Here is a 144179-nt window from a genome sequence, read left to right as displayed (position 1 = left end):
GAGCAGGGAGGGCGAGCATTATCTAAGGTATCCCAAAACAATTACCGCAAATATGGTAACATTTTAAAATCAAGAACGCACAATAATTGAAATTTCCCAAAACAACTAAAGCAAGTATAGTGGGATTACGGGCGGCTACATTTTTTTTAACCGTTTGTGTTTCAACAGCCATATAGAAAGAGCTTTGGACTATGTTCTAAAAAAAAAATTAAATCTTTATAAACTTGTGAAATTTCATGTTTTGGAATTCTTCAAGTTTTTTTTTGCAAAAAGTCCTGCTTTCGTTTCTAACTGAATACTATTTCGGTCTTTATACTTATTGCTATTTTACTTTTATGGGTGAATCACATCAAAATGGGGTGTTTTGAGTTCTTTCAGTTAAAACAGAAAATGAATGAAAGTAGCGATTGTTTCTTACAATTATTACTGACTCAGGCAACGCTGGGTATTTTTCTAGTATTTTATATTGCAGTGTTATTGAAAGAAAGAAAATATTTAATACTATTTTTTCACTGTAGTGTTTTTGGATAAACAACATTTCGTATTTTCCCATCTGGTGCATATACAAATGAATTAGAAGGTTTTCCAACAAATGAGCAGGCCACATACACAGATTATGTCTTAAGTTCTGGTGAAGTTCTGAAGGCATACTTTCCCTAGTGCCTCTACAACTCAAAAAACCTTCAAAAATCATCTGGCCTTCATCTTTGTAAATACAAAAATAACTACAACTAGCGAAATGATGAATGTTAAACAAAACAGAAATTTTTCATCGGGAACGCAAAAAATTTATTTACCGTATATTTACTCATTCATAAATTTGTTTCCAACAAAATGAAACTACAAATTTGAAGAAAAGAAATTTATTACCACAAAAGATTACATAAACCTAAATTATGTAGAAAACCAGAGTTCCTTGCAACAAGTATCATGAGTTAAAGTGAAATAAAATGTAAAATATTACAATGTGAAATCGCACACCTAGTACAACACTGCCACATCGAGAAAAATCAATTTAAACTTTCGAGAAAAATCAATTAAAAACGTACTGACATCTCAAAAATTAAGTAAAATTGTTTTTTGTTAATAGATCTAATAAAATGCACCAGGACATGTATATAACTCAAAATCGGCAATTTTTGACTTGTGGTTGTGTTGTAGTAGGTGTGCAATATATGAAGAGCAAAATATAATACAACAAATGTGCGATAGGTGCAATACAACTGAAAACATTCGCAGGAATGGTAACAATATTTTTCAGCCAACAAGATAGCATGTTTTTAGTTAACCGATGGCAGTACAATTACATGTTTTACGCGATTAGGGGGAAGCAAAAATGAAGTGCTGTAAGGGCTTTTTAAGGATCGTTCAAAGCCTTAATCAACTAATTTAAATTTTGAGAAACTTCTAGATTGTTTTTTTCCCATTAGAATTCGATATAACCGTTTGAACTTATACAAAAAACTTTTTACATGTGGTCAAAAAACGTGTTGAGGATACGGGTGCACATCACTTGTTTATGATTATCTATTTTAATTAATGGAGAAGCAAAAATAGGATTTTTCAACAATGAAAGTACAGTTATTGAAGTTACAAATTTTTATTAAATTTTTCCCATACTTATCAGTAGTGAATAAATATTTTAATCGAGTCCTATAAAATTAAAATGTTAGTTAATTGAGGTTTGGGGTATTTTAGCCCCTCTCTATCCAAGTGGATGATAATAAAATTGAGTGGAGAATTTGATTGTGGTATAGTTAACAGATGGTAACATTCAGTACAGTCTATGTTTTATTCGACTGTTCTTGCTAAATAACCGAAAATTTTCTAGTTAGCGCATAGTGGAAACCAGTTTGGAAGAGGTAAATGATTGTTTCCGTGGCTGCTTTCGTTGTTTTATTGTAATTGCTTTGTATGTTTCTTTACTTAAAAATTTTAACTTCTCATCGGAACACTCATTTTTTCCAATTTTCTAAGTACGTGGGGAAATCTTCTTTTAGCCAGTTTAACCATAAGGTTCGCAAATTTATATCCAAAGGAATTCGATAAAAAGTTAACTTTTCCTTACTTTTATAACGAGAAGTGTAAAAAGGTTCATGACAAACTCAAGGTATTTTTGGACTCAGACATTAATTTCCAATTATAATATATTCAGTTAATATTCTGTTTTAGTTATATTTACGTTTAAACGCTGCACTTGCATCATATTACAAGTCAAAAAAGAAAGACAACAGCACTAATCTTTAATTCCTTCAATGTTCTTACAGGAGAGAAAAAAAAAAAACAGACAAAAGTTACACAAGAGCATGTGCAATGTGAGCAAACGTCTATAAGCAAAAAGCAAAAGATAAAATCAATTGTAAATATCAGACGATATTTACGAAGTAAATGTTTAGGTTCATCGTCATAGCAACGCCATCCTTGTATTGCCGGCTGGTAGTGTTGTCAGTTGTACCTGCGGAAGATCACTTTTTGAGGCAAATTAATAGACATTTAGTATTAGGTTTTATCTGTGCCTCTGGGAGCGTCTAGGAAATACAGTCCACCACTTTCCATCACATATAGCCCCAAATGGAATTTCATCGAAAATATCCTGCATATATATCACGAAAAGGAAGGGTGCAAAGACATAGCCCTGAACTGCCTTAGCGGTGGGGGTGTGGGTAGAAGAGATGACTTTTCTCCAGCGGACTTTGATTTTTCTGGTAGAAAGGAACTTGTTGAAGCGCCACACGGGTTTTGCCACTGATGCTACAGTTCAGTAGTTTCCACATAAGTCCATCGACCTAAACGCTATCGTAGGCTGATTTCATATAAAATTTGACGCGAAAGGTAAATCTTTTGTTTCTACGAACTGTCTGGATATCTTTGGAAAATTTGACTAAGGCTGTATTGCAGTCTCGAATTGGAAGGAAATCGAGGTGATTAATGTAAAAAAGATTGTTAGTAACAAACAATAAAACAGTGGCGGAGGATGAGGCGTTCAAAGAGCTTGGTGGAAACGAAGCCCAAAGCTATAGGTCTATACAAGGTAATGTCTGCAGCTGGTTTGTTAGGCTTCTTGATGGGGATAATAACGGAGGTCTTCCACTCGTCAGGGACAATGAGGTCATTCCACATGGAGTTGGAAGTTGTTTAGCAGGTTGGCTTTAACGTTGTCAGGAATAAGTTTAAAAAAATTTGTTGAAACACCTTCTTCGTCAAGAAAAGTGTTCTTTATGTGATTAATTGCAATATTGAATTCCCGCAAACTAAAATTTTTGTCAAGGTTATTGCAATGGTTGGAGTCGAATTCAAAGGGGAATGCCAGGGAGGTTAAGGCGGAAACAGTAGTGGAGACATAAAACATTGGCTTGGGCCAGAGCAGACGAGACTGAGAGGTTGATTTTGATGATGTTTTTGGAATCTATCTTTCGTGGATCTCTGAGAAACAATGCCTCTGATCATGCGAGAGGCATTTTTGCTGGAGCCTAGTTGCTGCAGGTTTTATTCCAATAGTTACAGGAGATGTTTTCGATTTCTTTACAGAGGTTAGCTGAAAGTTGTTTGTACTTTAACCAGTCATCGCGAGAATTTAAAGTTTCAAAAAATTTCTAGATAGTTTTTTTTTCCTTTAAAGTTGATGTAACTGTTTGAACTTTGACAAAAAATTTTTACATATGGTCGAAAAACTTGTTTAGGATACGGGTGTATAACACTTGCTTTTGATTATCTCTTTTAATTAATGGACAAGATGAAATAGGATTTTTGACAATTAAGGTAAAAATATCGAAGTTACAAGTTTTAATTACATTTTTTCCAAATTTATCAATACTGAATAAATATTTTAAACAAGGGGGAGTACAATAAAATTAAAATTTTAGTAAATCGAGGTTTGGGGTATTTTAGCCCCCCTCCACCCCTCTATCCAAGTGGATGTGGATGATCATAAAATTAAGTGGAGAATTTGATTGTGGAGTAATTAACAGATTGTAGCATTCAATACAGTCTAGGTTTTCTTCAACTTCTAAATAACCTGCAATTATTGAGAAAGTTGCTGTGGTCATATTGTTCTGGCGATCTGCTTTTTTCCCCTCCAATTTCTTTAAGGCGTGAATAATTGACATTACGAAACAGATTGTAGAAATGTAGTGTCATATTGTGTAATCTTTAGCTTTGCATTTAAAGGATTTCGTTTTTGATTATTCAGACTTTAAAGACTTTAGAAATTTAGAATGCCAGGGGGGTTGGGGCGGGAACAGTATTGGAGACATAAAACATTGGCTTGGGCCAGAGCAGACGAGGCTGAGAATTTCCGATTTTGATGATGTTATTGTAATTTGTATCTTTCGAGGATCTTTTAGAAACAATAGCTCTGATCATACGAAAGGCATTTTTGCTGGAGCTTATGTTGCTGCATATTTTATTCCAATACTTACGGGATGTGTTTTTTGATTTCTTTACGTAGGTTAGCTGAAAGTTGTTTGTACTTTAGCTAGTCATCGCGAGACAGTTTTTTTTTTTTTTTTTTTTTTTTTTGGCCTTTCGAAGGAATTAACGTTTTTGGCCAAGAAGAAAGCTACATTTTTGAATCTACCACAGGGGGTATTTAGATTTTTATTCTAAGTAAATCTTTTTGTTGATGTTAAGAGCATTGGCGAAAAGTTGCTAACTATCTTGAAAGTCTTATGGGGGGGGGGAGGAAGGAGCCTAGAAGGGGAAGCCCAATATCACCGAAGACCGGAAGAGGGGGGAGGAGGAGGAGCCGGGTTGGGCTGAGAAGTTTTGAGGAAAATATTGTGAGGGATAATAAAGGAGATATTCATATCATTGCTAGAAGAGAAATTTGGAATGTTTGCAAGTTTCCTTGGACGTTCGGGGCTAAGAGGCAATTTAGAGAAAACGTTGGTGAGCTTGTTTTGAATCTTGGATAAGGCGCCAGTCATAGCTTGCATGATTTTGGTTTGGATTTCAACGATCTGATTAAATTTCTCCTCCATCCTCATAAGGGCCTCAGTGAGGATACTTTCCACTTTTAAATTTATCTGATCACTGGGACGGCTATCGTCATCCCTGTCAAACAAATGGTGTAATGCTCTAATTTTTTCATTCTAAGCCATCTTTAACAGCTGGAAACCCCCATTTGTGGCTGTTTTTACATAGGTAACCTTAGTTTATCACATTCAAAAAAAGATTAGCTTTAATTTGATACATAAATGATGAATATACTTTATGAGTGAATAAACGTTCCAAAATAGTACCTGCTCACACCTGGCTGCTAAGAGGTAGCGGCCAGTTGCACAACGGCAACCATTACTTTTCAAGATCTCTAGGAGAATTTCTTTGAAGTAGAGTATATTTTATTTCAATAACAAGTGCACCATTTTTTACCCAAAATTTCAAGTTATATTAATTTGATAAAATGAAATACTTGCAGGCACTTTTTGTTAGGCAACCTAGCCAAAACACATTGCCCCTTTTATAATTTATTATAAAAATTTGATTTTGACTTCATACTCTATGATTCTGCAGCCGGAGTTTAGGCTTGCTGGTCCTTTGCAAGAACTAGGAGTTGCCCCTCTTTAAAAGTAAAAAAAAAAAAAAAAAAAAAAAAAAAAAAAAATTTTTGAAAAGATAACATCAAGTTAAAGTGTTTCTGGCTACTTAATATCAATCAGTTGAAGTATGATTATTTCACTTTTGTTTTGACTTTCTTTGTGGAAGAACTAAAATTTATGCTATGATGGATAAAATGTATTTTCAGTTTGATTAGTTGTTATGTAATGATTAACTATATATATATATATATATATATATATATATATATATATATATATATATATATATATATGTATATATATATATATATATATATATATATATAATGTTCAGGCAGCCTGTTTGTAGTGGAACAAAATCTTATTGCCCCTAAAAATTTTTCAAAAATTCCCCTAAATATTTGAAAAAGTCAATTGTGCCCCTCGTGTTACTTTTAATTGGAAAATAAATATGATCAAATTAGTTTATTTGCATTAATAAGAGAACATGCATTTCATTTACTGTTAATACAATCAATAAGAGTTTCACGGTCGTTTTTTTTTTATAAATTGAGCCCGGACCAAACAAATCGCCCAGAGACACTCAAGAAGTAGGGTCACCACTGATTTTTAGTTTGTGCTTAGCTCTAACCTTCAATTAGATCTGAAACTCAGGCCTGGATCTGTAAATTTTGCCCCCCCCCCTTGCAAAAAATCAGCAGAGCCCCTAACTGCCTACTAGATTTCTACACCACTAAGAGCCACAGGCCACTTTAGTACAGAACCTCCCCCCCCCCCATGTATGTGGGTCAATAGATGTGTGCCTGCTGAAACTCATTTGTTCTTGCTGCCTTTCTGTATGGCTAATATTTGTACAGAATATATAAAGCAGCTATGCGTAAGCTTACTATTTTTAAAGTAATTTTCATTTTGACTATTGTTTTTAGAATCAAACCATGACTGACTACAGAAGGAGGAATCCTGAGAAAAGAAGCACAGAAATGAATGAATATACTGCCGTGTGCAGGTAAACGGCAGTATCTACAAAAATGAGTTTTTGAGATATTTGAAGAAAAGCGTTTTTGATTCCTCACAAACATCCATAAAATATTAAAATTTGATTTTAGGTGATTCTCTACATTAGTATCGAAATATTTTTTGGGTAATCTGTTTCATTTTACTTTTGCAATCAAAATTTTGATTAAAGCAGATACTGCCATTTACCTGCTCTTTGCACTTGTAATTTTCTTACAATTTCGACTGGTAATTAGCAGTAACTGCACAATATACTATTGAATGACCAATAACTACAAATTCAACATGATACGGAGTAGATACGTTATTACAAAGTATATTTTTTGCAAAGTGAATAATATATTTTGTCTTAAAACATAAAAAAATACCGTGTATACACTTGATATAAATTTAAAATACATGAATTAAATGTAACTTAAAAATTGAATGAAAATATTATTTTCTTACACAAATGTAAATAAATGCCATTATGTATATAGTATGTTGGTTTATTATAAAAAAAGATATAACTTAAATATATATCAAACAAAATGACCTACATACATTTGATAGAAATTTAATGCAATAACATTTACGTACCTACCCAGATACCAGATACACTTGCTGGTTAAAACAGTGCTTGATAAACAAACTCAGATTTGAAGTTTATATTTTTTGACTTTAATAAAACATTGCATATTAAAAAACTTCAGTGTATGTTTTCTTTTTTTCTCTCTTTCTTTCTTCCTTTTTTTTTTTTTTTTTTTTTTTTGTACACAGGTTGAGCAATGCGTTGAGTCTGAGTTCTACGGCTTATTTTTGTAGGCTGTCTTGGAAAAGGGGCAGCATTTACTGTGTCCACTGGAAGAAGAATTTCAGCATTCTGCATGGAATTTCGAGTAGAGGATGGATTGGATGAGTGCTCTTGCTCCGATTCCTCTGACAACGAATAGTCGAGAAGGCATATTTTTTGATTGCTTAGGACATTATCGAAAACTCTTTTATGTTCCTGTGTTCTCACTTGGCAACTGGACGATTCTTTAGGCATTTTTAAAAATTATGAGAAATCGCCTAATGTTCCGCACTTTGCAGTAAAACAATAAATCTCTATAAAAATTTAGGCGAAAGAAATGCTTTGTATGTTAACAATGGTTCTCATCGAACAACTAAAAGTACAGCTGCTTAGTATTAAAAGTTGTGAAAAATATTGTCTGCGACAAAACAAAACAAATGGAACAAAATCGTTCAGTTGCTACACGTTTATTTATCGTCTGCCAAGTATTGCTTGTATTTGCTCGTATGTTATCTTTTAAAACTGTGTATTAGCATAAACTGATTTTGTTTCATTGTTTTTAGAACACGAATATGAGGAATCAAAGAAATTTTTTTTTAATGTCTGAGGCCTGTGAAATTACAAAACGTTTTCTTTGAGTTTATTTGAAACAAAGTATGGTTATTTTCCCTAAGCAATGGTTTTAAGTTTCTCTTGCGCTGAATGAAGTCCAAAGTTAAATTTTTGAGAGTTGGTAATTCTCAATTTTGCCGAATGATAAAATATGACCAAGCACGCATATCTACATCTAAAGAGAAGCGACTGGGAATCATTTAAAGAAATGCAATATTGTCTCTAAGTTTGCCGATTAACGGAAATTTTTGAGAGGACATACAATGACCTAAATTCGGGGCACTATTCCTTGCGATTAGTTGAGTCTTGAAAAAATCGTGAAAACGGTTTTTGCGTCTTAGTGCAAATTTTGGCAGCGATCATTTATGTTCCATTCTTCGGGCAATGGTATAGGCAGGTATAGATCAGTAAATAAATACTACTGATTATAGTCCAAGAGCTAGCAACGTCGAAAAAACAAGAATTTTAGGAAAGCTGGTTCTTTAATATATCTTTCCCGAAGACGTTTCGAACAGCGTGCGGGTTGTCTGGCGGCCGGTAAACGTTGTGTTTTTTAGTGCGCATCACATCTTTAGAAGTAAAAATATGGATTTTGAAATCATTTTAGTAAGAATCTTTTCTTTTTCAGTGAATTCTAAACACTTTTCGAAACACGAATTTAATATTGCCAGACAATTTTGTTGTTGCGAATATCGTGCCAGATTCAATTTTTTACGAAAAAAAAAATTAAAAAAATATTTTAGTATGTCTGTCATTTTAACATTATTTTACCTACATATGAATAAGTACAAAATTAATTTGACATACATGAATTCGGTTGCGTACTCGACAGACAGACCGATTTATTGCTGTAGAGTAGCGCAGCATTATGCCTCTGAATATGAGAAAAATGAAACATTATTATTTAAATTCGTGCCAAAATGATATTAAACAAAATATATATCCAGCTATTTTATAACAGGAGAAATATGTCACTTATAAGTATCAAAATTAGAATATTTACAGATTATATTTAAATCATAAAAATCCAATTGTAACTAAATTACATTATTTTTGTAAAAGATACAGGAAAAAGAGCTTTAATTTAGAGCCAAAGTTCTCACTACTTATAAATATTATACTTAAAAAATTACAATCCATTTTTAACTAAAATAGGTATGTTCATTCTATAATTGTATCGCAAAAAAGTGATGTATCTCCATAGTCGTCATCGTCGTCACTGCTCTCATCATAATCATTGTAATCATCGTCATCTTGCGTAGAGTTTTCGTTGGATAATACTTCACTTTCAATAACGATGTCAGCAACTGATGATGGAAACTGCTCCCCAGCAAACCAGAGAAAATCGTATTTATCATCATTGATGACCCAACCGGAAGTTAACGGCGATAAAGATGACGGATTTTTTAAATTAGTGTTTCTCCAAATTTTTGTCACATACCGCACTCGCAATAAATGCTGATATAATTCAGCTTTGCATGGGGGTAAGCTCGATGCATCAAAATTTCGAATTTTTTTTTCAAAGTTATCACTACATTTTTTCGATTCATAAGTTTTTGAAAACAGATAAAAGCGAACATCGTTAACATTTGAAGGATTAGTCACCCCATACATGTGACATATAAAGTTTTCTAACCTGTCAAATGTGCGTTCTAGTACACGCTCATCGTCTGTTGTAATCTCTTGACATGCCAACTGGTACTCAACAGATTTCTCTAGCAACATGAAGGGCCTTAGTTTACCTTTCCGGTTAGTTAGTTAGTTAGTTAGTTGATTTTTTATGGCGCAAGAGCCCTTAAGGGCTATACTGCGCCAAACGATTTTTTGTTATATTTTATTTAGTTTTCATTTAAGAATGAATCAAAGAAGTAAAACAAAGTATTTTTTGAAGTAAAAGCATAAACCTTCAAGATGTAGTATTAAAAAAGGAACACCTTAAAAACATATAAATGCTAAAAACATATTACGAAAAAATGGATAAAACAATATCTTGAAAAATGTAAAAAGGATGAAATCACATAATGACGGCACAAACGCTAAATTAAAAGGGAGAAACCAATCTCCCGGAGGAAGGGGTGTAAATTGCGATGGGGTTGGTCCCCAAGCAACTCCTTCAAAGTAGGGTTAAAATCATTAAAATATTTGAAACGTATTTGATTAAAATTTGGGCAGTTACTTAAAATATGTAACACTGTCTGAATGACATTACAAGTTATGCACATTGGAGCTGGTTCACGGCATAAAAGGTATTTATGTGTGAACCTAGTATGACCAATGCGAAGTCGATCTAATAAAACTTGTTCTCTCCTGGTGAGAGGCAATGATGTAAAGCCTTTAGTTGAGGGCTGAATTGAACGCAGTTTGTTTTGGGTTTCTGAATGCCAAGACCGCTGCCAATGCGTATTAAGAGATTCAGAAATGGCGTTTTTGATGTCAGCGTAAGGAACACGGTCGTCAACCAGAATACTTGCAGTTCTGGCAGCCGAATCGGCTGCCTCATTGCCTACAATGCCTACATGACCAGGGATCCAACAAAAGAGGACTTTAAAATTGTTTTGCATAAGATTTTTTAACAAATGATAGGACTGAATGGCTATAGGGTGGCTATTATTATTGCAGTGAGTGATTGCTTCCACTGAACTCTTTGAGTCAGTGTATATCACCCACTTTTTGTAGTTGGATTGGGCTATCGACTGAAGAGATATAAATATGGCTTTTATTTCTGAAGTAAATACAGAGCAAGATGGGTTTAATTTTTCTGCCATAACGTGACCATCAACTATTGTAGAAAAGCCGACGTGATCGTTTGCTTTTGATCCATCGGTAAAAATATCTTTATATTCCGAATATTTGCATTTTGTGTCATAAAATATTTGCTGGTAAGCTGTATTTGGTGTAGTCTCTTTAGGGAATTTAGCGAGGTCATTGATAGTAGATGTATTTACTTCACACCATGGTTCAATTGGTTTTAATGTGTTGAAGGTTTTGAAATCTAATAGCTGCAGGTCTGACAGCATCCGACGCATTCGGATCCCAAATGTTGGGATCATCGAAGGACGGTGTAGAAATAACAGAACATTTGATGGATTAAAAATATGAAGGTGTAGTGGGTGATTAGTGTAAGGTTTTGTTTTGAAGTAATAATTTAAAGAAAGTTTGAGACGTCTATTGTTAAGAGACTGTTCATGTGCTAGAATATGAAGACTGTTGATAGGTGAGGTTCGGAAGGCTCCTGTGCAAATGCGCAGTGCCTGATTATGTATTGGATCCAAGGCTTTCAGATAGCTCTTCGCTGCAGAGCCATAAATTTGACATCCATAATCAAGTTTTGAGCATATAAGAGCCCTGTAAATTCTCAACAGAGACTCTTTATCAGCACCCCAAGATGTGTTTGCTAAGACTTTCAGGATATTTAGTTTCAATAAACATTTTTTCCTCAGTTCTTGTATGTGCGGTACAAATTTAAGTTTTTTATCAAATATGAGACCCAGGAATTTTTCCTGATCCTTTACAACTATTGGTTGATTATTAAGGTTTGGATCAGGATGGAGACCTCTTTTACGGCAGAAATGAATGCAAAAGGTTTTTTGAGCAGAGAAAGAGAAGCCATTTTCTTCCGCCCATTGTGATACTTTATTGATGGCTATTTGAAGTTGTCTTTCAATGATACTCATGCTCGATGAAGAAAAAGAAATTTGAAAATCATCAACGAACATGGTGCCTTTTACAGAAGGAGGCAGTTGATCAATTAAGCTATTGATTGCGATTATGAAAAGAGTTACGCTTAGCACACTTCCCTGGGGAACTCCTTCTTCTTGGATGAAGGTATCCGATAAAACAGACTTGACAAGTACGCGAAAAGTTCGATCTCTTAGAAAATTAGAAAAAAAGATTGGTAGGTTACCTCGCAACCCATACTCGTGCAGGGTTTTGAGGATCCCATACCTCCAGGTACGGTCATATGCCTTTTCAATGTCGAAAAATACGCTCACAAGATGTTTTCGTTTAAGAAATGCTTCCCTTATTGATGTCTCAAGAAGCAGCAGGTTGTCGACTGTGCATCTGCCGCGCCTGAATCCACTTTGATGGGAAGATAGCAGATGGTCTGACTCAAGAATGTACATGAGTCTCGCGTTGACCATCCGCTCCATTAGTTTACATAGGCAGCTTGTTAGAGCTATAGGTCTATAGCTCTCGGGTTTATCAGTTTGTTTATTTGGTTTAAGGATAGGAATTACTATTGCTTGGCTCCAAAATTTTGGAAATCTGTGTTCAGAATAAATTCTATTGAAAAGTTGCAGAATATTTTCTAAAGAGGACCTGCTGAGATTTTTTAACATGCTATTGTGAATTTCGTCAGGGCCAGGTGATGTGTTTTTTGATTTTTGTAAAGCATTATGTAGTTCTTGAAAGGTAAATTTTGTGTTGTATTGATTAAAAATGTTCGAATTAAAATCTAGAACTTTTTGTTCTTTATGTGATTTGATAGCTAAAAACTTAGAACAGTAGTTGTTTGAGCTGGAGACGTCAGCCAAATGAGTCGCCAGGCAGTTAGCCACCTCTTTGTGATCAGATAAAAAATTGCCGTTTTCTTCTAGAATGGGAGCACAAGATGTATTGTAGTTGCCAGAAATTTTTTTAATTTTACCCCATACGGTCTTTGATGGAGTGGACGTCGTGATGGTGCTGACCATAGGTCTTCCACGAGTCCCGCTGGCTTTTCCGTCGAATCCTTCGAGCTTCAGCACGAGTACGTTTAAGTGCAACAAGATTTTGCGCGGTTGGATAACGACGAAATGTGTTCCATGCTTTTTTTTGTTTCTTCTGAGCTTCTTGGCAAGCAGAGTTCCACCATGGCTTAGGATATTTGATACTGCCTTTAGAGGTTCTTGGTATAGCAGCGTTCGCTGCGTTTAAGATAATGTCGGTTACTCGCTTTACCGCAACATCAATATCAATATCAGTCACGTCTTCCGGTGTTATTTCTGCCAACTGGGTAAATACTGCCCAATCAGCTCGATCAATGCGAAGACGGCCTTGCTGATGCTGCTGATAGCTGCAGCGTCCAGAACAAGTTATTTTGATAGGAAAGTGGCCACTGGTGTAGAGACCACCCTGCACCTGGAAATCCCAAAGTGGCAGAAAGGAAGGTGAGGATATTGTAAGATCGATGGCATGGTAGGTTTGCGTAGGAAGGTGGAAATAGGTATTTTTACCGTTGTTAAGAACACATAGATCGTTGTCTTCAATAAAGTTTTCTATTATTAAACCTCTGCTGTTGGAGTCTGAACTCCCCCAGAGAGGATTATGGCCATTAAAATCCCCCAAGAGGACAAATGGGGGAGGAAGTTGATTTACAAGTGTTTGCAATTCCACGCCTCTTAAGTCGTAAGAAGGTGGAATATATATAGAACAGATTGTAAACAGCGAGTGAAGGTGAACGCGCGCAGCTACTGCCTGCAGGGATGTGTTGATATAGAGCTGGCTGGATGCATAATCATTAGCGATTAGCAATGCCACTCCTCCACAACGACGGTCACCTGACAAGCAGTCCTTGCGGTATATGTCAAAACCTTTCAACCTCGGTCTATCAACAGGGGACAGAAATGTTTCTTGCAAACAGAATATGGCCGGTTGGTGATATTCGACAAGATCTTTGATGTCTGTGACATTATGCGAGTAACTCTGACAATTCCAAGAGAGAATGCTCAGGGCCATGGAGAAAAAAGAAAGGAGAAACGGCCGGAAGAAGAGGAAGCAGCTCATGAAGGATGATGGTCCGTCCACCCTTCATCGTCGGATGGCGGTAGATCTTCAAAATCAACATCCTCGTCCTCCTCCTGGGGAGGAGGTTGTTGGAATTTTTCTATTTGTGATTTGTTCAATTTTACTTTCTTGCTAGAAAGTAAAAAGTCCTCTTTTTTAAAGTTATAAAGTTTTGGGGGCCTCTGTTTAGAGGCTACCCCAATTTTCGCGCGCGTTTGGATAATTTTCTTTTTTTCAATAAGTTTTTTCGAATTTTGAGTGATTGGTTTGTTTTCATTAACAGTAGCAGAATTTGTTTTTTGTATTTGTTGTTGATTACTTTTCTGAAAAGATTTGGGGCTATTATTCTGTTTATTTGATTTGGTTGTGTTTACAGTTTTGGCATTAGTAAAAGCATCGGTTTGGGTATCTGTTTGTGTGCTTACAGACTTTAGTACCTTTTTAACGGCTGAAGCATATGAAAGACCTGTTGTTGGTGTGCGGGATTCAACTAGTTTTCTTGCATCTGGACAAGATATTTTTTGTGTTGTTTTAATTATCTGAATTTCTTTTTCTGTGAGCCATTTTGAGCATGATCTGGAGTATGAAGGATGGTCCCCTTTGCAGTTTACGCATTTGTAGGTCTTGTTACATGTATTACTGTCGTGACCGGGTTCTGCACACCTGGCACAGGTGTCAGTACCACGGCACGCAAATTTCGAATGTCCAAACCGCTGGCATTTGAAACACCGGAGCGGATTTGGAGTATAGGGGCGAACTGGGCAAGAGAGATAGCCAGCTTTAACACGTGGCGGGAGGACAGGTGTGTTAAATGTCAGAATGACATGTTTGGTGTTAGTCATTTCGCCATTGCGTTTTATGGTGATCATTTTTACTGCGCACACGTTTTGTTCCTTCATTCCCTCCAAGATTTCCTCCTCGGGTGTAAAGAGAAGGTCAGGTTCCGAAATTATCCCCTTCGAAAAATTTAGAGTTTTGTGTTCTGTTACATTGACAAGATATGAGCCTATTTGTTTTATAGCCATTATTTGTTTTATTTGTTTGCTGTCTTTTATTTCTACTAAAAGTTCGCCGTTGCGTAATTTTTTGACAGATTGATATTCACCAATTAAATGTGTTAGGGCTTTGTTTATTAAGAATGGAGAAACTTTAGTTAAATTTAAATTTGGATCATTGCGCTTTATTATAAAAAACTTAACAGTGCTAGACAAAACATTCTGACGCTCCCCACAAGGGGGAGAATGGTTATTTACGTTATCTTCCATAAATAAACCTGGGAACTAGGGGGAAAAGTGGGGTCTAGCCCCTGTGTAGCCCCCCTACACAGAGGTAAGGCTGCGTACGACAGGGTTCGCCTGCTATCCCTGAAGCCTCCCGTTTGAGGCACCGACTACCCCTGGTACCAAGCAGCCATCGGCACGGTTGACACACCTTAGCTTAGGGGTTTTCGTCCGAATTTGGTAAGTGTGATGAGGGAAGGAAGGGAAGAAGATCCCCTCCCGCCGATATTCTGTTTGAGCAACTGGGGGGTCACTACTCCTCCCAAGAACTCGCCCCGAACTCACCACACCGCAAGCCCCCCCACCACGACAAGGTAAACGAACACGGGGGGTTACCTTTCCGGAAAAAAGCTGGGGTGTAATCACATCCTGTTATTGCGTGGAAACATGGTACAGCTTTTGATAAGGAAATACCAAGAGCTTGATATAACTCATTGACGTTTATTAGACGTTCATGGTTTCCTACTCCCCATTGAATCCAAAGCTTTAAAGGTGCATTCAGGTGATCCATATTGCCTAGAAGTATAATAAGAATATCAGAGTCTGAGCAACGTACAAGAACTTGAGAGTCAAAATTTATCTGGCATATATGGTATATGATACGAGTATCAGCTTCTTCGTGTTCTTCACATGATAATGATTCTTCAACGATTCTAATAACTTGATTATTTACAACCTGATACGAGTAACACTTATCAAAACTCAGGTAAATAGTTTTATTCCCAATAAAAGGAAACATGTCATCATTTGCCCAATGATCAATAAAAAACCTTACAAGAGCTTCCTTGAACTGCGAGTTTCTGAGTTCACCAGCAAAATGATGAGGCCGAATTTGATTAGGTTTGATGAAAACTGTACTGGTTAATTCACTGCGACGTAAACGCTCACAATCTTTTATGGAAGGTTTGAAGTACTGATCAAAAACAATGTCAATGCGAGATGATTTAAACTGTGAAATCATTTTGAGGAATTTTTTCGATATGCCATCGAAAGTTTGTGGTATTTCTTTCATAAGGTGTAACATGAAGAATCCGTCCAAAATACTGATATCAAAACATAACAATTGCTGATTGACACTGCTAACTTTCTTTTCGAATACTTTGACTAATTGTGCTTTATCCGTTTTACAAATACTACCATCGGCATGGCACATTGATGTTGGTACTGGTGTTAGTGGAAATTCTAATACTTTTTCAATATCAACCTTGTTGTTCATAGATATCCCCAACATTCTACCGAATAGATCTCTTTGCATTCTTAGCTCAACAATTTTGTTACCAAGAGTTAGTTTTTTCTTCTTTGGAGCACAAGCAAAATTAAGCACTTGATTTTTTTTATTGGTTTGTCAAATCTCTCCTGATCTTCAGCGCATTCATTTATAAACTGCTTTCGCAAATCATCACCCTTTTTTTCAATATTCAGCAAGAAGTCAGCTGTATTTTCAGGAGCGGGTTTCGCAGTAGCAATATTGTACAAACTATTTTTGTCCAAATTTTGATCAAATGGATTGTTATTTTTCTGAAAGATTTCTATAAAATCGGTGATTTGTTTGTTGTAAATTTTGATTCTATTAGGTTGTAAATCGGCAGACACGTCTTGTAATTGCCTCAATCCACAAACATCGAGAACGTGAGAAATTAAAGCAGCTCTAATGCTGTGACTCTTTGACCAGCGCTGACGGGCAGCTATGGAATTGGTAAAATGTGCAATACCGCTAAGACGTCTAGCCGCTTCGGCATTTATAGTCTGCTCCAGTGTAAGGTCAATTGGTATCCTTGAGAATGGTTTGTCGGTTCTTTTTATTCCAAAACATCCGTTTGTGAAATCATTTTAGAGTCCTGGATGTGTTTCATCAACATTATTCAAACTGTCTAAATATTTAACACACCATCGAGCATAATTCGGTTGATTTACAATGAAAAACAAATTTGTTATTTTCGGAATTACATACTTAAACATTTCGAAATCACCCATTCGTATACTTCTTGATAGGGTAATGTTCCATCCAGTACATCCAGTTAATGTTACATCCAGTTTACAAGCTGGATGTAAATCATATAGAATTGAGCAGTTTTCCCATGTTTACCTTGTCTTGTTTCTGCTACGAATTTTTCATAAGCAGATATTAGTCTCGATAATACATTATTTGATAATTCTATCGTCGTAGATGTACAAGTAACTTTAACCTCCTGGTAATGTAAGAGATCGTCAGAAACTTGCTCTTTCATAAAATAGTATTCCATTTTGTTCATCTTTAAAAATGTATCAAAATGCAACATTTGCAAGCCAAGAGCCATCAACGGATGCAGACGTTTGCAACGATTAAAATGCTTTCCTTCAACTATCCCATTTACTGAGCCAGGAGCAATAATATGGCTCTCAATCATCATATGCGATAGACCACATTCATTAATAAAAACGCCTATAGCTTTGAAGAAAGCCATCATTAAATGGAATGAGCCAAGATGGATGAAGATATTATCAAATTGGGGCTTTGATGTTGATTGAATTTTATATGCTATTTTAGCTATTGCCAGATCATAAGTAACTTGCACATACCTTAGATTACATTCTTCTCCAACGATTTGGGCCTGTTCCAGTGTATGTTTAACCACCGCTGCATTTGTTGGTGAAAAATTAATAGGCGTAAGATACGATACTTTTTGTTTGGGGCTAGTATCTTCAATGATTTTACAATTAAAACCAGTCCACATTGGAGTATTTGGCACATGAAAGACGTGTGAAAGTAAGTATAGCATATCTATTGTTTCTATCAAAGGTAAGTTTACGGGCCGAGTTAATGCATTGTCTTCAACTGGTGTTAAATGTTCTAATATCTGCAATCGATTTCCATACGAAGGGAGTTCAGGAATTTCTTCGTTAAACGTCCGTCTTCTTTTTGCTGGTGGTGGTGACATATCAAAACTACTATCTATATTGCTTGGGTTTAATTCTACATCGTAATCATCACTTACAATTTGGTAGATGATCCCTACGGTGTCATGCAGTGTATCTTTCCCATTTAAAGTGTCAACGTATCTATCGAAATTATCGAATGCTACACCTGTGCATAATGACGGACTTCGAATGATGTCAAGAGGACAAATTTCAGAACGTGTTACGGATGGGATCGTAGCTTCAGTTTCTAATTCTTCCAACGTATTGTAGTTGCAACAATGTCCAAGTCTATTCAAAATATTTATCATCTTTCGACTACTCGTAAGACTTTTGACAGTCATACCCAGAGTTATATGTTTTGATGGTTTCACAGTACCGTTGCTTACACAAAAAACAGCATCAGAGCCAATGAGTTGCTCAATCTATGACAATAACTCCATCTCTGCGACGAATATCTTTACCTCCAATCAATGCTTTAAAGAAACGATCTAATTTTTCAGGAATTGTGCATTCACCATTTATCAAATCCTTCGTTTTCATTGCAGCAGGTAATTTTGTTTTCTCCATTTTCAAAATTGTAGTTCTTAGAATCGAAGCAACTTTATCGATGAGATCATTTTCTTCGAGCATCATAAAGTCTTCTTCTTCTAATAAGTTACTATCAGTATGCATAATAATCTTTTTTTTGTATTTTGTTATAATCTTTATTTGCTTGAACTGTTTAAATATTTTTTCTTCAAGCTGATGATTTTTCATCATATTTATTTCTGATTCAGGATGAAGTACTAATTCCTGTTGTAATTCATAATTATAAGTGTCACAAAGAGAATTTAATAGCAAATAACTTTTTTTTTAATTATGTCTTCCTGAATTATTGACACAATTTTATCGAAAACAGTGTTGTGAATATCTCTTACGCAATGCCAAGAGGTTCGTGCAGTATCAGTAATTATTCTTTCGTAATGATTGAAATATTCCAATTCACATGAATGATGATAGAATATTGGACCATTTGAGGTTTTCAGATAACTAATTTTTTGTATCAACTCTTGATTTTGGTTGGTTGGTTGATTTGATTTTTATGGCGCAAGAGCCCTTGAGGGCTGTACTGCGCCAAACGATATTTTATTATATGCTATTTATTTTTCATTAAAGAATAAAGTAAATAAAAGCATATTTTGAAGAAGAAAGCATAAAACTTTAAGTGCTAGGTGTTAAAAAGTGCAGCCGATAAAAACATTTAAACAATTTGAAGATAAAGACAAAATGGACGAAACAATATCTTGAAAAACAAAGGAAGGACGAAATCACATAATGACGAGACAAACATTAAATTAAAAAGGAGAATCCAATCTCCTGGAGGAAGGAGTACAAATTGCGATGGGGTGGGTCCCTCAGCAACTCCTTCAAAGGTGGGTTAAAATTATTAAAATATTTATAACGAATTAGATTAAAATTTGGGCAGTTGCATAAAATGTGCAACACTGTCTGATTTACATCACATGAAATGCATGTTGGAAGTGGTTCATGACATAAGAGATATTTATGAGTGAATCTGGTATGTCCAATGCGAAGTCGAGTTAATAAGATTTGTTCTCTCCTGGTGATATTTAGTGATCCGAAACCTCTAGTGGAGGGCTGGATCGAATGCAATTTATTTTGGATTTCTGAATTCTACGTCCCCTGCCAATACGTGTTGAGGCTTACAACGATGGCGTTTTTGATACCATCGAAAGGGACACTATTATCGACCAGGATACTTGCAGCTCTGGCAGCTGAATCGGCTGCCTCATTACCTGCAATGCCTACATGACCAGGGATCCAACAAAAGAAAACACGAAAATGATTTTGCGTAAGATTTTTGTACTAAAGATATGACTGGATGACGATAGGATGGCTATTATTATTGCAGTGAGTGATGGCTTCCACTGAACTCATGGAGTCAGTGAATATCACCCACTTTTTTTAAACGGATTGGGTTATTGATTGTAGAGATGAAAATATAGCTTTTATTTCTGAAGTAAATACCGAGCAAGATGTATTTAATTTTTCTGCCGTATCTTGATCATTAATTATTGTTGAAAAGCCGACGTGATCGTTTGCTTTTGATCCGTCAGTGAAAATGTGTTTATAACCAGCGTACTTGCTTTTGATCTCATAAAAGACTTGTTGATTAACTGTATCTGCAGTAGTTTGTTTGGGGAATTTTGATAAGTCACTGATTATAGAAGGTTTGACTTCGCACCATGGTTCAATTAGTTCTATTGTGTTGACAGTTTTGAAATCCGATAGGTGCAGATCTGAGAGTACCCAACGCATTCGGATTCCAAATGTTGGGGTCATCGAAGGCCGGTGTAGAAATAAAGTAACATTAGGTGGATTAAAACTATGGAGATGTAGTGGGTGATTGGTGCAAGGTTTTGTTTTGAAGTAAAAATTTAAAGAAAGTTTGAGGCGTCCATTATTTAGAGATTGTTCGTGTGCAAGGATATGGAAGCTGTTGACAGGCGAAGTTCGAAAGGCTCCTGTGAAGATGCGCAGTACCAGATTATGTATTGGATCCAGACCTTTAAGATAGGTTTTAGCAGCGGAGCCATAAATTTGAAATCCATAATCAAGTTTTGAGCGTATCAGAGCCCTGTATATTCTTAACAGAGACTCAGTATCAGCACCCCAAGAAATGTTCGCTAAGACTTTAAGGATATTTAATTTCAATAGACATTTTTTTTCTCAGCTCTTGTATATGCGGTATAAATTTAAGTTTATTATCAAGTGTGAGACCAAGGAATTTTTACTGATCCTTTACAGCAATTGGTTGATTATTGAGGAGAAGATTTGGATCAGGGTGAAGGACACTTCTACAGCAGAAATGAATACAGAATGTTTTTGAGCAGAGAAAGTGAAGACATTTTCTTCCGCCCATTAAGTTACTTTATTGATTACAATTTGGAGTTGTCTTTCAACCATACTCATGCTCGTTGATGAGAAAGAAATTTGAAAATCATCCACGAACATGGTACCTTTTACAGCGGGAGGCAATTGGTCAATTAAGCTATTGATTGCTATTATAAATAGAGTTACACTTAGTACACTTCCCTGGGGTATTTTCTTCTTCGTGAATGAAGGTATCCGACAGAACAGACTTGACACGTACACGAAAAGAACGATGTTTCAGAAAATTGGAGAGAAAGATGGGTAAATTACCTCGCAACCCATATTCGTGCAGGTTTTGAGGATCCCATACCTCCAGGTACGGTCATATGCTTTTTCAACGTCAAAAAATACGCTTACAAGATGTTTTCGTTTGAGAAATGCTTCTCTTATTGATGTTTCGAGAAGCAGTAAGTTGTCTATGGTGCATCTGCCGCGCCTGAATCCACTTTGATATGAAGATAGCAGATGGTGCGACTCCAAAATGTACATGAGCCTGGCGTTGACCACCCGCTCTTGTGAGAGCTATAGGTCTATAATTTCGGGTTTATCAGATTGTTTGTTTAGTTTAAGGATAGGAATTACTATTGCTTGGTTCCAGAATTTGGGAAATTTGTGCTCAGAATAAATTCGATTAAATAGTATCAGAATATTTTGTAATGAAGATCTGCTTCGATTTTTGAACATGCTATTGTGTATTTCGTCAGGGCCAGGTGATGTGTTTTTTGATTTTTGTAAAGCAATATTTAGTTCTTGAAAGGTAAATTTTGTGTTGTATTGATTAAAAATGTTTGAATTAAAATTTAGAACTCTTTGTTCCTTGCGTGATTTGATTGTTAAAAACTTTGGGCAGTAGTTATTTGCACTGGAGACTTCTGCCAAATGAGTTGCGAGGCAGTCAGCCACCTCTTTGTGATCAGATAAAAGTTGACCATTTTTCTCCAGAATGGGAGCACAAGACGTATTGTAGTTACCAAAAAATTTTTTAAATTTTACCCCACACTGTCTTAGATGGGGTGGACGTCGTGATTGTGCTGACATAGGTCTGCCACGAGTCCCGCTGGCTTTTTCGTCGAATCCTTCGAGCTTCAACACGAGCTCGTTTGAGTGCCACAAGATGTGTTCCATGCTTTTTTTTTTTGTGCCTTATGAGCCTCTTGACAATCAAAGTTCCACCAAGTTTAGGAAATTTTATTCTGCCTTTAGTGGTTCTTGAAATAGCGACGTTCGCTGCCGTCAAGATAATGTCGGTTACTCGGCTTATCGCTACATCGATATCAATATCAATCACGTCTTTAGATTTAATTTCTGCCAACTGGGTAAATGCTGCCCAATCAGCTCGATCAATGCGAAGTCGGGATTGCTGATGCTGCTGATGGCCGCAGCGTCCAGTAGAAAGTGGCGACTGGTGCAGAGACCAGCCTCCACCTGGAAATCCCAACGTGGCAGAAAAAAAGGTGAGCATATTACGAGATCGATGGCATGGTAAGATTGGGTAGGAAGATGAAAATAGGTGTTTTCACCGTTATTAAGAATGCAAAGATCATTGTCTTCAATAAAATTTTCTATTGTTAAACCTCTACTGTTACAGTCTTGACTCCAACAGAGAGGATTATGGAAATTGAAATCCCCCAATGGGGGAGGACTAATGGGGGAGGAAGTTGATCAACAAGTGTCTGCAACTCCACGCTTCTCAAGTCATAGGAAGGTGGGATATATACAGAACAAACTGTGAATAGCGAGTGAAGGTGAACGCGCGCAGCTACTGCTTGCAGGGATGTGTTGATATCGAGTTGGCTAGATGCATAATCATTAGAGATTAGCAATGCCACTCCTCCACAACGACGGTCTCCTGACAAGCAGTCCTTGCGGTATATGTCAAAACCTTTCAACCTCGGTCTATCAGCAGGGGACAGAAATGTTTCTTGCAGACAGAATATGGCCGGTTGGTGACATTCGACAAGATCTTTCATGTCTGTGACATTATGCGAGTAACTCTGACAATTCCAAGAGAGAATGCTCAGGGCCATGAAGAGAGAAGGAAGGAGAAACGGCCAGAAGAAGAGAAAAACTCAAGAAGGAGGATGGTCCGTCCACCCTTCATCGTCGGATGGCGGAAGGTCTTCAAACTCGACATTCTCGTTCTCCTCTTGGGGAGGGGTTTGTTTCAATATTTCAATTTGGGACTTGGTTAGTTTTACTTTCTTGCTAGAAAGTAAAAAGTCCTCTTTTTTAAAATTAGGAAATTTTGGGGGCCTCTGTTTAGAGGCTACCCCAATTTTCGCGCGCGTTTGGATAATTTTCTTTTTTTCCACTGTGCTCTTTTGCTTTTGGTCAGTTGGTTTCTTGGAAATTAATGTAGCTGAGTAACTTGTGCTCGGATATTGTGTAGTTTGTACTTTAATTTCGTTACAATCTTTTAGTGGTGGCTTAGGAGTATTTAGTTGTTTATTTTTTGATTTAGGTGACTTACTTGATTGAGTGCTGGTTATTGGGTTATTTTGAGGGTCTGTTTGTGTACTGGTGGAATTGAATATTTTTCTTACTGCTGCAGCATATGAAAGTCCAGCTGAAGGTGTACGAGACTGAACTATTTTTTTTGCGTCTGGGTATGAAATATTCTGAGTAGTTTTGATTACTTGTATTTCTTTTTCTGAGAGCCATTTTGGGCATTTTCTAGAGTAGGACGGGTGGTCTCCCTTGCAGTTGACACATTTGAATTCCTTTGAGCCTTCATTGCTATCGTGGCCGGCCTCAGCACATCTGGCACAAGTTTCTGTGCCACGGCATGACAGCTTGGATTGCCCAAAGCGCTGGCACTTAAAGCACCGTAGCGGGTTTGGAATATATGGTCTGACAGGGCATGAAAGATAACCAGCTTTGACACGTGAAGGGAGGATAGGCATACTAAATGTCAGAATGATGTGTTTCGTATTCTGCATTACGCCATTGCGTTTGATAGTGATCCTTTTCACTCTACTTACGTGTTGGTCCTTCATTTCTTCTAGAATTTAATCCTTTGGTGTAAATAGAAGGTCCGGCTCCGAAATGATTCCCCGAGAAAACTTTAATGTTGAATGTGGCGAAACTGTACAAAGATATGGACCTAATTGTTTGATAGATAGGATATGTTGAACTTGTTTTGGATGTTTTATTTCTACTAATAATTCACCAGTACGTGTTTTTTTTACAGATTGAAATTCACCAATAATATTTACCAAGGCTTTGTTTATCAGAAACGGGGAAACTGCAGTAAATGTGAGATTTTCGTTTCTTTTTATAACAAAAAATTTAGCAGATGTAAGCGATTCTGTCTGACGCTTCCCACAAGGGGGAGAGGTATTCCTTATGTTATCATCCATAAATTAACCTGAGAATTGAGGGGAAGAACTGGGGTCTAGCCCCTGTGTAGCCCCCCACACAGAGGTAAGGCTGCGTACTACAGGGTTCGCCTGCAATCCCTGAAGACTCCCATTTGAGGCACCGACTACCCCCGGTACTACGCAGCCACGGACACGGTAGAGACACCTTGGCTTAGGGGGTTCTGTCCGAATTTGGAAAGTGTGATGAGGGAAGGAAGGGAACAAAAAGTCCCTTCCCGCCGATATTCTGTTTGAGCAACTGGGGGTTCACTACTCCTCCCAAGAGTTCGCCCCGAACTCACCACACCGCAAGCCCCCCCCCCCCCACCACGACAAGGTAAACGGACACGGGAGGGTGTTTGCTTTTGATCCATCGGTAAAAATATCTTTATATTCCGAATATTTGCATTTTGTATCATAAAATATTTGCTGGTACGCTGTATTTGGTGTAGTCTCCTTAGGGAACTTAGCGAGGTCATTGATAGTAGATGTATTTACTTCACACCATGATTCAATTGGTTTTAATATGTTGAAGGTTTTGAAATCTAATAGCTGCAGGTCTGAGAGCATCCGACGCATTCGGATCCCAAATGTTGGGATCATCGAAGGACGGCGTAGGAATAACAAAACATTCGATGGATTAAAAATATGAAGGTGTAGTGGGTGATTAGTGTAAGGTTTTGTTTTGAAGTAAAAATTTAAAGAAAGTTTGAGACGTCTATTGTTAAGAGACTGTTCATGTGCTAGAATATGGAGACTGTTGATAGGTGAGGTTCGGAACGCTCCTGTGCAAATGCGCAGTGCCTGATTATGTATTGGATCCAGGGCTTTCAGATAGCTCTTCGCTGCAGAGCCATAAATTTGACAACCATAATCAAGTTTTGAGCGTATAAGAGCCCTGTAAATTCTCAACACAGACTCTTTATCAGCACCCCAAGATGTATTTGCTAAGACTTTCAGGATATTTAGTTTCAATAAACATTTTTTTTCTCAGTTCTTGTATGTGCGGTACAAATTTAAGTTTTTTTTTTATCAAATATGAGACGCCGAAATTTTCCCTCATCCTTTACAGCTATTGGTTGATTATTAAGGTTAAGGTTCGGATCAGGATGAAGACCTCTTTTACGGCAGAAATGAATGCAGAAGGTTTTTTGATCAGAGAAGGAGAAGCCATTTTCTTCCGCCCATTGTGATACTTTATTGATGGCTATTTGAAGTTATCTTTCAATGATTCTCATGCTCGATGAAGAAAAAGAAATTTGAAAATCATCAAGGAACATGGTACCTTTTACAGAAGAAGGCAGTTGATCAATTAAGCTATTGATTGCGATTATGAAAAGAGTTACGCTTAAGCACACTTCCCTGGGGGACTCCTTCTTCTTGGATGAATCCGACAAAACAGACTTCACACGTACGCGAAAAGTTCGATCTCTTAGAAAATTAGAAAGAAAGATTGGTAGGTTACCTCGCAACCCATACTCCTGCAGGGTTTTGACGATCCCATACCTCCAGGAACGGTCATATGCTTTTTCAATGTCAAAAAATACGCTCACAAGATGTTTTCCTTTAAGAAATGCTTCCCTTATTGATGTCTCAAGAAGCAGCAGGTTGTCGACTGTGAATCTGCCGCGCCTGAATCCACTTTGATGGGAAGATAGCAGATGGTATGACTCAAGAATGTACATGAGTCTCGCGTTGACAATCCGCTCCATTAGTTTACATAGGCAGCTTGTGAGAGCTATAGGTCTATAACTCTCGGGTCATCAGTTTATTTATTTGGTTTAAGGATAGAAATTACTATTGCTTGGCTCCAAAATTTTGGAAATCTGTAGTCAGAATAAATTCTATTAAAAAGCTGCAGAATATTTTCTAAAGAGGACCTGCTTAGATTTTTTAACATGCTATTGTGAATTGCGTCAGGGCCAGGTGATGTGTTTTTTGATTTTTGTAAAGCATTATTTAGTTCTTGAAAGGTAAATTTTGTGTTGTATTGATTAAAAATGTTCGAATGAAAATCTAGAACTCTTTGTTCTTTATGTGATTTGATAGCTAAAAACTTAGAACAGTAGTTATTTGAGCTGGACACTTCAGCCAAATGAGTCGCCAGGCAGTTAGCCACCTCTTTGTGATCAGATAAAATATTGCCGTTTTCTTCTAGAATGGGAGCACAAGATGTATTGTAGTTGCCAAAGATTTTTTTTTATTTTACTCCATACGGTCTTTGATGGGGTGGACGTCGTGATGGTGCTGACATAGGTATTCCACGAGTCCCGCTGGCTTTTCCGTCGAATCCTTCGAGCTTAAGCACGAGCTCGTTTAAGTGCAACAAGATTTTGTGCGGTTGGATAACGACGAGATGTGTTCCATGCCTTTTTTTGTTGCTTATGAGCCTCCTGACAATCCAAGTTCCACCAAGGCTTAGGATATTTGATCCTGCCTTTAGAGGTTCTTGGTATAGCAGCGTTCACTGCGTTTAAGATAATGTCGGTTACTCGCTTTACCGCTACATCAATATCAGTCACGTCTTCCGATGTTATTTCTGCCAACTGGGTAAATACTGCCCAATCAGCTCGATCAATGCAAAGACGGCCTTGCTGATGCTGCTGATAGCTCGCTGCAGCGTCCAGTATAAGTTATTTTGATAGGAAAGTGGCCACTGGTGTAGAGACCACCCTGCACCTGGTATTCTTAAAGTGGCAGAAACGAAGGTGAGGATATTACAAGATCGATGGCATGGTAGGTTTGCGTAGGAAGGTGGAAATAGGTATTTTCACCGTTGTTAAGAACACATAGATCGTTCTCTTCAATAAAGTTTTCTATTATTAAACCTCTGCTGTTGCAGTCTGAACTCCCCCAGAGAGGATTATGGCCATTAAAATCCCCCAAAAGGACAAATGGGGGAGGAAGTTGATCTACAAGTGTTTGCAATTCCACGCCTCTCAAGTCGTAAGAAGGTGGAATATATATAGAACAGATTGTAAACAGCGAGTGAAGGTGAACGCGCGCAGCTACTGCTTGCAGGGATGTGTTGATATTGAGCTGGCTAAAAGCATAATCATTAGCGATTAGCAATGCCACTCCTCCACAACGACGGTCACCTGACAAGCAGTCCTTGCGGTATATGTCAAAACCTTTCAACCTCGGTCTATCAAGGGGACAAAAATGTTTCTTGCAAACAGAATATGGCCGGTTGGTGATATTCGACAAGATCTTTGATGTCTGTGACATTATGCGAGTAACTCTGACTATTCCAAGAGAGAATGCTCAGGGTTATGGAGAAAAAAGAAAGGAGAAACGGCCGGAAGAAGAGGGAGCAGCTCATGAAGGAGGATGGTCCGTCCACCCTTCATCGTCGGCTGGCGGAAGATCTTCAAAGACAACATCCTCGTCGTCCTCCTGGGGAGGAGGTTGTTGGAATTTTTCTATTTGTGATTTGTTCAATTTTACTTTCTTGCTAGAAAGTAAAAAGTCCTCTTTTTTAAAGTTATAAAGTTTTGGGGGCCTCTGTTTAGAGGCTACCCCAATTTTTGCGCGCGTTTGGATAATTTCCTTTTTTTCAAAAAGTTTTTTCGAATTTTGAGTGATTGGTTTGTTTTCATTAACAGTAACAGATACAGTATTTGTTTTTTGTATTTATGTTTATTTGATTAGGTTGTGTTTACAGTTTTGGCATTAGTAAAAGCATCGGTTTGTGTATCTGTTTGTGTGCTTACAGACTTCAGTACCTTTTTAACGGCTGAAGCATATGAAAGACCCGTTTTTGGTGTGCGCGATTCAAATAGTTTTCTTGCATCTGGATAAGATATTTTTTGTGTTGTTTTAATTATCTGAATTTCTTTTTCTGTGAGCCATTTTGAGCATGATCTGGAGTATGAAGGATGGTCCCCTTTGCAGTTTACGCATTTGTAGGTGTTGTTACATGTATTACTGTCGTGATCGGATTCTGCACACTTGGCACAGGTGTCAGTACCACGGCACGCAAACTTCGAATGTCCAAACCGCTGGCATTTGAAACACCGGAGCGGATTCGGAATATAGGGGCGAACTGGGCAAGAGCTTTAACACGTGGCGGGAGGACAGGTGTGTTGAATGTCAGAATGACATGTTTGGTGTTAATCATTTCGCCATTGCGTTTTATGGTGATCCTTTTTACTGTACACACGTTTTGGTCCTTCATTCCCTCCAAGATCTCCTCCTCGGGTGTAAAGAGAAGGTCAGGTTCCGAAATTATCCCCTTCGAAAAATTAAGACTTTTGTGTTCGGTTACACTGACAAGATATGAGCCTATTTGTTTTATAGCCATTATTTGTTTTATTTGTTTGCTGTCTTTTATTTCTACTAAAAGTTCGCCGTTGTGTAACTTTTTGACAGATTGATATTCAACAATTAAATGTGTTAGGGATTTGTTTATTAAGAATGGAGAAACTTTAGTTAAATTTAAATTTGGGTCATTGCGCTTTATTATAAAAAACTTAGCAGTGCTAGACAAAACATTCTGACGCTCCCCACAAGGGGAAGAATGGTTATTTACGTTATCTTCCATAAATAAACCTGGGGAAAAGTGGGGTCTAGCCCCTGTGTAGCCCCCCTACACAGGGGTAAGGCTGCGTACGACAGGGTTCGCCTGCTATCTCTGAAGACTCCCGTTTGAGGCACCGACTACCCCCGGTACCACGCAGCCATCGGCAAGGTTGACACACCTTAGCTTGGGGATTTTTGTCCGAATTTGGAAAGTGTGATGAGGGAAGGAAGGGAACAAAAGTCCCTTCCCGTCGATATTCTGTTTGAGCAATTGGGGGGTCACTACTCCTCCCAAGAACTCGCCCCGAACTCACCACACCGCAAGCCCCCCCACCACGACAAGGTAAACGGACACGGGGGGGGAGAGGAGTGGGAAAACATTCCCCCAGCACTCCTCAATAATTAGTGGGGAGTATGGAAAAACAGATGCAAAATGTGCATTAGTGTCCCTGGTAATCACACATCATATTAAGGTACTCATGTCTCTATCATTCTGACCTAGCTCTTTCTTTCTTTTTTTTTTTTTTTTTTTTTTTTTTTTTGTGGTTGTTTGACGATCATCAAAGTAGGATTATTTTTAAGCTTTAACTTCATTGATGTAGGAATATCTGTATTATTTTGTACTTATAATAAAGGCACATCATCCCTACTAATTATACACTTCGTTATGTTTCTTTAATTATTATCTATTCTTATTTATGCCAAAAAAACGTAATTGTTCCTTAGCAATTGTCAAGCAGTGTAGATTTGCCTAATTTAGTTAGCGGATCATTTTACATTTTAACAAAAGTTTTAAAGATTATTTTAATTGTGATATTTTGGTTACATGGTGAAATGAAAGCATCAAAACATTATTACGTAGTCTTTGGCTGCAAAAACAGCGCCAGTTGAAAAGATTGCCTTCCGTTATAATTGAATCATTATGATTACTATATTCTTATTTCTTAGAAATTAGTATACATATTTAGTAACTGATTTTCAATTGTATGTTTGATGCATGAACTCGTTTGAAAGTAATAAACTTATACATATTTAAAAAAGACATTTTCTCCTAAAATACGAAAAAATAGGCTTTTCTGCCCATATGTTAAAGCCCAATTGGTGAAAATCTCTTATGTGACTGAGAAAAATGGGTGTCACCCTATAGAATAAAAGTCGCTCATTTACTGTACAATCAGTTTTTCATGACCCAAATTTTGCAGGAATGAGTAATTTTAGACAGTAAACACTTTCTTTTTCTCACTGTTGCTTAAATCAATTGTATTTTTACTTAGTCCCATTCAGGGGCGGCTCGTCGCTATGGGCAGGGTGGGCTCGGCGCACCCAAAAAAATTGCAATTAATGAAATACATTATTAACAAAAAATATCGTTTTGTGTTTCAGTTTAAAAAAGCAATAAGTAAGGCGAACAAGAGATTTCAAACATCTAACCCCCTCTTCTTCCAGCATATCTCTAAGCATAACCAGAAAAATTTTAAATCCCATTAATTTCAGCGCTGTGCACAGCTTTGAGAGCTGGAGCTCGCGTGAAGCTGCCCCCGAAACTAGGGGCCACGCCTCTGCCCTTAACCAATCGCAATAAGTGAATCAGAAAGCGAAAAACGGCGGGTGATAACACCCGAAGGAATTCATTGCAACTCGAGGTTCGGCAAAAAAAAAGAGGTGGGCAAGTTTCGCCGAGCCCAAACGAAATCGTAGTTGTCTAATACCAACCAAGAGCGGTTGGGAGGGAAGAGTAGAGGTCAGTGGGGAAGAGTCTAGCAACGTCGCTCAATAGAATAACGTGTAAAATGGCAGAGAATCGGCTGCCCCCTGCCCATGTGTCAGGGAAAACCTTTTATCATACCGTTCCACTTCTGTTTTTTTTTTTTTTTTGCTTTTTGTTTTTATTTTTTCCTCTTCGACAGCTATTACTATATACAAGGCGTGAAGATTGCCAGCTTCATGAGATTCCATGCATTTGTTTTACAACGCATACATAATCTTTTTAGTTATTTGTTGGTTTTTGGAGGTAGAGATACTTATTCTCAAAATTTCTGTGTGAAGACTTTCTTTTCGAATATAGCAGAGTAGCTCGGTGGCCTGACGGACCGGTAGAAAAAAAAATGACTAGTCTTCAGATTTTTTGGTCGTCCACGCAAAAAATTAAAAGAAAAGAAAGAAAACCCCATAATACCTAATAATGGTAATATTATCCAACACTTCATCTTTTACGTCAGTTTTGAGATTAATTTTCGTAATCTTCCATGATTTTTCAGAAGCTTGTTTTTTTTTACTTACGTCTCTTTTTACCTTAATTACTTGTCTTAACATTTAAATATTTGTACCGGTTCTTTAATAAAGTTTTATTTATGTATTTATTTATCCATTTATTATTATTATTACTTTAAAAAAAGGAAGGGGAAAAAACTTCGGCCGTTCGTAATTTTTTTTCATGAGTTTTTAACGGTTCGCGAACTTTTTTTAAAATTTTTTTACTAGCTTAACCCTTCGGACGGAACATCCGTCTCTTGGACGGATATTGTCTATAAATTTTCCGATAGCTACCGCTGTGGTGTGAGTTGGAAGAGGTGGTTTCAAGGTTGCTTCTTTCATCATTTCCCCTCAACGTTCAGCATGAAAATTTAGTCGTCCTTTGCACTCAAAGCAGGTAAGAGCGTTTTTATTTATACCTACCCCGTTCTCCAGGCGGATGTTCCTTATAACTGGTGGTTGGAATATCCGTCTGTTAGGCGTGTGTTCCTTTTAACGTTCGTTTTTAGCATCCGCTTGTCAGACGGGTGTTCCGAAAGCAATGCTTTTGACTTGTACTCGTTTAATAAAATTAATTTAATTATTGTATTTTGTAATTGTGATGATAAATAATTTGTTTTATATTGTTCCAAGATCCACTATGGCTGTTCCAACAAACATATCCACACGAACCAAACGAATTGTTCAACTTGCTCTTGAACAAGAATCCGACTCCGACATTGATTCTGATTATTCTTACGTCCCTAAAAATGATGACTTGCAGGAATCCGATCATGAGACGTCCTCCGAAATTGATGAAGATGAAAGCGACGGACTGCTAGTTTCGCATGAAGAAGAAGGAAGTGGAGAGTACTATGAGAAAAAAAATGCATTGTTTGGAAAAAAGACCTGTAGTTGCTTCAAATCATCCAATTCAAAGAAATATCATAAAAGTTCGTCTCTCGAAGCCTGATGGTCCTGCTCGATTGCTAGGAGGTAAGCCAACCCCAAAAGAACTATGGGATCTTTTTTTTTACGAACGACATTTTACAACTGATAGTGACGCACACAAACTCAAAACTTACCGAAATGCGTACCACGATAAAACACCAAGATTCAGTGGCATACAAAAACACAGATGTGGACGAAATAAACGCATTACTCGGGGTCATATTGCTTTGCTGCATTTTCAAGTCCATCCCGGGAATCATTACAATCTCTTTTTTCAACTTCAATTACGGGGCGACCAATTTTTCGAGCATTTTTGACTGAAAAAAGATGCAACATTCTCTTTCGGGCTCTTAGATTCGACAATTCAAGTACAAGGAAAGAAAGGGAAAAAGTTGAAAAAGCTGCTGCAATTTCGGAGTTGTTAGACATATTTGTTAATAATTGCCAAAAGAACTATGCTCTTGGGGCCCACGCAACAGTGGACGAGACTCTTGTGCCTTTCAAAGGTCGCTGTGGGTTCCGTATGTTCATGCCCCTAAAGCCTGCCAAGTATGGCATAAAAATAATGACTCTAACCGATGCTCATACGGCATATCTTTATAATTGTTATATATACACCGGTAAAGGGAGCGACGGATTTACTCTGAGTGAACAGGAAAAAAAAAACCTGAAGATTCCAACCCAGTCAGTAATTCGTTTGACTAAGTGCATTTCGGGCACTAACCGAAATATCACTTGCGATAATTGGTTCTCATCAATTGAGTTAGCCTCTGAGCTACTAAAAAATAAAATAACGATGGTTGGAACGCTAAAAAAAAACAAGCCCCAAATCCCTCCGGAATTTCTTCCCAAAAAGACTAGAAAGGTAAACTCTTCATTATATGGATACACGAAAGAGATGATGCTTCTTTCGTACGTTCCGAAACCGTCAAAAGCAGTTGTTCTTCTCTCAACGATGCATCACTCTGAACATACGGACATACAAACAAACAAACCAGAATTGATCTCATTTTACAACTATACAAAAGGTGGAGTTGATACTTTAGATCAAAAATGTAGCATATATTCCGCAAATCGCCGAACAAGACGGTGGCCACTGGCTGTATTTTACCATATAGTGGCAGTGGCAGCATGCAATGTGCACACATTGCACTGTTTGTTCGACGATACTAAAAAAATCTCGAGGAGTGCCTGTATAAATGAAATAGCTCTGGGATTGGCAAATAAATTTATAAGAAAAAGGTTGATGATTTCAAATTTATCTCAAGACCTAAGGAGTATAATCACTGAAGCCGCAGGGATAAAAGATGAAAAAAAGCCTTTGTCGCTTCCCGCCACAGATCGGCTTGAAAAGAGAAAGAATTGCAGATTTTGCCCTTACCAGAAGAACCGAATGACTGCATACAAGTGCATCAAGTGTAATACTCCTACGTGTATGGAGCATTCAAAAAAAATATGTGATACATGTGCTGTGAAAGAGTAATTTTTCGGAATAGAAGTTACCTATACATAGTTTCTAAATAACATACTGTGATGTTGAAATAGTCTAAATATAGTAATAAAGTAATAAAAATCATCTTTGTACGTACCGCAAGGTTGATGAAATACTGTAGAGAAGTCCGTCAAACCTTGCCCTCATTCTTTCCATACCAAACCGGTTTCGGGCTTTGCCCATCATCAGAGGTTTAACAGGTGCAAAACCCGAAACCGGTTTGGTATGGAAAGAATAAGGGCAAGGATTGACGAACTTCTATACAGTACCGCCTTTTATTGTTGTTATTTTATTTTGAGGTAGGATATTATAATAGTTTTTTTTTATTATTATTATTATTATAGCTTGGGGTATAACTTGTTAATAGTCAGTTTGACTAATATTTGTAAAAGACTGATATAGTTTTTTTTTTTACAACCAAAAATAGGATAATTTTATACTGTTTTCTATACAAAAGTTTTTCAGTATTGTAAATAAAAAGTTTCTTTATCGTTGTTGATTTGTTTTCATTCACCGTAAACAATACCGCTTAACAATCAGTCATCGAAAATGAGAAAAACCAAGGTGACCGTCTGAGAGACGGATGTTCCTCACAATAGTAAAAAATAAGATGTTCCGTCCGAAGGGTTAAAAAAGCACATTTAAATACCTCATCCTCAGTGCTGCTAATTTCCCCAAAGCAATAATAAGAAACACCAAATCTTATAATATTCAACGTTCATAAATATGTAATATTGATTAACTGCTGCCTAGAAAAAAAATGCATCTAAAAAATATAAATAAATAAATAAATTTTAAAAATCATTTCCAGTTCGCAAATTGTTAAAAAGGAGCTTAATAAAGCATTTTTTTTTAAACGACAAAATTTGGCAATATTTTGAAAATATACTTTGCAATATATTTTTCTGAAGTTTTATACTATATGAAATATTAAATATTGTTTAAAAGTACTTCAATTAAATTAATCAACGCAATCGAAGTTTAATAACGGTACTGAATGGTCTGAATGGTGCAGGAAAATGAGACGTTTTTAAAGTTTTTTTTTTTTTTTTTTTTTTTTTTTTTTTTTAAATGTTACCACGATTATCAGTGTTCAAATTATCTATCCAAAAGAAAAAAAAATCAGTTAATGCAAAATTTCTGATAAACATAAGTCAAATTAGTTATTTAGTATATCAATTTGCTTTTGCTTTAGAAAGAGTTATTTTATTTTTCATTTACTTTAAACTAACAATTATACATCTAATCTTAGATAAATTTAAGGTATATTAAATAGAAATCGGCCTCCGTAGCACTGTGAAGCTTCGCTTTGTAAGTCGGAGGACGTGGGTCGGATTCCAACCGGTACCCTGGATGTTATTTCCTTCGCTTTGTATTGTGAATTTTTCTTGTGTTTTCTTGTACGTAAATAATATAAGGAGTTCAACCTTTTGAGGCAATGTCACCCAATCTTTCTCCTGTGTTTATTAGGGACACAACGACAACATAGAATGGAAATGCATTTACATTTCTGTTTTGAATAGGCATAAAATAAAAACAGAAATACTACAATTTAAATAAAATAATAGTTTAAAAAACTTAAAAAAAAAACACGCTTTCGTAGCAAAATGAACTAAAAAGTGAAAAATAATCTTTGGATGATAGTAGTTGACCTATCACTCAATTTTAATGTAATACGAAAAAGCGTGGGGTGCTGTCTATTTACATTTTTGCTTGAACAACAAATGGAAGAAATTCAAGACAACTGATAAGAAGCCCCCCACGCTTTTTCATACTACATTAAAATTAAGTGATTGGTCAACTACTATCATCCAAAGATTATTTTTCACTTTTTAGTTCATTTTGCTACGAAAAGGGTGTTTTTTTTAAGTTTTTTAAACTATTATTTTATTTTTCTGTTTTTTTAGTCTACAGTTGAAATATTTATCCAGAATTGAGGAAATTATTTATAAAACGAGTGCGAGGTAATATCTTAAAGTTAAGACAAAGGCACCTTGATGGAAAGCTACTGTGAGTCATCGATGCATGTTTGCGGAAATCATATTTATATTACTTTGAAAATTTGAGATGCATTTGAATAAAAGTTTTGTTCAACAATGGTCTGATCAGCAATGAATTTCCAAATGAAGGCTCACCTAAATTTTGGCATGAAATTAGTTAAAAACAGTTATATTTCATGTTCTAATTACCTTGGAACATTGAAACAAATTTTGTCTGATGCAGAAAAATTAAAGGTTTTTGTAGATATTTTTAAATAATTTTTGCGAGCATTTTTTAATGTAATTTTTAAATTTTTTCCTTTTTCACCTTGTTGGATTTAGGCAAAAATACTGATTAAAATTAGAGAAAACTAACAATCAAAAGAGTTAATTAATTTAATTATAGAATATTACATTGTCATCGGGTCTGAGGTCGCGTGCTAAATTTCAAAAGAATCCGATCGCAGGAAGTGGGCGAAATTTGAGCTGCAAGATTCCGTTACAAGATACATACATACATACATACAGGTGAAGCTAATAAAAGCGTGTTAATAAAAATTATCCAGATATTCGGTATTCAGTTAAATAGTCGGCTAGAAATCTGACCGAATATTCGGTATTTTTCAAAATTTGGAGTTCGGTGCATCTCTATGTCATAGCCAAGTCAAGGATCCTCCTCCATGTCGCATTCTACCGTTAGCCCCCGGGCATTCATTTCCCGTCCCCCAGGGAAAATATGTGGGTTCCACCTGTGCCATCTGTGTTTAATTAGTGGTCAGCTCAGTCTGAGAAAGACTGACAGAATGTGCATTTGACCATTTGGTGACATAACGAAAGCACACTATTCTATGGATTGCCTCGTACATTGAAAAAATGAATCAAGTCGATTATTTGTTAAAAACACCATTTTCAACTGTCGCTTGCAGAGAAGCTAGAAATAAAGAGACTTGGACCGCACCAGCCACGAGAAATTTCTTTCTCACAGACATATGGTAAGACGAAAAGAACTTTTTGTTGCAGCTGGTTTACGAGTAAAACTTGGCTAACTGTTAGCTTGGAAAAACAAAGTTTATTTTGTTTTTACTGCCTTTTGTTCGGTGGAGAGAGTGAGGGTGTTTGGGTGAAAACTGGGTACAAAGATCTTAAACATCTGAGTGAGAAAATTAAAAAACATGAAGAATGTGCCATTCATTTGTCTAACGCTAGTAAATTTAAAATGTTTGGATCTGTGAATATTGCTGCAGAAGTCAATGCATCCGTCAAAATATCTACCCAGAAACATAATGAACAGGTAGCAAAGAACAGGCATGTTGTTGAAAAGTAATAGACTGTTTGAAATTTTGTGGAAGCCATGAATTAGCTCTCAGAGGACATGATGAAACTGAAAATTCCACAAATCGAGGAAATTTTTTAGATTTATTATCTATGGTCAGCAATCTCGATAATATATATATATATATATATATATATATATATATATATATATATATATATATATATATATATATATATATATATATATATATATATATATCTTAGAAAATCATTTGAGCAATGCAACTGTATTCAAGTGTACGTCACACATAATACAAAATGAATTGTTGCAATGCATGTTTAACATTTACATGGAAGATTTAAAAAAAGACGTGCTTAATGATGATTTTGTATCTGTACAAGCAGATGAGACTACTGATATATCTTGTACAAGCCAGTTTGTGGTACTGCTACGTTTTGTTAAAGAATACAAACCTGTGGAGCGATTTGTTTGTTTCGCTGATGTGCATGATCGTACTGCTGAAGGGCTTTTTGAAACTTTGAAGCAAGTTCTTGACAACTTTAATGTTGAAAATAAACTAATTGCACAAGCATACGATGGTACAAATGTAATGAGTGGTAACAACAAAAGCGTGCAAACTTTGATGTTGGACAAATTTCCTCATGCTAAATACGTTAACTGCTACGCTCACCAGTTTAATTTAGTAGTAAAAAACGCGTGCTCTAAGATTTGTAAATCAGTAAGAATATTTTTTGCTAATGTCAGCGGATTTTCTACGTTTTTTTCTTCCTCAGCAAAAAGAACCGATTAACTTCGTTCCATATGTGCCAAGTCTCTACCTTCAGTCCCACAAACAAGGTGGAGCTTTCATTCTAGAGTAGTGGCAAACGTAAAAGACTTAAGAGACCAACTTTTAATATGCTTTGAGAAAACAGAGAGAGAGAGAATGGTTGGGATGATATTACTATAAGGGAGGCACATGGTTATCGAAAATTACTTCACGATGAAGAATTTTTGTTTTTCCTGAATTTTTTTGGAGATACCATGAAACATGTGGAGATTACGTATGCAACAATTCAAAAACAAAACTCAACAAGCATTTTGGTCAGCAGAGCTTTCAAACATTTTGAGACTGCAATTGCTGAGATACGAGAAAACACACAAAAGTATAAATCTGCTACTATTGACTTCATGGTGTTAAATTGTGCAGTACGTATTCTTTCTAATGAAGAATTATGTAGCTTGCACCTTTTCTTTTGCTCATGAACTGATGGTGTGTTTCGTTAAATCATTTATTGAGTTATATGGCACACATCTTGTATCATATAATGTTCATTCTCCAATTCATTTGGCAGCAGATGTTTCAAAATTTGGCGTTTCTCCAACAATTAAAAAATTCTAAATGCTGAAAATTAGCTTGAAATTTTAAAATATCCCAATAGAAAGATCTGAGTTTCTCAAAAGTGTTTCTGAATTATGTGCAAAGAATCAAAAACTTCTCATTGTGGGTAAGCATATTTTATTTTTAGTTTTTCAGAAAGTTTTGAACATGCGAGAAAAAAGATAAAAAAGGCTGAGGGCGCCAGTGATGTGGAGAAGGTCTACGTTTCCACTACAGATTCGGAGCAGTGTGGCAGGGAAAGAGGAAAAGGTGGGCCAGAACTCACGACTCGTCCTCTCATACCTGCCAACATCCAAAGAAAAAAATCCAGTAGATTTTTTCAATGTAGCGCAATATCGCTTTGTTCCATGTTATTGAGGGGATAATGGGGATTTTTTATTATCTCTTAGGAACTACTTTGATATACTCCCCCCAAATCGGAAATTTGGCCACTTTTTTTCTCACTTATGTTACAAAATACAAGAAAATACTAAATTTGGCAACAGCAAAAACATAAAAGCTGAAAAAACCTAAATGGGCAACACAAAAATAAGAAACAGCAACCCTAAAAAGTCCGTAGGGAGTGCCAGATTTTGCGCGTAATTTTTTTTTTTTTTTTTTTTTTTTGGGGGGGGGGGGTATATCAAAGTTATACCATCTCTTAAAGTACAATCATATGCAAGTTCCTTGAGTCATATACAGAGTTTAATTAATGAAATTATTAAATGGAAGAATAAAAGTTAAAGTAATACTTTTTCAATGAAAAGTTATTTAGGGAAAAAAAGAATTTCAATTATCTGTAAAAATTCAATCAGACAGGTTTTTTTCAGGTCTTCAACAAGATTTAATCTACTTTTTTCGGCCGCAAAGTGCCCGATAATAAAGGTCGTTTTGTGTACAGGAAGAAATGTTGTAATTAAGCAACATAGGCTTAGCGATGAGTGCGCGAAGCGAGATCGCAAATGTAAACAAGAACTGATGTTGCCAGATTCCAATGTGCTAAAGTTTGAAATTGAGTGGGAAACTTTCAAACCATGGAGTAAAAGCGCTAAAATGATGTAAAAATTTATTTTAAAGGGGTTTGGTGTTTTCAATTTCAAGAAAATCCGTAAATGGAAGGATTTTTTCATAGAGATTAATAAAAAATGGGAGATTTTCAATAAAAATCGGGAGACCGGGAGAAATGTCAAAAATCCGGGAGTCTCCCGGAAAATCCAGTAGAGTTGGCAGGTATGTCCTCTGAATCGGATGACGAGTTGCTCACCAAAAGACCCTCCTCAAACATTGTAAATATGTTGCCCGAGGCACCGGTGCAACCAGGTGCACCGGTACATTTGCCACGGACCTTAAGCCAAAGTTCACCACTTGTTATGGCTCCTGCAACGCCGACTACAAGTCAAAATGCGCTTCATCAGTCGCCTGCTATGCAGATCTCCAGCAGTGAACAAAGTATGAAAAATTAATTTTAACAATACAAAATGGTCTTATCCCTTTCAAATTTTATTTGGATTGCATAGTAAACTTTGTTGATTTAAGTATTTATTTTCATAATTAATATTTATTTCAGATCTTTTTCAGAAGCTGCTGAGGAGTTTCCATCTGCTAAGAATGGAAGTAAAAGAGGTTAAAGCTACATTGGACTTGCTCGTTGAGCAGTCAAATAACAGTAGGGGTAAGTGTCATTAAGATTTTTACCATTTTGTGCTATCATAATGCTATAAATTAATTTGAGAGAAGTAGTACATTATTATTTATTTATATAATACAAAACTGGTAAACATTTACTTTTGAAATGAACTATGATTGGGGGTGTCATAATGCTGCAATTAAGATATAGGTAGCCTTCACAATGCTGACTAGTTATGTTTGTTCCAACTGTGGATATCCAGATCAATTAATTGCATGTTATATATGTATATATATATATTAGGGTGGTCCTTATTTTTGAACTTGCAGATATTTTACGCGACGCCCCCTCGATTTGTTCCATTATACAAATAAATGATCCTTGCAAAATTTTAAGTCAATCCATGAATATTAACACGTGCCCCTAGGGTCCCCATCTTTGAGGTTCTAAGGAAAAATTGCGGATTTTCTCAATTTTATATAAAAATATTCTAACGTTTTATATTTAAAGTAATTTTGAACCTCAATAGGTGCTGCTACTTCCAGACTGAGCATTCTCTCGCTTTTATTCTGTAAAATTTAACATGTTACAGAGAGTACATGTACACCAATTGCCTTGGGTCAAGCGTACCGCTTTTCTGCGCTTGTTCCAACCAAGCGGCAGAGGAACGTTTCCTCCCACTAAGATGGACACAAGGGATTCTATAGGCCATTAATGAATGGCCTAGGCCATTAATGAATGATCTTTGACAACAACAAATTGCCTCCTCCAGGCTTTGGGGGTGTTGATTTACAAAATTTCCTGTGTATGTAATAAGTGTGGCAAATAGAGTCGCAAGGTTTCAATGCTATAAATATAAGTAATTGCAATTATATTTTAATTCGCTGTTCTTTAGTTATAAACATACCTAAATGCTTAGGCAATTTTTAATTTTTAAAATATAAATTTCGAAAAATCCTCGATTACTCCTAACATAAAAATATACTGCATTTTACATAGCAAAAATATAAATTTTAAAAAAATATCCAGATCGAAACAATGTAGAAATCTATAAATTAATTTTCTTCTATTTCAGTACATAGTTCTTTATTATCAGATTCTTGCGATTCACAAGATTTAGAAACCGAAATGGGTATCTATCCTAACCTATTGAACTTTAGTTTTCTACAGCTGGTCTACCACAATGCAAAAAAACTTGTCAACTATTGATATCTGCTCGCCTTTCATCTCTGTTAGACTAATGCCATATTAGGGATAAAGATGTTGTTCATTTATTTACAGCCTATGCAGATGCAGTAAATTTAAACCAAATGACCTAGTGATCAACCATACATTCCTTAAGAGAGCAAGAGAAAATCTTCGAGAGGTAAAATTAAATTTCATGAATTTAAATTTAGATTTTGTAGTTATTCACTGGGATCCAATGTTACATCCAGATGTAACTGGAAAAAGAACGCCGACAGGATTACCGTGATAGCTTCAGGTCCTAATATTGCAATTTTTTAGAACAAAAACTGATTGGTGATATATTACATTTGGATTGCCATCATCATGCACTTGAAATCGTACTGCAGAGTGTCTTTAAAGAAGTTCTTGCCCTTCTTAGTTCTAGATCAGATATTTAATTATTTAAGCGCTTCAAAACTTTGTGGAAAGATCTCCATCATTCAGAACTTATAACACTTCAATCGAGTAAACATACCACTTAAATTCTAAAAGACGAAGTTGATCACATATTATTGTTCGTAAGAAGCGGAATTGAGAAAGATTACAGAGAATTCTCGTAACTTGTAATAATATTTCCTGGTGAATTTCCTCTTACAGGGATATGTTTTCGGCAACTTGGAGCGTATCCCTGAGCCACATGGGTGGCAAAAGGAATTTTTGTTTGAAACTTTTTATACTAAGGAAGCAATTTAAATTGACCTTATATGAAAAGAAAGCGCTTCAATGCTGTTTTACAAAGCTGTTTTACAATTAAATGCTGTATGAAGATATGGTTTTTCGCAGCAACCCAATCGAGGCTCCTTTGAATAATATAATATGTCTGAAAAACTAGCAGCGTACGAAATGATGACAAACATGCAGCAGAACCAGTGATTGGAAAATTCATAAATCACTTATGGTATTTTAGGGATAAACTAGTAGCTTTGTCGGTAATAGATGAAGGAATTAACTTTGAAAATAGGAAATGACTAGTCCAAAAAATGCTTGTGATAAGGAAGACGTGTCTGATGACTGTTTAACAAATTTCCGATAACAGTAGATGATTTGGAATACTTTTTTAGTAAAGATCTTCCTCTTTATAGAATCAATTACGAGTCAATAAAACTGTTTGGGGATAAGTTACAAATACTAAAAGATTTTTTCCTATTTGATCCTGATTCACGACAAAATGAAGGAAGCTATTTAAAGGGAAGAGAGATTGTTAAAATACTGAAAATTGTGAATTATACAATTGAAAGAGGAGCTAAATATTAATCGAAGAATTTCACAACTAATTTACCAAATATGAGTCACAAAAACAATTGTTTTTACAGACCGTACAAGACTATCGGGGAAAAAAAAAAAACACTATTGAGATACATTGAGAAAAGCGTACGATTAAGGAAAGTTTCTAAAGCATTATTTCATTCTTATTCAACGTAAAATCTTTAGATGATATAAAGTAATTAAAAAGATTAATTTTAGTGCTACCTCACTGTAAAAGCATTTTGCAAACCCAGGAGAAACGATGTACTTTTCTCCGCACGCACCCCTTGTGAGAAAATTATCAAAAGTATTAAAGTTCAACGGCCTAGGGGCACGTGTTATTATTGACCGATCGAGTTCAAATTTTGCACACGTTACTTTTTATTATAAGTCACAAAATTAAGGGGCGTCACTTGTTGAATTCCGAACTTTAAAGGCGCAGCATGTATAGCCTGGAAGAAAGGAGGGTCAAAGGGGACATGATTCAGTTGTTTAAATTTATCAAAATGAAAGATGTTAATTGGTTAAATTTTTGAACGGAAAGCTAGACGAGGTCATTGTTTTAGCCATCAAAATTTTGGGCTCATCTTAAAATTAGAAAAAAATTGTTCCTTTAGTGGGGTAGCATTGGAACATCTTATTGGAAGAGGCGGTAATGAGCAAGGGGGTAGATAGCTTAAAGAATGGCCATTGATTTTCATTAGGGACTAATAAATTAATGAGAACAGGCCTATCTGGGCCCAGAGTTTGCTTCTGGTCGTCACATTTGTGTTTGTAAATTCTGGTTTTACTAGTGAAATGTATGCACACACATATATGAGCTAGGTTGTTTGTAAATTTTATATGATCTTGTATTTCAGATCAATCTTTTGTGGCTGTGACAAACATAGATGTTAAACTTCGTCTGGAAGATTTTGAAGGTGTTCAAAATCTAGAGAGGTTGCTAGAAGAAGAGAGCAACAAAAACTATTGGTAAGCTTAATTTTTCGACAAAAGTATAATGATTTGTCAATGCACTACCGTGGAATAATAGATCATGATAAGGAATTGGCTATTGGGAGACTTGTTAGCAAAATCTGAGCTAAAAATTAAGTGAAACTTTATTGTATACCACTAAACATGATTATTTTACTTCTTGCAATTATGACATGTATTTGACTCTATTTATGAAAGTGTTTGGAATATTATTGATTGTTTAGGGCTTCCATAAAGATCCAAAACTCAAAACGATTTTTGCGAGTAAGTGTTTCTAATGTTATACATAGGCAAGAGCAGTGTTGGAGCTATTTTGAGCTTTACATGTATAGTCTTGAACAAGGGCAGCAGAATTAAGGAAGCCTGGGCTTTTCGGGGGGAGGGGGGGGGGAATCCACAGTTTTGGTTTTACTGTGTTTCAAATTTAGTATTCAATTTTAGAAGATAATTGATTGTTAAGAGCCTCTAAATTTGAATATTCATAGTAAAATCTTGAATCATCAGGCATAGTTTTTTTTAAATATTTCCATAGTATCTCTTGTAAGATATGAAGTTCTGGTATGAATTCTGCTCAAAAAATGAGTGTCATTTTTTCCAGAGATGATTAAAAGCTTCAGTCAACAAATAGCCGGAGCTTCATCTGCTCTGTATGTTGAGTTTCAGCATTAAATGCATATAACATGACGTAATTCTCTACATGCATTTCAAGTATTAATCCAGAAAGTGTTTTACTTTAATCAACTAATCTGGTACAAATTTTTTGATTTTAATTATTTGTAATGTAAATATAGGGTGGATGTGCTCTTAATGGACTGGACGCCTTCCCCATGTTTTGATTTGCTCACAAAAAAATTCATTGAAATATAGCTTCAATTTGTGTGTTGACAATTATTACCTGCTTGTTTTACAGGTCTGGTTTATTGTTGATCTTGATCAATGAATACAAAATAGGTTAAATGTGTTGACAGATTAATGTATCTATTTAAAAACTGAAATATTGTACCTATAACTATTGAATAAAATATAATTCAAAATCAAAATGTTTCAAGGCTAGACATATTTGAAGAATGTTTAATGCAGTATATTTATATAGGTTATTTTAAAAAAAGTTTTTGTAACCTAATGTAACTTCCGATAGAATATATTGTTAATAAGCATTTTATTAATTGTTGAAGGAATTCTGGTTTAAAGTGTCAAATACAAAAAGCTGTTTGCTCAGCATTTGTGAAATTCTAATTTCTGCACATTACTTAAAACAAGCCATTTTTATATAAGTACTCTTTTTTACAGCTTAACAAGTGCAAGAATTTTGGGGGCAGTTGCTTCCAGGATCATACCAGGACGATTCTGAAACATTTATTCACCGATGAAACTGCAGAACTGTTTTCGTGGACTGGCAGCAAAGGAGGAAAAAGAAAATTTATGAGTCTGAAAATCGCTGACCTTGTTATTGGTTAATAGTTTTTCAGTTTATAGTTGATTTATTCTCATAACATTGCTATAAATTCTGTCTATAAATTATCTGATTCAGCATTATCACTTTGATTGAAATTAAAACAATTCGGTGAGGTGTTAAAAGTGTATTAAGCTACCCTATCACTTTCCTCAAATTTATTTAACAGATTTAGTGTATAAAAAAAAAATATTGCCCCTCTTCCAAATTTGAGCGTCTGTTTTTTCCATGCGCTTCTTACTGTTAGACTGAGACAGCTTAAACTCTGGATCATTCAAAATTTCAGTTGTGTATTGTAAAATTATTCAGGCCTAAGTACTTCAGTTAGTTTATGGTTATGTTTCTGGTCTTCCAGAGTTTTAAACTACAAGACTAACTCCAGAGACATCTTTTTTCTTTTTTTTTTATTAATACCTGTAAAAAAAAAAAAAAAAAAAAAAAAAAAGATCAAAACTCTCTGCGTTATTTTTTCAAGTAATTAGCATTTAAGCCTGCAATTTCTCCATAAATGTAGATTTTTTTTAAATATAGTACAGTTTTAATTTGAATGATTGTCTTAAGTGACAAGTGCCTTTATATTGCGTATTGTGTTCTTTATTACATCAATAGTTTTGAGGGATCGTTACTGCTGCATTTTTCTTTGTGTTGAATAATGTTAATAATAGTGCTGGGGGGGGGGGGGCGAATAATATTTCAACTCCTGAATTTGCTAATTTTCTTTCACACAAAGTTAGCTCAAAACCCTTTAATTCTGAATTTATTATTCCTTATTGGAAGGCATTAAAAATATAACAGTGATAATGCACAGAAGACTAGGCATTCAACTCCTTGTTTCTATTAAGCCCACGCTGACATGCATCCTGTATGATTGTTTATTTAGAGGGGTAGGAGTTGTCCTTAAAATTCCTAAAGTTTTCATTATTTATTCGCTATTTACACAGGAAAATAATATTTAACCTAAAAATGGAACTTTTCATAATGATATGCCTATATTTTACAATAAAATAAACTTTGTAGACCATAAGAAATTTTCTCTAAAAAAAGAAATAAGTTTGCTGCTGCTTTTTTTTCTGGGGGGTCGGGGGGGATAGCATGCAGTTAACCAAAACACATTCTCAATAAAAAGCTGTTTGTTTCATTCATTCTCTTCTGCAAAAAAATTTTGCAAATAAAATAATAAAGAAAATAAAAAGTTGTGCTTTTGCAGAGAAGGAGTTTTAAGGTTAAGCATTATGTTGTGATGTTTTTGATTTTTCCCCTTTTAAAAATATGTGAACCAGGGACAGGAGGGGGGGGGTATTCCCTCCATCTCTCAAATTTTAGTTCAATAGCGGGGGGGGGGTGAAAGGTATCATAGCTAATTGAAATAAAATAAATACAATGTGTTGAGTTAGAACCCAAATATAAATACTTGTTCAAAAAATTTATTTTCACCAAATTTGAATTATTTGTCCCCAGGTGATAATGCCACTAAACACTCCACAACCGAATACCCCCCTAATCTTCTTCATTTTGGTCGAAATTTATCTCTTTTGACGGATACAGTTGATGCGAATATTGAATTTTCTTTGAATACTGCTTTCGAACTCCACAAAATCATAGCTGAACTTCAGATCATATATAATCAAAAGTATCAAAACACCCTGGAAAAGAGAAGACGTCAGAATGAGAGACAAGCACCTAGGGCCAAACTTCGAAATTTTAAAGCAGGTGATGTTATATATCTTAAATCGAAGGACAAGCTCAAGCCCTCGTATGGTGGTCCATATGTCATCCTAAAAATGTATTCGAATGTCGTTGCCTTAATTCAATTGATGGATAGGCCTGATGCACATAAATTCAAGGTCCATATAGATAGACTTCTTCTGGTGCCTCCTCGTGCCCCTCATCTAATTGCCCAGCCACATCAAAAATCTTCTTTTTACTCGAAACCTGCTGCTTTTCCGGGCTAAAATTTAAATTTATATAATGATAATAATGATGTTCCTGTCAATTTCAGACAACAGCCAGGTTCTTCATCTGTTCATTTGAGCCCACAGATTCAACACAGATATTTTCTTCGTCAGAGGAATTAAGATGTCCCGTGATGTCCGGTCTTGTTCTTTTCTGGCCTGCCACTGCTGTCCTGCTCCTTGCCTGGTGATGATGATGATGGTGTCTCCTGGTTGACGTCCTGGGATGTAGTTGATGTGTTCCTGTCGGCTCCTGGTTCCTGTCGTCTGGCTGATTGTGGATCTCTGCCTGATCACCAGTGATCCCGTCCTGTAGCCTGATGTCATCCTACCTCTGTGGTGGATTCCTGAATTGGTGCTGTGGTCAGTGTGGCACTAACACTACAATGATGCCCGTCCTCTTCTTCTGTCAATGAGTCTTAATAATCTCATCTAGCGATAAGTCTACTTCCAGCCTATCTGTAAGTTTTTTTTTCTTCTGTCATTTTGGAACTGTCTTCTTTCTGAATGCGGTGTGGACAACCTACAGGAATCGACTTCATCTACTGTGTTTGCTGTGTGACTGTGCTTCATCTGGACTGTCGTCTTTTGTAAATTTCTGCAATATTTCCTAGCTGTGGTAGAAAAAAAAATTTTTTTGGTTCCATTTTTTTTTTAAAATAAATTTGATATGTTAAAATTCTGTGGTCTAAAATTTGTGTCTTCTGTCTTATCATACCGAAATAAGTAATCTGCCACTTAGCTGCAAGACACAGTAAATAATTTTGTGTCATTATTCGTATATAAAATTCCTGATAATATCTGTTTTTGTGACTTAAAATTTTTTTTCCTTACCTTACGGGCAATATCATTTCTTTGTTTATATGTGGTATGTTTATTCATTTATATGTAAAAGTCAATGGCAAATTCTTTTCTTAAATATTTCATGTTTCATGCTGCATAAAAGTGAAATTTCTTTTGGTACCAATGCTCATGTCTTTTGTCCTTTTCATTTTAAGGGGCCTTTACGAAAAGTATTTGTATTTATTGAGATCATGTATGCAGATATGAATATTGTTTGTCTTTTGATATTATGGTATACAAAAATATCTTGGTCTTTATTCGATCCCCCTGGGTGCACCCAAATCAAAATTCGTTTATATTTTTCTGTGTGGTTATCTGAAAAATTTTATGTGGGGAAGTTTTTGATACATCTTTCTGAATTTTTATCAACATCTTTCTGTGGTTGGCCACCACCTTTTTGTATTGTATCTGAAATTTATATGAGTGGAAATTGTTCTGTGTGGTGAAACAGGTGCATTTTTATTTTATTTATTTTTTTTTTTTGAGTTGTAGTTGTGCAAAATTTAATGTGTTGGAATATTGTTTTTCATTTTTTATATAAAATGATGGAAGTTTTAATATATCTTTCTGTGTGGTTTTCAAAATTCCTCTGTGATGATGTGATGTGAAGTGAAAATTTTATTTAAGAAAAAAAAATGTGTTTGGTATTTAGCAGATGATGTTATACTGTATCCCATTCATCAAACATACATTTGTCTGTGCACTAAAATTTTTTGTTGCAGGCATGATTGTGAATGCATATCATGTTTCTTTTTTTTTTTTTACAGGAAATGAATGTATTTGTAATTGAAGTCCTCTGTTAAAATTTTTTTCTTTCTGTGTGATTAAGTGAAAATACAAATTTTGTTTTCTTTTCTATAGTGGCGTGTCAGGAACAGTTTTGTTTTGTCTAAAATACCATGATGTGTCTCCGTTAAAAAAAAAAAAAGGAAAAAGGTTCTCTCAGGTAAAAGTTTTGAATTTCTGTGAACATAGTGCATGCTATGACAAAGTATATGTATAAAAAAAGTTATGTTTTTTTTTGGCTGTTTTATTGACATGACTTTGAAATTTTGAACTGTTTTGGACTGTCATAATTTTGATGCAAATTTTTTTTTGAAATATTGGGCCCAGATGGTGTCATGCATGGTTCGGTAGAAGTTGGATTTCTGTGTGATGTTACTTGCCTTATTGACATTGTTGGCTTTGGAGATTTTGGCAGACAATGCCCCGCCACACATGTCTGGTACTGGGATAGAAAATTTTTTTTGTCAACCTTTTCGAAGGGGATGTGGTGATTTTGCATCACCACGGTTTGTTTTGTTTCGATTTTGTGGATTTCTGGCTGTGCGAAAATAGCTGTTCCGGATCTGTTTGCTTTCTCCCCGCGCCGTGCATTGAAATTGGTTCTTTTTGTGTAACTGCCGGGTGTCGCTCTTTGGCGGAGCGCCAATTGCTTCTTGTCTGTGACGTCATGCTTGCTTTCTCCCATTGAGAGCGTTCTGTTGTGTCGGTTATCCCCGGGATTTGTTTTTCTTTTCGAGATTGTTCTAGAAGCTTTAGTTCGTTAAAAACCGTTGAAGAAGTTTTCCGTAGCATCCTACGGGGTCTACAGAATCTGTGAGAATGGGGGACGCTATCGATGAAGCGAGGAGTCGACTTGTAGCTGGTGTGTGTGGAGGTCGATGAGCCGAAGGCGTGGGTGTATTGAATAGGGAATACAAATCGAGCGTACTAGTCTGTTTTGCAACTGAAGATGTTAATTTGGAAGTACCTTTCTGCCGGAATACCTCCAGCTAAGTATCAAGAATTTATACTCTTATTTTGGAGGGTTTTCGATACCGGAGTTAAAACTGTGGGAAATTTAGCCGTGGAATCGGCTTGATAAAAAAAATAATAACTGGAAGCTATGAACAAGTCAATAGGTTTTACCAAGGAATCTTTTGATCTTCTAACTTTTGCATTAGCAGTGGAAGTTTTTTTGTAATTACAGGATAAAAAAAAAGATATTGTGCTTGAGAAAGACCTTCAATAACTTCATGTAGTATCAGAAGTGAATTCAAGCTTATATTTTTCTCTAAATCTTTGGGAAACATTTTAGCGATGTGCTCTTTTCAATTGTCTGTTTTTGAAGTAAAGTCATGGTATGTTCTGTTTTTTTTTTTTTTTTTTTTTTTTTTTTTTTTTTTGAAGAATAAGCTATTTGAATTTGGTTCCTGTGTGAATGGGGCGAGAACATGATATGGAATATTAGTAAAGTAATGTTATATTTTCTGTGTGATATCGTAGGGATGTAGCTTATACCCTTTGCATGAATATAGTTCTGCCCTTGTTGTCGAAAATTGGAATTGAAGATTTAATGAAGTTAAAAATATACCTGTCTGAATGAAAAGTAACAATTTTCGTAATCCTAATTGTGAGACACGCCACTTCTATATGTGATTATTTGAGTTAAATTGAAATAAAAGAAGTTGTTTTTTCCAAAATTCTGACTCCTCATGTTGAGTTTGTGTACCATTGCTAATTCAAGTTTAATATGATAACTCCTTCAATAGGCGAAAATTCAAATGCGGAAAGTCAAATTTCTCATGTGGCTGTAAAACCTTCACCTTTTTGGGAAAACAATCCAAATCTATGGTTTCTTCGTTTAGAAGCTCAATTTGCTTTAGCTCATGTTACCGCGGACGAAACAAAATTCAATTATGTTGTGGCAGCTATAGACTCGGATATTTTAAGTTCTGTTAGTAATATAATTGTAAGACCACCAGATACCAATAGATATGACACCTTAAAAAAACGGTTAATTGACTTGCATTCGGAAAGTGAATTTTCAAAAATAAGAACTCTATTACAAGGATTAGAACTGGGGGGATCAGCGCCCGTCACAATTGCTTATGCGTATGCGCACTCTTGGTGGCGATTCAGTAGGCGAGCCTTTATTGAAATCCCTTTGGTTTGGAAGATTGCCTAGCGGTACACAATCAATATTGGCAGCTTTAAATGAGGATTTGACACAACTTACATCTATTGCTGATAAAATTCATGATTTAACGCCACAAGCATCAATTAGTGCCGCGCATGTGTCCTTGGCTCCACAGAATATTGCATTTCAAGTGCAAATTGTTTAGCTAACTCAACAAGTTCAACAGCCGACTTCCGTAGTTAATGATAGGATGACGTGAAGAGATAGTGAGCATAATAGATACCCTAGGAATCGTGAAAATTACCGCCGTCGTAGTAGCTCACGAAATCGGTCATACAAGGAGCCTGAAAATGGTATTTGCTTTTATCATGTGAATTTTGGTGATAAGGCTAGAAAGTGTAATTTTCCTTGTTCATTTCGCAATCAGGGAAACTTCTAGGGCGGTCACTTACTAGCCAAAATATCGATCGCCAAATAAATCGAATTTTGATGGCCGATTCTAAATCAAAACTTTCATTTTTAATTGATACTGGTGCAGATATTTCAGTCCTGCCCAAAGTTTATGCTCCAAACTCTGAACTACAACAGGATTTAACATTATACGCCGCCAACGGCACGAAAATCGCGACTTACGGAACTAAACGCATGGTACTCGATCTCAATTTACGACGCCAATTTACATGGTCCTTCGTTGTTGCTGATGTTAAACAACCTATTATCGGGGTAGATTTTCTAAAATATTTTAATTTGCTTGTCGATGCCAAATATCATAGAGTTATAGATGCTAATACGAAAATTACGTCAAATGGAAAAATTTCTATTCTTACTTCCCCTGAATCAAGTCTTTCAATACTTATTGGGAATGGTGCTTTTGACAAAATTCTTAATGATTACCCAGAACTCATAAACTCATCACAACCTGTAAATCCCTCAGATTCTCATAAAGTGTACCATTTTATCGAAACTAAAGGTCCGCCAGTATATTCAAAGCCAAGAAGACTAGCTCCTAATATTCTTAAAGCTGTTAAAAAAGAATTTGAGTATTTATTTTCCCAGGGCATAATTCGACCATCTAAAAGCCCTTGGGCAAGCCCCTTGCATGTTGTAAAAAAATCAAATGGCGAGTATCGTCCCTGTGGCGACTACCGTCGTCTTAATTCTATAACAGTACCAGATAGATATCCTATCCCTCATATTCAGGACTGTACTCAATCTTTGCACGGAAAAACAATTTTTTCTACTCTAGACTTAGCCAGGGCGTATCACCAGATCGCCATAAACCCTCCTAATATAAAAAAAATGCAGTTACTACACCTTTTGGTTTGTTCGAATACACCTGTATGCCCTTCGGGTTATGAAACTCAGGACAAACTTTTCAGAGATATATACACCAGGTTTTATCAAATATTGATTTTTGTATTCCATGCTTCTTCATCAGAGGATGAACACGTCAAACATTTGCATGAGGTATTGTCCCGCTTAAAACAGCACGGGTTAAAATTGAATCCTGATAAATGCAACCTTGGCAAGACTTCCGTAAAATTTCATGGTTGCCTCATAACTGCTGAAGGTGTGAAACCACTTCCAGATAAAGTTGAAATAATAAATAAATTTCCAAAACCTCAAACTATTTCAGAGTTAAGACGATTTCTAGCAATGCTCAATTTCTACAGGCGGTTCCTGCCTAAAGCTGCAGAAATCCAAGCTCCCCTTAATGAACTTCTGAAAGATTCCAAAAAAAAAGATAAACGTCCCGTACCTTGGACTGATAATTCTAATCTTGCTTTCGAAAAATGTAAATCTCAATTAATTGAAGCTACAACTTGGACTTATCACATTCCTGATTGTCCGCTGGCTCTTATAGTTGATGCGTCAGATTTCTCGGTAGGAGCTGCTTTGAATTCCTAGACACCTAAGGGTCCTAAACCCCTAACATTCTTTTCTCTTAAGTTGTCAAATGCTGAGAGGAAGTATAGCACTTACGATACAGAACTTCTTGCCATATATTCCGCGGTAAAGCATTTTCGACATTTACTCGAAGGCCAAATTTTTACCATATATACAGACCATCACCCCTTAAGTTTTGCCTTTTCAAAGAAATCTGACAATTTTACCCCTCGTCAGCTCAGACATCTAGACTTTATCGCACAATTTTCAATTGATATTCAGCACATCGCCGGGGACAAAAATGTGGTCGCCGACACATTATCCAGGATAAATAATATTTGCAGTTCCTTAGTGAAGACTTGGTTGAAATTGCCGATGCACAGAATACCGACCCAGAACTCCAAAAAATTCTTTTATCTAAAAATACATCTATCCGTCTTCAACCCATGAATTTAACCTCATCCCTGAAAATCTACTGCTGTCTGGCTACAGGACAGATACGACCATTTGTGCCAAAAGACCACCGCAGGAGAGTCTTCGATGTTCTACATAACCTTTCCCACCCTGGAGTTCGTGCCGCCAAAAAGTTAATCAAATCACGATTCGTATGGCCGAGTATGTCAAAGGACATTTCGGAATGGGCAAAAACATGTTTGCAGTGCCAGGATTCTAAAGTGATCAAACACACGCACAGCCCAATCCAACAGTTCCAGTTACCTCGCCAAAGGTTCGAACATGTTCACCTAGACACCGTTGGACCCCTTCCACCGTCTGATGGTTACCAGTACTTGCTCACATGTATCGACAGATATACAAGATGGCCTGAAGCCATCCCTATAGTCGACATGACCGCAGTGACTGTCGCAAATGCATTTCTTTTACATTGGATAGCCAGATTCGGAGTGCCCTCCATGGTGATAACCGATCAAGGCCGGCAGTTCCAGAGCAACCTGTTCTCCGTACTTAACAAGGTCCTGGGAGTTCAACAGACGCGCACATCACCGTACCACCCTTCTGGGAACGGGTTGGTTGAGCGCTTCCACAGAACCCTGAAGCAAGGACTCCGCTGCCATAAAGACAAATGAACTCGTACTCTACCACTGGTTCTATTAGGAATTCGAGCGACAGTAAAGGAAGTTTTGCAGTGCATTTGTGCAGAACTGGTTTATGGTGTTCCTCTTCGATTACCAGCAGGATACTTGGAAGAACCAACAATTAATATTGAGCCCCACTATTTCCTACAACAGTTTCGTCAATCCATGCAATCGTTAAAATCTACTCCTACTGCTTCCCACGACAAAAGATCAATATTCATTCACCCTTCTTTAAGTAAAGCCACCCACGTATTTGTCCGTGTTGACGGTGTTAAAAAATCTCTTCAACCTCCATATAATGGACCCTACCTGGTAATGCAACGTACAGACAAGACCTTCACCGTAAATATCAATGGTAAACCTTCCATAATAAACATCGACCGACTCAAGCCCGCCTTTCTGCTCAACCACGAACCAGACCGTCCACCTCCACATCCACCACCAGATCCAGCTCACCAGCCAGTTCAACCCTTCCAGCCACCTGAAGCACCTGTTACAATAACTCGTTCCGGACGACGAGTGAGATTTAACTCAAGATATTCGTAGCCCTCAGTGCCCTTGGCACTTGGGGGGGAGTACTGTGGTGGACCCAACAGTATAAACTTTAACTTTCTGTTAGAAATAAGAACCTTCACTTCCACCAAGAAATAAGAACCTTCACTTCCACCAAGAAATAAGAACTTTCACTTCTACCAAGAAATAAGAACTTCCACTTCCACTCAGCAATGCGGCAGATAAACAGCCGCCATTGATGTGTTAAGGCAGTTCCTCTCGCCGCGTGTTGATTTGCGTCGTGTCCTTGCGCTCGTGCAGAGTGGCTTGTTGAAAAGTTATGTTCATGTTTACCATTTAATTGTTTTTAACGTTTTTAGCATTACTAATTACTAATAAATAGTTTAATGTTCAACCAAGCATGTTCGTCATCTTTTGATATGGTATTCCCCACCTGGACAGTGCTCTACACGCAACCATCGAATTTATAAGTAAACGGACACCCAAAGAAACAAAGTGGCGACCGGTGGGGCACACCTAAAGTACTGCCAGACACCCTCTCCCCCCATCCCCCCGGTTTAGCATATTCACCTTCCATCATGGGTTTGCCCCATTCACTTTGTAAATATGTATATATGTAATTAAAAAAAAAAAAATTGAAAAATCATAAAAATTTCTCCGTGTGTAGGGTTTACTTTGAGCTTTTTCCGAACCACCTAATGGTTAGAGGCTGATTCAGATTACCATTCCCTTCCCATCCCACTCTCTTAAACCAGTGAATCTGGGTAAAGATGCGGAAGCATCACATGCTCAAACGTAAAATGATGACTCTCTCTCTGTTACGTTCGTGGCTATCGATCTTTCTATCCATTGTATAGGTATGTGAGTGTGGAGCCATTGGAAGTGTGAAAGCTGGTTTACTTAGTACGGTAGTTGTATCAGCATGAGTGCAGTATGGAAGAGTAATAGAATGATGTTACATTAAAGTGTCGTATTTTCGGCATACTTCTGAGTTGTAGGGTATTAAGTGGAATTTCTCCATGATGGATTTCTAGATGGTATATGATGTGGAACTTAGTCTAGTCAGCTTACTACTTGGAAAGTTGTACCCGCCGTTGTAAACAGGATTCGTATTAGGTAGCTAATGGAGGGTATAGTATAGTGCAATATTTAAACATTTTTCTTACTGTTTTTATTAGTGCAATACTTAGAATACCCAATGGCCCAGTTCATTCCTTATATTAACCTATTGTTTTTAATGCATTTTATATAACACTTTTTGCCTCAATAAAGGCTTTTGTCATTTTATACAATCGAATCTTTCTAACAACTTTTGTCACATTTACACTCACAATTTTACGTGAGTTTTCTTTCAATAATGCAACAGAAGGGAGGGCGCAATATTCGCAACATATGAGTTTTTTCCCTAATTTTTAGAGAGAAAGTTTTTTGAATTGAGCAATAAAGAAATGTAGATATTTTGAAAATATATTTGTCTCATTCAGCAGCTCTCAACCTGTGTAGAGTGGGGCGCGTCCACGTCCCCCTCGGGGATGCAATATCCGCAACTTATGAGTCTTCTCTCTAAAATTCAGAGGGAAAGTTCTTGAACTGGGTAAAAAAGAAAGAAACATATTCGGAAAATTTATTCCTCTCATCCTCCAGTTCTCAACCTGAGTGGAGTGGGGCGCAATATCCGCAACTTTCGAACTTTTTGGACTTACTTCAGCTGATGTATTTGGAATTCGGGAAGGGAAAACATCGATGAGTGTTGCATAAATTCTGTTTCGTGTGAATCGTAAGATATATAATAATTGCAAATATTATTTTATAAAGTCATCAATATCTTTTCAAGTTACTTTGTTGTTAGGGAACTATGCGTTACCTGGGAGCGCAAAATCTGCAATTTATGACTTTTCCTTCTTCATTTAGAGGGACTGTTATGGAATTTGGTATAAAAGAAAGAAAAATATCCGGAAACTTAATTTGTCTCATGTGCCGGTTTTTTACATGCCGGGAATCGGACACGTCCGCGCCTCTTAGGGGTGCAATACGTACAAAATTAGTGCGTTTCCCCGAAATTTAAGGGGAAGTTTTGGAAACGGGTGCATTGCACATCATCAAGGTTCAATTCCATCCCCACGGTGGTTGATTCAGTGAATTATATGTTCCATTTAATTATCTTCGGCTTGAGTAATTTACATCATCTGACTATAATTTCACCGCTTGCTTACCTTTTGGAACGCTATAGTGAAATGTTTTACTTTATTTACATATGCTTTTTCTGACGCCCATATTTCACGTCGCATTTTCTTAGTCTTAAACATAAGGAGTATATAATCTAAATGTTAAATGACTCCTGATTATATGTTAGTATTTTACGGTTAAACTCCTGTTATCATAACACTTTATGGGTAAGCTACTCAGACTCAGATCCTAATCGTTGCCTTCTCGAAAGCCACGCTCAGACCGGAACGAGTATTTCTATAGGATTTAAATATTTTCAGTAAAAGAATGAATACTTCTGGGAATGTTTTGGTAGGAGTTTCTGACCCTGACCACCGATAACAAAACCTGTATTAGTAGACACCATGTCTGTCAGCTCATGAATGGCAGGGCGTGTTTGTTGGTTCTGAAAGCGATGAGCTTCAGCTTTTGACATGAGAGGCAATAAAAGGAACCCAAGCCAAAGTAAATGGATTTTAAAACTGGACTATGTTATCTTTTTAATAGTATTTTTTACCCTATTTTAATACTATCTCGTTGCTTACTACTTAAAGATTAGCATAAATGCTCAAGTATTAGATGATGTTAAGATATTGAGTATTTACTTGCGGCTTTCGGCTGCATATTATATCAATAGGTATCAGGTAAACATCCTCCATAAAAGTTAAAGCTTTAATACGCGCTTCCATGTTTTCGCCACTTCATGGCGCCCTTGTCACGATCTCTCATTGGCGAGAAAGTTGAAGAATGTTCTAGAAATCGTCGCATTGTTCATGCTAGATATACGTGGACCAATGAGCATTGAGCACGTGTTATGAACTTGTGTTCTTAAGGTGAATCGCTGTTACATTCGTTGCTATCGATCTTTCTATCCATCTAAGTATGTGAGTGCGGAGCCTTTGGAACAGTGTGAAAGCTGATTAGTACGGTAGTTGTATCAGCGCGAGTGCAGAATGGAAGAGTAATAGAATGATGTTACATTGAAGTGTAGTATTTTCGGCATACTTCTGAGTTGTAGGGTATTAAGTGGATTTTCCCCATTATGGATTTCCAGATGGTACATGATGTGGACCTTAGTCTAGTCATTTTGCTTACTACTTGGAAAGTTGTACTCGCCGTTGTAAATAGGATTCGTATTAGGTAGCTAATGGAGGGTATAGTATTGTGCAATATTTAAACATCTTTCTTATTGTTTTTATTAGTGCAATACTTGGAATACCCAATGGCCCAGTTCATTCTTTATATTAACCTATTGTTTTTAATGTATTTTATATAACACTTTTTGCGTCAATAAAGGCTTTTGTTATTTTATACACTCGAATCTTTCTTACAACTTTTGTCACATTTACACACACAATTTTACGTGAGTTTTCTTACAATAATGCAACAGAGAGGTTATGGGCAACTTGTTTAAGTGTGTTGTCTTGTTAGAAATTATGATAAAGGTCAATTGTTGCTGAAACTATTTACATTCATGTGTGATGTTTTGTTTTTGGCCTCGGTTGTTTAGTCGATGTTTTCAATCGTGCAGATAAGCGATAGTTATCGTTGGGGGGGGGGGGGGGGGCTGTCAACAAATGAATCTTGATTTTTTTTTTTTTTTTGCCAAATGTTGGATTTTGAACTTGGAAAATTTTTGAAATTTTGTGGACTTAGTTTTAACATCTTTGAAAAATTTCTAAGGAAATTTTTGAAACTTAGAATTTTTTTGAACTTAGAATTTTTCGAACTTGGAGTTTTTTTTAAACGTGGACTTTAAAATTTTTTTTGGAAGTTTCGAATATTGATTCCGGGCTATGGACTGAGTACTTCAACTGAAATTACAAACTTGGAGATTCTTTAGAAGTTGGGGCTTTTGAATTCTTCGTTGGAGTTGCTTAGGATTTATGTCATCTTTGGACTTTGACTCAATCTTCTTGGTCTGCGTTCAGCAGTTTTTTTTTTTTTTTTTTTTTCGCTCCAAACAATAATTAGTGGACACAATGGCGATTCCAGTCACTAATATTGCCTTATTGCTTGAGGATAATTATGTTCAATGGAGTTCAGACATTAAATTTGTTTTACTCGACAAGAATGCATGGCACATAGTAATTGGTGAGGAAACTTTACCAGTCGTCAATGAGAAAACAGGAGTCATTGAAAGAGATGTAAAGGATTTCTTAGCTCGTCAACGAATAGCTTTGTCCCTGATCTATTTAAGTATAGAGCCTCGTTTGAGATCTATTATAGAAAATTGCTCTGATCCTCAGAAATCCTTTAAGAAATTACGTGAACATTATTTTCCTGACAATAGGTCAGTCCATATGAGCTTATTCACTGAGCTCACAAGTTGTAGAATGAAGCCAAATGAACCTGTTGACATGTTTGCCGCACGGTTATGCAACACTTGGGGAAGAATTAAGGCAATTGACCCCGATTTTTCTGAAAATTATTTATGTTTCCAACTGTTACGGTATCTTCCAGTTAAATTCGAGACAATTAGCAGGAGTATATTTGCCAAAAAGGAAGCTGAATTTAAATTTAAAGCAATTGTTTCTGAGCTAATCTGTGAGGAAAGTAGACTCAGGTTGAGAGAAATTGACCAGTTACACGATAGCCATATGTCATCGGTATCCGGCACCATACCACTGGTGTGGGCGATGCCCACACCAGTGGTACGTTTTAGATGTCAGAAACCTGGACATGTTGCCAAGAACTGCAGTGTAAATCTGAAAGGAGCTTCCAGAGGACGAGGTACCACCAGAGGTTTCCAGAGGAATCGTTCCGGGAGAAGAGGAGCTTGGAGGCGTTCCAGATCTCCTTCTGCTACTCGATGTGAGTATAGGGCATTTTACATTTCTGAAGCGAACTTTAACAATGTGAACACTAATTCCTCGCGTTTTGTTTTTGATACTGCCGCAAGTCACCATTTTTGTAATAACAAGGGCTTGTTCTCTACTTTTTCACCAGTTAATGATCGGAAAATGGCAGTTGCTGTTCAATCGCACACGTTCCCAATTGAAGGAGTGGGAGATATAATTGCAAATTTTGGGAGTCGAACCATTAAATTAATAAATATATTATATTCTCTAAATTTAAGACACAATCTTTTGTTTGGTCCAAAATTTGACCATGGGGGAGCTACTTTTCAAGGGGCTAAAGGTTTATCAAAATTTTTGATGAAGGAAAGTTTCTTTTCTAAGCTACTCTTAAAGATGGTGTATACTATGTAAATCGAGAAATATCTAGTCATTTACTTAAGAATGTTAAAATTGAAAATAACAATGTTGAAAGTATCGGCACTTGGCACAGGAGATTGGCTCATGTAAATATCGAGTACATTAAGCAAACCGGTGATTTACACAGTACTAAAGGCCTTCCTGTATTTAAAAATAAAAATCTCGATTGTGAAGAGTGTAAACTTAAGAGAGTATCCTTTAAACCAGTTGATAAAATTCGTTCAAATAAACCTTTAGAGTTACTACATTGTGATGTTTAGGGACCAAGTAACATACCGGGAAGAAAGGGGGAAAGATATTTTCTTTCAGTCATTGATGATGTTTCGCGACGTAGTTCTCTGTATCCTATTGCGGAAAAGAAATCAAGTTCCTGAAATTCTAAAGAACCACATTAATAGGGCAGAGAGGTTTATGGAATTAAAAGTCAAAGCTGTGAGAACAGACAATAGGGGTGAATTTGTGAATGACAACCTTAATAGTTTCTTTAAAAAGTTGGGCATCAAACATGAACTGACAAACAAATGAATGGGGTTGCTGAAGTGTTCAACCGCACGGTTGTAAATGGCGCTCAGGTACTTCTGGTTGAAAGTGGAATGGATCAAAGCTTTTGGCCTACCGCCGTGCTCCATTTTGTGTACACGTGGAACAGAGTTTGTCATAGTGGACAAAAGAAAACTCCTTTTGAGCTTTACGGGGGAACTATTCCATCAGTCAGACATTAAAAACCATATGGTGTTGTTTCTTATGTAGGAATTCCCAAACAGAAAAGAAAGAAGTTAGATTCAAAGGCCCGTAAGGGTATTTTAATAGGTTATGCTTTACACACAAAGGGATATCGTATATGGCTGCCTGATGAATATAGAGTAATAGAAACCATAAACGTAAATTTTAATGAAAAGCAGTTTTTCAAGGATGAGTTTTCCAATTCACGCATTGGAGCTGTGATGGGCAATTTTGAGTTTTCCCCAAGTCAGATTTTTGTAGATGAGGAAGAGGTACCCCACCAACAAAGCAATTTGTACTTTGTGCAACCCCAAAACAAAGTACAAATGACGAAAACCCTATCCTAGAAACTGAACAACTTGCTCAAAGTAGTATACCATCGGGGGAAAGTGACGACACATCAAGTGATGATAGCTCAATATAATTTAAGAGATGCTAAATTTATTCGAAAAGTTTAAAAAAAGAATGATGGATCACGAAATGACATATATTTTTTTGAGGAAAACAGTTCAAAAAGACTAAGGTCTCAGCGGGTTAAAAGATATTGTATTAAACATGATATTAGATATAAACCAGATTTATTTAATTTTTCTGGAAAGCATCTGTATGAGGGTGTGGTTGGTCAACCAGGAGATTCCGAAACTTCAGAATGTTCTGATACGTGGCTAGACCCTGACATTGTAATTCCTCGTACTTATAAACAAGTTATCAAGTCGAACCAAAAGGGGGAATGGGAGAAAGCAATGCAAGACGAAATAATGGTTATGAAAGTTAGACAAGGGATTTGGTGGTTTTGCCAGATGATGCACAGCTTGTAGGTTGCCGCTGGGTATATAATGCTAAGAAAAATGAAAAAAGGTGAAATTGTACGTCTAAAGGCTAGGTTGGTCACTCAGGGACTTAAACAAATTAAAGGCCAGTCTTATGATGAGACATTTAGCCCAGTAGTGTCAATTTCAGTATTATACGTTTATTCTTTTCATTGTTGGTAGTTAACTTAAAATGGCAGAATATACAAAGTGATGTAAAAAGTGCTTATTTATATGCACCCATTCCATTAAAGAAAATGTACATATGACACAGCCACCAGGTTTTCAGGAAAAAGATAAAGAGCATTTGGTATGTAAACTAAACAGAGCTATTTATGGTCTTCATCAAAGTGGAAGACAATGGTTTTTTGAAATTGAAAATGTTTTAATATCATTAGGTTTTTCTAAATTACAATGGTGTAACTGTGTATGTTTTTGAATCAAATGTTGTATTATTGGTTTATGTTGATGATATTGTATTATTTGGAAAAAGTAATGTTCTCATACAAAAAGTTCTATCACTACTTAAAAACCATTTTGACTTAAAAATTTTGGGAAACACTAGAAAATTATTAGGAATAGAATTTGAAAACAAAAATGATTGCTTAGTAATGCATCAAAAGAATTATATTCAGGAAATATGTAATAAATTTAAGGAATATAAATACCTTATTTTATCCTTACCTATAGGCAAAGGCGTAATATATTCAAAATCTGACTGTCCCAGTAATGATAAAGATATAAAAGTTATGGAAAGTATCCCGTATAGAAACTTGTTGGGTTGCTTATCTTTCTTAGCTAATAGAACAAGACCTGACATAAGTTATGCTGTAAATATATGTAGTCAATTCCAAAATAACCCAGATTTTTCTCACTGGGAAGGGCTACTTAAACTTTTAGGATATGTTGCATACACCAAAGATTTACAATTAAAACTAAAGTGCAATAAATTTCAGCTAATTGCTTCCTCTGATGCAGATTTTGCTACTAATCGAGATGATAGGACATCAACAGGGGGACAATTAATACTACTTGATGAATTGCCTATAGCTTGGCGTGCTTTTAAAGAGAAGAGCGTTAGCCTGTCAGCTATGGAAGCAGAATTTGTCGCAATGACGGAAGCCGCCAGAGAACTGAGAATGCAACAGACTAGAGAAGTAACAGGAAAAGAGAGTTGGTCATTGTAAGCTTCTCCCATTAGAGATCATGAGAGAAGGCGGAATCCTTCTACGCGGCGAAGGCGGCCCTCAAACAAAGAGATAAAAGCCCCTCATTAGAGTGAAAAGGAGGATACAACCTTAAAGTATAGAAAAGAAATTAGAATGCATTTTTCACTTTCAAAAGGTGGGGATTAGCTTCTAGAATAGAATCAGGTTGCGGTCAAAAGTGATGAATACGTTGACAGGTTTCTTCCAGCGGCTAATTTGATTTTTTAAATGGAGCGGTTGGCAACTATGGAGTGATCCGAATCAATCGCATGTTTGCTGCGACGTGAGAGTTAGCCGTTTAAAGTTGTTTTTTTCTCTTTCAAAATTGAAATGATGTCTAATGGCAAAAAATCATCCGGTGCATTTAATTGTAAAAGAAAATTACGACATTTAAAAGAAGATGAAAGACAGTCAAAAGCTTTGCAGAAGTTTTTTTCAGTTTCGGCTGTCTCCAATAAATTGGATGAAGCAATCGTATCTCAAATCGAAAATGATGATGAATCTACATTGGCTACGTTAAGACAGTCGACAAGTGAAGATATCAGTAAAGTTGTAAAAGGATTCAATTTACATCATTAAATAGTATAAATAAATTGAAATTATGAATTATTTTAATTAGATTAGTAATAATTGTGAATTATGTATTAATTTATTCTACAAATAGTACACATTGCTTATTTCAGAAAAGTATTGTATCGTGACCAGGATTTTCAAACTAAAAATCAGGACATCTCACTGACAGGACAGGGGAGACGATATCGTTTCTTTTCATGAAATCACGGCAACTGTTCTTAGCTAATAAATGAGAAATAATTGATCAGTCTTTACTTTTAAAAGCAATATAACTATCAAATTTTCATCGTCTCACGAAAATTTAACGCATTCCTTGAAGGGTCCCATAGGTTAAATATGTGTGTGTGGTTTTATTCCAGCTGAAAAAAAAAACTAAAACTCCCACTAGAACACTGCATCAGCATAGGAACAGATGAGTGTTTAGTCATGCTTTCAGAAGTTTGAGGTGCTGCCAGCGAGGTACAGAAGGAAGCTACAAATGCCGTCAAGACACCCTGCTACAGTCACAAATTGAACAATTCCATTTCACGAAGTTCCAAAGTACCGGCTATCCGAGATGCCGTTGCAGTCATAAAGGAGATAGTCTCACTTTTTAAGGCTCATCCAAAGCGGAAAGACTGTCCTCTTGAGCACCTTGGGATGTGCCCTTACTTCTTTGTGTGAGACTAGATGGATCGAGAGACACGAAGCCGTGCTTCAGTTCTCTGTCGACCTCCCAAAGATTGTTGAAACTTATGAAAAAATTTCTGAATGGCAGGATCCGAGCACAGCTGCCAAGGCTGCCACATTAGTGACAGCTGTATGCACCGTAAGATTTATCGTGTCTCTCTTATGCCAAAGTGACATACTGTCATTGACACACTCTGAGTAAGTTCCAGCAAACAAAAGCCCTTGATCTTCATAAGAGGGCTGTACAAGTGCGAAACACCAGAAATATTTTAGAGAGACGAAGAGATGATTTGAGCACAAGTTCTAACAGAATCTGGCAGCTGGCACAAAACTTAGCCGATCAACTCGAGGTTGAGCTAAGCATTCCTCGGATCCCATCCCGTAAGGGACGGCAAATATATCGTGCCAATTATGAAACAAATTCAGTGGAAGAATATTTTAGGGCAGCTATCTATGCACCCATACTAGACTACGTTCTGACAGATCTGCGGGAATGGTTCTCGGATAAGACATTAGAAACGTTTCAGTTGTTTGTTTTTATGCCAGAAAATATTGTTAAGATCAATCCAGAAGATGATGATGAAATTGTAGCTTCACTTCTCACTCGTTTCGAACTTTTCCTGGATGTTGACAAAAGCACTGCCGCATTTTTGCTGAAAGACGAAATGTTATTGTGGAAAGAAAAATGGACTCAAGAAATGGAAAAGAAAACGCAACGACTCTGAACATACTGCCTAGCTGTGGTGCATTTCCTATCATTTACGAATTTTTCAAGATCCTAGCAACTCTTCCAGTAACAAATGCATCAACAGAAAGATCATTTTCATCACTGCGACGCCTCAAGACGTATTTAAGGTCAACAATGACTGAAAATCGTCTTGTTGGTCTTGCACTTCTGCATATTCATAGGAACATCCCTATTGATATCGATAAGATAATCACAAGATTTGCAAAAAGCGGTAGTAAAAAAATTAGAATTCAGAATATAAAACCCAGCAGCATCTCTAAGGGGAGAAGGGAAGGGCCGCTCCAGATGTCACCCAAAATGTATTTAAAAGTTTATGAAAAATCGAAATATTTTCTTTCTGAATTTTCCCCCAATATTTTAAATTATGTAGAATCTATCAAAGCGAATAGCATCATTTGCGCTGGGTTACACTCTTCAGAGATTTCACAGCCAAGTAGATTTTAGAGTTAATGAAATATATCAGCACTTCGATTACGAAACGTTTCCCATATTTAAAATTTCATTTACTGTATGAAATGTTTTATTTTCCAAAAAAAAAAAAAAGGTAGGCTCATCAAACAACTGCTCTGAAATTTACTTTCTAGCAATTCCTTTTGTTAAATTTCTTACCCGTTTAGACAAAATAACCAAATACGCGTGGCATTCAATTGCTGTCAGATTGTTTAAATACTTGATTTGTGTGTGTGTTATTCGGTTTTGTAATTTTTACAGTCTTTTGGAACATTTAGAATTATTAGGCATTTTAATAGATATTTAAGCATTCATGTGTAGCAAGCTTTTTCTTTCGTTTAATGCAATAAAAGGAAGAGGAAAAGCAAAGAATTTTTTTCAGTAAAAACCAAAATTCAAACCCAATGTAAGATTAGTTTGAAAACAATACTTTTTAAAAACATGCAAATATGCACAAATATTTTTTCTAACTTAGGAAAAGTTGATACCCCTTTGAATAGGAATAGGGAAGTATTCGATTTTCTAATTTTATTTTTATTTGATAGAGTAACATACATGAACCTCATCTGCGAAAAAATTTTTACGATACGAGTAATACTTTTTTTTTAAATAATTTTTTAAAGTTCACGCGCGAGTGACGTCATTTGCTTGTAAGTACTTTGACTGACGTCACTGCCGCGCTGCGAGGCGGCGGGATTGGCTAGGACAAAGAAGTGCTTGGCGATCTTTGGGGGAAGGCGCGGGGAAAACAAGAGCCTTCTAACAGCAGCGCGCATAAAAGGCTAGTGAAAATCCTTTGCTGTCTGTAGGGTTTAATGCATTCTGCGATTGTTTTTAATTTGATTTTCTTTGTCATGGCTAGTAGAATCAATTACAAGTATTGCTTCGTTCCTGGATGCGTATCTACATCTAAAAAAACTCCTCACAAGCGATTTGTTATTGTTCCGTCCTAGCAGGATCTTCGAAAGAAGTGTTTTCAAGTGTGTTTATTAATTAAAATTTGAAAATGAAAATTTGCACTTCATTTTAATTAAAAACTATGTCAAGTGAGAAATACAGTTTGAAATATATGTTCACAACTGTTCATAAATAAATGTTTAATAAGCATATGAGATATTTTTAAAAAATGCAAGTAAACAAAGGAATTTAAACCCTGCACTATAAACTTAAATAGAAAGTAATAGATGCATTACTATTTCCATTTTAATAACAATGCAAAAACTATTAATACTTTCTTTTTAACATTCAAACTATCTTCAAATTTTAACTATTACAAATTGATAATTTAAAAATACATTTTCAGTTTATCACCAGAAGCGTTTCTATATATACAAGACCTTTCTCACCTGCAAAAAGGTACTTATTTTATGAAATGAACACCATTTTCAAATTTATTATTTTTATCAAAAGAGCAAAAAAATATATTTTTCCTTTTTTTGCTAAGTTGCACAAAAACTCAAGGATAATTAACATGTATTAGTGGATTTAAAACAATTTTCCACAAAAAAAAAGCAGATCAACTTTTATTGCCAACAAAGCGAAAAATTTTCATGCAAAAACTGCTCTAAAACTTAGTACTGGAATCACTTGCAGTAGGGTTGTTACAAAATGCGCGCCTCATTAAAAGCCGCCAAGTAAGAACTGGAATAGCGCTCTTACATTGTAATTTATATATTCAGATAAAAAAACCATCGACACACAAATGGAAATGATCAATCTTGAGAAGGGAAACTAATGCGAATAATATGAACTGCAAACATAGACGGATATGTACGTACAATTTTAAAGAATAACAATGGTGAAACTTTGTTGTCTCACTCCCCGTACTTCTAGGACATTAAATCTCTCGTCCTTTCGAAAAAAGTCAAACACCATGAATGACTTTACTTGAGGAAGGTTATTGGATTGACCTTTCGTGAATCCTAGCCCCATGATGGAAAAAATGCTGGTTAAATGCTTTAAAAAGGCTGAAAAAGACAGTGCTATTCACCTCTTGGTAGGCGCAACATGGCATGGAAATGGAGCTCTGATCGGTACAGGGAAATGACGTCAGCTGCTGACGTTTTAGGCCACACCTCTTTTTTGCGCATCGCTCTTTAAAAAATTCATAAAAAATCAATAGTTGGTTTTAAAAATCCGGCCATGGTGAATTTTTGTGTTTTGTAAGCCTGTCAACATTGTGCAATAGTTAAAATTGGAATATTTGATAGGTTGATACTTCCCTATTGCCCTTTCTCAAGGGCGGATCCAGAAATTTCTAAGGAAAGGATTGATTTTAATTACTAACCCTTTACTATGTATTCTGGCTTACAACACAGAGGCCGAGGTAGCCTGATCGGTAAGGCGTTGGACTCGTTACTACTGGAGAGTCCTGGGTACGATGCCAGACGGTTGAAGATCCTCCGTGTTCGTTAATGGTAACTGGGGCATGTTAAATACGTTCGTGGTCACAAAGTCCTCTAAGTTCCCATTCCAAATCAATACCTCAGGGGGAACTGGATCAGGGGTTGCTCGGTTCTTGGTCTGGATCAAAAAAACAGAGCTGTCTTCAGGGTCCCATCCAACCAGCAAAACCATGTATGTGGGACCCTGGAGTATGAAGTGAAGAGAGTGTTAGAAAATGTCCGAACCTCTCTCCTTTCTTTCATCACCGAAGATTGGCCAAAACTGAGTTTTTGAAACTTCAATTGAGGAAAATGTTCTAGAGAGTTTCGGACCCAAACCTTTCCCCAAACGCCACAAAAGAAATCCTACAATTATTGTGTTTTTAGGATTTTAATTTTGACAAGTTTCCAAGGGAAAGCCCTCTAACCTCTCTTTTCCCAGTATCACCGAAGATTGTCTGAAATTGCATTCGCGGAACTTTTACAAAAAATTACACCTGAACCCCATCTCGTTCCTTAATATTACATGGAGTAGTAAACAATTGTGATTTTAAGACTTTAGCTTTCAAAAATATACCCTGAGGTAGGCCATCGAACCTCTCCTCTTTCTAATACCACCAAAGGTAGTCTTGAATTGCAATCCTCTTCGAACTTCAACTTCCTGAAGGGAGTTCTAAACCTTATACATTCCCCTTACATCATTAAAGATGGAATGCAATCATGTTTTTAGTCTAAAACTGCGATTTCTGAACTAAAATGTAGAATTATCTCCGGTGAAGAATCTCTCAAAGAAGGGGCAATCGTCCTCATCCCCTTCCCTCTGTATCTGCATTTACCCTTTCTATTTTTGTAATCGTTACTAAGCCTATGGTAAAACAATTGTTCACATCAAAAATGTGTTATACACATTAATTTACTTTTATTGCAATAAATTTCAGTACATTCTTCAAGATTTTCTCCACTTCGAAATGACCACTTATTATTTAATACCCTTTCAACTTTTGTTAGTACGATTAAAGAATATTCTCACCATTTTTTAGGTCGTCCAATGTGATTTTTTTTTTTAACTTCCGCAAGGCCATTGGAAAAAAAAGTCGACTTTGAAAATTATAGCTATTTTGTGTACTTACGACACTTTTTTTTTTGCTGGGGAAGGGGTACATTACAAATTCCTATCCCGGGCATCACCTGTGCTAGGAACGCCACCATAAAACCATTACATTTTGTTTGTTTTTTTTAACTATTTTTTTGTTTCTTATATGTACCAGTGCATTTTTATTTCCTATTTTTCTTTCAAAATGGATAAATAACTGTTTAAAAGTAAAGACAATGTGGACAAAATACTAAAATGTGATTTTTTTCATTTCTGAACTTATGGGGGGGGGGCGAAATTGGAAAAAAATTGCCCCCCCCCCCTGAGCAGAATCCTGGATCCACGCATGAGTGAAGAATGTATGTGATTGACGGTATGACTTACTTTCAAGCTCTTACTAACATTCCAGAAACCTTTGGTGAACTAGCAGAGATTGTCTTGAGCCAGTTTCCAAAATTCAGCAGGATAGATTCTGTTATGGAATACTTACCTAGATTTATCTATTATAAACATTGAAACACAAAGAAGGGATTGTGGAGATACTTTTTTATAAGAGGACCTAAAACCAAGATTCTATAGAATTGGAAAAAAATTCCTTGCCAATGGCAAAAATAAGGAACAACTGGTCAAACTGCTACATAGTGAATTGGGCTCAAAACAAATATGCCCACTACTTACATGGGAGAAATCTTTACTTATCACACAGTGATAAGTTCACTTGGTTCACTAGCGAAGACGGATCGACCATCAAACCTACTACACAAGAGAACATGAGCTCTTCACAAGAAGAAGCGGGGGGTACTAAAATAATATGACACCATGTCCAAGCTTTAGTCTTGTCAAGACTCACCCATCAGAGTTAGATCCCTGGACACAGATGTTTTTATGTTGCTAATAAGATATGCCAGCAATATTGAAAACATAGCTTTCTTTAATACAGGAACTGAGAACCAATGAAGGGTCCTTAATGTCACCGCAATTTCTCATAATTTAGGTGTAGAAATGAGCTATGCCATATGGAATGTGCACTCCCTGCCTGGATTCAACACCACCAGTTCCTTTGTTTGTCATGAAAAGTTATCGGTGAAATCTAAATTGGAGACGTTTTCAAAGTTTGTACCTACATAAGTAGGAGTCATACTATAAAGTTTGCTGCTAATTGAGTTTTTTTTTTTTAATTCCTTTTTTTCATTTTTAAACCTTAAATACATATTGAATAAGTTTATAAAAAATTTGGTAATTAATGTACAATTACGTAGTTGAAAATCAAATCAACAAAAAATAAAGGTTCTATTTGTTGTGTTTTTTTTTTTTTTTTTTAACGAAATATGCTGTTATTTATAAAGGGCAAACAACTGAATTCTTAATGTGGTAAGTAATATCAAAAAAAAAAAAAAAAAACATAAGTCATAAATTCCCACGGGGGGGGGGGGGGGGGAACATATTGGTGGACACATGGTCCATTATACATTTTCAGTGTATGTAAGTGATTTATTAGCTTTTTAAAAGCTGTGCATCGTATGGGACACCCCTATATATATCAATACAACATTAAATCAACTTTTTTTTCCCTTTATGGACAGTATACATGCACGCATAAAAATATTTTGCCAGTCGTGTAAAATGATTGCAAATTGATAGGATGCATTAATTTATATGTAATCAATAGTTGAAATGTAAATTAACTTACTCTATTTTGTTTGCATTCTAGGTTTTCCTTCTGTTTATCTAATTTAAAAAGGTCACCACAATTTTTCTAAAGGTTGAGAAGTGTTTAACTGCTGCAGCGCACTGCTTTAAGTAATATCACGACAATTTAAAGTGTTTGGGGTATATATGTCTTAAGGTAAATGTTTAATATACAGCGAAGCCTTGTTGATACATTTATCTTTTTTATGTTTTTTATATCAATTATATGTTTTTAAAATTTGTCCCTAACACAGTCTAATACATATTAACATATACCAACTATATGTTTCTTCATTTGTATGCTTTTTCATTCAGCCCCTTCAAAAACGAAAAACGGGTGCTTCAATGTATATCAAAAAATTGTGTTTTTAATGGGAAGTTGGCATATATGCTTCATGATATTTCTTATTAATTAATAAATAAATCATTATATCCTCTAATATTAACCAACTTATATGGACATTATCATGACAAAAACAACAAAAAGCAAGAAACAATAAGAGAAAAGTTTGTGAACACGCATGGAGCTTTCGACTTCTTTATATCAGTAACCAGTTCCCACTGTAACTTAATAATCTACAGAAGAAATTGCAGAAAAACAATTTATTAAAATAATACATGTTATAATATTCAACATTTTAATTGAAAATATTTGTATAAACATAAAATTTTAATTTACAAAACATTTAAATTTACAGAAAAAATCCTTTGGTTAAATATGATGAAAAATAATAAAGTTCAGGTATATTTCGATATTAGATGAAATTGAAGGTAAGAGCTTGGATATATAATCACTTTCATGTAAGGGAATGAAGGGTAAAGTGAAATAGTTAACAAAACTTACCTTTTCCAAAATGAATAAATTGGAAGTCGGTTTCAAAAAATAACAGTATATAAAGAAAGGACAATGTATTTTAGTATAGAACTTGCATTGAAATCATATTTTTCAGTTTCTAGCAGTAAATTTGTACTTTCAAAAAAAGAAAAAAGTGGACGAATTCTATTTTTTTTTATGGGGCAAAGTGAAAAATAAAATATTTTTTTAATGAAATATTTTCTGAATGATTATTAAAAATATTTTTGACTAAATTAATGAGTAAATAAAACACTGAATGAACACATGAATAGATAAAACAATAATTGAATATATTAATAAATTAACACAAAGAAAAAAAGAGTGAATAAAACAGTGAATGCATAAGAATAAAAGTGAGTGAATAAATAAATTAAGCGAATTGCTAAATGAAGGAATAAATTAATAAAAACAATACATAGCAGATTTAATAAAGGATTGAAGTAAACGAAATGAATTATTTCACTTTGCCTCCCATGCACTTGACTAATTAAAACATTTAAATTAAATAAGCTTCATATTATACCAAATATTAGAAGGTCCAGGTTAATATGTAAAATATTAATTTTAAGAGATTAGTATTTTATAACAAAAGTAATTTTTACTTTCAACAAAATAAGACAACATGATCATCAATTTTTTTTAAATTGCCTGTAGTATCATGCGTGTTGATCTTCATAGATAACATTTATCTGACTGGAGACGACTACATGTGTTACTACGTCGTTAAAATATTACCAGATAAGTGGGCACTAAAAACAAGAGTAAATATTTCACCATTTCACTTCACTCCAGATCTTTTACATACAGCAAATGAGAATAATTTGCTTGACGTCTCAAATAATTTCACTATGATTATTATTTAGACATCATTACAATATTTAACCATGACCAAATTTTTTTTCTACTAAAATGGAACTAAACGAAAAGTCATAAGTTCAGATGAACACACAATTACAATCATAACATGCCACTCTTTAAAATTACTTTGGGGTGGCAGTAAACTTAGAATCATGATCATATTTAAACAATGAAGTCTATTTGAAATAATAATGGACAAAAGCATCAAGTGAGATCATAAGACATTTCAACTAGACTTTCATATCAACATGTTACAATCACTATTCTTTGTAAAAATAAATGTTTGGAACTAAATGGAATATTTTGAAGTAGAAATGCTTAGCTTTATTAACTAAATCAACAAATCACCATATTGCACCCCGGGATGAAAAGGGACACAACTCAAAAAAAAAAAAAAAAAAAAACATTGGAGGAAGTCCAAGAAAATTATCACAATATGCACAAAAAAAAGTGATATTTACTGTTAGGGTCAGGTGGGGTAAAATGGGTATAAAATAGCCTACTTTTGGATTTTCACTCAAGTATTTTTGTCAAAAATATTTCGTTTCTAATTTTTTTTTGTTTTATATATACATTACATATGTTGAGAGTAAAATTAAATGATTTTCACACATAATTTGATACAAATTTATTTTTGAGAGGAGGGTTTATGACTATATGTTTTGTATACCCATTTTACCCCACGCAGGTGAAAATGGGTAGCCTATGGGGCAAAATGGATATTAAAGTCTAAGAAGTGATAAAAAAGCATACTATTTGTTCAATGAAGTGTGATAGTAAAGGCATAAGAGTCCAGTTATCAAAATTTAACTATTTAATTTTAAAAAAATAGTGCAAAGAGTAAATTTGACACATGATATCCATACTTGTCTTTCTTTTAAAAAAGTAATGGCCTATTGTTACTTTGTGGCGCATTAAAATTTTTTATTTAATAAATCATGCAGGTAGTTATCAAATCTGAAGCACTTGTTAAAATTGCTGACAATATTGCAGTTTTCAAATCTTTATAAGGTGAGGAAATTGTGCTTTGTGACGCATACTTTTCGGATTGAAACGAGGATGTGTTCCGGAGAAATTAAAGGTACATTAGAGTACATCAGAGAAATTGATAGAATCTGATTGCAATCAAATAAAAATGTGACGAGCAGCAGGCTGGGCCAGCATATTCTGAGGAAATTGTTATTTTATGCGCAAGTGCACACAAACACTAGAATAAGTATAACTGTGGCTTATTTTTATTTATTATGATGGAGTAAAGTTTATTTTATAAAATCATGGCAATGTGCATATTTTTATGTTTTCAATCATTTTGAATCAACCGCAAATGAATTAATATTCATTTAAAGGAAAATATGCTGTACCTTTTAAAACAACTTGCTGGAATGATAAGCCTAACCATATATATCCCATTTTACCCCATTTTCAAAATATGAGATTAAAAATAGAAAAAATTATTTTTTTTTCTTCCCTGTAAGTTGAAGCAACAATAAAAATGTCTAACTAAAGATATTATGACACAGTAATAAAAATTCCTCAAAAATCAGGAGCTGGAGATAGAAGTTTAAGCAGACAACATGCGGCTTGAATTTATCGACTTCAATTTAAAGTGTTGCCACTCACTAAAAAATAATCTATTGAAAAAATATATTTTGTGATATAGAATTCAGAACAGCCAAGTATAATAACCAACTCAAAAAAATGCAAATTTAATTTAAAAAAACTGACTTTTTAAACCATATATTTTGACTACCCATTTTACCCCACTACCCATTTTACCCCACCTGACCCTATTAGTTTTTGTTTTCTAAATCATGAAATTTTAGTGATTTGCCTCTAGTGAATATATTATTTATACTCTACAGCAGTTATGTAGGCTAACTTTGTGCAAGTTTCGTAATAAGATAAGAAAGAGTTTTTAAATCAGTAGTAAGTACGTTTAGAGTTGAGTCACTTTAGTTGCCAAGGTGCAATATAATTTCTTTAGTTAAATATTTCATACAAGTAAAAAAACTAAAGCATTTTGCAATATTAATTCATTATTCTTAATATTCTAATATTCTTTGACATTGTTTATAACATATTACAACACTAAAGTGGGAAAGGTTGTAATATTTTCTAAACTTACTTTGCTTAGTTTTAAAGTAACAACATTGTAAATGTAAAAATTTTCTGACATTAAATTTGGCTGTTACAGGTCACATTTAAGAGTTTTGAAAGCTTGTTAATTTATCAGTACCTAATGCATAGCTGGACTCCAGAACTCGGCCAGATTTTTCATAAAAACCTTTATTGTAGACACCCATTTGTCCTTGTTTCCACTCCTGGCATGTGGAGTTGTAGCATAAAAGATATAATTGTAGAAGCAGGAGATAAAGGACATACACAGCAATCATCAGAGTATATATTGCACTCACAAAGCAGATAGCCATGCTGGTAAAAGAAATTGTACAATTATTAAAAATGACACAACAAAACAAAATATGCAAATAAAAACCTTAAATTTAGGTTCAAAAATTCACTTGCTTAAACTTTTTATTGTAACAAAAATTATTAAAAACTAGTGGTACCCGCACGGCTTTGAACCGTAATAGAAAAATTAAAAGGTTTTTTGGTTCCCCTGTGTATTTACAAATAATGTATGGTGAATTTTCTCGCCAATTGGCTTGTAACCATGTTACGGTTCCACGTTATGATAATTTCGTATCTCGCCAATTGGCTTGTGCCCATGTTACGGTTCCATGTTATGATAATTTCGTAATTTACTCGTCCATCTTATATTTTTGTTCTTAAAATTGGAATAGAAAAAGAACCACATCGAATATTCGAAAAATCGCTTCGAGGTGCACACTCCCATGCTACAAACTAACTTTGTGCCAAATTTAATGAAAATCGGCCGAGCGGACTAGGCGCTATGCGCGTCACAGAGATCCAGACATCCTCCGGACAGAGAGACTTTCAGCTTTATTATTAGTAAAGATATCAGTGTAACAATTTACATTCAAATAAAGTCAGCCTTGCTTTATCGGGTAACGGATATACGAATACCCTGCTTAAACAAAACCTCCTGGAACCGAATATTTCCCCATAGACACAATGTTAAAGATCCCCGCTTAATCGAGTAATTTCTCCGGATAATCGAATAATATAAATCAGCTTTAGCAAATATTTTTGTTGAGAAAATTTTTGAATAAATTAGAAATAAATCAAGTGATAACAATTCTTGTCGTTGAAGGCGAGAGAAACAACATTCATATCTCATATTCCAACAAAACATTTTCATTGTTATTTTTAAATTTCTTTTACCTTTGTCATTACGATAAAAAAAAAAGTGCAATCGATAGTTAAATTAAATAACACAAATAAATATACACATTTTAGAGGATGATAAATTGAGAAATAATAAATGTAAGATGCGGCAGACGTGGAGGGGGAAAGAGGGGTTCACAAAACACTTTGAGAAACCAATCCCCTATTATGGACTTTTTCTAAAAATAATGTACTGAAGAAAGGTGCCAAAGCAAAGCTTTCATAACTCAAGTTGTAGATTACTTTTTATAATTTCCATATGCACTTGTAATGTATTGTATTAATTACTGAAATTTAGCTTATTTCAATAACTTTTTAGCAACAACATAGACTATTAGCTATATATATATGATAGATATCGATAGCTATATATATATATGATAGATATCGATAGCTATATATATTATATAGCTATCGATTTATTATCAGTGTTACGTTTAAAGACAAATGCTGTCAATTTAAAAAGGTCCCCGCTTAATTGAATAATATTTCTTAGAACCGACAACATTTGATTAAGCGGAGCTGACAGTACAATAGAAGACCGTTATAAAGGACACTTTGGGGCCACAGGTTTTTGCATTATATAGATCATTTTACAAATTTTGAAAGTAACATTCAGAATATATCATTATATTATCACTTCAGAATGAGTTTCATCTGTAATGAGTATTAAAGCACAAATAATGCTATTTGTTATTCACAAATAAATATGTTTCACTATCAAAAGAAAGTGCATTATCCTGGCCTTCTGCCAGCTTCATGGTTTGCATAATGGCTGCATTTTCAAGAGCCATCTGATATTTTCTCCTTACTGTGAATATTAATTTTCATTTAAAAAGCTATAAATTAAGATGGACAGATGAAAAACTGTTTCAAAATTTAATTTGCCCAACAATTTTTATGTTTGCGAAGCAAAACAGGGGGACTTTTCAAGCTTCAAAACCTATTGTTTACTTCTGAAAAGTTGTGTGGTTTATAGAGAATTGCGTTGTATAGGTCAGCGTAATAACGGTCTTCTACTTTATTGCTTATTTGAGACCCTCAAAATATGACAATACTATTATTGCAATAGCATGGAAAAAAAAAATCACAATCTAATACCCCAGATCACACACACACTGACCAACTAATAAAATTAGCATGTGTGACATTTTTACTAAAAAATTATTGGAATTCATTAACAGCACGTAATACTTCTCTTCCTTGAACTGAAAAGCTGTCAAATAAAACAGGATTTTCTTGAAAAATGGGATGGATGCATCTACCCAGCAGCCATTCCAAAGGGTTGGGTTGCCATATTTAGGGGTATTTCTAACATTAAGTCTATGGGTTAAAAAATCGGGTGGTCGAATAATTCGCCGTTAAAAGAGGGGTGACCGCTTAAGACAGGTGGCCACTCAAAGAGGTTTAACTGTATTTCCATTACGTCTGTAAAATACATTATACCGAGGTCCACTAACAATTTACGAACCATTTGTAAAATATTTTCAGATATCCTTTTTGTTTACATTTCAAATTGGATGTTCAAAGCCTTGACTGTTTAAAACCACTTTCAAAATACATATTTTAATACTCTTTAAAAATAATATATACATACTGAATATCTCCATATACATCACTGCAATCGTTTGGCATCAGAAGGAAAACCACCTAACAGGAAAGGATGACAAATAGTTGTGAGAGTTAAGTTGCTACTGTACAAACAAGCACACAATGAAGCGACAAGTGCACCAAGGAAGTATTTCTGGTTACGGGAACCAATGCAAATATCCAACCTAAAAAGTGAAGCAAAGAAAAAAAACAATCAGTTATGTTATCAAAATCTTTTTTCTTATAATATCTGAAAAATAGAATAACAGTTACCTATTCACAAACACAATAGAAATAAGAGGTAACACTAAATGCAAGGCTCTGAGGAAACAGTAGCCCAAAGCTTTATTGTTAATGGAAAAAATAAATTATTGTAATTTAATTGTTTTTATTTTGATTAATTTATTGTTTGGAGAAAAATTTTAAGAACATGCCTTGTGTTCAAAGCAAAGTTCATGATTTTTTTTTTATTTGAATCAGATTTTTTTTATTTCTTTTAAATCTTCAAAACTTTGTAGATATTAATTACTTTACATGTATAAACATAATATATTTCATGTATAGTGGATGAATCCATTCAGCTTACTTTTAAAACTAAGATAAGTTCTCTTTGTATTCAATAAATTTTAAAGATTTATAAATACAGGGTTCATTATGAAAGTAATGAGCATTTACAAGCAAAATATCTTTATTAATTGTAATTTGTACAAATGTTCAATATTCTTCAAAATACATTCCTCCTGCAACAATACATTTGCAGAGACGTGTTTGCAATGCCTGAAAGGCACCCTGAAACTCCTTGAGGGGAATATTTCTCAGGAACGTTGTAACATGGTGTTAGATGTTTTCCACGGTTTCCCAATGTCTTCCTTTCATCTCTCTCTTGAGTCGCGGAAAAAAAAGAAGTCACATAGAGCTAAGTCGGGACTGTAAGGGGGGTGAGTTTTCACTGGGGTGTTGCTCCGGGCCAGGAAGTTGGTTATGATAAAGGCTGTGTGGCTGCCACTTCCCAGACTGTGATCTTGAAATGCAATTGTCCTTGAAGGCTTCTTGCAGCATCTGGAATGTTTCGGTTACAACAGCAAAGTACAATTCGGGCGCAAATAGCGGGACTGGAGCAAATTTCTTGAAAATTCAAGTCCCTAAAATGCAGTTTTAAACAATAATCATTGCTTAAGGTGCCTGCATAGGTTTTGCATTATGATAATTCCATCAACTTGCTACTTTAGGCAAAAGTAGGCTTGCCAGACTTCTGAAATGTTCAACCGGGACCAGGGCCGGACTAATACTCCGTCAGTCCGTGCCCCGGCACGGAGTAAAGATTTTTGAGGGGCGCAAAATTGCCAAATCAAAATATGAAAAATATTTGCAACTGAGCTGCTGAAAAAAAAAAACTAATTTCTCTGGAAAAAATACTGGCACCATCTACAAATGAAGAGGGCGCATCGCGATAGCCCTTTATCTATTCTATAACCGTAGTCTGCACAAGTTTGAAGTAAAAGGTGTTAGTTCTTTTATACTAATTACAGAGATTTTAAAATCATTTTGTCATAAGTAGGATCAACACCAGCAGGGGCGCCTCGAACTTAAATTTTTAAGAGGAGAGAACTTTTCTGCCGAACGGAGCTCTAAACTTTGCAGAATGATAAATTATGGATATTCACACATGTGCTTACATCTTTAGTAAATAATTACATTTAGGCATTTTATTATTTCAGCTGGTGGTACCCGCACGGCTTTGCCTGTAATAGAAAAATTAAAAGGTCTTTTGGTTCGCCTGTATATTTACAAATAATGTATGGTGAATTTTCTCGCCACTTGGCTTGCACCCATGTTACGGTTCCACGTTATACTTTAGTATCTCGCCAATTGGCTTGTGTCCATGTTACGGTTCCACGTTATGATAATTTCGAAATTTACTCGTCTATCTTATGATATTTTTGTTCTTAAAATTGGAATAGAAAAAGACCACATTGAATTTTCGAAAAATCGCTTTGAGGTGCACACCTCCATGCTACAAACTAACTTTGTGCCAAATTTCATGAAAATCGGCCGAATGGTCTAGGCGCTTTGCGCGTCACAGAGATCCAGACATCCTCCGGATATCCAGACAGAGAGACTTTCAGCTTTATTATTAGTAAAGATTATGTCTCCAAATTTTCAGAATCATCAGGCAAAATGTCCCGAATTATGAAATTTTTGGAAGATTACAGTGACTTCCCATCGGAAAACAAAATTTCGTGGTTTTTTTTTTTTTTTTGCAAACAGAAGCGAAAATTGAAAAATCCGACGTAAAAAGATTTTTTACAAGGTTTAAAAATTTTTATTATGACGGGGTTGCGAAAATTAAAGCCTCGCGAAAAAAATGCTCTTACAGTATTCAGTGCAATTTGGAAACTCATGGCACGCTTTAGACTAAAAAATGTATAAATTTATAAATAAACAAGATAGCGTCTGGGGTGCTGATGTTTTTCTGTTTCTGTTTTTCTTACTTTCATTTTTTTCTTACCATGAAAATCTCAAAGCTGAATGCTGAAAAATGTATATGCCGTTAAAATATGGTTCAAACAGATAAATCAAAGTAGAGAAAGATAGAGAGAAGTGAGATTTAAACGATTGATATGAAAAGTCGCACTAGAAGTTGTTAAATGGTTGAAGGGAAAAACGAAGGTTAAAACAAGAACTCTGCAGGAGATTAATGAGACACGATATTTAAAATGAAACATAGTAGAAAAATGACCATAGTTATCACACAAAAGTCAAAAATAAAATAAAATAATAAATAAATAAAAACACCTCCGTCTAAATCAATAAAATATACTTCTGGGGCTGTAAGCGTTTGAATTCAAACATGTTAAAATGTAAGGTAAGGGTGAAAATTAAAAGTTTTAATATTTCCGGATTTAGGACTGTATTCTGAAAGAGTTCCTAGGGTTAGGTGAAACCCTAGAACCCTAAAACCTGATCCCTATAACATCATCAAAGATTGTCTAAAGTTGTTTTCGAAACTTTAATTTTGAAAAATTTCCGAGGAAGTCTCCGCAAATCTTACCCCTTACCCTAACGTCATCAAAGATTGCTTACAATTTGCGTAATTATAATTTCAATTTTGAAAAGTTTTCGCGGAATTTTTTACAACCTCCCCTTTCCACCTTTAAAGGTCGACTTTTGTTCAAAACGATTTCAATTTCGAAAAATTCCGAGGGGAGAGGCACTAAATTCTTCTCATCCTAACATCCCGAAGATCGTCTAAAACTGCGATTTTGGAAATTAAAACTTCTGACAATTTACTAATGAAGATTTCTCCAATCCCATTCCTTCTCTTACAATTACTTACAATTACGTATTTTGGACGAAGAATGTATGGGGGATGATCCCAGATCCCATTCCGTTCCCTTACTTTAACAAGTGTTGCCTGCCGACCGAGTGGTTGTAATGGTTAGGTGTTGGCATCTTACGCCTGAAGACAAAGGTTCAAACCTGGTTTTAATCGATGGATTTTCAAGATGAATAAAATAGACAGCTTCCGGGTCGTATGATTTTGCGGCATGTGAAAGATCCTTCGATTATTCGTTTGGCTTGAAGTACTCTCGAGAAAATTAAATTCCCAGCTCAGTTTCGCATTGTAAGAGCTCAGGTACCTCCATCTGATACGGATGCTACATCAGGAGATCGCACTAGGTCTACAAAAGTCAAAGCCTCTAACACAGTCCCATTAGAAATAAATAAAAAAAGACAAAGATTGCTAACTACTGCATTTTTTTTTTTTGTTGTTTTTTGGAAAATTTTCCTCTCTAGACGCTTTGACAACCTCTTCTTCCCTTCTCTTTTTCAAATTTTGTGCACAGAATTAAAATTTTGAATCGTTTAAAATTTTGTTTTGAGCCTCAAGTTCGAAAAATTCCAAACTAAGGTCCCCTTAACATTCCTTCTCTTCCATCATCAAATCATCAAAGATTGTCTAAAATAGCATTTTCAGAGCTACTATTCAGAAAACTTTCCAGGGTGTAACCCCTAGACCCCCTATTTAGGCGCAAAATTTACCCATGACGCAATGTTCACATTGCTTTTTTTTGAGCAATCACGAATTGCTTATTGTTTTCACTTGACCGTTTAAACGACGTCCCGTCCCTTGATTTTATTTTTCTATTATAATGCAGGCGTCCACGTGCCTCGGAATCGAATTATTTAGAAACGACCGTCGATTGTACAAAATCTTTTTTTCGCGAAAAAAAGTATTCAGCACACAACATTCAGCACATAACAACCAGCCCCTGGCATTCGTTTGAATTTTAAAGTCTTAAATTCTAATTTTTGTTGCGATAAGAGCCATTAGTAGAACCCAAGGAGTAGAGTCCTATCGCAATTCGTGATTGCAGAAAACATAATCTGATTTCAAAATCTCAAAATTCAAACTGTTTTATTTATTTATTTGCACATAGAAAAAGGATTAGTAATATGCATGTAACACATAAGCATAATTCTACTAATTCTAGATTCCACACAGATAACACAAGTCCCCTGATTTGTGAGCTCATAGCGCTTCGCGCCCCCACGCCACAGGCTCGGATTTCTATTCCCGGGTGGAGCATGGTTGAACTCAGCCATTCATCCCTTCAGTGGGTCGATAAAATGAGTACCAAGTGCCACTTGGGAACCAAAACACTGGGGGTTCCGCGTTAGGCTGACCACCTAACCGGGTCGTATGCCTTGCAACCCAGAGCCCCTGGTCAGGAAAACTGAGTTGGGCACAGTAGGCCTCGGCCCTCACAGGGTTGGCAAAAACCCGGGTTTTTCTACAAAAACCCAACCCCACCCGGGGTTTTTCTGGGTTTTTGTGGTTTTAAGTTTTATTTCTCTATACAGGTACTGTTATATGGTATTTGTATTCATTACTGAAAAAATATATTCATCCTAGTTAAATTTCTGAATCACATTTGATTATTATCAATGTATTACTTATTAATATTATCAAGAATTTTAATTATTACATACATTAACAATAATATTAATGATTTCAATTATTAAAATTAATTCTAAAGTTAAACTAATTTTTTATTACTGCAAACATTTTAGAATATGTTTTAGTAGCCATAATAAATAGTTTTTGTAGTTACAATAATAATTAAAACCATTTTTAAAGCAGTAATGCAAAATAAATTAGATCCAGAACCAGAACTTGCCTAATTAAAAAAAATGTTTAGTTCTTGATCAAAGCACTAGATGGCATGACTGTTTCTAGTGGAAAGGTCAAGAACAAGACACTGGTCATCCAATCAGAGATTATTGCTGAGGCTGACCAATGAAAATAATCTTTAGCCATTTCTTGGTTGAATGTACACAGTAGCAGTAGCACATGGTTTTAAATCAAAAGTTAGGTTAGTATTCCCTTTTTTTCCTCTTGTCTTAAATTTCATGCTTTGAGTTAAGTTATTCAAAATGTCAAATAATGGTGGAGGTAGGAAAGTAGCTACTGAATGGTCTGAAGTTTTAAAATTTAGAGAATGACACAAGAGTAATGTGCAAAATATTGCAAAGAAAAGATATCCAGGAAAGTTGAAAGGGTGAGAAATCACTTGAAAAAGTGCATGGCCTGAGAAAGGCAGCAACATGGAGCACATAATGCAGATATTAGCTCTATTGATGATCAAAATGGATCTGCTCCTGATTCTTCTGATGCTGATTGTATTGTTTCTGCTGAATTTTTGAATCCCATTCAGAAAAAACCACGTATTCAAGGTTCAATGACCAACTTCGTACTGAAAACTTCAAAAGAAGAACAATGCATTATTGATAGAAAAGTTGCTGCATTTTTCTACTCTGCCAATGTTCCCTTTAGTGTGGTTGAAAGTCCCGAATTCATTGACATGGTAGCTGCATTAAGACCAGGGGTACTCTTTGCCTAACCGTAAACAGTTAGGAGGGACTTTGCTTAATGAAGCATCAGAAAAAATCGAACAAAAGATGAAGGAAGAAATGGCTGGAGCTTCTATCACTGTTATACAAGATGGATGGTCAAGCATAAAAAATGATCCTATCATCGGTTCAAGCTTACATACAGGTAAGAATACCTATCTTTTAAATATTGTAGACGCGGGATCTAAAAAAAACTGCTGAATGTTGTGCAGAAATTGCTTTTGAAGTCCATCAAAGAATGCAAGTCAAAATTTGGAAAAGATGTTTTTGCTGTGTGCACAGACAATGAATCAAAAATGGGAAAAAATGAGAGATATTGTTAAGGAACACCATCCTAATGTACTCACGTTTTGGTTGCTCTTCACATTTTTTAAACTTAGTGGCGAAAGAAATTTCACCTACAATCATTTTGAACCAAGTCATTGAGGTACAAAAATATTTCCGTAATCATCATCAACCGCACAAAGAAGTTATAAAAAAACGGTACAAAACAGATAATTGGCCCTGAGCACTTTTTGGGCCAATATAATGGATGCAAAGTATAGAGAGGAAAGACTTGATTCAGAGGAAGAGGAAGAAGCTGAAGCATGGGTAATGCAGTACCATGCAGAGTGGTTACCTGCAATAATGGCTTTTAAAATTAAAGACACAGACTATTTTCCTAAATCACTTTTCTCAGAAAATATTGTGTCACAGTTTTCAGCTGCAAAATGGTGGGAAATTCTGAAACATAAAGTACAAAAGAACAACAAGGTAGATTCTGATTTTTTACATTTTTTCCAATCCCTCCACTCTGTTCCATCTAGCTCTGCTTCCATTGAAAGGATCTTCTCTACATTTGGATTTGTATGGTCTAAGTTGCGGAACAGGACTAAGCTCAGAACAATGTGAAAAATTAGTTAAGATTTACAAATATTATCACAAAAATAAAAGTGAAATTGATTTTGATTGGTAAACTGTAACAATTAGTTACAATTATTTTAAATGTATTACTCTGTAAATTATTTGAAATATATTTTGGCATTCAATATTTTTATTTTGTCATCATTTGACTTCTGAGTTTTAATCAAAACTATCACCAAGCATTAATTTAGCATTTTTTTTCATTAACAAGAAGTTAATCAATGGTTTCATTTTTAAAATTTGTTTTACAATTTGAAATTTGCTATCAAAAAATAAATAATTAAGTATTAGTAACAATAAGTAGTAGCATAAATAGAAAATTTTTCTGAATAATGATTTCAAAATTGAAAATTTAAGATTTTTTTTCTCCTGAATTTTTAAATGTGAAAGTACTAATTGTATGTAATTATACAATTCTACATTCAAAGAATTATTAAGTAATACAAGTAATTAAAATTAGTTAATAACATTTGTGATTCCTTCAAAGTGGAAAAAAATGGTTATTGAGAAGGGTCAAGACTCTGCATTTGACAAAAAGCATTGGTTATTATATTGACAGGAAATTTTTAATAATGAAACTGATTCAATAAATAAATATTCAGGAGATAAATTACTTCAAATACACCTGATTTCATATTTTCATTTACTAGTGATTTATAGATAATTTGGATAAAATATATAATTTTTGAAATGTATATGTTTTACTAACTCAGAAATTATCTTTAACAAAAACCCACTTTTCACAAAAACCCGGGTGGGTTTTTGTTGGTGGACCCGCGCAGAAAAACCCGGGCGGGTTTTTCTGGGCTGGGTCCACTTTGCCAACCCCTGGGCCCTCATGGACTGTCGTGCCGCAGGGTTTGGCTTTTTTACTCCCACTTAAGCCACAGACGCTAGAGCCACTCTCTCTCCCTCTCAGACCGCTGTCTTATGAATGGAGAATTTGAAATCACCAGAATCAAATCTGTCAACCGATTTGAAAATTGTTATTTACAATTTACATTAATTGTCAAGTTACTTTGACACATTTTATGTGTTTGCCAAAAAATGTAAAAAAGATCATGTGTTTTTTTCATTTGTTGGGGGGGAGGGGGGCTCTTTATACAGTATGCAGTTCAAAAGGGGGCGCAATTTTCCCTTTTGCACGGAGTGGTTCAAAAGCTAAATCCGGCCCTGCCGGGACATTGAATGCCCCCCCCCCACACACACCAATGTTGCAAGTATTCAAAAGTGTACACACCACTGGCTGGTTTTGGAGTGTTTTATAGGGGTAGTTTATTCTCAATGCTATGAATTAATGGTTACTTATTATAAACCTAACCTTGTATGGAAGTTTGGTAAGACCTCATTTGGAGTATGCTGTTCAGTTTTGGTCTCCTTATCTTAAGAAAGATATTAATGTATTGGAAAGGGTTCAATGGCGGGCTACAAGGCTAATAAATGGAATTTCTCATTTAGACTATGATTCCAGGCTTAGAAGGCTAAAAATGTAGTCTTGAGCAAAGAAGAGACCGAGGGGACATGATTCAGTTTGTTTAAATCTATTAAAATGAAAGATGTTACGGGGCTGAAGTTTAGCAGTGAAAACAGGACAAGGGGTCATTGTTTTAAGCTATTTAAATCTCAGGCTAACATGGATATTAGGAAAAATTATTATTTCAGCAGGGTAGTGGAACCTTGGAACAGCTTACCAGAAGAGGTGGTAATGAGAAAGGGAGTAGATAGTTTTAAGAGGGCCATTGATCTTCACTGGGGATTGTAAATTTACTAGGACCAGTCTAGCTGGGCCCAGAGCCTGTTGCTGGTCGTCTCTTTTGTATTTGTATTAACCCAGGAGTAATAATAAATGACACAAGCAGATACAGTAGAACCTTGTTTCCGATTCTCCAGTTTATCCGAATCAACTACCCAGAGTCCAAAAATATACAATTAAATAATAGTTTTTAATTATGATCGCAAAAATAGAGCAATAAATAAACGAGCGCCCCTAGCAGGAGTTGCATCCATTGAATCAAAATCAGATTTTATTTCGATTCAATAACACTCCCTCTGGGTCTAAAATAAATGTTACAAATGAAAAAGTAATTCTTCTAATAAATAATCATTTACAGTCAATATTTTTACTTTTTTGGTCCTCTGTAATCAAATTTATCTTTTACGACGGATACATGAAGTAAATCGCAGGGATCTTGTCTAAGAACCGGGACGTTTGGCAAACCTAAGCAAAAGTATGTTAATAGTTCAATCTAATGAAAAATAATGAAAGTACTTTTCATTGGTTTTAGAAGGTAGCTATCAAAATATGAGAAATGCAATAGCATAGCTATTTCAGTACACAAGAAGCTTTCAACTTACAAATTATCATACTAAAATGATCTAAAAGCAATTTATTAGTAAAATATAAGTCTGTACTTACCAAATACTATGGTGATCTCTCTTGTGTATGCAGTAGCCACATAAATCACAGTGATAAGTTCTGAGGGGCATCACACTACAACACACTTCACACCTCGTTCGTTTTGACAGATCTATTTTGGTCGTTAACCCGTTGTTTGAGTATGGAGAAAATGATGCAGGTTGTGAGCTGGATTTCACCAAGAAAATAAATACACACATAATCGCGACAAAAATCATTAAAGCCAAGTTCTCTGAAAAAAGTATTTCTAAATAAGGAACCACTTCCAATTCGAATACTGCGAGTAGGAAGAAAAATGACATGACACTCCAGGTAGCGAAGAAGCGTGAACGTCTTTTATTATGAATCACTCTATGCTTTAAGACATTATACACTACAGGAAAAGAAACAAAAGCAACTACCAACCATATCCATCCCTGAGCAGCAAGAAACATGAATGCCGGCATAGCACAAATTGCTCCAAGAATCTCAAAATTTATCATGTTGAATACCATTATAATGGAATTATCAAAAAGGCAAAGGAAATCAGACAATTCAATAATTATGAAAACTCTGAGAACAAACTGAAGTTAGCTTACATTTTAATTTCAAACATAACATCTATTTCGGGCAAAAAACTGATTTCAGAACACATACGAGACGACTTTTTTTCTTCAATGATGAGCAAACAAGAAAATTCATTTTAAATCGACAAAATTTCTTCCTGGTACATCATTATGTTATTCAATTGGTAAGGTATTTTAAACTTTACTAGCAACAATAGGAAAACGAAATCTATTCCTATTCCTATTCAGAGTCACAACTGACTTCAACTGTATTTATGTCGAGGACTGCATACTAAGTGCCTTGCCTCCATTATTTTATATACCGATAGATGGCAGCACCATCACCGGATCGAACAGTTAATGAGAATTTAGAACTAGTCCAAGAGCTAATAGCTACCTGGTGCTAAGCACCCCCAGAGGTATCGTTTCACTTGGAGGACATTGAGACCACGAGCATATTTAACGTCGCCCAGTCCCATTCATTTAATGACGACGGTGGGTCTTCGACCAGCGAGGATCGAACCCGAGACCCTCCGGCCCCGAGTCCAATGCCTTACCGATCAGGCTACCACGGCCCCAAACGAAATCTAAATTTTCTAATTTTTCAGAAAGATGCGAATAAAGTTTATTTACATGTTGCCACTTACCAAACAAGTATACGACGATGATAGATTTCAAAATTTTCAGCGAACTTATTGCTCATAGCATAAATTAATGTTATTTTTTCTATTTTGAAGTATTTTTACGAATAGGCATGCAATTTTAAAGTGAAACATATACATTCTCAGTGAGTTTTCGCATTTTTTCTCTTCAGTTAAATAGAGATTTTCGAAACTGCAACTGCGAAAGCCAAAACAAAAACAGAAGTAAGCGTGGTTAGTTGAACAGCATGTAATTTTACTAAAACCTTCCATCCTTACTCAAAACGAGGCGTGATTTATTTGATTTCAAGGAAAAAATTCTATAGATCATCATGAATAACGGATATTTAAAAGCTTCTGAGTTTTGTGACGATGCCAGATATGAAAGTTTCTTAAGTGATCATGAATCTCAGCTTCGATCTCTCGGAATTCCGCAGTGTAAATGGAAAACCCTATGCTTTAAATTGAGTGAGTCGGTAAGCTTACGCGAAATGTAGATTATCATTCAAATGCATGTTTATACAATTTCAGTTTCTTCCACATCTTCTGTCTTCAATTTACAGTCTTCGGATTTCAAAAAATGAAGTCAGGACTGTAAAAATATTACTTTTTTTTCCACTTCTATTTATGCAATATGTCAAAACTGACTAGTAGAAAGCAGACAAAAATACGAAAGGAGAAATGCAAAACCACATAACCGATTCAGGTCTTACTTAGCAGAAAATAGGATTTTTGATTGTAGGATATTTGAAATAAAAATATTTTTATTTTCAGGGGCTTATCCCAAGAGGGATGTATTCCCCTCCCCTTCAAAAAAAAAAAAAAAACCCCAGAAATCAATCTTTTTTGACTGTTGAAAAGTACCAAAATCAACCATGTACCCCTCCGATTTTTTTTCTTGATATGACACTACTCAACATAGTTGAATTAGCTAGGCAAAGTATTTACATGTACAGCCTGTACCTATGTGATTTTTTTCGGTAAAAGACAACATTAACATCTGTCAGTCAGGAAGAAAGTGTCTCAAAGTATTAATTTACTGAACCATAACTAAAAATTATAAAACCAGATGTACCTAACTGTCAGAGATGACTTTAACGGCGGACCTTCTTGATCAGACTCTTCTTGATTGGCAAAAGAAAACTTCATGTTATTAAAAGGAAAAACAATAGAAAATTCACAATGAACTTCCTGAACCAAATAGAAACTTATTGACCCAGATTTTTTGAGCAATCACGATTGCTTATTGTTCTCATTTGACCGTTTTTGGTGTCCGTGCCTTTTTCAGCTTGGACCAGAAGCCTTTGCAGCACCACCGCCCACCGTCCTCTGCTGGCGGCGCGGCGCGGCTGCTCCGGTCCTGAGCTATCCACTTCTCCTGGTCGGAGGCGTCCATGTCCTACACACACGCACGTTCACACACATACACACACACACATCCACTCACACGACTTCACACATATACCCTCACACACGGCTACGTGCATACACACAAATCTACACACATACACAACTATGCACACGTAACCGCCCAGGAGGAGAGGTAGGCCTGGTGGGGGGGGGAACAGGAGCCGTTTCTAAAAACAATAACTCCAATGAGTAGGGTCCTGTCTCCGTTCGTGATTGCGAAAAACATAATTTGAATTTAAAAATTCAGAATTCAAATTAATTTTCTTGTTTTTTTTTAATGTTAGTAATGTCCTATATCAGGCAGTGGCGGATCCAGCCGATTGTTTTAGGAGGGGCCATCCGAAATTTTTGAACAAACTCCCCAGGGCCGAATTTAGCTCCATGCCGCCCCTAGGCAATTTTGAAATCTGCCGCCTTCTTCCCCCCCCCCCAAAAAAAAGAAGCAAAATATCCTTGACTCAAAAAAACGTAAAAAAGTGTTCCCCAAATTCAAACTGTCAAACTTATGAAGAAATAGATGGCGTTTCACATTCTGAGGCGCCCCAATGAAATGATCACAGTGTTCTCCCAAAAAAATTTTTATTCGGCAAATTTTGCTGACATCTGACGATTTGGCAAATACCATGATTGAAAAACATTTGACTTTCATAAGATGTGTGAAAGTAATCATTATTAAAGTACAAGAAAAAAAATTGTCTCTGTGGAAAATGAAAGAATGCTAATATTTTACTTTCAAGAATAACAATTTAATTAAAAAAATGTGTATTATAATAGCAATATTTGCTGCCCCTGAAAAGTTTACCGCCCTAGGCAACTGCCTACTCTGCCTATTGGGAAATTGGGCCATGATAACTCCTCAGAAATTTTATTAAAATGAAATTTTAAAAACTCAATTTTCGAGGTATCGAGACATTAGGTGAGGGGATGGATTTAGGAATCTCCCTCGAAAATGTTTCAAAATTTAAATTTCCGAGTAATTTTTAAAAATTAAAACACATTTTGTCTATTTTTGATGATGTACAGAGAAAGGTCAGGTTTCGGGTGCTGCCCCCAAAATACTTTTTGAAAATAAAGCTTAAAAACCAAAATATTCTGTCATTATACATTGAGAAGTTAGAAGAGGAGGGGTGCTCTTCTAGCTCATCAGCTGTCCAGCCTAAAAATGCTCCTTTAGGTAATGTTTGCTTACATTAAAGGAAGTGTGAAGGTACTGAGAATCCTTCCTTTCTCAAAATATTTTGCCTTTAAGTTTCTAAAAATTCAATTTTTAACTATATTTATACATATTTTAGAAAGGGATGGAAGATTCGTGAGCTCCTCCAAAAAACCTCCTTTTAAAGCTATCATCATGATATAAACTAGGGAGGGAGGGGGTCCTATCAAAACTCGTCTGTAATTAAAGTCCCCCCCCCCCCAAAAAAAAATCATCTAAGTTACATTTGAGTAAGTTAAGTGTTAAGGGCTGGATAAGCTAGTTTCTGTTGACATTTTTCCTAAATAAAAGACTTAAAATGCAATTTTTTGCTACATATCAAGGCATTTGTGAAAGGGCATGGGAAAAGGGTGTTCTCTTCCTAGTTTCGAAATTAAATCATAAAAACGAAAATTTAGGCTCTCTTTGGTCTTGTGAACAATAGATATACTGTGAGAACCACAGCATTTTGAGATCGTCCAAGTGTCTGCAGTTGGAATCAAGAAATGATGTAAAAGATGGAGAAAAATTTTGGAAATAAAAGTTTTGTTTTGAGGATAGGGATATAATTTATCTCCCAGCTAAGACTTATACATCTTTTTCAGTAAAATACAATTGTTAAATTTCATTATCTTCTCATAATATATTTTTCTTTTTTTTTCCTTAAAAATTTTGTACAACCACAATGCTTTGGGAGGGGCCCTCTAGATCCGCCCCTGATTTCAGGGCTGTCCAACTGCAAAGAGCCCACGGACCAGAATTCCGGTCACTGATCACCTGGCCGGCCGCAGTTTGAAAAATTTGAACAATAAGTTCTCGCCTCTTATACAATAACAATTAATAATAATTCTTAATGTATAAGAGGTAATTAATTATAAAACAATGAAACAGGAGGATTATAAAACAATTTGCTTAAATTTTAATGGAAAATTGAGGCAGATCGGCCTTCTTTACAAGGGCAGGAATGCCAACCTCGATGCTTTTCGTTGCCAGCAGAAGAAGGTCTATCAATGATTTGTCGGAGAGAGAGCTCCTGTGACGACTCTTGATAAAGTTCATTGTCGAAGAAGCACTTTCGCATAAATATCTGCTCCCAAACATGGAAGCGAGGAGAGAAAATTCTCGATTTCTTTTTCGAAATCAACAAAGACCGTAGAATCAGTGAGGGGGGTCTTTATTTTTAACCAATTGCAGGCAGGTTTTGCTTACCTGAAATGTTTTTCTCTTCCCTCCCTGTCCCCCTCCACCAACGCAAGGCAAAATCATTTCTAGGAATTCGTTTGAACACCACCGTGCAGGGTAGGACTGCTTGACCTTGACCTGTAGATGTCTTGTACCTTTTTCTCTCAAAACAATGAAAAGAGTATAAAAGGGCGATCAAGAGGAAATTTCGGGGACCCCGGCTTGACCAAGAAGGGTAGTCTCGGATGCTTCTTGATACCAATAAATGTCGAAAAAAGAAATATGCTGAATAAGAAGTTGGTGGGCCGCACAATATGTGTTCGCGGGCCGCATGCGGCCCGTGGGTCTCCAGTTGGACAGCCCTGTCCTATATTTTTTCAGCAGTCAAAGTATAAATGCAAATTAACGAAGGAATGTAAGTGGACATTTTCAAGTTTTGAGTAAAAGGTTTTATGGTAAGATAAGATAAATACCTTTGTGCTGAACAGTAAAGTAAGACAAACAACGTTAGAAAAAGCACAAATTTGTAAATTACAGCAGACACGCGTTTCGGCGTTCCCTGTAACGCCGAAACAGGTGTCTGCTGTAATTTACAAATTTGTGCTTTTTCTAACGTTGTTTGTCTTACTTTAAAAGGTTTTATGTTCAGGTCCTAGGTAGGCTTTCATCAATTTTTTTTCTAAGTAATGCTGTATAGCTACACTTAACAGGAGACCAGGGCTATCTCTTGCCCCAAGACAGAAGAGAGGTTCAGCTACCACTTGTACTGTTTATCTCCAATTTTTTAATTTTATCACTTAAAGCCCTTTGCTTTTCACTGCTTCAATAGTTGGATTAAAAATTCTAAAGAGTTGTAAAGACATGTTTCTATTATTCTAGTTCAATTATATTAGCATAGTTATTTTTAAAAAAATATATAGAAACATTACTTGGACCCATTATTTATTTATTTTCACTTTAAAAACAAGTTGAAAAGTTAATAGCTTCCTTGTTTCCAATATCTTGTTTTAAAAATGATTTTGAACTTGATCTATTTTTTTAAGTATAAGTAGTTTTATTATACCATATTTTATACATATTTGTTACCACAGCTTACTTTATTGTACAGGTCTTTGACGCAGGGGATGACTTCTTATATGTGCAGGAAGAAGTAAGTGAATTTTGCCGAATTATGAATGCTTTTAGTTTTAAGTTTTAGTTCCTACATGCATAAAATATGTCAATTCATTAGGAAATATTTTTCCTTATTTATACGACAAGGTTACCTTTAGGAGTTGGAAAAATTTTAATTTGGGTTAAAAATAGACCAATTGGAAGAAAACGAGTAGTTTTATCGGAAAATCATTCTAAAATGGAGTGATGTTTCAAGTCAAATTCTGCAGGGATCAGTTTTAGGAGAGACTCTTTTGTTTATCATTTTTATGAAAATATCATTTCATGAAAATATTTCTGGAAACATGAATTGTTTTGCCGATCAAATTTATCGGGATTGTAGAATATGAAGAACAAATAAAACAGCTTCAAAAGGATTTAGATCATATTACAAAATAAGCAGATAAGTGGGATATTGTAGTTAATATTGGGGAAATTCCAAGTGCTACATTTTGGTCATGAAAATATGTATTATATACAGGGTTCGGTGATTAGTCAGACAGAAAATGTTATTAATCTGCCTGTCTTAATAAATCAGGACTTCAAGCTTAGTCAACAGTGCAGCATTTCAAGTAACAAAGTCAATATTGAATGCTTGAATTTATCAATTGGTCTATTTGAAACTATTCTAAAAATGTCCTACCTTTACCTAGAACTTTGTACAACCACATTAGGAATACAGTGTTCAGAATTGGTTTCCTTATCTCAAGAAAGATGTTTCTTTTTTGAAAAGAGTTCAATGAAGGACTGTTAGGGTAACAAGGCGACTTTTGGATTTAGATACCAGACTGAAAAGGTGCATTGCATTATGTATAGCTTAGAGCAAAACGGCAGGGCCGAATTAAGGTATTGGAGGGCCCAAGGTCAAATGCTTTTTCAAGGTCCCCTTGTTGTCAAAACTTACAATTTTTTGCCATTGCTTTAAACAATTTTAGCCATTTGAGCTTCTAAACAGCAGGGGCCTTAGACTGCAGCCTAGTTGTCCTATTCAGTTATCAGACCCTGCAAACTAGATTCACAAGGGACATGTTTCAGTTTTTTGAATTCAACAAAATGAAAGACATTATTAGTGAGTTGAATTTTTTGAACAGAAAGCAGGATGAGGGGTCATTGTTTTAAACCATAGGCTAACCAGAACATTTGGAAAAATTACTACTTTAGTAGAGTTGTAGTACTTGGAGCAGCTTACCTGAAGAGGCTGTGATGAGCAAGGGGGTAGATAACTTCAAAAGGGCCTTATAAGTTACTAAGATCAGCCTAGCTGGATCCAGAGCCTATTGCTGGTTGTCACATTTGTATTTTGTATTGTTTGTATTTGAATTGGTTCAATTACTTGAATCACCCATTCATAGTTGTAATGGTTTGCCGATATATATCAGTTGATATTTGTCACGATATATATTCGATATTTATTTTGAAAATATCATGATATTTTGATACTTTCAATAATTATTTTTCCAACTATGGTATTTTCAATGTAAAAATTATATAAATCATACTAATGTTGTTCATTTATTATTAAAAATAACCAAAAAGTTATGTACTATATTTCTAAGACGTATTAATACATTTTTAATGCAGCAAAGTAATTCCAGGGGTCTGTCCAGGATTTTTCACAGGGTCCGGATTTTTTTTCTGATATTTGGCAGGGGGGGGGGGGGGGCATCGCTCTTTCAAGTATCAATATTTATCTACCATTCTACATTATGTTAAATTATGCTAGATATATTTCTGTACAGTACTTAAAATAATTGTAACAAAAATATAAATAAATAAAATAAAATTCAGAATAGGGTTCAGCATTCAACTTTTTGACCCAAGACTCTTAAAAGGCATAGAATTTCGTTTAAAACTTATAATTTCCGTGATTTTAACAAAAATAAAAAGATATTTCAATTGTTTACCTCTTAACAAAGCGTAATAATCATCAAAAAATCGAAAAATCGGATTCCCATAGCGGATGTAAAGGGATCTCAATTCTCAAAGTGAAGGCATCAAAAGTATAAAAACGGCTTGTAAAAGAAATATTTTTGACAAAATTATTTTAAAATTGCATTTTAGAGTCCTATGATAAACATATCATTAATATCTGTGGACACAGTTGACCCAAAAAATAAAATAAACCATCTATTCAGCATTTTAATTTTTGACTCATAACAGAAAATGGAATTTTGCTTTAAAAACTTGAAATGAGAGTTCTAACAGAAATAAAGAGACTTTTCATTTATTTGAATCCTAGTAAAGCGAAGTTAGCTTGAAAAAAGAACAAAATATGATTCTTATATCGGATGTTAAAAGATTGCATTTTTCAAAATGTAGACATCTAAAGAAAAAAAAACGGTAATTAAAAGAGTTTATTTAAAGTTAATCATCCTTGTGTTAGCATCGAAAAATCAAAACCCATATAATTTTCTCCCAAAATAACAATTAAACATCGCACAGCACAGCAGCTTAAAAACGCAAATATTGACAAGCTGGCAAAATGATGAGAATATTTTCTAATCAAGTCATTATAAAGGTTCAACGCCAGACATTAAGTGGTGATAATTTTGAAGTTGGTAACCCTATCTGAAGCGATCATATTTTTTCCTCACCCTTACTATCCCTTTGCAGTTCTAAGTTCATTTTGCAGATATATATTATTATTGTTTATTAAGTCATGAGAGGAGAAAAGTGCTTACCAATGCTTTTTCAGAAAAGTTTACAACAACACCCTGCTAATTAGCTGTGATAAAATAAACAACCATTATATTTGTAAGAGTGAAGGCTTTCACGGCCGGTGTCAATATTATGAAAGGATTTTTCCTGGCTGTTGTGCCGTGGTCTGAGTGTATATTCTCCAAACGTTTCGGCTGCATCTGCGGCAGCCATCCTCAGTGGTTCCGAGTTCGTAACTTCCAGGGAAGAGACTTCTTGGCAACTGATGCAAGTGTCGAAGTGCTGTCAACATTTATAGGGCATGGGTCCTCTTGGTTCTGGACTGGGATTGGCTGGTGAACGTCTGTCTTCATCGCTTCCTGATTGGAGCTTAGGCTCTCCTTTTCCTGCTCGGGGATTGGCTGCTGGGGATTCAGGTGAAGGTTCGTCCTTGTTTCTGATTGGCTGGAGGTTCTTGTTGTTTTGATCCTTTTCAGTATGGGATGCCAGAGCTTGTTTATCTTTATTCCTTCTTCTTTTTTGTTGAAAATATTTGGATGTTTGAATATCTCGATGGCTTCTCTGTTCAATCTCGCATAATAATGGCAAGTCTTTGAAAGTATTTTTGTCTCTTTGAATTTGATGTCATGGTTCCCCTCACTAAAAGTGTGTTCTGCGACTGCTGACTTCTGAGTGTGGCCTAGTCGGCAATTTCTTTGATTCTAGTGTTGACGCTTCTCTTAGTAGTTCCAATATAGGTAGATCCGCAGGAATCCGTCATCTCTAGATGACGGATCCCTAGGCCATCGTGTTTATCGCAAACCTACACATTCTGATCGCTATCTACACAAGGACTCTAATCACCATCCTCGACAGAAGAGAGGTGTAATGAAAACTTTATTCGTGAAAGCCAACAAAATCTGCGAACCGACTGCTATCGAGCATGAAATTTCCCACCTCACAAATGTTTTCCAAGCCAACGGTTTTTCAAAGCAGGAAATCAAAAAAGCCTTCCACCCCAAAATAAAAAAACAGCCACTTAAAGAAGATCCGATCAAGTCCACAGCCTACCTCCCCTACGTTGAGGACGTCACTGATAGAATCGAAAGACTTCTGCGACGCCACAATATCAAGACTGTTTTCAAACCCACCCACCGAACCAGCGACTTATTACGATCTGTGAAAGATGCAAGAGATCCCTTGTCCGCCGCAGGTGTTTACAAGATTCCCTGTTCCTGCGGATCTACCTATATTGGAACTACTAAGAGAAGCGTCAACACTAGAATCAAAGAACATCAAAGAAATTGCCGACTAGGCCACACTCAGAAGTCAGCAGTCGCAGAACACACTTTTAGTGAGGGGAACCATGACATCAAATTCAAAGAGACAAAAATACTTTCAAAGACTTGCCATTATTATGCGAGATTGAACAGAGAAGCCATCGAGATATTCAAACATCCAAATATTTCCAACAAAAAAGAAGAAGGAATAAAGATAAACAAGCTCTGGCATCCCATACTGAAAAGGATCAAAACAACAAGAACCTCCAGCCAATCAGAAACAAGGACGGACCTTCAGCTGAATCCCCAGCAGCCAATCCCCGAGCAGGAAAAGGAGAGCCTAAGCTCCAATCAGGAAGCGTTGAAGACAGACGTTCACCAGCCAATCCCAGTCCAGAACCAAGAGGACCCATGCCCTATAAATGTTGACAGCACTTCGACACTTGCATCAGTTGCCAAGAAGTCTCTTCCCTGGAAGTTACGAACTCGGAACCACTGAGGATGGCTGCCGCAGATGCAGCCGAAACGTTTGGAGAATATACACTCAGACCACGGCACAACAGCCCGGAAAAATCCTTTCATAATATAAAACCATTATATTTATTTGGCAGTAGCAATTATTTATCGCTTGCAAGAGTATCCCAAAAGTGCCGATTTTTTTTTTTTTTCTCAAAATTAGCCGATTTTGTATAAGCTGATCCCTCTAATTTCACTCTCAAAAAAGGTTCCAAAAATTATCGGTTTATACACAGAAATATGCGGTTTATACACAGAAATATGAGTTATTTTGCTTTCAGATTTGCTCTTTCAATAAACAATTTGTGACAGATCCGATCTTGTTTATCAGAATTCTGTGAAGGGTCCGTTTGTTTGATCAGGATTTTGTGAAAGGTCCGTTTTGGTTGATCGGATTTTTGTGAAGGGTCCGTTAACGGACCCAAATATCCTCTGGCCAGACCCCTGAATTCTGTTTTGTTTTATATTCATAAAATTCAGTAATATTAAAATTTTGATTATATTGAAAGTGCCTAATTAAATATTATATGTTGGTCAGAAAAAAAGAAATGTCTTATGACTGTGCAGTGACACATGCATATTTTTTATTTCTGAATCATATAACTGTAAAAGAGCTAATAGAAGAAAAATGAGTAAAACAGCTAATGCTAAATTAACTCCATTAAAATTGATAAAATTGTAAAATGAAATATGAAATATAAATAATGAAAGAAACCTTAATTTTAAGTCTACATATCATAATAATAATTTAAGAGTGATTTGTTGAGGATGCATTTACTATTTTGAAGACTTAAGTTTGTGCTGATTGAAAATATCGGATATCTATCAAAATATTGAATATTTTGGAAAATGTCATGATATTTTTGAACCCTGGTTGTAATTTATCTTGTTTTTTCTAGGTATCCGCGGATGAAACCGAAGATACAGATGAGTGTGAAAAAGTTGTTTGGAAAGTATATACTAAATGCTCCATGGACCCTGATGATGAAAATCAGTGTGTACACATAATTTGGAATATTTATCAATCTATATTGCACCTGTATAAAAAATTTCAATTTTTTTGACATATTTATCTGTGTAACTAGCTATCTATCTCTATATTTATCAGAAGGTCCAAAATCCATCTTCTTTACATTTCTATGTAGTTCCCCCCGCCCCCCCCCCCCCTGCAAAATAGTAGTAGAAAGGTTAATGTAATATGTCATAAATGTTGAATAAAAAAGCAACAAACTTTAAATTTAACATCTGAGTGTTTCCTCTTACATTAAAATTACAATAGGCGCTGCTTAATGTGATCACGGTTGATGTTTTTAGTCGCTTAATGTTATCAGAATAACGAAGTCCCAGAACACTTGTATGTTAACACACATTAAAAAAGTCGGATATTGTAATCAACGTCTTCGTTTATTGTTATCACTTTTTCATAAACTTTAAATTTTTTCCCCGTTTTTATTCCTCAATTAACAGAAATACATAGGCAAACGCTGACGAGATTAACTTTCTGTGTAGCATTTTGTGGTTTTCAATAGCAGTTCAAAATTTTTCTAGGAATGAAGCTACAGAAAGTTCGCCCCCAGTGTCCACAGACTCCCCTTAAGAAAACTTTCTTTTGCACCTAAAAAAATTCAGTCGCTGGACATGTTGCAGGCATTCATGAAGGACCTCCATTGTTGCCATTACTTTGTAAACTATTAAAGAATTGTGTCGAGATTGAAAACAAAGCGAAGTTAAATTAAAATTTAAACAAAAAGCAAAACCATGCTGGAAAAGATAGAAAAGCTGAATGTGCTTTGAAACTGGTTTACGAATGTCAGGGAAAACGGTCATATTTTACTTCACTTATTGCTATGCGATTAAAAATTGCATAATTTAGCTTTAACTTTTTATAATTCAGATATTTTCATTCTGTTAATTTAATAATTTATAATTTAAAACTGCGTTTAGTCGAGTCATTGTGATTTTAATTTGAGGTTGCCAAAATAAATGCACCTTAATTGGAAAAAAAAATCATTATTTTGTGTTGCCTGGATTCTTTTCGGTTATTGTTATCAAATTGTATTTGTTCCAAAGTGATCACATTAAGCGGCGCCTACTATACTTTCAATGTGAAAATAGTGGATGTAGCAATTTTAATTATGTACTATGATGTTTTGCTATGATTTTCATTCATTGTGTAAACATGTGTTGGAACTAATGTCATATACCCCACCCTTGGCGACTTTTTCCTTTTGGCGCCAAGAAAACGATGTATGACGACATATGTCATGCATCCTTCTTAGTGGTGCTTTTTTAGTGCCAGCAGGAAAAATTCAGATAAAAAAACATGATCAAAGCACTTCAGAACACAATATATCTATAAAAACAACATAAAACCACAAAAAAAAACATCAAGAATATACGCTTCAAAAATACCAGAAACTGGAAAGTTTTTGTACACAAAGAAAACTTACTAGAAAGTATTTAAAATGCTTAAATTAACAAATTACTATAACAGCTCACCAATGAAATATGTACCAATAGAAACAAAAGCTATTTTCCAACATGCATTTCATCGAACAAAAACTTCTCATACTCCGCTAAAAAAGTGCAAAGCGATTCAAATTGCGATGTTTAAAGCGGAAAACATACCCAAAATCAATAACTATTTCAGCCAAAAAAAACGCTTAGTTACTCTAATTTTGATGTATGAAAAGTAGAAATGTCTCAACAGAACAACCCAAACATAAACAATATGAAAATACCATACATTAATTTGCTATCCAGACATGCTTTCAAAATACCTATAAAATTTTACATAAAATAACACTTTCATATTTTTATAAAGTGCTAGAGTCAACTTATTTTCAGAAATTCAGTACCTAAAGGAGGCATGTTTACAGAATGTCTAAATAATTCGTGGCATCGATAAGAATTAACTTTTAGAATAAAATAACCGTACTATTTTTGTAAAATTAATTTGCATACAGTAAAAATAAAGTTAAAAACTACAAGAAACCCTCAAAATTTTGTGAGAACAAAAAATTTCGAAAGTAAGAGTTTTTTTTATTTTTTTGAATTCTAGAAAAAAGAACTTACCTTTTTATGGTATAAATCCTCACACTCAGTCTGAAACAAAACAACAAGGACAATGGCACCTAACAGATACACACCAAGTTGGAGTTTACTTTTAATTAACGTTCAAGTTTGAAGAAACTGGCAATTTCTAATATTTATTCATCGAAACACAACTACTGAATTTAAACTAACACAAAATAAGCTTTCCCTTTAAGGTATATTGCACGAAAAATCAAGAATCTCTCCTGCGTGAAACCGATAACAAGTGAACAAGTTTGAACAGATCTAAGATTGCCTTCGGGTTGCCAAACACAGGTTAGTTTCGCCAGGGATGCCATGCTTAAAAATTATTGCTTCATTATCGAGAAAAATATTTTAATTTTGTGCAAAAAATCGGATGTTGCCAAATGGGGGGGGGGGGGGTATCACATCTGTACCCATGTGTCTGCTTATAAATTGTCCAACATTTAAATTTGTTTACTATTCGGTTGCTTAACATTAAAGTATTTGGTCGAACCAAATATTTTCGGTTTGTCTGCCGAATATGCAGTATACTGAACATCACCCAAATGTTTGATATATCTCTCATTCTAATCTTGCTGTGGATGTGTTCCTAACATTACCTCTTAAGATCATATTTAATGTGCAGGGAGATGTGCATCGACGTGGCAAAAGCGTGTGAAAAATCTTGCAATCATTTCATTTGAGCTTGAGGAAAAATTTCTTTAGAATGAACAAATGACTTTGCCCCAGACAAAAGCTAAGAAAGTAGTATTTTTATATACAAATACAAATGTGACGACCAGCAACAGGCTCTGGGCCCAGCTAGGTTGGTCCTAGTTAATTAATTAGACCCCAATGAAGATCAATGGCCCTCTTAAAGCTATCCACCCCCTTGCTCATTACTGCCTCTAAGCTATTCCAAGTTTTTCCTAATTTCCAAGTTAACCTGAGATTTAAATAGCTTAAAACAATGACCCCTCGTCCTGCTTTCCCCGCAAAAATTTAATCCATTTACACCTTTCATTTTGATAAATTTAAATAACTGAATCATGTCCCCTCTGACTCTCCTTTGCTCCAGACTATACATGTTAAGCCTATTAAGTCTGGTATCATAATCTAAATCTGAAAGTCCCCTTACTAATCTAGTTACCCTTCTTTGAACCCTTTCCAATACAAAAATATCTTTCTTCAGATAAGGTGACCAAACTGATTAGCGTATTCGAAATGAGGTCTTACTAAACTCCTGTATAAAGGCAGAAGAACTTCTTAGATTTGTTTGAAATGATATATTGATAAACCCAAACATTTTGTTGGCTTTGTTACTAGCAAGTTTAAGTTTAGTTTACAAATGTGCATCGCTTCTAGTTTAAAGAAACAATAAGTTTTGATTCCGAATTGCAATGAAAGCTAGTTTTCAGTTTTTAAAAAGTGGCTAGCAATTGTTTTAAGCATTACAGGTATTATTTTTTCTAAGAAAGGATTAGGAAAGCTTTATGTGTTTATGAAATACATGACCAATCCATCAACTTTTCTGTGTATAATTTATATTTTTCAAAGTGAGATTAGAGGAATAAATAACCTGAGATCATTAACATGTTTTTTTTTTTTTTTGTATTATAATAAAGACTTTAATATTTTTTTTTTTTTTTTTTTTTTTGATAAAGACTTTAATAATTTTTTATTTGATAGTGCATTTTTTGAGAGTTGAATAAGAAGATAAATCATCCTCAGGAAGAAATGTTTAATAATGATAGTAAAATTTTCAAAGTAAAAATATCAAACATATCTTCAGTATTTGAAATATATTTTCTTTACTACTGAATAAGTTGTACCACATTCATATAATACTTATTTTTATTTTTTTGCTGTATGTTTTTATTATTATTATTACTTGTTTACTTTTTTATTTGATTATTTTTCTTGAAATCATTAGGAACTTTTAGCAACTTATTTTAAATGTTGCATATTAACAATTTTAGTGACAGACAGCCGACCTTGGGTCGATTAGATCTAAAGAGTCCAATCTGGCCCCACACCAGAAGAAAAAATCATTCCCTCCCCCCCCCTCCTTTAGGTAACAGGAGAAAAAAAGTATGATTAAAATTTGATTTCAATATTGAAAATAATTCAATCAAAAACTCCTACCCCGTTTTCATTAATTTTACCAAAAATTTCCTAAAGTTTCGATTTTGATGTCAGTTTTAAATTCTGCTGGAGCTTTTGAACAAGCTTTTCCCTTTCTCAAACCACTTTTGACTAAAACTGCATTTTCAGACTTTAATTCCTAAAATTTTCCCGGGGTCGTCGCCGACCTTCCATCTTTGTGGTACTGCAGGCGTCACAAAAGACAGTGTAAAATCTTGGGTCTTGTAGCATTTGATATAATATATCCGTCAAAGCACTAAATTGCACAGAAGAAATCGGTGTTTAACTTGTCTTACGTTTTTTTTTTTCACTCCAATTCTTCTTTTGTGTCTCAAATTTAAAGCAATCGTATTGTAAAAGGCCATACCACTATTTCTCCAATTGAGCCCCACATTCACTAAGGTTGGCTTTGGTGACAGAAGAACAATTAAAACAAAATAAAACTAAGCTAGTTACTTATGCTAAAAATAAAATTTGAATCAAAATCTCATTTCTTCATCAGTTTCATTTGTTTTTTATTTTGTGCAAAATAAAGAATTTTTACTAATTTTCTTTTCAGTATTTACCTCATTGATCATGCTTGGACTTATACGTGGGAAACAGCCCGAAGAACTTTAGAAAACAGCATTGATCTTGTGGAGAGAATGTGTTCCATAATGAATGTGTGCTTTCTGAATCGGCCAGTTGAAGATGCAGTTAATGATGTATTAAGAGAGATGTGGAAGTACGCTGATTATATAGTAAATCATTTACTCCCCCCCCCCCCCCCACCTTTCTCTTCAGAGTTTAAACTGGCATTGACTGTTAGTTTAAACACAAAAAATATGAAATGAGACAATCATTTTCTCTGTTTTAAAAAAATTTCAAACAAGCAAACCATTAATTGTTGAGATTTAAAAGCTTAGATATTATTTATTAATAAAAAATCGAACATCAAGGTATGACCGGAGTTGCTTTTACATTTGAATGAACCAATTGCCTGTTTGGGGATAGTTTGATAGTTGAAATTTTAACACTAACTTCAGTGGATGAACCCTAAACTTCAGTAGATAGCTTTCATTGTTGACTACTTTTTCATTTCTTTATTCTCCTAAAATTACTGTCTTACCAGTAAAACAATTAAGTGACCAGATCCAGTTCAGCCTTGTCAAAAAAAAAGCATTTCAATTGTCAAAAATATTACCAAATTATGATGCTGTGGCACGAGTTTCATTGCTGGTGATGTCCAAGGGTTGTTTGTCACTAAATGTACATAAAAGGATAAATAAGATATATAATTTATTGTTATAAAGTTTTCTGCTAAATCTAATGACAATGGATTTGTTTCCAAAATTTTAAAAGTATTTTTTTTTGGAAGATTATACTTAAAAACCTAGAATCTGACCATTTTTTAAATAATTTGTTTAAGTTTAATACTTTTTAAAAAATACTTAAATTGGAGCGCTTTATTGTTTACGGCTTCTGTCAATGACATCACAAATGATGAAATGCCATTCTGTGTTGCCATTCGCAGTGCAAAATATTTAATTTGCATCTTTACTCACGTGTACTGGCAACGATATGGTTGATATCAAGCGTAGAGCACAACATTTAATTCGTTTCTTGATTATCATAATGTGGAAACAAGGTAGAAAGATGCGGCAAAGTGCATCATTTGTGACGTCATCAAGACCACGCCTTGTTTGAAAAATTGCACATTTTAAAAAATTAATTTTAAAAAAAAACTGTTGGGAAAATGAAAGTATTTTCTGCATCCATGGTTTTTTTTTTTTTGCTCATTGTATCCGTTTCAATGACTAAAAGTAGTACTTTTGACTGAAGGAAACCACCACATTTTAAAAATAGTTTCTTGAAATTGCTTATCAAAATGAAGCAGAATAAGTGTTAACAGTTTTGCAGTGAAACAATACTATAATGAAATGAAATTGCAATATATTAACAATTTATTTACTGAATTTGTAAAAGGTTTTAATTTTTTTGTTACCTTTTAAAGGCTTAAATTTGGTGGTTACTCATTACTATATAATGAATCTGTGCTACAATCTAACAACTGAAGGTTGAGCCTCACAAAATTGGACTTTGAAGTCCTGATGGGTTTCAAAGCATTTAAAATGTTACAGTATCGTGAGAAAGCTGAAAGGACTGATAAGTCCTGTTAGTAAATTAAAAGTTTAAATTGAACTGATATATATAATGCTTTGTTTTGTAGTTATAAAATACCATTTATGAATGATATATATATTATGTTTATTTTAATGTATTATTCATCGTATTTGCTTGTAGAGAATGATACCACAAAAAGTATTCATGCTTATAATACACATGTTAAAAAGTTGACATTTAAATAAAATTTAGTTAAGTAATATAATAAATAAGTTATAATATAATATATTATATTATAACTTATTTAAGTTATAAAATAAAAGTTAACTATTTTAAATAAAATAAAAAGTTAGATATAAGTTAATAATAAAGCAAAATAAAAGTTTTTCATCAGATTATTTTTTGTGAAAGTAAGTAAAACGAAAGTGAAATCTCGTTACATTGAACTTTAAGCGACTGAAAACTTTTATTGCTGTAACTGGAATTTTTTGCAATGGAATTCAAGCAATGTAATGGCAGTTAAATCTGGACTGTAAATTAATTTCTCTGAAATGGAAATTTCATTGTAATGGGATTTCACTGTGTATATTTTAATGAGAAGCATCTATATTTATTGAATGCATTTTTTATTTCTTTTTTAAGGTTTAACAATTCATATTTGGTACAAAATTCTAGTCAGGTATGTCATTTTTTCATTCGAGTTTCATTAATTTTCTTTATATTTAAGTAATGATGTGTGTTTATAATTGATGCTGTGTGTCTATACATTTCTTTATAATTTAAATGTGCAATACAATTAGAGAGAGAGAGAGTAACCTTTTTTTTTCCTTTTCGAATTCAAGTAGCTGGAACAAAGAAAAAAAAAGTGGTTTCAAAAAATTGCTAAAACTCATTATTTGTAATTTTAGCTTATAATGTTGATACCTTGAGGTTTTACATTTAAAATAATTAGAGACGTACCGAGTACTCGGTAACTACTCGGTACTCGGCCAATTTGCCGAGTACTCGGTACTCGGCCAAATTCTGATCAGATACTCGGCCAATACCGAGTAGTTGCAAAAAATTGAATATTGTCCAAGACAGATACTAAAATTTATAAAAAAAGAGCAAGCATTATATTCTGCAATCATTTACAATTAAAATTTATAAGTCAAATTTAAATTTTGAGAATAATGAAGTTTGTAATGCTTCAATGGAATAAATCTTTATTTTAATGTCCCCAAAGTTAATAAAACTTATTTATTAAAAATTACGCAAGAAATGTAAGTATAGAAAATATGGAATTTTTATATTAAAAATGGATTTTTGCTACAAACAAAAATTAGTTATAAAAAATGTAAAAATACCTTTGCTTAAAAAATAAAACAACCTTAAAAGTACAGTGCAGGAACTCTGCAGACACGTGTTTTGGCATTACAAGGAATTCCTTTTTCAATGCACAAAATGGGGGCTCGTAGATTTAAAGGCATCCGACAAAAGTCGTATTTTTTTGTTGAATGTCTTTACATTCTTTAGCTCACATGTTATGCACTGAAAAAGACGTTCCTTGTAACGGGTGGGGGGGGGGGGCAGAAACACGCGGTCTGGAGTGTTCCTGCACATTTGTTTTATCTGCTTTTAAAAATTATTTATGTTTGGCAGATTAGAACTATAATTGATTAGTATACAGTGAAACCCTTCCTAACGGACACCCCTCAAAGGCGGACACCCCTCTTATGCGGACAATTTTTAATTCCCCAGTTCCAATGCAAATAACATTATTAAACCCCTGTCCTGCGGACACCTCTATATTGCAGAAAAAAAATTTGTCCTGTTAGTGTCCGCATTAGAGGGATTTTACTGTAATTTGTTTTAATTCCAACTTGATTAATCATACCTTTTATTTATTTAATTTAAAAAATTATTTTTTTGTAAAATTTTTGACACAAACAAAATTGTATATATATAATGCGTAATTAAATTTCAGCAGGAATTTAGTTTTAAAAACTTATATGGACAAGGAGGTTTATACTACTATTCCAATAAGTTCAAAATTCATCACATGTGTGTCAGTGGTTCTTCTTAAAACATAATTGGTACTTGGAACTCGGCCGAGTAGTGAAAGGCCGAGTACTCGGTAACTCGGTACTCGGCCGAGTAATAAAAGGCCGAGTACTCGGTACTTGGCTACTCGGCCAAAGTGCTACTCGGTACGTCTCTAAAAATAATGTTAATGCTATAAAATCATGATACAGTAGAACCATTGTTATTCAACCCTCATTTATCTCCAGATTATCTGGATCAAGTTTGAAGCTTTAAAAAAAAATGTCTGTTCACATAGATAATTTTAAAATGTGATAGTAAGAATGTAACTTAGTGAGGCAAACATTTGCTTTTTGTTTTGATTAATTGTGCAGCTCATGCTCACATTATACAGTAAATTATGGTTATCTAACAAACACCACTGCAATTGAATTCTAATGATAAAGCTTTAGATTGACGGTGCTTTATTCAAAGCACACCTTTGTTTAAACTAGAAGATAGTAGACAAATTCTTCGTGAAGTAATGATTTGAAAAATTGTTTTAATCTTTTTTTATTTCTTTGAAACAATTCTGTGTAATTTTGCTACTAAATTGGGTTTTGTTTTCGTAAGCGGACAGCAAGCCTGCTTATTTAAGACCTTGTTTATTACCCATACTACCCAAATTTTTTGATCATTTGTATTACTTTTGGCTCCAGTTAGTTCAAATCCACAAGGTTTTACTGTATCCACATGAAATAGAGTGTTGATTTTCTTTATGTTGCTGCATTTCTCAAAAGGACAAAAACCCAAAATTACATATTCGTGAGGGCGGTTTGCGAAAAATATCTTGTGCATAACGCTAAGTTTTTTATTTTTTCCAGCTAACCTAAGCCGTCAAAAAATAATGCTGTTGGAGAAAAATACATGCTTTAATGTACAATCAAAGCATAACAGCTAATCCCATATTTAATTAATAGTTACTTGAATAAAATTAAAAACTTAGCATTATGCACAGGACATTTTTTCAAGAATCTCCCTTTAATGCTTTTAGTTTTTTTTATTTTTGAAAACTAAAAATTATGCAAATGTAACAAAATATTAACATCTTTGAATTATCTGCTCATGAAAAACTTTTTAACCAACAAAAGTTCTAACTAGCGTCATTATTCTATTCATTTTTTTAATTTGTATATTTATTTTATTTTATTTTTAAAATTTTTATTTTTCATTTGTGTGCAGCACGATTATAGTAGCAGAAATTTGAGGGGGGGGGTTACAGGAAATTTGAGTCTCAAAATCACTCCCTTTGTGTTTCAACGCAAATGATGAGAGTATAGCACATTTCATAGACTTTTAGTGTTAAAAAACGAATTTACACAGAAACGTATTTGCTATCCCATTGTGAAATATTTCAATTTACCAAATTTTTATCAAGTATCCAATTTTTTTCTACTAAACTCATGCTGCATCAATTAAAAAATTTTAAGACATAAAAAAATTGATGGAGATTTAAACTCTTTTGCATTAAAAGCTTTTAATCTGTAGTTGTTTATAAAGGTGTCAGGGCAGTGGCGGATCCAGCCGATTGTTTTGGGAGGGGCCATTCGAAATTTTTGAACAAACTCCGAATTCCCTAGAAATTTTATTAAAATGAAGTTTTAAAAACTCAATTTTCGGGGTATCGATACATTACTTGAGAGAGTGGTTTTAGGATTCTCCCCCGAAAATGTTTCAAAATTTAAAATTCCGAGTAATTTCTGAAAATTAGGAAACTAAAAACGCATTTTGTCTATTTTTGATTATGTACGGAGAAAGGCCAGGCTTCGGGCGCTGGCCCCAAAATACTTTTTGAAAATAAAGCTTAGAAACCAAAATATTCTGAATATATACATTGAGAAGTCAGAAGAGGAGGGGTGCTCTTCTAGCTCTTCAGCTGTCAAGCCTAAAAATGCACCTTTAGGTAATGTTTGCTTGTGCAAAGAAAGTGTGAATGTGTTTAGAATCCTTCCTTCCTGGAAATAATTTGCCTTTAAAACTCTAAAAATTCGATTTTTTACTATATTTATACATATTTCAGAAAGGAATGGAGGATTCGTGAGCTCCTCCAAAAATCTCCTTTTAAAGCTATCATCACGATATAAACAAGGGAGGGAGGGGGTCCTATCAAAAATCGTTTGTAATTAAAGTCCCAAAAAAATTCATTTAAGTTGCTTTTAAGCAAGTTAAGTGAAAAGGGCTGGATAAGCTAGCTTCCGTTGACATTTTTTCCAAATAAAAGACTTAAAATGCAATTTTTTTCTACATATCAAGGCATTTGTGAAAGGGGGTTCTTCCCCTAGTTTCGAAATTAATGCCATAAAAACAAAAAGTTACGCTCTCTTTGGTCTTGTGAACAATAGGTATACTCTGAGAACAGCAGCATTTAGAGATCGTGCAAGTATCTGTAATTGGAATCAAGAAATGATTAAAATATGGAGAAAATTTTTGAAAATAAAAGTTTTGTTTTGAGGATAGGGACATAATTTATCTCCCAAAAAAAAAAAACCTATGCTTCTTTTTCAGTAAAATGCATGTGTTAAATTTTGTTATCTTCTCATATTTTTTCTTTTTTTTTTTCTTAAAAAAATTCCTACAATCACAAGGCTTTGGGAGGGGCCATGGCCCCAATGGCCCCCCTCTAGATCCGCTACTGTGTCAGGGTGTTGTCAAGTATTTGCAAATTTTATTTTCAGAGAGCAGTAGTCTACAAATTTACACCCAAAAAAATCAATAATTTTACATGTTTACCCTCTTAAAAATTATTTTAAAAATTCATTTATTTTTTAAATTTTTGCTGGAATAACTTCCCCTCTAAAGAAAAACTATATGAGATATGATACCTCAGAATATTAATAGTATGAGCTAAAATTTGTTAAAAATGTGTTTTCCAGTTTAAAAACAATAACTTAGGCTTTATGAATATTTTAAATTTGTTTACTCCAACCTAAGTACAGCAATTTCCAGAAGAAACACCGTAATGTTTCCGTGTTTAAAAGCTACATTTTCAGAAGTGCTGCCTTTCTGCCTATGTGGAGTTTGATAATCGACTGTTTTGTTATTATCCTGATTATAGTCAAACTCTATTAACTAAACAATAAAGAAATAGATACTAACACACAGGCCTGTCATTTTCAATATTTCCAGGGGGGGTTAAAGAGTATATATTCAATACGAATTATACCAAAAACCACAGGCACAAGTATGTAAATACATTAATTTCTCAAAGCCAAGGGGGGGGGAGGTCAATTGCTAATTGCCCCTCCGAACTGTGCCTAAATGAGGGGGCCTTCTGTTACAGTTATATATTATCTGCCCATTAATTAAAAGCTTTAATTACAGTAAGCAGCCGACTGTTCAATATGAGCAGGAAAAGCCAAGTTCCCTGTTTGTGAATGTTTGGTATTGTTCATTGTAAGTAAATTAGAGCTAGTAAGAATGTAATGTAAAATCTTGAAACAAATGTAAGGAAGCAAAAATTTAAAAATCTGTATTTATTGATGTTAGTTTAGAATAAAAAGAAACGATAACAGAAATCGAGATTACAAAAGCAAACCAGTAAAAAAAAATCATTGCTCATTCTGGTCGGTAAACATGATTATAAGTTTTCAATTTCTTTCTTTGTGAAAAGCTGAAAAGTATTTCCAAAAAAACACAACAAAACGTTCATGATTTTTCTCCAAAAATTGGAGATTGATTTAAAAGCAGGATTCCGATTTTTTTCCTTTAAAAGTTGGGGGATAGAGCTTTATGCCAGTATATACGGTAAATTCTAGCTAGTCTTCTTAATGGTTATTTTCTTCCCTGATGATAATCCCTTGAGTTAGTCATTGTTTTTAAGTGTGGCATATCTGATCATTTTAAACATTTTTGACACATTTTTTTTCGGGATGCAGTGTTTCTACCAGAAATTGTTGTATATGTAGCATCAATTTTGTGTACTCGGCGGGACATGTACATATAAAAACATTTTTTAGAATTTTTAAGTGTTGGGGTTTGGCAACAAGGTGCTTTTGATGCAAATTGAAAGTGTAAACTTTTATTCAGTTGGACAGTGTTAGCATAAACCCCAGAATTTTACTGAGAAAGATGATGTGCTTTAAGAGAATTTTCAGAAAATATTTATTTACAGTTTAATTAGGATTAAGTTAACTCATGCTTTACTTTAAATAAAATAATAAGTAATTTGTGTTATTTCCACACCAGTCAATTTTATTTAACATCAATTAGCATGAAAAATTTAACTGAAGCAGCATAGTGTCCAGGGTTCGTCGATATATATCGGTCAATATATATTGTGATATATATCACGATATATATTCGATATTTATTTTGAAAATATCATGATATTTTGATACTTTCGATATTTATTTTTTCAACTATAGTATTTTCAATACAAAAAGTATATTAATCACAGTAATATTGTTAATTTATTATTAAAAGTAGCTAAAAAGTTATTTACTACATTTTTATGATGTATTAATACATTATTAGTATAACAAAGTAACATAATCTTTCTCTTTTATTTGTCTTTTATATTCATAAAATTATTTGTGATATAACAATTTTAATTCATATTAAAATAGATTAATTAAATATTAAACAGAAAAAAGAAAATGTCTTATGACGGCAACAACAAATGCATATTATTTATCTCTGAATCACATATAACTGCAAAAGTAACTAACAGAAGAAAAATGAGTAAAACAGCTAATGCTAAATTAACTCCATTAAAATTAATAGAAATGTAGAATGAAATAATAAAAAAATGAAAGAAACCTTAATTTTAAGTCTACATATTGTAATTATATTACAAGAAAATAAAGTGATTTGAGGACACATTTACTATTTTGAAGACTTTGTGCTAATTGAAAATATCGGATATGTATCAAAATATCAGATATTTTCGAAAATATTATATTTTTGAACCCTGTTATAATTTAACCAAAGACAACTGAATGATTACTCTTTCAAGCAATTTGGGACAAATCCTAATAGTAAAACATCGCATACCAATTTTCCATGTGCAACTTTGAACCAGCAGTGCAACTTTTCTGCCCCCTGCTGATTCAAAATTCTCAAACTCTTTTCCTCAACAGCATTCACTCCACCCTAAGGTAGATGTATATCAGTAATATTATGTAAGCATTACTGCTAAAAATGAATTTTGAAGGAAAGAATTTTTATAACATATGAATTACTCTTTTACAGTCATCTTCCTTACGCTGTTGGTTCATCATGGATGAATTTGGTTCTCGAGTACAACGTGCAGAAGACCCAACTTTTTCCATTGTACCTTTCTTTTATGCGCCGCAAAACATTATGTTCTGCTTAATGTTTCCTAAATGCCACATTGATGCAGAAGGTAATTCTCATCCTTAATTTTCTGTAAGCAATTAGAATTTGTTTGATAAATTATGTCAAATGGAATACGGCTCAGTAAATAAAATGGATGTATGTAAAAACTTTAAAATCCATAGTTGAATGCCGTATTTATTATTCTCTTTAAAATGTATATAGTTTTTTGTTTCTTGAATATATTCCTGTATATTTATGTACGTATATAGGTAAAAGTATTCAAAATGATGCTCAGGTGACAAAACATTTCTTCATGTTATGAGAATGCATCAGTTAAATGATGCATGGAGAAAAAGTCAAATAATTTGTTGCTATCAAATAGCATTAATTTGACATACAATAAAATTATGTTTACAGTTTGACACAAAACATAGCCCACCTACCCCTACCCTTATACTTTCAGCTTATTTAGTAGCATCCAATTAGCACTTTGAAAACTGAGTAGTAGATAGATATTCTTTAGTAATTTCAGTGCCTCTACCTATGCAAATAGTAATTTTGTAACAGTAGCAACTAGTTTAATATGTTTGCTGTCGTGAAAAGAAAAGTGAAACACCTGAGGGAGAATGTAACTGCAGAAATCATGTACATTTTGTTCATTCCATAAGCAAAATCTTACGTATTGATTTTTTTAAAGAAAATTTTTAAAAAATACCGAATGATTTGTTGGGATTTGGGTATTTTTTTGTGTTAATTGATTTTTAAGGGTAATTTGCATGTTGCTTGTAGGTTGAATGTGATACGCAATTACATATGTACCACCGTTGGTGCACAATCTGGGGTCGTTCAGGGAAGTGTAATTTTTGAAAAAAAAGTCACAGTTTTGGGAATCATAGTTTACACTGCTCATATCAACCTGTGAAACACAAAAGCCATTGAATAAATGATACCTTTTATTGCTTTTCTTATGTACTGAATTTTGGGCCATGTAAGATGCTTTAGACATAATCAGTCCCCCCATGACAGAAAGCTGCCGACAAGGCGACATTGTCGCAGAATGAGAGAGAGTTTGGGCAAAAAGATTTTGCACTAAGGGAGGGAAAAAAGAAAGGGAAAAAAAGTCAGCAATAAACCATTCTGCAGAACAATACCAAAAGATAGCTGTTTCATGGTAAAAAATGTAATTCGACTACAATTAAGAAAAAGGCCTGATTTTCTGCGAAAAATAAAATTATTACAACATTTTACAACAAAAAAAAAATTGGCGAGCCCCAAATCGAGCGATCATTGATGACTGGAAGTCTGCAACATCAGAGATCGGGAGACCAGTTCTAACCAGAACTTCTCCCCATGTAGAGCGATTTTAAAGCAACCTTGTGTTGATGAAAAAAGAGTGGTTTCATATTGAGGCACATGTTTGTGTTTGTGTGAAAGACTTGTGCTGACTTACTTTTGAGTTTTTTTTTCACCTCTGTTGAAAAAATTAATTTAAACTCTTAAAAAGAGGCTTATTTGCAATGTCGTAGGTTGCAACAACAGAAAACAGCTGGAATACTTGATAAATTTTGTGGTACTTTGGACTAACCAATCATTATTCAAACATTCTTTTTGTAACAAAAAGAAAATAAACTTTGTTTTTAATTATTAGTGATATTATTTTTTTTTTTTTTTTTGAATGGCAAAAAGAGTTAAAGTGCTGTATCATTTATACATAATTAAATTATTGAATGTTCTTTCCCTTCTAAATTTTTGTTTTATTGATTCTGATGTTTGTTTTTATATATAATGTGTCTAGTGGAAGCTACTTATGGTTATCCAAGATTTAACTCTACTCTCCCAGATGATCTGCAAAAAGTTTTAAAATATCCTTGGGATCCTCAGGACTTATCTCACATTGATTTTAATCTCCAAGAACCAGATGCTGATTATTTTGCAGTATGTAATAATTTTTCATCAATTTTTATTTTAGTTTCTTTCGATAGTTGTTTCTTTATCACATTTATAATTCTAATTGGTTACAAACTATCATTTAAGTCAGCGGTTCCAAACCTTTTCCCCTATGCAAACCCCTTCGATACTCCAAAAGAATTTGACGAACCCCTTGGGTACTAGGCAATAAGTAACAAGCAAAAAAATAACGCACGCACACACATAGACAATACAATTTGGGAGATTTTTTTTCAGCTTGATGCTGATCCCTACTTTATAATGAGAGCGAAAACATAATTGCAAAACCTAGAATTACAAATATTGCTACGAACTAAAATGCTGGCTAAAAATAAATGCAAAACAAATTCACCAAAAAATAAGCACAGTGATTATTCTGTGTTGAGCTTCAATCAACTTTTAAAAAAATCTGAAAATGGAATATTTGTGGAACCAAGAGGCCAAAGTTTGGCTGAAATTTTTCTGACACAAGGGTACATTTATCTCTATTATCACCAAATCAAAAGTCAAATAAAGAATGATCTTTAAAACACTTTTCTGGGAACTGTCTCAGATCAAGTAAATGTACTTTTTTCTTACATGAAAGAAAATGAGAAAGAGGAGTACAAGCCTAGCTGTTTGATAGAGATATATTGCATGCTTTAATTGTTTGATTGCTGAAGAATTTTCTTGTAATTATGCTTTAAGGGCTCAGTAAAATGTGTATATTGAAAAATAAAAAAAGCGTCTATGTTCAAAATATGCATTTACTCTAATTTTTACACAAAAGGTAATTTTTAACAAACAGATTATTTTTTTGCTCACCTACCACAAAAGACATTTTCTTCACAAATTTTATAAATTCCTTATTTACATCGAGTGCAAATTAGTTACATGGTTTAATTCTGCTGATTTTTTAAAAAACTGCTTCAACTTCACACTGCGAAACATTCACCTACGAAAGCTTTTTATAGTACTTAATTTCTAATACTTCCTGTGGTATTTTTGGGTTGCTAGCTATTCTTTCCCTTTTTTGATAAAGCTCAAAGTAAATTGTAGAATATTTAATATGAAAATTATAGCTACAAACAACAGCGTGATCTCACTTCTATGCATTTTTGACACAAAACAAGAGCAGAGCGATAGCTCTTCCTCAGATTCAAATTAATGGTAAAGAAACTAAACATACAAATATTTTTAACGCACACATGTGCTCTATGTAATGTTTTCATCAAGTTTAATCAACCTATAAAAAGCTTCTGAGGAAACAAACGCTTTCAAATTATTTTATTTGAAAGACACAAGTCAGCGTCAGTTCTTTTTCAGCATGGCTTCAGTAATCTCATTCTCAATGGAAGCGCTAACACCGGCGCTTTGCAATGACAGACTAAATTATCTAAATGTAAAATATGTCAGGAAATACACAAATATTTTTAAGATTAGAGTTTCATCTCAAGTTTTTGAAGATGAAAGAAAAGGAGAAAGTTTCTGACAATTAAAGAAAAACTAAAGGTTATGTGCATGAACAACTATAAAATGCGTTGAAGGCAGGGCAGCATGACAATTTGGTATGAGTGAATCTTCCATATGTACAATTAAAAGTCAAGAAAAGGAAATTCATAAAAGTTCACCGAGTAGTATCTAAGGAAATGCAAAAATTATGAAAATTGAAGCTGCTCTTGTATTGTGAATTTAAGAAACCAGGAAGTGGGGTGTTACCATAGATGGAAACATTATTTAAAAAAAAAAAAAGTGAAGCAACTGTATTGTTTATTTAAAAATATATAAGAATAACGGTTTGATCAGGCAGCATAAATCATCATCATCCTTACTTTTTTAAGTTAAACATTATTACTGGATCTATTATACATTACAAATAGTCTATTTGTTTTTCTTACTACATACTGTACTTACCATACTGGTTTATTTTGTGTCTTTATTTCCCATTGATCATTGATTTTGTGCATCATAGCAGTATTTTGGGTTGAATGAAACTTTTTTTTTAAATACAAATAAGAATTCAGTTTTTTATGTAAGAAACAGCAATGTATGGTTGATAAATGATTTTTAAGTTTTAGGCGGTTTTTACAAGTATTTAAAATAATTGAGTATATTTATAAAAGTTTTTACACACACCCTTCGCCACAATGCGAAATTTTGACTTACGCGAGGGGTCTTGGAACGCATCCCTCGCGTAAGTCGGGATTCGACTGTACTTGTAAATATATTTTAAAAAATCTGGTTTTAGTAAACTAAATAGTATTACACTCATAGTTTTATTATTGCTGTTATGTATTTTTTTAAAAAAAGACACTCTATTTTATGCACAAATATTTTTTTTTTCCATTGTAGTCTGGACGCCACCAAGAAATAATACCCTGCAGTGATAAAGTAGTTCCTCCAAGCAATAAAACAGTATACAAAGTGTATTCTGAATACCCTGATGTTAAGAAACACTTAACTCATCCTCTTTTCAAAATGACTGATGAAAAACTAGAAGCTGATATACTGTGGCTGTCAGAACGAATCTATGACTATAAGTTAGTACTTGAACACCTAATACTTATATTTTTAAAACTACATGATAAAAATTATTAACTTTTAAATAAAATCTTTCTAGGGAACTTCTCAATTCCCATACTGATGCCTTTTTTGTCAATCAATTTCCATCCGAACAAGTCTTGATAAATAAAGATTTGCTTGCTGTTGTATGTCGTAGGTGTTGCCAAAACTTGCCTTCAAATATTGATTTGCTAGAAGCAAACCCAATTTGGTTACCAGTTACATATAATTTACTGTCAGAGTTACCTCAGTTTTCATCACATTTTCTTCATAGGGAAAAAAGGTAAGCATTTAAGACCTCTCTTTTTCTGTACTATATTTTGTTTTATATGCTAGAGAATTGTACTGCCTTGGGCAGGTAAAAGGCAGTACAGTACCCGCCATTAATAAAATCACTGGATTATAAAATCAGCCGCTTTTTAAAATCAAATCTGGAAGAATCGAATCATTGCAATATCGAAACATGTAAAAATTATCCTTTAATAAAATCACTATCGCTGTTTCATAAAATAAAACTTTTGAACATCATAAGTAAAATATTGATAAAGAAGCACCAAGAAGTGAAGGAATCAGTCTCAGAACATGAGGAAATTTCAGTACCAAACTTCAAAACATGTCAGAAACTCGTTTGATGTGGTACAATGCAATATAGAGTAAAAAGGAAAATATAACGTTGAAAATTACAAAACATTTTGTTAACTTTCAGGCGATATTGAATCTTCATTCTTCAATTCTGTTAAAATATTGGCGAGTTTGTTTGATTAAGACCCTTGTGCAAATAACAGAATTGAAAATTACAAAAAAAAAAAAAAAAAATTACTTTCAGACAGTATTGAATCTTTATTCCTCAATTCTGTTAAAATATTGGCATATTGTTGTTTGATTAAGACCCTAGTGCAAATAAAAGAAATAATGTCAATTGTAATTTGAAACACTTCAACTAATAACAAATGAAAAATTCATTTCGTTTTTAGAATATTTAAACTTCAAAACCTTTCATTTTTAAGGTCAGTGCCTTTTATGCCGGTTTATAAAATCAGCCATTTTATAAAATCAAATGATCTCAGAACAAGTGTGATTTTACTAAGCGGCAGGCACTGTAACTGTAACATTTTCAACTTTTTGCATTTTTATCATCTATTGTAAGTTAACTTTATAGTACAAGCTTGCTTATTTGGTTTCCTCTGAAAAAAAGCATGAAAAAAAATCTAATTCAAACATTTCCCTATTGTTAGTATTATTCGTATTGAATCCAAAATATGTTTCCTCAAATATCTCAAAAACTCATTTTGGCAGATACTGCCCAGAGCAGTGTATTGGTTTTATTTTTTTTAAACCTTTTTAATATATTTCTAAGTAAAAGAACGTATAGTATGTGTCCTCCATATAAAAAAATCAAAAATGAAAGTTTTAACAAATTGTGAAATTTGTTCAGTAACTCTACATAATTCTGCTTGCAGATTTTCGGTTGCTAGTTAGAAACATGCAAAATTTCGCTATTTTTAAAAAATCTCTAATTCCAGGCTTTAAAGCTTACTAAATCTTGGTTTCCACTCTATGATTATAAAAGTACCACCCAAATAAGTTTCATGAATTTTAAAGCACTTCTCATCAGAATCACACATTGTACTAATAATAATAATAATAAGTTATTGATAAATTTATATGACTTAAACCTTTTTGAAACTTTAGCTGTGCATACTATTAATCCAGATCACACCCAGCATACAACACATAAAAAGTAGCTAGCTTTGGAGAATGATAGCATCCACACACTTTGTTGTTGTTGTGCTGGCACACCACAATGGCAATTTGGGGTGCGCTGCTTCACTTTTCCAACCGTACCGTAATTTGGTGTGAAGTCCGACTTCTACAGTACACACATGCCATAACAGGGTGGCGACAGATCAGGGAGATCAGGGAAATATCAGAGAATTTCGAAAAAATAACAAAAAATCAGGGAAAATTGATTTTATGAAGAAAGAAAAAAAAATTTTTTTTTGCTTTACAAAATTAAGTATCAAAATTCCCTACGCATTTTCTGCCAATTATCTGTTCAAAAAAAAAAAAAAAAAAAAACGTAAAATTAATGAGGAGCGATTATACACTGCCGCATAAATTTAAATCTTTTTTCCTCAACGTCAAAGTATTGAATCTTATTTATTAACCGCAGGATGAACTTCCTAAGATTGCTTCTGTGTCTGTTAGGTTGTTTATTTCACCTAGCTTGAAATTTCCTTTCACGCTTTCGATCTGATATAAAATAAACAACCATACAGGCAAAGAGTAAGCCTTCATTAATGCCTTAGCTCCTTTGCCTTTATTCCATTGTCTCGAAATGATTAGCGTACTGTAATCACGATTTCAAGAAGAAGTCTTTGGTTTTTCAATTAATACTGGTAAAAGCTTAAAAGCTATTACTTCTTCGTGTTTTTAATTTAATTGCTAAAATTGAACTTTCAATAAAAAAAACTTAGATTTTTGCCGCTATACTATTTGCTGTCACCGCAGATTATAAAGGTTTTCTTTTCTTCAGACTTAAATGTTTCTTTTATTTTATAACCAAGTTGTATTCTTCTTTTATATATTTTGAAGTTGACTAATTGCTTTTTTTTTTTTTCTTGCATTTCAAAGTTGTTTCTTACAAAAGCAATCTAAGATTTTTTCGTTACCTACTTAAATCATTTGAAATAGTTAACTTGTGTAATTAAGTAAATATCTTTATTTTTTATTGTTAAAATGCTGTATTCATTCATTAAAACCTATGTTCTTGATTAGAGAAAAGCTCCCTATGAATGGATGTCAAAAGGTTTCATCTGTTTTGCATAAATGTCAGTTAAATAAGAATAATTATATTACTTCCATTCTTTCACTATTACTTGTTATTCTTGCAACAATTATTATACTGTTTGAAAATTTAGTTCAAAATAATTTCAATTACTTCTTCGTTCTACCATAAATACACATATGTTTTTAAGAGTGATTTTAATTTTTCATATGTTAATACATTCTTATGCTAAATGGTTTCTAGAAGTAAAGTACTTTTTAAAAATCTTCTATAATCTTTCCATGTAGAAAAAATTTAAAGTACTCTTTTGTAGTTTTTTTTTTTCCAAAAACAATTCACTTAATATGCTTTTTTTTTTACCATTTTGTTAAAAAAAGTAGCATCTTTTTAAAATATATCTTTAGTTCATTAACTTTACACAACTTAACACGTTTAAAATACTGTATTTTATACAAACATACAATGGATTTCAAGTAGAGCAAAGGAAGGAAACCATTATAATTGGTAACGTAAATCAGGGAAATTTGGTGAACTTAATCAGGGAAAAGTCAGGGAACTTTTTTTCACAGTTCCTGTCACCACCCTGCATAAGGACCCGTTTATAGGGTAGGCAACCATTCACAGCATAACAACACATTCCCACAAAGAAAGGACAAGGACAGAAAGTACATCCATGCCCGAGCCGGGATTCGAACCCAGACCTTCCTGTCACAATCAAACTTCTCTGACCTCTAGACAAGGCAGGCGACATCCACACACTTTAGCATATAAAAATGAGAATTTAAAAAAAAAAAAAATAGTGAATGCTTTCTCCCCCTCCCTTCTCTTCAAGTTTAAGAATGGTGATAAATTTAAAAATACAAATGTGACAACCAGCGACAGGCTCTGGGCCCAGCTAGGCTGATCCTAGTCAATTTATTAATCCCTAGTGAAAATCAATGGCCCGCTTAAAGCTATCTAATCTACCCTCTTGCTCATTACAGCCTCTTCCAGTAAGCTGTTCCAAGTGCCCACAACTCTACTAAAGTAGTAATTTATCCTAATTTCCAGGTTAGCCTGAGATTTGAATTGCTTAACACAATGACCACTTGTCCTACTTTCTGTGCAAAAATTTAACTCATTAACATCTTTCATTTTGATAAATTTAAACAACGCAATTATGTCTGCATTATGGTTTGCATTCAACTAAAATGAGAAGAAAAAAAATTCTTGGTGTTGTTTTTATTTTTTCCTGCTATCAAAAGAATAATATTAACTCCAAATAGTTAATTGCTTATTATTTCAGGAATATGAAGAACATTTGGATTTGTAAGCCTTTCAATTTAGCAAGAGGAATGGAAATTTACATAACTGACGATTTGAGCCAAATCATCCGGTTGAGTGAAACAAGACCATTAGTAATAATATTTTCATCAATACTACCCGCATAATTGAATATGTCATAATAAGTTAAATAATTTAATTTATAATATAGCTTTTTTTTTAGAAAATTTAATGTTTAAAGATCATTAACTAATTGAATAGTTTTTCTGATTGTCAAATTTTAGCTATTGTGATAATGTACATACGTAGTTTTTTATTCACATATTTAATACAAAGGCAATTTTTTTAAATGCTTTGTTTTCATTTCTTTTCACAAGAACTTTTTATTTTTCAGGTGGCATGTGAATACATTACTGATCCAGTTTTATTTCCCGTTGAGGAAATTGGATTAGTAAAAATGGATCTTCGTTTTATAGTCTTGTTGAGAAAAGTACTACCTTTAGACTTGTATGTTTACCAAAGATTTTGGATTCGTTTTGCAAATAAGTGAGTTGTGATACATTTTCCCCCTTAACAAGTTAGTAAAAAATATGAAAACTATTTCTAGTTCCCATTTTATGTTACAGGCCATTCTCATTAGATGATTTTGAAGATTATGAAAAACATTTTACAGTCATGAATTACAACAATTTTCCACTGAAACAAGTAAATAATTTTTCCTTTATTTTCCAGTTAAGTGCTAAATTATAGCAAATTTTCATTTCCAATAAGTAAAAAATTTCATCATGTATACAAAACTTGGAAGCATCCTATGAATAAGATAAATAAGTATCTTTGTGCTGAAAAGTAAAGTAAGTAATAACAGTGTCAAAAAAGCACAAATTGCAGATTACTGCAGACACATATTTCGGCATTACAAGGAATGCCTTTTTCAATGCAAAAAGTAATGAGCTTATGGATGAAAACACATCCGACAAAAGCCAAGAGCTAGATAAGCAAACAGCTTAAAAGATAAAAATAGCGGATTCACCAAACACCAGTGAGAAAATTATAAACCAATAAAGAACCAATAGAAATGCGAACAAAGGGCAAGAGCTCTCTCACAGGCACAGTCAAGACCCAAAAAAAAGAATTCAATTGGACAAAGATTAAGCCAAAGTTGAAACAGAAAGAAAAAGTCAATAACCGTGAACCTTTGAGAAAGGAAAAGCTGAATGGAAGAAAAATTGCATTTCATTTCTGGATGTATTTGTTTCTTGTACTGAAATTGCTTTTGAAACTACTGTTTATCGCAAACTTTTTGCTGTTTCTTTACCTCCTCATAGACTATCGCCTCATCCTCCAAATCAAAAATATTCTGCTTTCAATTCTTTTGTTTATTGTGCTATTAATATTTGTTCTTAATGTGGAACTTAATTATCTTAAAGCTGTAGCAATTGATAGAGACTATCCGCCAACTTTGATTGATTCCATTTATAAAAAACTTTCAAATAAATCCCAAACTAATGTTCTTTACCAAACTTTCATCAGAAAGAATTTGGTTGTTTTGCCATTCTTTCCATCTGTAAGCTATCAGGTTGCTGACATTCTAAAATGTTTCTAATTCCAGTTGTGGTGTTCTCTCCTATTAACTTTCATTCTCTTCTCTTAAAGATCCTAATCACCCTCTTAATTGTTGTGGAATTTATAAAATTAATTGTAGCTGTAAACTTGCCTATATTGGACAGACTTGGCGTGCTTTAAAATTTCGCTTGAAAGAGCATCAAAATTATATGAAAAAACAGCAATTAAATAAGTCTAGTATTGCTCAACATTGTTGGGATTTGAATCACTCTTTTGATTTTAATTGTCTTATGAGATTATCCAAAAATGCCCCAATTCATCAGATCTTGACTTTTGGGAATCTTTCCATATTTTGAGGGACAGTTCTAACTTAGTTAATGATCTTAAAGCAGTTCTGTATTTTCCCAATGTTCTGGCTCCCATATCTTTAACACTGTCCTACCCTATCCATTTTTTTCTATTTTGCATACTTTTTTATTTTTATTTTTTCCATTCATTTATATCTATCTTGCTTTGTTTATTTTTAACTTTTTTCTCATGGGTTGAAATTTCCCCCCTTTTCTTCTTTTTATCTTTATTTTTCCTTTTCTGAAAATTTTTTGTTGTTTATTTCATTTCCTGATGTTTTTCTTCCATTAGCTTTTCCTTTCTCACCGTTCACGGTTATTGAGTTTTTGTTTCTGCTTTGGCTTAATCTTTGTCCAATTGAATTCTTTGTTTGGGCTTGACAGTGCCTGTGAGAGAACTCCTGCTCTTTGTTAACGTTCCTATTGGTTGGTTGGTTTATTTGGTTTTTATGGCGCAAGAGCCCTGTGTTCCTATGGTACTTTATTGGTTTATAATTTTCTCATTGGTGTTTGGTTAATCTGCTATTTTTATCTTTAAAGCTGTTTGATTATCTAGCTCTTGGCTTTTGTCGGATGTCTTTTCATCCATAAGCTCATTACTTTTTGCATTGAAAAAGGCTTTCCTTGTAACGCCGAAACACGTGTCTGCAGTAATCTGCACTTTTTGCTTTTTTGACGTTGTTACTTCTTATTTTACATCCCTTGAATGCCTACTGAAATCCATTAAAGTCACAAGGTAATATCTATACCTTGGAGCAAGAACCAGCATTGTCAGATTTGACCGAATTCAGATTGTGATGGAAATCTGACCATGAAATAGTGAACTCATCAGTGCAATAACAACCAATGAATGTAATGCAGTGCCCTAGTATTGAGTTATAGTAATTACATTTACCTAAGTCCTGTAATCTTCTCTTTGTTTAACAGTCAGTCTTTTTATTTAGAGCCAAAATAATTGATCTCAGTTGTAATTCAAGTATGATTAAGGTAATTTAATCTGTGTACAAACCTAATGTAGCCTGACATAATATTTTGAGGTGTTCAAAAGTTTGCAGGGCGCAGACATTAAAGTTAGATAGAAACAGGGGAAAAAAAAACATTTTGGTCCTCTTTTCTCAAAACTGATATTTTTGACATTGGTTGCTCTTGATCAAAAATATGATTGGAGAAAAGGTGTCATTACAAGGAACACACTTCATTCCTTAAGAATGTTCTTTCATTAAGTACTTAAATGAAGGGATGTTACTTTAAATCACATTCAATTTTCAGCCTTTGTGACATCAACTATGCATCCTGACCAACCTAATTTGTCTTCAACTTAACAACTGTTAATAAACAAAAACCTGAAAGGGGGAAAAGGTTTTTAATTAAAAAAAAACATTTTAAATAATTAAACAAATACGCATTACTTCGTTGATCACTGATAAATAATAGTTCTTATCACATATGAATTCGAGAGTTTTTTTTTTTTGAACTATATGAAATTTTTAAAACAATCTGTTGCACCATTTGTTTCTACTTCATCTCTTAATTAGCAGTTCTCAAAAACGAGTATGAAGTTAACTTAAAACACTTTTCCTGACACCTAAAGTAATCCCTTAATATTGGGTTTCAGCATTCTTGAGTTTTGATTATTAACAAACCTCAAAGTAATGCTAAACCTAACATTCACGCACAAATGCCTGGTGTATTACTTAATGTTTCTCATTTCTTTTTCTTCAAAAGCTCTAATGGTAAGCATTTTGAATATTCGTTTTATTTATTTCTGATTCTCTCCAGAAAAATGTAAAATAACATGAACTCTGATGGTATTTGAATATTTTTCGTCTCTAGCTCAAGAATTTTCTTTCCCATTATTAAAAGTACATATGTTAGTTGGTACCAAATTTGAAATGTCACTATCATTCTTTTGCATTGAAAAAGCAAAAATGGAAATGAAAAAAGAGCAAATTTGAGTTTTAGAGAAAAAAATGTTTGAAGGTGCACACATTCATGGTCTAAATTAATTTTGTACCAATTTCACGAAAATTAACCAAGTGGTCTTGGCCCTCAGTGAGATACTAACTGACAAACTTACTGTCTCATATTATTAGTAAAGACAAATTTTTATATTAATGGAAACTAATGAAGAGTTAAAAGGGTATTACTTTAACTAATGAATCATGTAATAACTCTGGATTGAACAATGTGCAGTGAGAAGCAAAGGGATGTAAGTGGCAAAACTAAGAATTTGGAGATAATCAGTACAAATAGTAAGAGAACCTCTTCTCTGTCTTGGGGCAAGAGATAGTACTAGTAGCCCTGGTACGTGCTGCTGTTCAGCATGATTTAGGGGGGGAAATCAGTGAAAGCTTACCTAGGACGTTATCTTAAAAAACATTTTATTCAAAATTTTGAAATGTCCACTTACATCCCTTTTCTTCTCACTGCCTCATATGTATGTTTTTTTAAAAAATGGAAATTATAAGTAACTTTGGTAATACTATTAAATTATGTTACTTTTTCATTTTAGATGTATTGTCATGATTTTATTAAAAAATTTGAAGATTATTATTCATCTTATAAATGGTGTGATATTGAGGTAAGTTTTTGTTTTATTGAATATGAATTTAAAATATTGCATATTATCCTTAAGATAATTAAATGCTAGGTACAGTAAACCGACTATCCGCGGGGTGGATTACCTTTCACATTATTTTTTTTTCCTAATTAAATTTAGATAAATGCACACATTTCAACTTAACAAGTGCATTCAGGCAATCATTCCTATTACTTTCTTCCCCTTCTTTCTGATGACAATAAACCTTCATGGTCACCGAAATTCTGATCACTAATCATTTAGATCTCTTAATCACTGATTCTTAGATCTGTACCATGTACACATGTAAATGAGTAACCGAACCAGTCGTCTTCGAAAAAACTGCCATCTCTTAAGCGTTTTTAGTATAACCTAGCTTAATCTGTTTCAACTAATTCTGCTTGCACCATTTACTAGCTTATGTGTAACTGTTTCCTGTTTGAATAATGAGCAATCATTTTTAAGCTTTTACATACATTTCTTACATAAACTGTTATCTCTTAGCTAAAGTTTAAATGTGTGTGAGATTCATTGATTCTGGTAAGCTCACATTGATTTTTAACTATTTAGTGGATTATGCACAAATTCACTTATCCGCGGCTACTGAGCCACCCTATTCCGCGGATAATCGGGAGTTTACTGCAGTTGAAATTCAAAGTACAGTGCTTATATTTAATAGGATTTGCCTTAGAAACTGATTCTAAAATATTTAATCACCTTTGAAATTCTGGAGTTTGGAGTTTTATATTAATATGTCACCTAGAATAAATTGTCTGTATGATAATGATGTTCCTATTTTCAGTGATCAGTTAAACAATATAAATTGATCCACTGACTTTTACAATTTGTTCTTGAAAACTTTTCAAATACATATTCAATAACTTATAAAAGCAATCAATTCAAGCTGTTTGTTTTTGGTATTTTGTTTCTTGAATAGGATAATTCCTTTTATATTATTTATGTCTTATACCAAGGGTCTGACTACAGGAAATATAGGTATTTTTAAGGGCCCTTCACAAAATTTTGATTAACCAAAGGACCCTTCATGGACTCATTATTTAATAAATGAGTACACAAACCAAAAATATAATCTATATTGATAGATAACTTTTGGTTTACGTTTTGAAATTTCACAAAAAAAATTGATTTTCACAAAAAAAAAAAAAAAATTCTCAAAAATAGGACCCTGTGAAAAATTCTGGACAGACTCCTGTGCACTTGATGTTATGAAAAATTGAATATAAAGGAGAGTCTCAAGATATCGAGAAGTTCAACTTTGACCCTTGCTAGTAGGAATGCAGTTTTTTTCGTTTCTTCATGGAGCACCATTAATTTTTGAAGCCACAAATGCAACCTCTTTTTAGATATCTAAAAAGAGAGAACACCATATGCTGTTCTTTTGCACTATGAAAATTCCTGTATATTGTTAAACTAATGGGAAACTATCTGATGTGGATACCTCATTACATCCTTGTACTGTATACCATAAAATAATGAACATTTTTAACAGCTCAAGTTGCTGACTGATGAAATTTAAAAATATAATGGTTTTGCTATTAAAAAACTTCTTCAACTGCATATTGCTCATTTGAAAGAAGAGTGCCACAAGATGAAGAAATGAACCTTGACAGGAGGAGCCTTTGAAGTTGAGCTCTTCAGGAAATTTGCTGTTAGAGAATTCTATTTGCTGTGCTCTCCGGTGATTAGTATTTAGAACAAAAAAATTGTCAGTATTTTCCAAAGATAATGTCATTTGAAGCCCTTTAAGCGAAAAAAAGGAAATTAAAAATTTCGTATTGTGGCACTCTTCTTCCAGACGAGTGATATAGTAAAGTAATTAAGGGCGATAGGAGGGCTGTGTCTGAAGCACAAGTCAAGAGGCGTGAAATATGCCACTTGAAATGTGCTAAAGACTAAAAACTTGTTACGACAAAAAAGAAAATCACAACAAAACTATTCGAAACTTACACCGAAATAGACCAACAGGATATTTTTTTTTTGTTTATTTTTTGTTCACATGTTTTTATGAGCATACAGACATCTTAGAATAGATTCACAAGTGATTAAAATGAAAATTTTTCATTGCCACAATATGTCCTTTACTTTGTGCTAGGAAATAAAAGGTATGTATGAGGGTCATCCAGAAAGTAAAGAACGATTTTGTATAAAAACTTAATAGCTGATACAAAAAAGTAAATCTTTATTTACTTACTGATTGATACTTAAGTTACCTTTCTAGACAGACACTGTTTAAATTTAAGCACTTGTCATAGTGTTTTACAAGCTCTTCTATGCCTTCTGCATACACAGTAGCCGCCAAGATGTTGAACCAGTCATTAACAGCTTCTTTAAGTTACTCATCACTGCCATAGTGCTTTCCATCCAGAAATGCACTCTTTTCAAACTGATGCTTCGTTCATCATATTTCCATACACCTCAATGATTTGTCTGTAAATTTCTATTGGTTGCAGTCTTCTTACATTCAAAAATCTTACAACACTACGAACCTCACACTTGGCAGAATCATTAATTGTAACAGGCATACAAAAGTCACACAGTTGAGCAATTACTTGCCATTGGGGATTTCGACTAATGCCAAACTGAAGCAAAGCAATGCCAAGGTCAATAATCATGCGGCTTCGGTAGTAGGAGAACGCACCCACCCGCCAGCACAAAACACTTTACTTTCCGGATGACCCTCGTATGTACGTCTTTTGTCGTCCTGATAGGATAAAATTGCAATTGTTATGACTTTCCCGATATTCCGAGTTTTCAGTTATCCAAGCTAGTGTCAACCTCAATTACCTCGGATTTTCGAAACTCTACAGTAATTAGAACTTTTGACCCATATTAATAAACATATAATTTGTTTTATGGTTAACAGGAAAGCATTTATGAAATGATCAATGACATTTTTACTGCATCAACCCTTAAGGAACCCCCTGCAGGCATTGGAGATTTTTCTGCTTCCAGAGCAATGTATGGACTAGATATTATGCTGAAATGGGACAGAAGTTATGATGGTATGTTACCAACATTTCTATCTTTACTAATTTTGAAGCAGCGAAACCTCTGTTCCGACGAAAATCAGTCGTTACAGGTGGTGGTTGCTTACAATTACTTTCATTGAAAGAAATAATCGGTATATTACATTAGCTCTGCCTTAGCCCTCTCTCTGGCTTAGGGGCACTAACTTACTGCTAAATACCCAAGCTTTGCCTTCAATTTACCAGTCGAACCTCACTGGTGAGATAAATTTACTTTATCTACCAGTTGGCTCTCTCAGCTACAATGAGATGACATCTGCCTCCAGCTTAGTTAAACACCAATCCAGACTGATGAATTCAAACAAGAACAAAACTGCAGTCTCTGGATGTGATAGCTGGGCTGTTTGGAATAATGCATGTAAATCAATATTTGTTCAAAAACAATGTTAAAGAGATTAATGTATGTTATCATTAGAATTTTATTTTTGAAAGTTGCCATAAGGGACAAATAATTTCATCTACTTGTATGTTAGGATTTTTGTCTTAACATTATTTTAAAATAAAGAACTAATGTAATAATTTGTAATTCCGAGCATTACTGTAAAATTTCCTTTTCGATACTCATTTTTAAGAAAATTTTGATTTTATCCTAAGTTAATGCCAAAGCAAAATTCTTAATATATTTTTTAAGTAAACAAATATTCTTTGATGTTTTTAAGCAAACTTTTACCCAAAAAACAATCGGTTATCGATTTTCGGAGCAGCATTACAAGAATTCTAATCTTATTAATTAAATCAACTCTGTTCTATTAGTATCATAAAATATTGTATCTACATAGAACCTGTTTCTTGTCTAGTTTAATTGATACATATATGATGAATAAAAATTCAACATCACCATGAAAAACTTGAGTTATTTATTCAGAACAGAGGCAAATTTGTAAAAGAGAGCGCATAAAATAAAATTGCTGCTTAACATATCACAGAATATTTACTATTATACAGGGGGATTATAATTAAAGTCTCCCATTTTCAAAATGTTATCCAGACTTATTTCAAATTCAGACTGTATGTACTTGAAAAAAAGGGGGTGAGGAGAACCCTGTAATGCTGTGACCGCATCTACTGATATTGAAACAATTCAGGCAGTGGGAAGCAAAGGGATGTAAGTGGATGTTTTCAAGTTTTGAGTGAAACGCGTATAAAGATAAAGCCTTAGGTAGGCTTTCATTGATTTTTTTTTTCTAAATCATGCTATACAGCAGCACCTACCAGGGCTACTAGTACTAACTCTTGCCGTAAGACAGAGGGAGAGGGTCCCCTGCTATTTATACTGGTTAACTCCAAATTTTTAATTTTGTCACTTATGTCCCTTTACTTCTCATTGCTTCAATTGATTTCCATATTTCACTTCAAAAGAACCTGTCACTTTGAATTTCTTGATTATTTTTTTCCACAGACCCCATAACCTCAGACCATAGTCTTTCTTTTATAACTTTTAATGGCCAGAATTTCTTCAAAGTAGATAGCGCACTGTTGCCATTTTTGTAAAATAGCTTTGCAAGCAGAACATAATATTTCAGACTTGTAAAGTTTGAAACTTGTTTCTTCTTCTTCCATACCATTTCCTCCTTCTTTAAGTGTTGTGGATTCAAATTTGAAGCCATGGTGACCAGTGCTTCTTTTTTGTGCAGCATTTTAATAACAGTAACCCTATATATAAGTGGCAGAAAAACATTGATAGTTTAATTTCTTATTCATGAATTGAATTAAATTTCTTAATTATATTTATGTGTTCAAGTTTTTCCTCTCACTTTATTCATTATTTACTATTTATATCATTCATTTATATTTTACAGTTCCAAAAATGATTCCTGTGATTCTAGAAGTAAATTTTATGCCAGACTGCAAAAGAGCATGTGATTATTATCCAGAATTTTATGATGACATTTTTAGTGTTCTATTCTTAGATGATGTATATAAAAAGCATGTTAAGAAAATTTGAAGATATTGTTCCCCAAATCTTTCTACACCAATTGATTTTTCTATTTGTAATTTTTTGAATTTTGTAACTCAACATTTACCATCTGTAAATGAAGTTTTAATAAATTCATATTTTACTATTAGTGTATTTTATCAATTATAAAGCTTTATCTCAAGACTGAGAGGAAAAGAATATGAGCATTCCAGTTGATTTCAGTAACAAATATTTTGTTAGAAAATTAGTTTTTTTTTTTATTTTCAAGAATAAATTAATTTCAATCATTCAGTAACAGTAGATACAAGTTAATGATTATAAAATGGGTATCACATTGAAAGAAAATGTAAATATTTTCTTTAGGAGGTTAAATTAAAATTAAATAAAATTTTCCTTTTTAAAAAACCAACAAATTATATTTGTTTATTCATAAGCATAATTTTTCTTGACTAAATGTATCATCATTGGTTATCTCTTTGGAAATGAGAACAAAAATAACAGTCACTATATTTTAAAAGAGAAAAGGATTACAGTAGACCCCAAGGACGCCCATATGCAAAATTTTAAGGGGGGCTCAGATATTTTCCCCATGGTTTAGCAGGATATTTTCCCCATAGAAACAGAGTTCAGTACAGATTAGAATTATTAAAATTTGACATTTTTAATAACTTATTATTTGCTGGAAAAAAATGTTTTTACATTTTTGCAAAGAAAAAAGAACTAAAAGTAAGGAAGTTCTAATTTTAAAGGGGGGCTTGAGCCCCTCTTGCCTTATGGGCGCCCTTGTTTTACGCAAGGGTTACATTCCACGGAAATGCCGCGTAAATTGAGAACTAATACTAGTGTTAAAATAGGGGTTTGGTTCGGTAGATAAAAAAAACTACTTTATTCTAGTGATGACTAATTGTGTAATAAGCTTATTATGTACTTATATTGATTTTTATGCACTACGTGCATAAAAATCGATTGACATAAAAACATCGATAGACGCAGAAAACATAAATTAATTTCGTGTTCTGTTTATAAAGGGCAGCTGTCTTTGATAGTCTTTTGACAGTCGTTAAGAATTTTTCTCTAATTATTTGCAGAGCATTAACACATCCATGACCACTTGCGTCATTTCCGTGATAGAATCTTCCTTCACTAACAAATCAGAAATATCATTTCTATTGCGTAGGAATGGCTCAAAATTTTCAATGTGAACGTCTGATTTTATAACTTGATTTTTGTGAAAGTACCCATTTCAAAACAAGATTTTTGTGAAGGTACCGAAAAACGGTAGCAAAATCAGCCTGTACTGGGCCCTTACAGTGTATGCTATTATTTATTCATCTTAAATGTAGAAAAAGAACTGAACGCGATTCCCCACGGGTAATTGCAAGCTGAAAAATATCAAGATAAATAAGAAACATATAATAAACATTCTGTATCAAAAAAGATAGGTAGCTTTTTATTGAATACTACACATTGTTACTTACAAATAAATAATAGGAGAATAATGCAAGATATGAACAGAAATAAAAATAAGCAGTCATATTCTAATGTTTTGGTACAAAAAATTCTAATAGCATAAATAAGGCACATATCAGACAAATACTACCAGAACAATAGCTCCCAAATTTTACTTCCTTCCATTACTTATTGAGTCAAACGCTTAAGAAGATATTTTATAGAAGGGATTTGACAGTATATTAAGTGAAAGAAAATTACAACTTAGTCCTTTATTTGAGCATTACAGAATTTATCTTCAATATAATGTTATACAGTGGAAACCTCTATTTTACGTTGTCCATTTCATACATTTTCCTGCTCCCAATATCATTTTCTGCTAGTCCCTGAAATTCGTGATAATATTAACCCTTAACAGGGGGGAGATGCGGTCTCACAGATCGCTCAAAAGTTCATCCCACCACCCCTATTTCATTTTCAGTCCGATTGAATGGTTTTTCCAAACAGCTTTTTGTTTTGAGACCTTGAACACCTCCCTTGCTTATCAGTATCTTTTGGCAAGTGCATCTGGTTTAAATTTTATTGCATTCTTAGAAGCGGTCTGTGATACTGCACCTGCCCTTCAGTGTCACAATTTTCGGCAGTAGTAGACATGGCTCTTAACGTTAGAAACTGTGGATATAGGTTCATTTAATCCTATCCGCATTATGTGGAAGAGATGCAAAATATTCTAGATGAGGTGTAGAGTTGTTTGACATGTTCAGAAATGTTAAGCAATAATGTGAAGACAATGAAGGCTGAATTATTCCTCAAAATACGAAGCAAAATACTAATAGTTAAAGGGCAGTCAAAAATTTCCCATAACGTGATATAACCAATTTTCTGGTACTAAAATGTTCTGTATATATTAGAGAACTAAAATGAAATCATTAATAAATGATAGATTCATGTTAATTATGAGTAGATAGTTATTTACTACAGCATATGATTTTCTCGAAAAATCTTACGACTCTAGCAAAATTTCTACGGAAAAGTTATATTTCGATTTAAAATTCAAAAATATTTTTTCCCCTTGCTAATAAAAGTTCAAAGAACATCTGTGGGAAATTAGAGGAATATATCATTACTACACTATTTTTAAAAAAATTGCAAATAGAGCGGTCTCTGAGACCTCACGTCCCGTTACGTCCTACTTTTTCACCTCCCCTGTTACGGGTTAAAATATTCCGGATTTTTTGGTTATCTTTTTGTAGAACATCTGTTTAATACGTTTTTCTACAAACAGGTCAAAATCAGTTTTCAACCACAAAACTCAAAGGTATTTTTTTTTTTAATTTATATTTTTCCAGGATAGTTTTTTTTTTTTTTTTTTAATAGCTGTCTGAAGTCACTCTGGCATTATTTTTGTTAAGTCTAATTGTCCTTTGTTTGCAAGAAAGATTTCCTCTGATCCCTGAATCTTCTTTCCTGACAATTAATGACTAGAGCTGCTAACACTCTGCTTGAAAATTTTCTAGAAGTTGGTGACACATGAATTGTCTCAGCTCATCACAAATTCCTCCAATATCAGATTTACTACCCACTTTCCATGCTAATGATGAAGACGAAGAAGAAAGAATCGAGGAAGCAAATTTTCAAAAAAAAAAAGGTTAGTACAGATTGTGCTATGAATGAAATTGTGTCTAAAAACTAAAAACACGTAAATTTTTCCCACTACTTCATTGAATAACAGTATACATATGGATAAGAGTATTCATGGATAATATGCTTAGACTTTTTAACACCCAATTTTACGTTTTCTTTTTTGGAATATTTTTTATCTTTGGTCGGACAGAAAACATAAAATAGGAGTTCCACTGTATTATTACAAACAAATTATGAATAGATTTTTTTCCATTTTATGCCATTGTACCTTTTAATCTTGTTGGATATTGATGAAAAGAAATTAAAAGAAAATATTTAGACATGTTAAAAAAAAACTTGGTTTTTTCCTGCAATGATATGTTTTATTAAAAGGCCTTGTACAAACTATGAGTAAATTCTCATGAATAAAGTAAATTGTAAGAAAACCAATTTCTCTTAAGAATTTGATTTTTTTAAGCTTTATTTTTTTATTTTTATTATAGACATATTGTCGCCTCAAAGCCACAGTAAGACATCTAAGCCTAAGAACAACAGTAAGATATGCTAGTGTTGCTCTGAGGTAACAATGTTTTTTTTTTACTAGTTGTGTTCAGACTTAGATAAAATGAAAATGAACTGCGAACACAAATCCTAACTGGAAAATTTTCTACAAATAATTAATTTGCCTAACTCACCCTTGAATAAAGAATCAAATTTATATTCAAGTATGAAAGAGGCCAAAAAAGAAAAAAGCACTTTAAATCATTTAATTTTTTTTTACAACAACATATAGTTTGCACTTATTTTTCACAAACTGAAGAAAACTGCCAAAACCATTATTTTTTTTACACATGTGCTTTAAAAGGCTTTTGGAGAAAGGCTTTAACAGAAATAAACTTTTTTTTTTTTTTTAATTAACGTTAGCACATTGAAAAAAATTTCTGCAGAGACAAAAAAATTTAGACGAACGTGTGAACGCTGTTCACACGTTCGTCTAAATTATGCAAGGCTGGTTGTGTTTGGTATTCCAAGGTGAATTCTACAAATTAAATTTTACCCATCTGTGTGATAAATCAATGCAAAAAGCAAGTGGAGCAAAAAAATATAGCAAAAAGTCTGAAGTACAACAAAAGATGATAAAGCCAATAAATAAAATCTCCAATAACATGACAAAGAATTAAAATTTTATTGACAACTCATAGACAGTAAAAAAAAAAAGAAGAAGCATACAACTCACAAAGAAATACAAAACTTTTGCAATTTAAATAATTAAAAATATTGTGGTATTTTATTTTTGCTGGACATTGTAAATAAAATAAATTTTAATTAAATAAAATTCAGCATTTGGATTGAGAAGTTTCTGTTTGCAGTATTATTTTTCTGGTGGGAACTACTGCACTAGGAGTTATTAACTTCATACATATTTTTCAAATTTCTAATGCAATTCAAAATAACAGTAGACTTAGGTAAATTATATCTTTACATGTGATTCAAAATAAAAGTAGGCTTAGGTAAATTATACGTGCAAAGTATGCATATGATTCAACAAATCCCAGCTTCAAGCAAAATATTTTAAAAATTCAGACAATACATTATTTCTTGTGGCCTTAAAGTCTGGACACAATAAATTATTACAGAAATGAAGAAAACTACTTTTGATTGACTCATTTTTTTTTTTTTTTTTTTTTTTTTTTTTTTGAGCAATCACGATTGCTTATTGTTCTCATTTGACCGTTTTTGGTGTCCGTGCCTTTTTCAACTTGGACCAGAAGCCTTTGCAGCACCACCGTCCTCTGTTGGCGGCGCGGCACGGCTGCTCCGGTTTGGAGCTATCCGCTTCTCCTGGTCGGAGGCGTCCATGTCCTACACACACACACGTTCACACACATACACGACTTCACACACGCCTACGTGCATACACACAGGTCTACACACTCACACACACAACTATGCACAAGTAACCGCCCAAGAGGGGAGGCAGACTTGGGGGGGGGGGGGGGACAGGAGCCGTTTCTAGAAACAATAACTCCAATGAGTAGGGTCCTGTCTCAGTTCGTGATTGCGAAAAACATAATTTGAATTCAAAATTTCAAAACTCAAATTGATTTTTTTTTTTTCATGATTTAAAAACTGTGTGAATGAGAAGTAAAACATTTTACTTTTTTTCAGAAAATTAAATGATGAGAACAAAGTTAACATGCATGCTTTGATGATATTGTTATTATTTGATGATATTATTTCATGAATGAATGCTCATGAGGTTTAGTGATACACAGTTTGCTTCTCCGTTTAAATTAGTATCAAGCTTTTAGTATCAGAGCTAGCACAATCTATTATTTTTAAATTATACGTTACAGCCAAAAGCATTTCCCGCTGTGATTACATGATTTTTCAAAAATAATGTGTGTCACTTTACTCTTTGGCGTACAACTTCATTTTTGTTTTCTTTTTTGGATAGTTCTCAAAAGCTGGAAACAAAAAAGTTAATTCCGAGCAATTTTTAAAATTTTGAAAATTGACATCAATTTGGGCTTTATTGCATAGTATGTACACCTAGAACATCATATACAAATATAAAAAGACAGCAAGAATTTATAAAACTTTAATGATCAGTCGGTAGGTAACAGATTTTGGACATACAGTTGTCCATCATCATAATGAAAATTTTATCTATTTTTAAATTCTGAAATGAAAAATAAAGAATTTATGAAGTACATGAATGACTTTATATACTGGTCTTTAAATAAGAAAATTTTGTTTTCGCCGCCGTTTTGTTTACTTAAATGCGTTTGTTATGATCGAAACTTGTGTTTCTACTGTTATTTATGTAATGTTCAATGCATAACGTATTGTGCAAAATACCGCTGGATTAAAGAAATTAACGTTATAATAGCCTTTTTTATTAAGGTTACAAGACAGAAGATCATTTATAATATTGAATAAATGAACAGAATTATCGGCGCCTAGGCGTTTAGATCATAACGCAATTTGGACATCTCGCATATATATTTAAGAAAAATGATTTTGCTTCAAAGATACTGCATAAAAACATATGAAAACACTTTTAAAAATAATTAAAAATTGATTTTGAGGATCGAAAAATACCTTTAAAATGTATAAATCATATATTTAGTTATCAAATAATAGCATTGTTCAGATCGTAACTTTTGGACATACATCAAACTTCCAAATTCCTTTTTTTCTAAAATTGTTTACAAAATAAATAATATGTCTTTACTTTTAACTTGTGGAAAACATTATCAAAAATTAATCAGTTTGAGATTCATACCCTTATTTTTTTTTTGAAACGTATGGAAATATTTAAAAAAAATTTTTTTTTGATGGTTCATTTGCTCAGTTAACGTTTTGAATGTCCAAAAATGTGCCTTTTAGCAGAGAATATATTTTTTAAAGGTATTTGAAGGAGCATTTTTTCCATAATTTATGTCAATTCTTGTCCTATACAGTATTATAATTTAACTCAAAATTTTTTGAGTTAATTAAAATGAAAGTTATTTGGTGTTAAAGCTTCTAAGTTGAGGTCTGTGTTTGCTCCCACCTTTTGAGAACTGCCCTTTTAAAATTAGCAGTAATGTCTAATCATAGGCGGCTGGTGCACCAAAAAAAGTAGAAGGTTAAACAAAGTGTAAAGGTTAGGGGGCATGACCCCTAAAGCTGATTTCCTTTTTTTTATAGTAAAATGGGCTATGTTTAATAACTTCTAGAAATGTGGAATATAGCATCAAAAATTTGGACGGATAGCCACCGTAAACTTTTCTCTTTTATTTTAAAGATCCAGTCTTATGAAAAAAAGATGAGAAAAGTTAATTAATGTGGAATTTTTAGTTCTTACTTATGTGAAATAAATCAATCAACCCCATAAAAATCATTTACAATCGACTAATATTATTTAACTCTGGAAAGTGAGGGGGCAAAACCCCTTTACTTTTAGAAGTAAGGAGGCAATATCCCCCCCCCCCCAAGAAATTGAACCCTATTTCAAAACCTATGTCAGCTTCAGGGATCGAAAATATCGTGATATTTTCGAAAATAACCGATATTTTGATATATAACGGATATTTTGATACATGGCTGCTTCACTTGCCAAATCAATTAACTCCATAAAACAAAAAGTCGAGAAAAGTGATAAAGAAGATTGTGTTTCCCATAGGAGTGAATGGGCCCTCGTATTACATTTTCTGCCATCACAGGATCGGAAATGTACTGAACCAAAACTTTAATATAAATTCACATGCTAAGCATTGATTAAGCACTATTAAAGCAGAAACGAGGATTTTTTTAAAAAGTGAGTTAATCGATTTGGCAACTGAGGCATCCATATATCCAATGTTTTCAATCAGCACTAACTAAAATAATAAATGCATCCTCAAATCAGTCTTTATTCTCTTATATTACAATATGTAGACTTAAAGTTAAGGTTTCTTTCATAAAATAATATTTCATTTTACATTTCTATTAATTTTAATGGAGTTCATTTACCATTAGCTGTTTTACTCATTTTTCTTTTGTTAGCTATTTTTACAGTAATATGATTCAGAAATAAATAATGTGCACAGTCATAAGACATTTTCTTTTTTGCTGAGCAATGTTTTAATACTTAACTAGGCACTTTTAATATGATTTAAAATTGTTAAATAACTAATAATTTTATGAATATGAAAAACAAGTAAAAAGAATAGTAGGTTACTTTGTTGTATTAATAATGTATTATACATCATAAAAAATATAGTACATAACTTTTTAGTTATTTTAGTTTAATAATAAATGAATAATATTACTATGATTCATAAACTTTTTTATACACCCCTCAAGTACGGACACCCCTCTTATATGGACATTTATAAATTCCCCCATTCCAATGCAAATAACAAAATTCAACCTGTCCTACGGAAACTCCTCTATTGTGGACCAAAATAATTGTTGCGTTAGTGTCCGCATTAGAGGAGTTTTACTGTATGTCGACTGATATATATCGGCAAACCCTGGTCAGCTGAAAATCTTAAATTTGAATTAAAAAAGTTACGGAAAATTGCTTAGCTTGCTCATAAAACTGCTTCTGTTTGATTTGACTTGCTTTTATAGGTTAAAGCTTGAAGTGGCCTTACAAAAGGTGCGACGTCGATGTTTTACTTTCAATTTTTTTGGACCATCAATGTTTTGGCTTAGATGTTTATGTTTTTGCATTTTAATTGAAAATTATTATAAAATTTGCTCCAATTTTCTTGCCAGGTAATTAAGTTTACTAATGGAGTTGCCAAAAAAATAATAATTTGTTTGCACCCATTGTATAAGATCAATTTTTCTGTGTAGAGGATGATTTTTGGGAAGATCACTACAAGATAGTAGAAGATTAACTAGAGAGTGAGGAAGAGGTCAAAACTATTGGAAGAACCTGACACTGGTAGTCTGGTGCAAGAACTTGCAGTGTATTTCAAGGCTCCAGTTCTTAAACTAAAGGAAAATCCTAAACGTTAATACGGTCAAAATTATAATTTTAAAAATTCAAAGCTGGTAAAAGTTGTTTTAAAGTATTTGATAGTGATGGCAGCTTCTTTTCCGATGGAAAGAGATGTTTCTCTGATTGGTGGGATAGTCTGCGAAAAGAAAAATGTGCTTCTGGGGGACAAAGTAAACAAACTTCTTTTTTTCCAAAGAGTCAACACCAATATTCAGGGTTACTTATCGGTTTCTCCCAACAAGTCGTCCCTCTATTACTTAAAATTTGTCTTTAATTATTAACTAACAAACAACACATATTTCTTGTTCTTAAAAATAATTGTTAGAATTAATTTTGTATTTTTAAAATAATTAGCACGACTTTTTCTCATCATTCATCGGACGGTAAGTACTGTGATACATTTTTTCTTAGATTCTTTTTTGATGTAAATTTACTTTTAGTTTCATTCAGTTTGAAAAAATTTCCTTATTACTATAACTAGTTTGTATTAATCGGTGCTTGTCTTATTATCAATTTTTGTCCTACTAAAATACGAAGATGTTGCGAAATTATTCTTATTAAATTATATTCATGATCTGAGGTTCAGTATTTTCAAAATATTAGTCGGGCACGTATTCTTTTCTATTGCTTAAATTAGTGTAGTATGTCCAAAAATGTATGTTATACATTGATAAAAAGATCGATGTTTTAAAACATCAATGTTTGGAATGTTTTTTTGGTCGATCTATCAATACCATTGATGTTTCAATTTCTAACATTGATGTTTTGCCATTGATGTTGCACCTCTAGGCTTTACTGTTTGATTTGTTGATGATAAATTTTGGGTTATAAACCATTTAGATTTCAGAGGTTATTTTTGTTTTAAATTTAACAATATTTTAAAATTAGTCAAATATAAAATCTAGCCGATAGATATTTTAAAGAGATTTGTACAACAATTTACAATTTTTCTCAACAACAGGGAAATATTCACCAACTTTTCAAAGATACAGTCAAGTGAATCTCATCGTCACTTGACGTCAAATATTTTATTGATTTTAAATGAAACTTTCCAATGATAGCAGCCTTTTTAGCTTACCTGCAGAAAGCAATTTAGGAAAAAAATTTAAAAAAAAAACAATTGGGTCAAATTGTACTACTTTACTTTATTTTTCTAATAAGAAATCCAAGTAGTAAATTGGCAATTTTTTTTTTTTTTAATATTATTATATTTTCCTTTTAATAACATTATAAATAATGCCTTTTATAACTAAATTTTAATATTGTTTGTAATATATACTAAAACTGATTTAAAATAATTTAAATTAATTGCTACGTTACTAAATTTTGTTAAAGATATATGAGAGTGTGTTTTTTAAATAGGCCCATAGAATGTCCCCCCCCCCCAAACTTACCTTCGAAGAAATTTTTCCTGTGGATTCTCTTTTTTTTTGACTTTTCATTTCATTTCAATAAAATTTTTGTTTTTCAATTTGATTAATAAATTTATGAATTTTGCAACAAATTCAGAGGGCACTTGACCCTAACATCAAAACGACACGAAATTGTAAGTATCCATAAAGTTGATGTTTCTCAAGGTAGTCGATAAACTCTTAATAATTAATTTCAAAAGGCAAAAATAAATAAATAAATACTTACATATCACAGAAGAGCTATGACAAAAATCTCTAGGCAAACTTCCAGCGTTACACTTGTTTTTGAGACATAAACATTCTTGCAAGCCTTTGTTGAAAAAAAGAACAATATTAGCAAGCTAAAAAAAACGGAAACATTTACTAAACATTGAGTTACTATGACTTCAGGTAATCATTTATGCATTTTCTTCATTTTGAATTTGGATAGCAATTGTATAATGAACCTAAGCCTACTAATAAATTGCACTGATTCATACATAAATAAAGAAGCAAGGGAAACAATGAGTATTTTTTACAAGTAAATTAACACAATAATTTAAACTGAATAACAATTTAATATGAAAATTAGCAGATGTTTATCATACACTTGTTCAGACTTCATACACAAAACTGCGAAAGCTAAACATCTACAAATTTATAGAACATTATTTATGCATTTTTCAACTGAAAAGAAAGTATTATACATATAATAGCAAAAAATTTTAGTAGCCCCGAATAAACACCTAAAAATAGTCTGCAACAGCAATCAATGTTTGTTTGTATATTTTATGATAAGTTAACTAGTTATAAAACTTATTATAAAATTCCTAAATCAACATCGAGTGATGAACGACAATAAATTCTTAAGCTCAAAAATTACAAGTAAAATGTAGGAATGTTTAGGATGAAATCTTAAAACTTTGGGAGGCTTTAATATTTTTATTTGAGGCATTACAAAACGAGAGATAAATTATCAAATTATTATTTTTTGTTCTTGTATTCATTTCATATTAAATCTGACATTACTCATGTAAAATCTAATTAACAGAAACATATTCTTTCTCCCAAGCAAAAAGCAGTCTGCAGACTTTTTCAAGAAAGTCTAACAGCATGACGATGTTTTTACATGTGAAGTGACACACGGGTGAAAATTTCACAAGCTCGAAAATTGGGAAAACAAGGATAAATATTTTGTTCATAATCAATAGAAATCAGGCAGCAGGAAAAATTAAGAAAGTTTTGAACACTGTTCTGCTTATACACAACATGAAAACACATAAATAATGTTCTATTATTAACAGGGAAAAATTGCAAACATTAGAACATGTCTGTAAGTTTCCAAAATTTAAATTAAAAAACAGAAGATACCCATATTTTTATGACGTCTCAAATTTTTAGAACATGTTCCGTTATGTACAGTTGTGCTTTTTAAAATATCAAAATATGTAAACTTTCACACATCAATAGTGCTCTCTGCTTCGAGAGCGCCTATGACTTTTTTTGTCATGACTATGACTATGAGAGCGATGTTTACTCTCTCGTTTTTCATGACTATGCTTCTTGTCCCTGAAAGATTTTTCGTGCTCCACATCATTGTCTTTACGGTGAGAACTAACTTCTCTGTGCTTCCCGTGCTCCATTGGCCGATCAGATTCTCTGTGCTTCGATCGATGATGACCCGAATCTTCCCTATGAGGTTTGAACTCCGAAGGACTCCGACTTCTATGACTTTTGTGATGATCTGAGTGATGATGCTTTGATGATCTATGCTTGTCTCGATCTCGCCTCTGCCTTTCCCTCTCTCTGGAGATCTCATCGTTGTAGTCGACCCTGGACGACTCTTTATGACGACTGCCCTCTCTGACATCTTTCCCTTTTGACGAGGCATGTAAAGAACTCCCGCCTTCTTCTTCTTCCTCCCAATTCCCCTCAGCAGCAGAAGGTTGCTCAACTTCACCGAAATCTGTATCTTCTTTCACTTTAATCTTTGTCTTGGCTCTCCAATCTGTCAGCTTCCTCTCCAAATCCTTCTGAATCGGAACGGGAATGCGTGGGAACAAGGTGGAAAACCATTCCAGCTTCGATAGATAATGGCGGAGCATTTCGCCGATCGTCATGATCTGACCGCTTCCGGCTTTGACATCTATCTCCTCTTCGTCTTCCAAATAGGGCTCGTACCAATCCCAGAGGTCTGCTGGGGGTTGTGTGTACCTTATGTACATAAAGCCCAGAGCTCGGATATACGGTGAATCACCGTGGTTGATTAATCCAACAAGTTGTTTGCGAGTTAACTTCAATGTAAAAAGTTTATACAATATACAAAATGCTGTGGAAACTATGCCACCAGCACCAACACCTCTAACCCCACCACACATGCCAGTCTGTCCTGCTGTTTTCCTGCTTCCCTTCTCCCATGGCTCTAGATGCGTTACCTGATAGTATATTTCATCAATGACTTCGTGATAGGTCTTCAGTTGATAGAGATTAACCTTAAAATAATGCGAGGACAAAATATTAGTTAAAATTAAGTTATTCAAGTTCATAGTTTTCTCATTACCCCATAAAGGAAGGGTATTGTTCTTTTTATCAGCAATTCCAGGAGCCATCGGTAGGTATGTTTTGAAACAGTAACGGCAGATTAGGGTTGTGTCAGATTACACTAAACGTTATCACAGAAACAAAGAAAATTTAAAAAATTGAATTAAAATGAGTGCAACACAAAAAACACACTATTCAGATTCTTGCTCTGGCAGTTAATTTCAATAAACTGCTAAAATAAGAACAGAAAAGCAAAATCCATAGTTACATAAAAACTAAAACCATGCGATTGTTAGTAAATAAGTGACACAGTTACAGTTTAATTATTTTGAAAAAATCAGTTTTAAAACATAATAAATAAGAAATGTCATATGAAGATAGGAATGTGTTAAGCGAAATATTTTGTAATTTATAGGTTTCTACCAATAAAATAGACAACCTTTTACCTTACAATTAAATAGACAAATATTTTCTTGCATAGTATAGGATTGCGTTCAACGAACCTCACCAGTCGACCGGTGAGTAACCGGTTACTAACCGCAGGTTTCTAGCATCTATCGGTTACCGCACCGGTTAATATTTTAAGCTGTTGATTGGTTGATTAAAGCAAGTGATAATCAGCTGTCACGTGATTGGTTAACCGGTAGCTACCGGCTAAGCTCGTCGAACGCAAGCTATGTGTCACTACGAACAGAAAGCTTAAGAAACCCGCAACAAATCCCAGAGACAGTACTTATTTTTACATTTTTCAGATTCAAACGACATTGAACAATTTTTTGTGTTCAAAGAAAATGAGCATATGAAATTTGTGCTATAATAATAGTAAAATGAAAAATCAACGTAAATAAAGCACAAATACTCAAGAAAATACAGCTATTTCAAGACTCAATGGAGCCTCTATCAGTGCAAAAAGCCCATTATACAGTAAGAAAGTCGTGAAAGAACTTTTGCACTGATGAAGAGGCTCCACAGTAGCTTGGAAATAGCTATCTGCTGCATTTAGGTGTTGTAAATCTTTCCTCTCTGCGTATTGGTCTAAAGGCAATACGCCTCCTAGGTTCGTAGCAATGCAATGACCCCCGAAGGGTGAGAGGGGTCCCGGGAGTCACTGGACACCCCCGCACCCCACCCAAGAAGTTCAGCATTCCTTTCAATTTTGACATCTTGAACTCAAATTAGTTTTTCGCAATCAACTGCGATAGTACCCTACTCGTTGGGTTTCGTGTTTCTACAAATAAATGGAATGGAAATGACCAAGAATGACCTTGAGCCGTCATCAGGGTCTCAGCCAGGATTCCCGTTAGGAGGGTAGGGCAAGTTGGCAGCCCCCCCCCCCTTCCTTTTTCGGAATCGAGAAAGATTTAAGATACTCGCTCTTACACATCTTCCTTCAAGTTTCCACATAACGTTTAGTTTTTCCTTTTTTTTTTTTAAGGATGAGTTAAGAAATGTAAAACAAGTTTAAATACTGATAAATTCTTTGTTTGCAATTCGTCGCTTTGAAAGAAAGATAGAGACCAAAAGTTGAAAACCCTTTTTTTAGGGCTATTTGGTAACTTCACAGGAAGGACGGAGGGAGGGGGATCGGAGACCTTCACCATAATTTGAACAAATGGAAATCTCAACAAACGGTATTAGTTGATATTTGTTGGTGTTATAAATGGTCGGGGGAAAGATTTCTGGCTAATCTTCGGATAAATTTTTAATATTCACGTCATAATTCGGATTTTTTTTTTTTTTTTTGTCAATTTTAGAATAGTTAAGTTTAACGAAATGGGGAGATTGGACGCCAACAATTGAGCGCCAGGAACATTGGACGCCGAGCATTTTGGGAACGGGGAACTTTGGGCGCCGGGAACATTGGGCGCCAAGCATATTAGTTGCCGGGAACATTGGGCTCAATATGCTCGGCGCCCAAAGTGCTCGACGCCCAATGTTCCCGGCGCTTTATCTTCCTAGACCGTAAGGTTAAGGTTTTAGTATAGTTGGGGTTGCCTTTCCAATACTTTGTTTTAAATTGAACTTAATTTTAGGTTATCGTCAGTGTGTGTCGTAAAAAGGTCGGGGCTTCTACGCATAATTTTTCAAAATTGAAGCTTTAAAAATTCTAGACTATCTTGGGAGATTCAGGGGTTTTCTCCCGAATTTTTTCAGAATGGAAGTTCTGAAAACGATTTTAAGAAAGCCTTGAAGTAGAAGAATTGTCAGAGTTTAGGAGATTCCCCCCCCCCTTTTTTTTTTTGTTATTGAAGATTTTGAGACGCAATTTCAAGCGATACATGGTATGTTTGCGGACGCTAAGGGAATTTTAGAATGTAAGGCTTAAAACTGCATTTTTTGTCTCTGTTTGGTGACATTAAGCAGAGAGAGAAAGCACAAGGCTCTCTCCAGAAATTTGTTAATATTAAGGCTCTAAAATCAGTTTTAAGCTATCTTTCATGGTGATGGTAGAAAAGGTGTCGGAGATTCGGAGTTCGCCTAACTTTAATAAGCTATTAATTTTAAGCTTTGCCAACGTTACCCAAGGAAGCAGGGAGGGGTTTCGACCTTGGAAACCGCCTACAATTAAAGACCAAGAAACACTATTTTATGCTTTTTGGGTCAACTGAGGGGGCGGGGGGGTAGTAAAGTGGCTCCTCTTCAGAATTGTTTTTTTTTTCTTTTTTCTTTTTTTTTTTTTAATGGAGGAACTAGAAATGCAATTTGCATAGCGCATTATAGCTTTACTATATCTAGGCTCCACTTTTACCACAAAAGCTCTTCTGCCGTGCTAAGCACAAAAATGGTATCTGCACTTTTCATCGAAATTGAGTTAGAGTCACCAGGTGGTTCTCTATCAAGTATTTCACCTAAATGCAATGTTTTATGGTCATTCATCAATGGGAAGTATTTTTTAAGAAATTCTGAAAAAGTTGCATCTGACTCAAATACATGGAGGCGCAAAACTTTGAACGGTAATTTCTCCTTTTGAATTCATCTGCAGATACCACTTTTGCGCTTAGCATGGCAGTCTTGGCCACTTGCCGTCCAGAAATTACTGAAGTTCAATGGACTTCAGTGAACAAATTGCATGTTGACAATTGGCGGCCCTCGTCGATCATTTAAAGGGGTCTATTGCCCCTCCCCTTCCCCCAGGTATTGAAAAATTAATGTTTTTACATATAAGTGGG

At 34.2% G+C, this 144179-nt stretch overlaps 4 protein-coding genes across 4 annotated transcripts; 2 read left to right on the top strand and 2 right to left on the bottom strand.

Annotated features, from left to right (window-relative positions):
- The first annotated feature begins 49459 nt into the window (after window positions 1-49459).
- LOC129229859 (uncharacterized) lies at window positions 49460-50433 on the top strand. The gene is given in 2 exon segments (XM_054864235.1): window positions 49460-50171; window positions 50173-50433. Coding segments are annotated over 2 exon segments (591 nt in total). The 5' UTR covers window positions 49460-49841.
- A 22568-nt stretch (window positions 50434-73001) lies between these two features.
- Window positions 73002-86088, bottom strand: LOC129229999 (palmitoyltransferase ZDHHC23-like). The gene is given in 4 exon segments (XM_054864384.1): window positions 73002-73635; window positions 76109-76155; window positions 76157-76286; window positions 85337-86088. Coding segments are annotated over 4 exon segments (900 nt in total). The 5' UTR covers window positions 85831-86088; the 3' UTR covers window positions 73002-73406.
- A 671-nt stretch (window positions 86089-86759) lies between these two features.
- Window positions 86760-128674, top strand: LOC129229879 (tubulin--tyrosine ligase-like protein 12). Its single transcript, XM_054864256.1, has 15 exons — window positions 86760-86998; window positions 91415-91456; window positions 96791-96885; window positions 101653-101817; window positions 103839-103875; window positions 110448-110601; window positions 112330-112469; window positions 114813-115000; window positions 115081-115305; window positions 119096-119207; window positions 119468-119619; window positions 119700-119778; window positions 123496-123564; window positions 126446-126584; window positions 128408-128674. Exons 1-15 carry the CDS (start codon window positions 86855-86857, stop codon window positions 128551-128553), a joined length of 1887 nt encoding a protein of 628 aa, XP_054720231.1. The 5' UTR covers window positions 86760-86854; the 3' UTR covers window positions 128554-128674.
- An 11257-nt stretch (window positions 128675-139931) lies between these two features.
- LOC129230177 (pre-mRNA-splicing factor 38B-like) lies at window positions 139932-141077 on the bottom strand. The gene has a single exon (XM_054864579.1). It carries the CDS (start codon window positions 141075-141077, stop codon window positions 139932-139934), a length of 1146 nt encoding a protein of 381 aa, XP_054720554.1.
- Window positions 141078-144179: the final 3102 nt, after the last annotated feature.

The sequence above is a fragment of the Uloborus diversus genome, chromosome 9 (assembly GCF_026930045.1).
Source record: "Uloborus diversus isolate 005 chromosome 9, Udiv.v.3.1, whole genome shotgun sequence".
NCBI classification, from domain to species: domain Eukaryota; kingdom Metazoa; phylum Arthropoda; class Arachnida; order Araneae; family Uloboridae; genus Uloborus; species Uloborus diversus.
Note: the sequence above shows the minus strand (reverse complement) of the source record. Positions and strands in the feature narration are given on the sequence as shown.

Excerpts from the sequence above, each read along its gene's own strand:
- LOC129229879 (XM_054864256.1), top strand. The coding sequence starts at position 86,855 with ATGAATAACGGATATTTAAAAGCTTCTGAGTTTTGTGACGATGCCAGA. Across the intron at positions 119,620-119,699 it reads TGGATTCGTTTTGCAAATAA|GCCATTCTCATTAGATGATT; the intron begins GTGAGTTGTGAT and ends TTTATGTTACAG. Across the intron at positions 123,565-126,445 it reads ATAAATGGTGTGATATTGAG|GAAAGCATTTATGAAATGAT; the intron begins GTAAGTTTTTGT and ends TATGGTTAACAG.
- LOC129230177 (XM_054864579.1), bottom strand. The coding sequence starts at position 141,077 with ATGGCTCCTGGAATTGCTGATAAAAAGAACAATACCCTTCCTTTATGG.